Consider the following 131,495-nt stretch of genomic DNA (forward strand, 5'->3'; position numbering starts at 1 on the left):
TTTTTTTGTTTTGTTTTGTTTAAAATAAGCGATGTTCCAAGTTTTCTGCAAAGCACCAGCACCTTGGCTTCACTAAAACATTAATTTCCAAGGAAATAAGTGGGACACAAATCAAGAGGAGAAGCTGCTCGGCAGAATAAGCGTCAAAGTATGAAATTATACCATACTGATTATTTGTGATAAACCATAAACAACATCAATCTTAACCCAAAACTGCTTTTATCAAATGCTAAACTAGGCAAATGAACGAGCTGTTAGAACAGCCGAGAAGCTTTTTCTTTCTTCTTTTGATTTCGGCTTTGCTCACCTCTGTAGTGAAAGTTTACAATCATTTTGGCACCACAGCCCAACCTACTACCACACTATACGAATGCGCGAACTGAAGAGAAAAGCAGAAGTGAACCTGATGTGAAAACAAAGAGAAAAAAAGAACTAAAACTAAACTTTGGTAACAGAGAAACCTTACAAGCTGCTGCGTGCGTGACATCAAGAGAAACAGTGTCGTGAACAGAAAACCCGAGACGTGCAAAGCACTTATTGGACAGTGTGGCACCGAACGAACCACGTCTGTTTATTGATGATATGCTTGACTGCTTTTCCACTGTGCACAATCCATGTTCAAAAACACTCAATGTTGACTCTGCTCACTTACAGTACGACAAGAATGGATTCCGGAGCATAAAAAAGAGCGACGGGGGCGAGGTTTCATAGCACGGTACATAAATATGACTTGAGTTTACATGCACAAAGAGATCCAATGACTATTTTTTTTTTCTTTTTTCTTTTAATTTGCGCTACTTTTGCTTAAAGGCTGGTGCTGATAGGAGCAGGGTACAGGAGGCAAGGCAGAATAATCTGTTTAACAGTACAGTACTTGGTTTCCATCACATCACTGAAGGGACATAAGCGGCAAACGGTTGCTATGCTGAGAGAGAGAGAACTACACGGGATGTATTTAGCTTGCATTGGTACTGGAGTGGAGCTATTGTCTGAACATACAGCACGGGATCAGAGGTGAAGCAGCGTGATCCTGTTCTCACGCAAAATGAGAGATGTAAAAGTGTGTGTTGGATCAGGCTTAAAATGGTCCAGAGTCCAGAGACAACGTTGGTGAGATTAGCGACGCAGGAGAGCGCGTGAGGACAGGGTCTGTACGACGGGAGCATCAGGACAGTGGGAGCATCAGGTGGCCAGCCACAAACGTACACAATTCTGTGTCTCTTTAAGTTAAATGTAATTTTTTTTTTCTTCCGTTTCCTTACATCATACTATAGTATACATACTGTACAACGCCCGGTGAGCCACCGTCGCGTCCGAGGACAGAGAGGTGGCACGGGCTTCTTACACTAACATCCAATACTTAATCAACACAGGAGCGGGCTCACACTCAAAACACACACTTACTGCACATACACGCGCACGCACGCACACACGCTTGCACACATCCGCACAAATGGAAAGACAAGACAACAAAAGAGTTAATGCTTCACAACACTGTTGAATAATGTACAAGGATCTTCATCTTTTTTCTTTTTTAAAAAAAAAAAACAAAAACAAATCATACAGGAACTTTCTTCCGCTATATTACAAATAAAAGAAGTTTTTCAAAGCTCCGCTCCAGCTGCTGGAAAACACTGAGAAATAAAATATCCTAACCAGTGGCGTTGGTGACATTGTTCTTATTTGTGTGTCTTCGAGGAAAGACAGGAAACATGGAGGGGGGAGGAGGAGGAGGGGGAGAAACAACTGTGTGGTGATAACAGGGTTGAAGTGGCACAGGGAGGATTGAGTGGTCCTCTTTTTCGAAGGGGGGGTAAACAAAAAGTGCAGAGATAAAGTGAATTCAAGTAATGTGTGCTCTATACACAGGAGAGGGAAGGAGAGTTGATCAATCCGACGGGGGGGTTGGGAGGGGGAGGGGGAGGGCGCTACTGGCTCTTCCTGTGTTCCGTCAGGCTCGCTGATTCCTCCGTGGGTGTTTCTCCGCGGGCGGCTTTGGAGAGGACGTCCACCCACTTGGCTTGAAGTTCTGCGTCCTGGGCACTTAAGAGCAAAGTTTGCTGGGTGTGACTGAGCCGGAGCACGTGTTTGACCTCCGACTTCTCGGCCGCTGTTGCCGGTACCGCGCTCACCTCGAACCCAGGGAGCGGAACCGCCCGCGACCCCTTGGTGTCCTGCAGAAAACAAACAAACAAACAAACAAAAAAAAAACAGGTTGGAAGAAACGTGGTCGTATTTACGGCTGCGGCATTCATTACTTTGAGGGAAGGGGAAGCGATGCAAGCACATACAGTAAACCCTGCCTTCCCTCCCCCCGCGTTCTTTCTGTATAATCAGAAAATGCTCGTCCAACTCATATTAATCCTAATCTTTGGAATAGCAGCTTTCTGCAGTGAGATTGGGATATTAGTCTTGGAAATGAAACCCGGAGAGGCTTTACAAGGCTGACTGTACATGTGAGCCGTGCGCTGTGAATGACACGGCACCGCAGAACCCTTTCAAAATATGCAAAGCATTTTATTCAAAATTCGACTCTTAGCGCGCCGCCGAGATTGACAGGCTGCCTTGGTAATCTTTTTAAAGGGATCAGCCGGTTTCGTACGTTTCCCCGGAATGTTACGAGCAGATTTCCTGCAACAACCAGAGCCAAGATTTCGAGGAACTACAGAGCGTCCAGAGAGTTGTGTCATGCGCTCGGTGGCGAACCAGAATCCAGGGGCCGCGGCGGACCGGCGCCGCTGACGGCAGCTATACCTGGGGTCAGATTCAGGACAGCTAAATCCTCCTGGCCCAAATCTACAAAGCACAGACAGGCGGGGTTGGACAGATTCGACCTACACGCAGTCAGCGATGTGTGTAGGCGTCACACCGCACAGATGTCCTGCCTCAAAGGGAGGAAGCGGGCGGGAGGATAGGAAGGGCAGGCGGATGTAGGGAGAAGATGAGCACATGTATAGGAGGGGGCTGAGGTGTGCAGGAACTTAAGCAATGTTTATTGTCCTAAAGTTAGATCTGTGATGGTTCTGAGTCATGGTATAATCAAAAAAGACATTTCACGGCCAGTTTTAAAGTAGGAAGATTTGTTTTTTGTTGTCCACAGTGGGTAAAATAACCAACAAGAGCAGTTCATAGTCCAAGTGGTTGAAACGTATAAAAGACTGGGCGTGTTTCCTCTTACCTGTCCACTGGTTTGCAAGTACAGCACCAGCGGCTCAGCCTTGCTGACAGCCACCCACATCTTTGTCCAACTCTTTCCCTTCTCCTGCACTTGGAGGTTCCCACACAGCAGGCAGTTCTCCGCTGTTAGCGATGTCTGTCTCTGAAGACACACAACAACCAGCGGGCGGTCAGTGATTTTATCTCGCTGAATGACAGGCTAAGAGCTGCACGTTGGACTGAACAGAATGTGGAGAGGGGCAATTAAAAACTCTATCTCTGCGTCTGGACATTTAAATTTTATGAGTCAATGACAACCCAGGGCCTCAGCTCACGGTTACATAACAACTATTTAGGACACATTGGGATTTGGACATGGACAGGTGGTGCTGGAGCTCATGCTGGCCCTTGTCTCACTTTACTGCGGCCTCCAGCTCCCTCGTGTGGTGACTGATCTCACTGCAGAGATGAGCCTGCGGTGTCTGTGCTGTCACAGAGACGGGACGAAAGCTGAATCATAGTAATCGTGTGACGACTGCAGCGACGCAGTGTGTCCAGTGTCCTCTAGTCAGACACCCCAGAGTGGACTGTACATCCATCCGCAGACAGACGTACAGACACCTGAAGCCGGCAGACTGTTGAGTCAGCAGAATATGCGACTGGTCCAGATCTCATTATCGTATTAGTTATCAGAGGCAGATTAGCTGATCTTTCAATGTGAACGCGCGCGTGTGTGTGTGTACAACTCACATAACAGAGTGACTTCAAATAAGCCTCTTTATTTATATCCAAATGGTGCAAAAAAGCGTTTTCCAGTAACATTTGTAGTGGGATAATAGTGTGCACGTCAACTGTGAGACATCTGTGGCATCAGACTGGCAGAAAAAATAAACCTCACGCACATGCTGTTCAGTCTTGTGTGTGTGTGTTGTTTTTTTTTTATGCGTCTCACCTCAGGGGCGGCTTTTCTTCTCTGCTCACCACCACCACACAGACTGTCCAGGCTGAGGCTGGCTTCAAAACACTCGGGGCACACTCGGCTCGTTTTGTTGTCCAAGGTCTTTGAACACTTTGCACAGATGGCCTGCAGAAGGACAGAGAGAGGGAGACACACAGTTAATAGTGTGATTTTTTTTTCCAAACTTGTTCCTTGACTTTTCTCCATATCCCATCCGGAACACCGGCCAAATTCCTCTTGTTCCATCTGTGCTCACCGCTCCACAAGACTTGCAGTGATGTTTGCGCTTGGTGAAGTTGAAGCTCTCATTGCAGCCCTTACAGCCCTGTTTCTCCTTCTCCTTTTTCTTGGAACTCTTCTGGAAATAACACAAACACAAACAGAAAAACAACAGGAATCAAGGTCTTTGGTCTGTATGCGGTTTCAGCAGAAGTGAAGCAAAGACAACATGTCTTGCGTCATCTTGCGTTTGTCTGGATGTCTGACTTCTGGTTCTTCTTTCTATTAACAAACTGACGAAGGCAGACACCCACACAGGCACGCTAAAATATCCACAATATTTCCTGTCAGACGGTTGCTCTAGATGCAGGTGTGGGGACGAAAGTGGAAATTCATCTACTTTTTCTTCTCTCCATTTTGTAGAGGCAAGACGGCGATGAATCAATTGCTTGCTGTCAACCCAGCATTATTGTCATTCCTGTCACCTGGTCTACCATCAGTACACCTTTCAGCATCAAACACCTTTGTCACGACACATAGCGAGAAACAGGTTGAGCAGAATGCCGCTTTTTATTTATTTAAACAAAGAATACCTGGTTAAATACTCACAGGCCATTTACCAGCCACTGTAATATATCTTTACTAAAAAATGTCTCTCTTAAAAAAAGAACAGACATGTTTAATTTCAAGTTATCTGATGTAATCCTGCTTCACCCACATTAATCCTCTTCTAATGGTAATTCAAATCAAGATTAACCTGTTTATTAATATGAGAACTTGGTCCTATTTCCTGTTTCTCTGTGGCTGGATATTAGGCAACCTGGCAAATTTGCACATCAAAGTTCAAACGGGGCTGACGGGATCGAGCCTGATGCATTTTTCTCCTTATTTTTCTCATTAAATACAAGGTCTTAACCTCACATGACTTCCAGCACAACTCCACCTCCATCCAGTTTAAACCTGTGCAGATCTCTGATCAGGAAAAAGCAGTAAAAAGACTCAAGGCTCTGTGTCTAATCACCATCTTGTTCACTCACTGCTCCATTTAATATACTTGACACTCAATAGTTTACTCTCTACTAAGCTTTAAATTGGATTTTGGACACCTAATAATCAACATCATGATCAAAATGGTGCTGTGCGCTGTGGGATTGCTGGCAGACACTGATGAACATGCTGTGAGCAGGACTTATTTTCCATTGCGATGGTACTGACCAGTAAATGTAGTCAAATATTTAGTCGATGTGGAGCCATTTTAGCCACAGCTAAGACGTGCGTGCACTCACGCCTCACACCTCACATCAGTAAACATCTCTTGTTGTCTCTCGCTGTTCCAATGAAAGCTTTTACGGCATCTTGTAATGAGGTCTGTATCTTCTCTCAAAGTTCACAATCTGTCCTTTCATGTGTATTCAGACGAACTAATAAAGATAAGCACACCCTGTATTTTGAGCTGCTGTTTCCTGTTGGTTACAGGTGAAACTGAAAGACATGCACTTTTGTCCTAGTTTGAAGCACCACAGCATTTATGTGCATCTTAAATGAGTTGTTTGGCTCCAGAAGAAGAAGACATTCGACATGTTTTATTTATGTTAGTTGTGAAATTTATGCAAAAACTAAATTCAAAGTTGGGCATTTTTAGGAAGTTTATTATTTCAGTTTATAATCCACTCAAATGATGCATGTGGCCCAATAAATTGTGCTTAAATAACTAGCTAACTAACACATACACAGTGGACAGCGAAAAGGGGAAATGCGTAGATGAATGAGCTCATTTATAGGGTTAATAAAGTTCTCCCAACATGCCAGTTAATCATTTTTTTTTTCTCACCCTTTCTTGTAGTTTTTCACCATCTGAATCCATGGACGTGTTGCTCCAGGGACCCTGCAGAGAAAGAACAATGTCATCTTCCTGCAGCAGTGACAAATCTCAGCCACTAGGTGTCAGCGTTGACCTTCTGAATGCGGCCATCTGACTCGTGTCAAGTTACGCTTGGCTGCGGTCCAGCTCCAGCCAGCACAAAGTGGGTCAAACCAGATCCATAAGAGTTTTGTGTAAACTTTGACTTGGTCTTTCCCTATTAGGTCATGAGAGAGCTCTGGGAGAAGAGACTCGCGGATGCTTCAAGTGGAAATAAAGAGCTTCTTTATGTATCTGTTTTGTGTGTATGATAGTAGCACATCCATAGATGGGGAGCTGTTCAAGCAGACAAAGGCCAGACTATGACAACCTCACTATGTGGAGCGCCACTAGTCTCCCATGATTCATTGCACAGGATGACCCGCCAACAGACTGATCAATGAACTGAGTGATGAGGGGACAGAGAGAGACTAACCGGTGACTCAGGCACATGGTCATCCTCCCGGGAGAAGGAGCTGTTGAAAGCTTTATTGAACGTCTCGCTGTTTTGTTTGTGCCGTTCAATAGTGGCGCTGATCACCTGAGAGTCGGAAGAGATTTGGAGGACGGAGGAGGTGGAGAGAGGGAGAAACGGATCAGCATTAGGATGCATTGTGAGTTCTTTTCATTCAGACCACATACAGACAAAATTAAAAGTAACACAATTGCAGCAGGATGTGAAGATGTTCTCCGATCTCATGTCTCTGCAGAGCCTGTTTCTGGGCCGGCCACTCTGACCACGCTCCAAACGGATGGCGACCAAAATGACATCACACCTCCAAAGAATTAAGGCCCGTGTCACAGGCCAGAGACCTCCCTCGCTAGTAGTGCGTAACAGCCCTTTTCTTTTCTCCTCTACTTTCCACCGTTCATCAACTTCAGGAATGCTACCTCGATTCATTTCGGCCAACACACACAAAAACCTCCCAGCTCCTCTTTGTAACATGCCCTCCCACTTTTCCAGCCTGCAAGATATTTTAATCAGCTTTGCTCTGGGCTAAATGAGCAATAATGAGAGGCTTTATTAGAGAATATAATTCCCAAAACTGAGAAAGCTTTGCTAATTCCATTTTCCAATAAAGCAGAACGACCAAAGGCCCAAAACGTGAATCTGATGAGCAGACTGTGTGTGTGTGTAAACTGCATGTGTGAGACTCTTGCCTGTATCCAATCTTCTTTCTCCTCAGCCGTCCTATTAAAGCAAATAAAACATTGTGAAATTACTAACAAGAAAAATCAATTAAACTGAACAAAAGAAATGAGACAATAATAGAGATTTTTTTTTACCATACTGTTAAAATATTAATGAAAATAATCAGAATGTACAGGTTCACACAGTAGTTTAGAGCAATGGCTCTGAACGTGACAATTTATACCCCAGGAAGTGAAATAGATTGTGTTTGTACATTTGATATCTGTTTATATGTTTACAGAGAACTGTTTTAATTGTTCTATGGGAGTGAACCGCAGTAAACAATGTGACGGCATAAAAAATTCCAGTTCAGACTGCGGCTGATTTAAATGTCCTCACCTGGCTTGCAGCTCCAGTGAGCGCTGTTTACCGATGATGGCAAACGTGTGAGGGAGGTTCTGCTTCACGTTCTCCTGCACCTGAGGTCAGGAAGCAGAAGAAATGGGATTTGCATTCGGTAGAATAAATCAAAGGCCAGAGCAAGAGAGAAAGGGAGGGACGTCTTATAAGGATGAGGAGCGGACAGGTACCTCCATGCCGGCAATGTCGATCCTCTCTCGGACACTGAACTTCTGTCCCATCAGTCTGAGTTTAGGCACGCAGTATAGCACCATGTTGTTGAACTGAAAAAAAAAAAAACAATGTAGGTGATGTACAGTACAGATATAATTTATTTATTTATATTTTTAAATCTGACAATTTGTCTAATTTAAACAACCCTCTCACCAAGTAGAGGTATCGGTCTTGTGCTGTTCCGTTTTTGGCTGACATCTTCTTGATATGTCCTTCTTTGATGAGCTCATTGGCCGGGTTCACTATGTCCTCTTCTCCTCCGAGCCTCTCATAAACCTCCAACAGCTTGTGCATCTTTTCCTGAAAGGCATTAAACAGCAGGAGGGTGATGAAGGCTGAAAACCTGAGGCAACGTTTACAGCGCATCCACAGACGGAGGTAAGGTCATTTTGTCCAAAGCAAAGACTCATTCATTCGTGGCCGACATTCAGTAAGTACAGTATTGCATTTTTTTTATCGGTTCATTCATATGGGCTGTTTAAAGGGTGTGAGAGAGCAGTGCGTTATTGCGAGACAGAGGAAAGAGATGGGGAGGATGCATCTTTCAGGCTTCCGCGAGCAGTGAAACTCGAGGCAGGAAACAACAATTTCCTGTCTGTACTAATGCAATGTTACTGAGTGGCAGTGCAGCATCAGCGACTCTTTGATTGGGAAACACATTACACGCGCATTATCTGCTTCTTACAGAGCTCACATCAGATTTAGACTGGTTTAAATGAGGCAAAATGAGAAAATATGAAAAAAAAGAAAGAATAAACGTCTCACCATTTTCCTGATGGCTGCATTGGAGTGGTTTGCTGCAGTAGAGATGAGCTCCAGCGCTTCTGTAAGACGCACAAAGGTAACAGACACTCAGAGACTGCAGACTGACGCGAATCAACCTCCCTTTCTCTTTCACAGAAACAAACAGACAACTGTTCCAATAACTGAGTTTAACAAGATCAGACACTAGACATGCAGCTAATATTAAGCCCGCTTCGTGCATTAGGCTGGAGTCCGGCCAGTGGAGAATCTACCACTAATGCCTGCCAACACCTGAGTCAGCCATCTTAATCATAACCCACATAAACAGAAGTGACACACAGGCGAGGGAAATGAGGCCAAAACAACCGTGATGAATTGTTTTCCAGCCAGAGCGAGTGAGAGAAACCTTTCCACGGACTCCAAACAGCACAGTTAAGGCTTAGGTAAATGGACACAGGGATGTGGGAGTGGATCAGACCACATTGTGTAATCTGCCTCCGCCAGGCTGTTGGTACAGCTACGCGCAAGAGCACTAGGGACTACAGTATGTGAAGCATAAGGGTGAAATTAGACTATCACACTAACAACCACTGTATGTGACAAGAGGCACTGGCACTTTTTTTTGGAAGCGTGCGCTTTAAATGTGAGATAAGCCGTGACTCTGATGAACCACCCCACAGAGTTTTTGTACAATAGAAGCTGAACGTGTACAAAGCCTTTAAAGCATAAACTTTTAAGAAAATCTGTTCTTTAGAAACTAACATGTGCCCCAAAAATCTGCATCGTGAGGTCAAACGTCAGTTCTGAGAGTTGGCGAGCTGAGTTCGTGTAGAAGTTTTTTGGCTCCTTCGGTGACGCTCGTTACGCAGTTTGTGCCTCTGGGCCACAAACAGTAACAGATGGGGGAGGAAAGTGGACATGTGCGGCGAGAACAGATGTACCACTTCTGTGTATGAATCACATTGAGCGGCCAAATTTCAAAGTGTGTCAGCTTCTACAACATCCACAGCTTTCTAGTCATTCTTCTCCTGCTCTCACGCTGCCACAGCTCTCAAACGTTCCGCTGCTAGCAGACACGCAGCAGACACTTCTAATCATTTCATAGCTTTTAGCTGACTGACAGCGGTAAGTCTGCATGACTGCTTCTGAAATATAGTATAGTATAGTATATAGTATAGTATAGCTTTTAATGTTGGTGGTCTTAACCTTAACCGAAGACACAAATGTAGGCTGAAAGTATTCATATAAGCTAACCAGGAATGATATTATGACCACCTTCCTAATATTGTGTAGGTCTCCTGTGTGTCTACAAAACAGTTTGACTCATCAGAGAATGGACATGGGCCTTCAGAGAGTGTCCTAGTGGAGGCCTTTTGATTATATGGGTTGAGGGGAGGGGCCTCTCTGGATCAGGCTTGTTCCAGTACATCCCATAGATACTTGATCCGTTTGGGATCTAGTGAATTTGGAGGTCAGGTCAACACCCTGTGCTGTTTTTCATATTTTTAGTTGTTTGTAACTCTTTTTGTGTGTGTGTCTGTGTCAGGCTGCATCCTGCTAGGGATGGCTGCTGCAATCGAGTGTCATTGCTATGGTGTGAGGGTGTCTGGTGTGGTTTAGGTGGGTGGTGCATGTCTAAGTACCATTAACGTGAATGCCAAAACATTGTATTGTGACATACATAACGGTCAATGCTATTTACTCATAACATGCCCTTAAGAAGAATGTTAAAGGAATCACGAGTCACAGCAGTGCTGCAGTGAAAACATCGAGCCTCACTTTCTGTATCTTTTCGGTCCAGGGCGTCATCAGGCAGCTTCTTCAGGTAGTCTTTTAACAGCAGCTCGTAGCGAGGGATCCTCTGGACCGGCTCCAGCATGTGGTGCTGCAGCGTCAGGTTCCCGCACACGTCCTGTTTCTGTCGGTTCAAACACAAACAGAAAAGATATGAAGTGACTGACAGGTGGAGCACAGGTAGCCCAAATTTGCCATTTTATCTGAAATTCTCTAGCTTCGAAAACTGTTAACGAAAACACAAACAGAACGTTTTATAAAGACGATGTATTGTAGACGTGGCTCAGGGCGTAGGTCAGGTAAACACAGGGTTGGCCGGCAGAAGCTTCCCTGGGCGAGACGCTAAAACTGAAGTTACTCCCAGTGGGAGGTGAGCACCTAGCACTGCATTAGTGCACGAGTATGTGTGCAACTGGAGGAATGAGAAAAACCCTGGAAAGCGCTTTTAGAGTCCCATTAAAAGAGCGAATATGAGCGCAGATCATTTACCATTCAATTAACGGACAAAGAGCAGAGGAGGATCACAATAAGAGGCGACAATACAAACACAGACACAAACCTGGATATTCTGGACGACACTCTTGAACTGTGAAGACCTCTGCGTCCACGTGTTGACCAAGTCCATGGCTCGGTCAAAGTTCTTCACATATTCTCCGTACATCTTCATGAAAGGAGCCAGTTTCTGGAGGATGTCTCCGATGCGAGGGTTAGAGTCCCTACAGCAAATACATAAAACAGAAAGCCATGAGAAAAAAAAGAAAAAAAGCTACATTTTTTCCTGCTAATTCCTGCACATAATTTCATGCATTTAAGGCCGCACGATCCCTTTGAAATAAATCGCGCGATTTGACCTTCTGCCAGTTTTAACTGTAACTTCTGCTTTAGGCTCAAGATTTTAAATGCACACACTGCACATGTTGTTTTATCTTGCTTTGCCTTTGCCTCTCCTGCTGGGAGACGCGTCTTCCTACAGACGGCGAGACTGCTAATTTAAGGTTTACTCTAGATGACTCAGTCAGGTCATATTCTCTTGGCATTTAACAGGCACTGATGTTACACTTTACAGCCAGCAAAGTCTAAATTGCCACATGACAGAGCGCATTAACGTCATTCATCAGCAGTGAGAAACCGAGCTTCTTGACACGACATTATTGGGGAAATTGCACAAATGTATTTCTTTTCCTTCCTTCCTTCCTAAAATGCCCTTTCCTCACTTGCTGTGCGGATGTCTCTTGGTTTTCTCTAACAGTGTTTTTAAGCCTTTTTATCCGAGCCTATAAATTTTAATGAGTTCCAGAAAGCGGTGCGAAGGGAGCCGGTGTGTGACAGGTGATTTCCCTGCACACAGCTCTCTGGAGGAGTCATTATCTTCCAAAGGGTGGCTGATGTTGGCACAATACCACACACTGGAGGTACATTTTATGCTTACTGTGGAAAAAATGACCTCAGTCTGCAGCCCTGACACACACACAACACACAACACAGCACTCTGACGCTGACAAAAAAAAAAACAGAAAACAACACACTGCTGTCCCCTCAAGCCAGCAGCGACGGATTACCTGAGCCAAACTATCTCTAGAATAACGTTGCACTAATACTTCAGGAGTGTTTACTACTCACCATTCTCCCGTAATCCGTGTCTTGAGCTCCGGCAGCAGGAACTTATCATGGAAGCAGTAGATGGAGGAGATGTTGGAGAAGATCCCTGTAATGACGTCCTGAGGGATTCCAGCCTCTGTGAGCTTAGTGCAAAATACCTGCAGAAGGAACGACGGTATATAAGAACTCATGCCGCTCTTAAAATTAAACTTCAGACCGCTCCTATTCAATGAGCAGACATGCAAAGATACATGGAGACATTACAATGCTGCCGTTTATCCTGATAAGCACATTCATTTTGTCCCTTTCTTACTGTTCATTTTTGAGTAAATAAATTATTCAAACAGTTAATTTTGGTTTAATGGTTCAGTCTATTAGCATGTTTGTCAGTAGCTCATCATACCAGAAATGGTAACATATGAGTTTCTGTAACCAGGAAGCGTTTTGCTTTTGTGCGTCATATATTACATAAAATGTCAGCTGACTGATTTTACATGTAAAAACAATCCACTTATTAATCAGCGATTTACCTCGGCCTCAGAGGTTACACTTTTACAGAAGAAACCCTGAGTTACAATCTACAGGAGTTCAAAAGGAAATGAAACACAAAACATGAACGAGGTAAAAAGGGTCTAATGAACGTTGCATCATGGGAAATTCACTCGCACTAGGGAGCAAAGTTCATCAGGCGTTGGCCACTGTCGCTCCAGTTCATTCACAACTTTATGGAAATGCAACACTAAATGATTCTGTGAATTCTGAATGATGTAAGACTTTCACTAATAATCAATATTATTATCATCAGTGTTCATTTTCATTCAAATTATTCCAAATTACTATTATGTTCGCTTTGCAATCGAATATAACCGTGATCCATTGCTTCCTTACGCTCTTGCTTCCCTGGCAGTCACAACAACGAAGTGCATTGCCACAGAGAAAAAATTGTCGTGTGAGCGTAGCGAGACAAAAACAGGAAGTTAACCGTGAGGGTTCTCATAAGCCATGGGTGCTCTCTGATAGGGCAGCTATTCATCTCCTCCACCGCATGAACTCAACCAAGAGGAAGAGGACTCAACCGCTTAAGAGTGAATTCTCATCGCAAGCAACAGTGAACTCAAACACATCGTAGGTAAAAAAAACAACAAAAAAACCCAAAACAAAACAAACTATTTACAGAAAATGAGAGATGATAAAGAAAAAAGAGCCAAAAGCAAAGAAGCAAGACATTGAAGACATTGGTTTGTATATAGGATGGATAAGATGACAGGAGATGATACGGGCAAAGATTAACTGAATAAATAATCAATTCTGACTGTTTCAGAGTTAATTGGTATTCTTTGTTTTCAATGAATGCAAAACATTTTGGACTGTTGATCTAAAAGAATCTGAATGGTTCTCCTAATATTTTATAAATCCAACGACCAATAGATTAAGCTACAATATGATCTAGTGAATCAGAGCTTGGCTGGACTGTTATCCCAAGATGTTAGGAAGAAAGGGAAGAAACGATCGATGCATCTACAGAAAATTCCCAATGCCACAGATTGCAGTTGTGTAACTGTATCATGTCTTTCGTGCCAATAATGCAAACTGCCTGCAAACAGCAAACATCAAACCCACCATGTTGTCGCACTGACACAATCACATGGGTGAGGGTAATGGTGGTTTGACGTGTTTGGTGGCAGGAGTAGGTGCCGATGAACCTCAAACAGTCAGTGTACTTATCGTTTTCATTAGCTCACTGTATCCACAACATGAGTCAGCATCGCACAAGAGCCCTGATGGGTGAAGAGACGTCACCACGCTTTATGACTCTGGAGTGAGACATGAATAAAGTTTCACTGGTGATCCTGGTATAGATCCTGAGTTTTTATATCCCAGAGACTCTTATTCTTTTAGATAAGGACCTGGCTTTGTTAATCTGAAATAACTGCATCACAACCAAGATGGCCGCCACGTAGCTCAGCTCGCCTTTAGCCTCCCAGGGACTTTGGTTTAGCTCAATGCTACAGTGGTCCAAAGACCTCGACTTGAGACTACAGTGACTAGGTGGAACGCCTTGAATGTCTGTTACTGCAATTTATAGTTCATCTATTGTTAGTAGTGTGTAAGGTTAATGTGCGGTACGCAATATCATCAAACAGTTTCACAGAGATTTCTAATTATAAACTCAGCTTAGCGTGAAGCACACGCACGTGATGGAAAGTGGTGCAAGCTGGTGTAAATGCTTCCCCCACAACAGACAGTTTGTATATGCTGTGTGTGTATAAATATAAACTACGTGTACATATACGTTGGGTTAAGATGGTACACGGCTCTGGGTAAGCCAGTGAGCAGAAGGCGGTTGTGAAGTGGATCACAGCACCAACATTAATCCAGGTCATGCCTGAACTCAATCACTAACACCACTGGCGCACCTTGGTGACAGAAGGCCAGAGGTCAAGCTCAAAAAACAGATTCACCCGGAGGCAATGCATTACCTGGTCGAGGAGGTTGAGTCTTTTTACGTAGGCTTCTTCAGTTTGGAGAAGCTCTTTGGCGATGTTCAGGAGCTTCTGAGCCTCCGAGCACTGAGGGAAACACACAATTTATGTGAGTGAAGGAAGCAAAGACAAACATGAACATCATATTACTTTACACAAGAGTTTCTGAATGGCAGGTTTGGTTTTAAAATGATTATACCTTTAAGAGGAACTGGTAGAAAAAGTTTAAGATGGGAACAGAGAGTTACAAGTGCACACGTCACTTTAAACAAGCTCCACATAAACACACTGTTAATCACAATCAACCAAAACATACGGCGTGTTGTGCATCTGCTTGACTTTTATCCAACTTGATTAAAAATATTTTTTAAATATTAACATATACGAGATGTTTAGAATAAATTCAGCCTGTGTGTCAACAGTATTTATGGCGTAAATGAGCAGAACAGCTCCAGTTTAAAAGCTCTACTTTCAGACTGTCAATAGAAGTTGCACAATATTATCAATTTCTGTGTAATATAAAATGAACTGAGCAGTTGCCAGTTATTTATTAAAGTCCCCTAAAACTGAAACCTTTATTTTGTTCATTGCTTTGACCTTATGCGTGAAGAATAACACACTGTGTGGGTCTGACGCTGGAAGGCCGTCTTCCACATCCACCTGCTGAAAGGAGAAACGTTCCCTGTGCTCACCTTTAACCTCAGTATAACATACATACAAACAAGACGATGTGGTCAGATTACAACTACTTGGGAGGCCATTGTGGCTCAGGGTGCAACGTGGACTAGGGGGAGTGTGAATCGACAGAGGTGTTTGTCTCTAGCGTGAGTCCTGTGAAGGCCTGCTGAAGGTGTAAGCCTACGTCACCCCAGTCACCCACAAACCACTTTAGGTAAAGTTGATGTTTTTTTTTTTAGCAAGTAACTTTTGCACTTGTTAACTGCACTTTTTTTTTTTCGTGGCACAACCCGATCAGACACGTCTGTAGCGTATTTGGCAATCTTTCACTTCAATAAACCCCCTGAATGCTAATACTTGTGGCTCAGTTAACACTCATCTGCAGCAGATTACAGTAAATTGACATTCACGCCGCTCTATTTTAGCAGGTTTAGCTGAGCGGCTCGCCAAGCTGTCATGTTTCTCAGCTGCCGTGGTGAAACTGCTGAGTTGTTTTTCCTCTTTTTGCTTGTTCTGACATGTTGAGGTTGAGATGACAAAAAAAAAAACATTTGAGTAACCATAAAAGTGATAAAGTTCATCCCAGTACCGCATGGAGTACCACACAGTGTGGCCATGAAATCCAACCTATTGCGACAACGTGGGTTTCACAACAGCTTTCCTCCATGTGAACAGTCACAAAGACGCGCACAGACGCTCAGCTGTGAGGGTGCATTACATTGATTTCCTGGTGATTTACCCCGCACACCACTGAAAACCAACCCAAACACAACTACAAGCATGTTTTTATCCTAAAATACCCTAAATTATTTCTGTTGCAGGGAACTGTGCGCCATCTCCAAAGGGAAGCTGCGAATATCCGTGCAATGTCACTGAAAGATGCAGGCTCACGTATTTAGATATTGTAAAATTGAAACGCATTATTTCAATTGTGCGTAAAGAGGATGGCACACAAACTCAGCAGAAGTTGTTTTCAGTCATCTTCTCTCTGCACACATCTCCGAAGAAACCCACATCCTCTGTGACAAGGTTGTCATTACACAGCCATCAATATGTCAGCTGTAGTGGTGGAGATGTTGACGCAGACACGAACGCAAGGAGGACGAGCAAGTGCACACACATGTAACAACACACCCTTCCTGTGCACAGCAGCACTGGGATCAGGAAGCCCTGAAGAGCAGTGTTACCTTTCCTCAAAATAATGTGGGTGTTTATGCAGAGAGCATGGTGGCTGCGCGACACTTGTGCTAGATTTGGGTGTGTTTTACAGCATTTACAACGTTATGGGGGGGACGGAAAAAAAACTTCTGCTAACAGCCACGATGACGATGCTATATAAATCTACACGAACTGCTGTGTGTACATATGCTGTCTAACATTTCCTGCACTGGCCTGACTGTTAAAAACTTCTTTGACTCATCTTGCCGTCGCCTTTTTTTTTCCTTTTGCAATCACAGCATATTTTAGGCTTATCCTCCCCCAAAGACTCACAAAGAAGAGTATGTGCTCTGTCCGGGTGTTGTTTACAATCAATAGTCAAACTAAAGGACAAAAGAAATTTCAACTCAGCCGTGGGACCGCTTCTGTCTGCGAACTCTTTCATCTCGCAATCAGCGCGAGCTCCTGTTACAGCTTTTGGGAAGCTATTCATCCTTTTATGTAACAGCAGAGCTGCTTTTAGATACCAGTCAGTCACTTGTGACCAGAAAACCGAGGCTGTAATAGTGTCTAACGTTTCATGCAGAAGTATTCTTTGAAAATGTTCACCCGGGCTGAGATAATAATAGACACAAGCTACTTTTTCCATTAGATGAAAGGCAGTCTGAGTGTCTGAGATGAAGCTGTAAACCTGCAGCCTGCGCTCAGTTTAAACAAGCTGTGAAAATTCCCAAACGATGCCACACAACGTGAGCATTAAATAGTGAAGGTGGTGTGTATTCAGACTTTCAATTATGGTCATTCAGGTTTATGGTTATGGCATGCTGAGGTACTCACTTTGTGTGCCTCTGAGGGTGTATCTGTGAGATACCCAGTCTGTGTGTCTGTCAGAGAGTGTATCTCGCCACTGCTCCCCTCGTCCAAGTCACTGTCCTCATCCTGCGTCGAGTCTCGCTTGTTGTCCAGGGTGACGCAGCAGGACACACTCTCCGTTTCAGTGACACTGTCGTAATGGTCCTCCTCGTCGATGGCGTCCTCGTTGGGGAACACCTCCCCTTCCGCGGTGCACGACGGGCTGTCGATGCCACTGTCCCGGTTGGGGATCTTCCCGTTCTGCTCCGAGGAGTCCGGATTGTCCAGGAGCTTGTGGGACGAGCCCTCCTCGCGCTCCACGTCGCCGAGGCTGTGCGCGATGTCCTCCTCGGCGCAGTCGTCCAGCGCGGCGTCGTCCGAGCCGTCGATGTGCATGGAGGCCAGATGGGAAAGTTCGGACACGTCGTCGGGCCGTTCGGAGGTGCCGAGTGCAAGTTTGTCCACGGGTGGGGAGTCTCCTCCTGCAACCTCCGCTGCGGTGTCCTGGCTGCAGGTGGACATGTCAGACGCAGTGTCCATTCTCAGACACAGGTGCAGCTGTGACCGTGGGAGAACCCCCAGGATGGGGACCCTAAGAATATATAAAAAAAACATGTCTGTATTAATACTAGCTAAATTAAGGTTAGAAACAGGAACAAGTGGCCAACACCATCGTCTAGACTGATCAGACTAATTGCATTTCCTGCTTACCTTGAATTCTCAAACCTCTCGATGAGGAGCCCGACCTTCTGGGCCTCTCTCTGCGGCTGAGCTCCCTGGCCAGGAGGGGTTACACTGGGCTTTGGTTTCGGAGGGGGAGGGGGTGCCGGCAGAGGCCTCGAGGGCGGTGGAGGGATCCTCTTAGGCTTCTTGTCTTGCCCAAGGGCGAGCAGGTGCGCCGGTTTAGGGGGCACTACAGACGTCCAGACGAAGCAGAGAGAGCAGAGCGAGAGAGAAGCATGAGGCTTTTGTCAATGCAGACATTAACAAAAGCTATCAGGTGACACGAATAAATCCCAACGAGAAAACCTCCATGGCTGAGTCCATGCGCTAAGCTCGCTCGTTTCCTCGTAAAATTTCAACACAAAACTCCAAAAGACACAAAAAACTAGTCCGGGACAGAGACATAAAGCAGCCGGGCAGAACGAGATCAGCTCTGAGCGTCTGCTATCGTCCAACTTCCTGATTTCAGAACAGGATGCTGAAATGTGCGTAAGCCACCGCGGGTTACAGATAGGTTTAGAAAAAAACAAAACGCTTATGCAAAGAAATGACAGAGCTATTGCATGCATGCGTGCCAGCACGCTACAGTGCTACAAATTCACCCTCAGAAGTCTGCGTATTTGCATTTACTTAATATTAGGAGGTAGTTTTGTGTAAAACCAGGAACGTGGTGATCTGTTACACTTATTAATTTGAGCACTTCCTCTACGTCTGTGTGTCTCTGTCTGATAAAACAAGGGAGGCCGAGCAGTCTTTTCTGAGGACACGCAGTGTTGATCTTTATGCAAAAGACAAATTGTCTCTAGAGAATGAAAGTGAAGATTAGTGTTCTGGTATAAAGACGTATTTAGGTAATGACTTGCTCTTTTTCTATTCAACATAAAACCACAATACCTGTTAGATATACTTTCTTTATTTGGAACTAAAGTAAGACTTATACCTTACATTCGTAGTTCAAAAAACAACAACATCTGTATTGCTTAATCTTTAAGTCTATAAAATGTCAAAAACACGACCTTTCCATGTGAAGGAGCCCTAAGTGTGAGTGTGCAAAATGAACAAATGATCATATTTAATTAGATGTAACTCCTTTTTGTTGAAGGGTTTAAACAAACTAATCTTTTATCTTAAAGTGCACATGCCATGTGTGCCTAAATGAACTTACACTGCCGCTATCAAGCAAAAGGGAAGTGCAAACAGGACACAAAAGCGTCCTCTACTCGTGCAATTGAGTGCTTCAAAATGTTCAACACCACACTAACTTATACAGGGACCTTTCGAGCGTTTTAGATCTAACTCGTAGCTCCATTTGGACGAACTATGAGTGGAATAAAAAAGTAGTTCAGAGAGGAAGTTCACCCCCACGAGTGGGAAGTAGGGCGCACATGAAAATGGAGTACCAGTTATCAGAAATGAGCAAAAATGTAGCTCAGCCTGTCTAGGCGATGGGAACAAAATGTAAATTGTGATCTCACTTTATACCACTTCTACTTTAGTAGTAGTAGGTTATTTTATTTTGGGCCTGAGGGGCCAAGAAATGGTTAGATTAATGTGGAAATTATGTGAAGCATACATTCATTTAATATCAATTAGTTCATTGCTGCTTTCAATTTGATTTCATGTTCACTTTAAGGGTTTTCATATGTTTCATACAGCGATAGGACATGACATTATGACCACCTGCCTTATATTGTGTCGGCTTGTCCAGGCCTGTTCACGTGCATCCCACGGATTGTTGATCGGTTTGGGATCTAGTGAATTTGGAGGCCAGGTCAACACCTTGAGCATGTTTTTTTTTTAGCTGTTCCTAAACCATTTTTGTGTGTGTGTCAGTCTGTACCCTGCTGGGGATGTCTGCTGCCACCAAGGAGTGTCATTGCTATGGGGTGGGGGTGCCTGGTCTTGTCTAGGTGGGCGGTCCACATCTAAATAACATCCACATGAATGCCAGGTCCTAAAGTTTCCCAGCAGAACAGTGAATTGTCACAAGATGGTCGACATTATTTCCTGTCAGTGGTCATAATATTGTGGCTGATTAGTGTGTCACTGCAAACTGGTTTTGGACTGTTGATTAAAAAATAAAAACTCTAAACTAGAAAAATCTAAACTAAATAGTTACAATATCAGCTTTTATTTATAAGCTAAAATACACGGTTCATATATATGTTACAGTTTTTGACATTTTACGGACAGTTCTCGGCAGATATCTCTATCCCGGAAACTGCTGCCCATGTGAGCCAAGGCAAAACAAATGTGGGCCGAGACACGAGCCACTTCCCATCATTATCAAAACATAAAATGTTTGTTATCCATCTGCTTGAATTTCATCCTAATCGTGATCAAATAATCTTTGTTATCCCAGATGTTTGTCACATACTTAGGGCGAACTTGTAGCCGTGAGCCTTTTAAATATCGGGGCCAAGTCAGTTGTGTAATGTCCTAGTACATTTTTCAGCAACTCCCTAAACATAACACATGCTGTTCATTTTTAGCATTCTTTGAATGGTGCCAGGACATAAACACTTGGGAGCCCCTGGCCTGCTTTACACCGGCGGCTCCTGCAGAGGTGACCTACTGAGCAGTGTGAGTGGCAGAGTGAGGCCAGACCGTTGACAAGCACCAGGTTACAGACAAACAACTGTTTGTCAAAGTGGAATAAATGACAGCTTGATGGCGGGGGTCGGACACTGCTGCAACTTTCAATCACAGTGAAATCACCAGCGTGCAAAACGGCCTTAAAGGGAGCATGCAGTCTTTTACCTTGAGGTTTCTGTGCAGTGGGCGGTCTGGGTGAGGTGGAGGGCTGAGGCCGCGGTTTGATGGCAGGCTTGTCGTGACATGGTCTGGGGGTCGGACCTTTCTTCACCAGCTGTGGAGAACACCGGTAGTCCACTGAGCCGCACTGGTACTGCAGAGAGGAGGCAGGCAGGTCTGCAGAGAAGAGAAAGACAATATAAGGTATTGATCACTCTAATAAGATTCATGAACGCATAACATAACCCTGCAAGAGCGATGCGGTGGTGTTCAGTGTCGGTGAACGACCTTGAGCTCAGCGTGTTGCGGGGTGTCGCCCTCGAACAGAGAGCGCTGGGGACCAGAGAGGAGAGGAGAAACTCTGACACCGGGCCCGAGGCAGCACAGAGCTGCAGAGGCTGCATATTGGTTTTTCTCAGACTCTCTGACCTTTATCTGACTGAACGCATCTCATCTTCTCTGCACGCGGTGCACGCACATTTTTTTTTAAGTCCAATTTTGAAAAAGCAGATTTGCTCTCAGAATAAGGCCCGGCGCACGACACACAGATCCCACGATATGACTTAAGCCAGCTCCGAGAGCAAAAAAAAAAAAAATAGAAATAAAAGATGGTTCACAACATAAAGCTTAAAATATCTGAGCAGTGCAGGCTTCAGCAAACTGAGATACTGCAGCTTATTTTAAGGGATGACGCTCATCAATAGATTTCAACAGACGGCGTATTTGCGGTCAAAATAAACAGCCATGTGAGCAGGGATGAATGAACCCAGTGACAGAGTGTGTTTCACTGATGGGCTTTCAGTTCCTGATCAGACTTCTGTGGTACTCAATCCAACATCACTCACTCTCGCTTTTATGGGTTTTGTTGACAATGGTAAAGACATAGGACGTTACTACAAGAGTCCGTCACACTGATTTTAACATGAAAGTCAAATCACCATTCGCTCTAATTTAATCTGAACATCTTGCAAGATGTTTTTTTCTGACTCATGTTTGATTTCCGGATTTTGTGCAAGACAGAAGTCATGAGATCGGCAGTGGCCCTACAATCAGCTGCGGTATCAACATCTTTGTGATCCAGTTAATGGAAAAGAAATCTGGCGTTTGGACATCGTTGCTACTTTTCATATGAACAAAGCGATGTCCCTCACTAGATCATACGTCAATAGCCACATAGCTCTGTTCCTTCAGGCTCCCTGGATTCGACCGAGCCAAATGTTTCTTCGCACACATCTAATTTGGCGATATTCAGATGTGCTCCAGGCGATGGAAGAGGGAGGAGATTCAGTCAGTAATGAGTCCTGTTACACCGTCTGCCCCATGTGGCACTCTGCAGGTTTTCCCACCATCGCTGCACCGCGGCGGAATAAGAGCGAGGCAGGGGAAAACAAATCAAACAGCCCCCTCAGCTCAGATGAGCGCAGAGATCACGAATCCTACCGCAGGGTAGGTTTATATTTGACATTTTATCATCCTCGTGTTCGGTCCCCAGCAAAAGAGCCTCTCGTTTGCGCTAACGCAATCTCTACATCAGAGATGACACGTAGGTTAAATCAGAGGGAAAGCTAGACCTATGATCAAGAGAGCAGACAGGTCCTTCAGCCAAATGACTCGCGGAGTGAAGAACTCTCTGACCCGAGACTGCGATCTTTCCTGGGAAAAACAAACAGCAGTGGGAGATGGAGGCATAGGGGCCGGTACCTATGGAAACTCGGCGTATCCATGGTTACCCAACAACACAACCTGGGCCCTCATATCACTCTGCCTAACACCAAACAGGAACTTCACAACACAGCAAGGGAGAAGGAGCTGACACTCACGTTTTGTCTTAATTAAAATCCCACAAACCGGGGATAAAATAACCGAAGCCACGTACCTGGCAAAACATGTCAACAAGTAAGTTATATCACAGCGATTCTGAGCTGAAAAAGAAAGAAATACAAAAGAACTCACGGTTAATAGTAGACAACAGGGGAGCCGTTAAAAGCAAATAACCACCTTGACTCCTCCTGCAGCTTCACATATCCAAAGTCCAAAGAAGAATAAGGAGAAGTGAATAGAAAAAACTCACACGCAGTCAAGTCAATATGAAAATAAATCCTGCCTACCCAGTTTTAAAGAGCACAACCCAGTCTTTGACCAGCACACACACACACACACACACACACACACACACACCCTAAAGAGTCCTTCAAAGCTCAGTCCTGCATTACGCTCAAACAAACACCTTTCCTTTCCCAGCGGAGTTCCAGGAACCGCACCTGTCTGTTCACCTGCCAAACCTGATCCATGTACCTCCTCCCAGGGCCAAAGTGACGTGAGTGTGGAGCACGGTTAACCCAAGCATAGTGTTACAGCTAGCTAGCCGCACAATGAATGAAAAGTAACACACAGCTGATAATAACCAACGGAATGTCTGGCGCTTTGAGTCGGCCGCCTGATTGATTCCGACGTGATATTAATATTCTGTGTAGTTTTTAAGAGGGCTTTCGTGAAAACACAGAGGAGGAGTCGTTAATATCCTCCAGCCATCGAGACAATTGGAAATTACACGTGCGAGAACATAATCTCCACCGCACCCTGTAGGATGTGCCTTACAGTGACAAGCTTTCACCGCAGATTTCTTCCACTATTAGTCACCGCACATCCCTTCAGCCAGACAAAACAAGTCCTAAACGATCCTCCCGCTTACCTGTTCATCCATGGCTGTGATGTAACTCGCTCTCTAGACGTGAACGGAATGAGCAGCGCCCCGAGAGCACCGCAAATGTTTTGAGCTGTAACCTGAAAGACTGCATAACAGTGCCGCAGAAGTATTCAGATACCTTCCGCTAAATGAAAGGGACACACTGACAGACGGAAACGAAGTCTCTTGAAAAACTTTGCGTGTGTCACTACATACCAGTGTATATACGTAGACTCAAGGTGTATTTGCTTTTTCAATACACAAGTCAAACAAGAATCGATTTTACTTGAAGTATTTTACTCAATGCGATGGAATAATTTGTATATTTTTTTTAAAGGCTCAATTTTTTTTTTACTAAAAAAATGGAACTAATTTGCAAATCCCAAAAAGTCAATATTTGTTTGAGAAAAATCTGGGAAAATAAACCCATCGCTTGCCATAACGACTTCTTCTTTTATAAAAGGCCTTCACTTGTCCTCAAACACCAAAGGCACACAAAAATGCACAGAAATGCAAAAAAAATACACAAGTGCAGCTCGCTGTCAGTCCCCGTCAGCCCTGAGGCGACCCCCTCAGAGTCATTTATTACCCATCATCCCTTGAGTACAGTCGTCCCGACCCAGCGCTGTCTGGGAGACAGATCACTCACATTCAGCGGAGCCTCCCCGCGCAGACAGCCAGTCAATCAGGCCTCCTGCCCCACAAACCAACCCCTGGCGAGCACGGGCTGACAACCTCGCTCCGATAACTTCAACCAACCAGCCACCCCCTCCACTCCCCGCCGAGACGCAGCTGAATCTCTGTGACGCTCTTCCTGAGAGTGGCGCCTCATTATTCCCATGTCACATCTCCCAGTTTCTCTTGCGTTGCGTTGTACCTTTCCCTTTCACTCAGTCTGCTTCTATAGCTGTGTTGTTCAGAACGATATCGATCCAATCGCTGGAGTGCGTTACTCTGAAAGACTCAGCCAACGACTGCCAGTCTCTCATCCAATAGCTCTAATGGCCATTGAGCCACAGACACACTCACTGTCTAAACTCTGACAAACAAACAACACATTGAGGACGCCATGCTGAGGACAATAAATAAACACAAAAAAGTATTTCCACACCAGCTCCTCCTCTCCTCGGTTGTCTGGCCCCTCCCAGCGCAGCAGTGCATCAATATTATTGTAGTAAACACACAGGGAGACTGAGCTGAAGTGTGCCAAAAACATGACAGGGTTCCTAATCACCAAGAGGGCGGTGGACTTTTAAATGTGTACTAGGATATTTATACGCATCCTAGAAGTCACTGCCTTTGTATCAAAGATGCGACTTTGTTCAGAGAAGTGTCCTATTTTTTCCGAACATTAAATGCATTAGAAGAAGTGGACACTAATCAAGCAAGAAATCTACAAACAGAATGTAAAAAAATAAAAAGTCTGGGGGGATCATCACTTGACGGGGCTCAATTCCACTGTGCACACGCTGACAAATGAAGTGTCAGTGTGACAACAGCTGCTCATGGATCCGCAGCAGGACAGACCCTCAGTCAGCTGACAATCAGCAGTTTCCTCTCATAAAGTAGTGAATCTTTATCTCCCGGTTCTCCGTGGGGTTTATTGACACATCTCTGTGAGTCACACTCACGCGAATACAAACGGACCAAAAGCTGCATACTTGTGTACTGTACTTATGCATCTGACCGCAGATTACAGCTGCATATTCATCTATTTCCGATCATGCTCTGGAATCGTATCCACTAATGTTTCCTTTGTCAACACATCCATTAGTGTTAGTATTTATGGTGCCCATGCTGGTATCTGGGATCTGTGATCTGCGAGGAAAGCGGGGTTTGCTGGGTCTTTCCTCTCCCCCTAATTCTGGTCAGTGGGCACAGCAGGAACACTGACATGTCTCCCACGCTAAGTGGGAAGATTTCAGCAGCTCCTGCAGATTAAGCCCGTACGGTTTTCAAAGTAGGATAAGACGGGGGAGAGAGACCAAGAGGCTGGAGAGCGGATGAGGAGGCTGGAAAGAGTAAAAGAAAGGATGTGAATTAGTGAATAATTTAAGGTATGGTGAAGTGGATTTCCTAGAAAGTCTAAAGCACGACAAGAGGCAACACAACGCGGTAATGAGTTGTGTCAGCAAGCTTACATATATTTATGTATAGTGGGGGGAGGGGAGGGGGAGAGGCCCATCTGCAAGTTAAATATAAAGAAGTTAATACAAGAGTGGCATCCTCCATGCGGAGCCCAAACCTAAATCAAGTCACTCCAGACAGAACTGTGCTTCGATGTGCTCCGAGAAACTAAGAAGGAGGCTATTGTCATGGCAACCGCGCAGATTTATGCTGCTAATATAGCAGGTAGGTCATGGTAAAGAACTCTGTTTGCTTTGAGTAGAAGCTGATAAAATTGCCCTTGTCCTGTTAAACAAATAAATCAGAAGTCAGTAATTGGAACACAGTACAGAGACACGGGAGGATGGGTGGAGCAGCCTCCTTTATATCATAGAAACTGTTGTGTCTTCAGTAGTTGGTTGGAACAAAAGCTGAGCGTGAGGCGTGACACATTCGCTGACCTTCTCCCTACACAATGACTCAAGGCCGACGCAACCAGCGGCCGACTAACAGATAACAGATAAATTGTTAGTCACAGGAGAAGATTCGGAGTTTACTGTAAGCGGCACAATGATGTGAGGACGCGACACACAGATGATAAAAGTTTAATATTTATCTTCGGACATGTGATTCAAGAGCTCCACAATTCACAGCTCGGCCCCACTACCACAACCGCCATAACGAGACGTTTACGAGGCACGGAGCGGAGAGACAAGCCTCTGTTTGGCTGGATGCTGTGCAGTGCTGTGGCCCAGAGCATTACTGTAAAGGAAGCAGCCACAGATTGGCAATTAGGGCAACGCACACACAGGAGAACAAGGGGGTTTACAAACCTGCCTGTGGAGATGACTGCCCGACTGTCCCAGAAACTACTGAAGCTTCACTGAAACCTTCTGTGGCGGTTCTCAATGGCGGCTTTCACTGCACAACATGAAAACCCCAAGCAGACTTTCTCCACAACAATCAGGGCAAGAAGGAGATCCTGTCCTATCTCCACGAGGAGAGGAGAGCGAAAGGCGAACTGGTGCAGGAAAAAAAAGTATTACAGCTCTTTCCATTCCCACAGGGGGTGGGGAAGGTCTCAATAAACACAGGTCTGCTCCATGAGTCACCAGCACCCAAAGCCCGAAATAGCTTTTTTCAAAACAAATTTCCATCATTCCCTGTCCTCAGAAGGCCGCGCTATAATCAGTATTATACGGGTTAATCCTCTGCATCGAGGATTGATCATTCTTCACATTGAATAAGGGTCTTTGAAGCGTGAAGGTATTGATTATTTTACCATAAATCGACTGGTGGGATTAACCGATCATTGCCTCTCCCCCACCCAGATAGTACATCTCAAAAACTGCATGAGTGATTAAATGCTGACTGTAAACATGTCAAAACACATTGAGCGCAGCATCTCTCGGAGCCGACCGCACGCCAACCGCCACATGTGAGCGCACGCAGGAGCATATGTGTTTGGATGCACACGTAAACGTTGCATGTCGCGAAGTCCAGCCGCGAAGCAGCACAAGACGCCAGTTCGTGGCCGCCACCGCAACACGACTCTGACACTTAACTCATGTCAACATTGTTACCATTGAGGCTCTGCTAGCGTTTTACAGCCGGCTGAGGAGCGCTCCGCCGCGGCCGCAGGAAAACACAGAGCAGCTACCAGAAAAAACACGGCCGACCAAATCACTCCCTTCCCCAAATAAAATGCAGCCCATAAAGAGAGAACATTTCACAGGCGACCAAAACACACCTCGCGCCGCCGCAGAATTACACCTCTGGAAAAGCCAACAGAACAACAGAGGGAAGTGGTGCATGCAGAGATTGTGCACTGAATCCAAAGTTTCCAGCACATTATTTGTTAGAAAAAAAAGGTGTTTTTACCATGAGAGCAACAAAGGGGAAATAGGCGGGAAAATAACCTCACTCTAAATATGTATGATTTACTACCATTTCGTTAAACATAACAGCCTAATAGCAAATACCTGAGTCATTTTTGACTTACTGTTACAACATCAATAAAACTACCAAAATACCAATTAATCTTTTTCTTATTTTCCAAAAATGTTAAAATATGACAATTTATTGGAATTTCAATTACCGAATAATTCAAACACCAAAAACATCTATTCATTTCAACAAACAACATATGAGAATGTGATATTTGGATTCAGGTTATTATTATCATGCCTAATGATTCCACAAATCTTTCTGGTCAGATAAAAAAAAAAAAACAGCTTAGGCAGCGGGAAATGGTTTTCACTATGTTCTGACATTTCATGGACAAAGCCATGAATCAAAGGCATTATTGGCAGATGAATAAACGAGGAAGGGAACTGTTAGTGGCAGTCACGGTTTAAATCGTTTAAAAATGTTTTGTTAGACGGCTAACAGAGCACAGGGAGAATTGTATTTACGCTTGTTAAATGACAAAAGCTAAACAGACTGTCAAACTGTGATTATTATCTATTATTTTCTGGCGTGCACTGAGGTGTCCACCGCAGGCATTCACATTCTGACAAGTTTACTTTAAGCGAAAAACTCTCATGTTTCTGAGACACATCCTCCGTTATTAAAGCTGTGGTAGCCCTAGATGAGGTGGAAGGGTGCCCACTGCACCACCCTGCATCTGTTCCAGGCAGGACGGATGTCAGCATGTGGACAGGAGTGTCTATGAGCCTGTTGACAGTCAAAGAGTCCCAGAGCGGCACTGCCCTGCCCAGTACAGCTCAGTGTGTTGCCCACCGCAGCTCAGTCCAGTTCAGTCCAGTCTGGTTGGTCTGATCCCGAAAAAGGCGTGCAGAAGAAAAGGGTCGCGCTGGTGAAAATGAAAGGTTAAGGGTGAGGAACCGGACGCGAGGCTGAGTCTCCTCCCTTGTTGCTGCTCCTCTGTGCTGAAACACACTGGACTCTTACCAACGAACACACACAGACAAAAAGGTCACTGCGCACTCCACACCAACGCGGCTTTTTTTGACGTCAGAATAATTTTCAAAATGTCACTTGGCTCCTGAAAGGCAGCGTCAGCAATGGGATCTCTCCGGTAAGGAGCGTCCGAGGCTGGCGGCTCCTGTCAGGCTGTCGAAACTTCCAACCAAGTGCTTTATGCTAGCTCGCTGCACTTTCTTCGACGAGTCACTCAACTTTGAAAACGGAGCCTTTTCACACTTTTAAACGCCGGAGGGGGGGAAAGACTGAATTTTGTGAAGGCTTAGATGGAAACTTTCAAGCGGAGGGTTGGGGGAGTGCAGAATTAGCCAAGACATGATAGCAAGAAGCCAAGACATACCAGGGACCGTGAGCAAACACAAATCACCGTTTGAGGCCGTTATAGAAGCCAGGTGTACACTAGACAGACTAATAAAGGCTCCCGTTTCCTCTCTAATGGCTCCAGTATTTCCACTTACAACACAGAGTCACAATCGTGTACCCACACAGGAGACAGCGGGGCTGCCAGGCGCAGCTTCTTATGCACTTAGTCAAACATGGGAAGCTGGTCTCGCGGCTCAAAAGGGGTTTTGAACTACTCCTGCGTGAACACAGTCTTCTGAGCTAGAAACATGGAGACGGTGACTGAGCCATGATCCAACTGACCCTCTGAGCTTTTATTAATATGCATGTCGATAGAAATCAAATCTGCAGTCATTGTAATCAGGAATGTATTTCACATGTAAGTCCTATTGTGTGACTTTCGTGTGTATAAAGTAAGGATCCAATTTTCTTGCTGCTGAAGGTTTGGTGTAAAACATAAAAAACAAACCAAAAATCTAACATGCTACTGACACATATGGCAAAAAAAAAGTAGCAGTTACATTTATAGTTTTCACAGAAGCTAAGCTCATTCTCTATTGCACGTGTCAGTTCATTTTTTTTTTTTTTTTTTGCTACCATTTTTAAACCATTACTTTCTGTTTGTCCTTCCAAAATGAAGCACTTTCATTAAGAGAAGGACAAGATTAAAGCCAGAACACTCTCGCTGTGAAGTGGGCTACTTCCACTTGTTCCTACATCTACACTCGGCTAGTGTATCGTCTTTCACGCGACCGCTGGCTAAATCACAGCCCCCGTTGAAACTCTATCGACACAGAGCTGCAGAGATCCATAATTGCCTACAGCAGGGAGCTCTGCCACCCTGTCATCTATCACCTCTGTTTCTTGCGTCAGCTTTGTCTCCCGGGGGTCGGGGGTGTACTAAAGTGTTAGGTAAAAAAAAAATGATCTAGCAGAGTCTAATGAGGGAGCTGCTCTTCCTGCTGCTACTTGTTGTCTATTGGTCAACACCACAGATGCATAAAACCACCGGTTACGAGCTCTTTCTAGAGAGCTGCTGAGCCCCAGCGGGCTTCATCTCACCAATTATTCAACACGTAAACGCTTCCTTTCTCTCCCACTTCCAGCCTTCCTTGGCTCCACATTTTTGCTGCTGAGATTCATGAGTCAGACTACGTTAAGTACAAAACTGAGAGATCACGAAGAACAGCTTAGGGTCCTGAAATTTACCTTTTATGGTAGCTCTTGGAAGCAGCCCCATGTGTGAGGACAGGTACTGACTTTCCACTTTATGGGGAGACACCGATGCCTCCGATGATGTCAATCAGGTAGAAAAAGGTTCACCGCTCAAAATCCCTTTAGGAAAATCAATTTTTTTTTAAAAATGGCTGGGTACAAATGTGTCCACAGACACATTTGTACTGTACTTTGTACTGTACATGCAGCCACCCTGTGCCCTGCAGCACCAAATCATTAAATATCTGGTTACTGGCCTCTGGAAGTCATCCCTCATCCTCTCCACAGCAGCAGGACACAACTACAAAGGCAGTTTCAGCCTTAACACACACACAGCTGAGCTTTTTGAAGTTGTTACTTTACAACAGGAGGTCACAATTAGAAGCAAGCAGCCTCTTCTCCTGAAGGAGGTCTGATTGGAAAAAATGCAAATATTACTCGTGATTGTGTTTGTGAATGCGTGTTAGCGTGTGATTTTCTTATTCCTCCAGTCGGATGCCAATGTCTCGTACAAAGACAACACACATGCTTGAGCGGAGACAAGAGAGCGCCTAACACTTTCCGACTGACTGCCCACACCAAAAGGAGAAGTAAAAGACGCACGCAGGCGTACGCACGCAAACATGCACATGATACTAGAAAGCAAAACGCTTGTGTCCAAACTAAAAAAATGAAACTGTGTTCGCATGGTTAGAGGAGCAGCGTTGGGAACGTGAGGTCACAGTTTCTCCCTGTGTCCAAGCACCTAAAACCCCCCAAATATACTCACTGCTCTTAGATTGTACAAATGAAAGGGGTGACTGCAGAGATCAAGTTCCTTGCATGTGTATATATGAGCAATAAAGTCGATCTTCGTAAGAATGTAAGCAAACAATTCTGCTTCACTTAGATAACAGTGAGCCTTCTTCCGGTTAAGACAGTGCCAGCAGTCTCCGTCTACTCATCCGTTATTATCTTTTCACTCCAAATTTCTTTTTGCTGACTCCTATAATTACCCTGCCAACACCGCAGGAAATACCACCACCGCCGCCACCAGCTCTCAGTGGTGGAAGACCCCGGGTGCACTGGGTTAAGAGGAAGTGGTGGGTACAATTACCAGGGTGATGAGAGTACTCTAATCAGGCTGACTGTTAAACACGGTATCTATGTGTGTGTGTTTTTTTCTGTTTGTGCCTTGGTCAGTGTCACCGCAAGTTCTCCAGCGTCCCTGACCAATATGAAGCACTTCCTTCCTTCTGACTCAACCAAGGAATGGAGAAAAACCACAAGCATGACGCTGATGACTTTAGGTGAAGTGGACAAAGTAATAAACAGGAGCTTCGCGATGTCTCCTGGAGGGAGTTTTTCGAGGTGGCGCACAGATGCGCGCGCACACATGGAACGGCACTAATCAAAGCGGCTGCCTCGGACAGAATGGCTTTCCTCGCAGTCACAGACCCACCCCTGTATTATTAAATACTTGTGGACGCTGTGGGTTAAAGACATCCTTTCCTTTGGCTTTCTCTAAAAGTAAACCTGCCCAGATGTAGGAAAATGGGTGAAACATGACTCATTACGTTTTCCACTGCCCAGGGGTTCTTGGCTTTTGCCTTTTACACGAGGTTACTGTGTGAGTCTTTTGTGCGTTGTCCTTGAGCACTGTACAGACGGTTTCTCCAAGGCAGCCCCACCGTGAATATGAACTTATGGTGTTTATGGTTTGTCGGGCAGCTCGCGATTGCGTGTTTTTTGTTGAGACTACTGTATGTCACAGAGGAGCCAAAGTGTTTAAAGTGTTCGCCTTAAAAAATTTAATCAGTTTGGTCATTTGTTTCAGTAAAACACGAACAAACTGGGCTCAGACAAAAGCTAATGACTGCAGGCAACACACCGTAGGAGACAGTGACAATTCGAGTAGAACAGTTTTGCTATGTAGCTTTTTACGAACAGTATATTTAAAGTTACCGATTCCATTACGCGAGGAGACCGTCTAATGGCAATGTTATGATACGTGAAAATCTCGTTTCTACGCTGATGCCACCATCAGTTTAAGAGAATGAGGCCACCCTGACGCTGCAGCGAAAGCCTGCGGTAATCCAGGAAATGTAAGCAGCTGTGTGAGACCGGCTATGTTGCTACTGTATACATGTCAGACAGACTCTGTGGCTGCGTGGCTCGCCGTCATCCTCATTGATCTGGGTCAAAAGGTCGTCGATTCAACCGAGCCTCGCAGTCTCCGAGCAATGCCTCAGTGTCTGCCGCACACTCGGCCTCTGCTCGCACAGCTGCCGTCGGTCGTCATGGAAACACTCAGACTCCCCTCTCCTCAAGACAACTGCCCCAGTCAGCTAAATTATAGGGTGGCAAAAAAAACACTAACATATTAGTGGGAGATAAAGAACGGGAAGGCGGCGCAACCCGTTAAGCTTTAAATCATCTCGGGAGTCACTGACACGCCGCTGTGTAATGACATCACTGAGCTCGTAGTGGTCTTCTTCACCGCCGCTCCTTCGCTGAGATCACGCTGACAGGAAGTTGTAAAATTGTCGGAGTGAAAGATAATGCTGCTTCACTGGAGGAGGAGGAGGATGGCACCCTGGCACCGTTTTCTGCTCGCCACATTATGCTCCACATATCACTTGTTCAAGGAGCCGGGGGGGGCTCAGCTCTCACTCCTAATTATCCACAGCAGCTGAAGCAGATGAAAGAAAAAGCAAACAAACTAGAACGGAAACGTTCGCTGTCCCACTAAGAGATTCCTGCAAAAAAAAACCAAAAAAAACAACACCACCACTGCGGGGAATCTGGGAATCAAGGCAGCAGAAAATTGCCCCCGATGTAGAGTTCTCAATAAAACATGCAGACTGCCATGTATATTTCAGGGGGCAGCAGGAATTAGCCCACATTCAGCAGACAGCTGCAAGCCCACACACCCAAACACAACCCAGACCGTGGTTTGGTCGGGAGGAAAACACATTATTGTGAAGCAGCAGCACCTGCTTAACATTGAGCCTCACACGAACTAAAACACAAATAAAATGCACATGAATCCAGGCTTGTCCTCGCGAAGACACGCACAAAAATCTACCGCGGACAGACGATGAAGAGCCGTTAGCAACTCACCAGATAAACTCAGTTTGCCATCTACCTTCGATGTTAATTCAGTTTTCCCTCTGAAATCTCAGCGGCTCCTGTCGCCTCCCGCCGCGCGACGCCAGTAAAAATCACAAGAGGAGGAATCCGACCTCCGAGCCACGAGGAGGATGTTTTATAGTTGTGCTCTCAGGGAGACGGCATGAGTCTGCTGCTACTACTCCTGCTCCCTCATCGGCTCTCTCTAACCACCACGCTGCCTCTCTCTCTCTCTCCTCCTCCTCCTCCTCCTCCTCTTTCCTCCCCCCTCCTCTTCCTCTTTCTCCTCCTCCCCTCACCGTCTACAAACACACAGTCCCTGCCCCCAAAAAAAAAAGAAAAAAAAAAAGAAGCGTTCCTCCTGTCCTACACTCTCCCCGTCCTGATCCCCACACCATTCAGAGCCGCGGACTAAACAATGCCTTCGCCGCCGCCGCTCTGAAAGGAACCCAGGAGCCGTTCTCAGCCGGCAATAATGCCTCCCCAACTGTCACCATGGAAACTAATGACGGCCCAGGCTGGCTGGGAGAAGGAGGAGGAGGAGGAGGAGGAGATGGGAGGGAGAGGGAAAAAATGGGGAGATGGAGAGGGAGGGGAGAGTTAAGTGAGAGAGAGAGGAGTGGAGGAGGGAGAGAGGAGAAAAAGTGGCTGAATGAAGGATGGGGGAAGTGTGTGTGTGAGTGTCAGTGGGTGTGCCTGCGCAGTTGTTGCATGTGTGTGTGGATATATGAGCAAACTAGGAGAGGTAGGAAGGTAATGAGTAGTAGTCTTTTAAAGGTGGCATCAATAATGATTTAGAAAATAATGAAAAGGGCTCAATAAAACGTTCTAAAATTCTCTTGTTTTGCCCCAAAACCCAAACATATTCAGTTTATAACGATAAGAAACACAGAAAGAATTTTATTATTTTCAAAGTTGTTCAACGCCATCTCAAATCATCTGTTACCAAAAATGAGTTGCCTAGCTGTTTTTCTGTAATAATTTGTGTTTCTGATGTGTAAATACAACATGTCGCGGTGTCTCTCGGGAAGCCACTTTGCCACAAGCCTCTGGGGAGTACATCCACGTCTCTGTGTGACTTCCCCCCACAGACACGATGATCACAAAAGCTGGCAGGATGACGCGACCAAGCTGCTCTCTTCATATGCACATATAATTACAACCGCCACCCCCCTCCCTCCCCTCCATATCTCTCCGCGTTCCCCACCACTCCCCTCCCCTCTGCGCGCTCAATAGTTGACATCGGCCTGAAAGACGGGGTGACGTTGGCCCGACACCGGCTCTGAACCCGCCGCAGACGAATGCCACGGATAACCATGGAAACACTGCTGGAGTATCCCCGGCTCCAAGGCGATAACAGGGCTTCAGAGCTGGGTGTGAGGAGAAGAGCGGAAGAGATGGAGGACGTGGAGGGGGGAGGAGGGGGGATGGGACGTGGTGCCCGATTTAAATTCAGAAAACGCAGGGGCTTTAAAATTGGAGGGGAGCTGAGAGTGGCTGAAAGTGGGTTAAAATGGGGCCCAATTGATCCCCTTGTCTTCGTGGTGAAGCGGCGATAACCACATCCTCCTGTGGCATACTGTAGGCCACCTCTTGCCGAGCTGATTGAAATTCTCACCATAGTGAATTATGCATCGCGCTGGACAGGAGGGGGGGGAACAGGTGCTCCTCTCTGCGGCAATAAAGCCGAGCCACCCTGACGAGGTAAAATCTTCCAGCATTAGATAAGGAATCAGAGCAGCAGCCACCCTGGAGGGCAATCCAAAAAAAAAAAAAACCCAATTTCAAATAAGAATAGAGCCTTGTCTTTGTGTGTTATCTAATGAGGCATGGTGCTCATGCCGCCTCTTCACACCAAAGAGAGGAATGTGAGCTGTGGGTTAGAGAGGAATGTTGAACCTCTCGCCATCTTGCTACCTCTTTTTTAGCTCACCGCTCAAAGTAGAAGGCTGTTTTTCATGTCACAGGCTGGAATAAGCCTACGAGAGACGGAGATGGATTCACTGACAGGGACTAGAGGAGATATGAAAAGCTGGCGCGGCTCCTCTGCCCTTCTGTCACCCTTTATTACTCTCACTAATTACAACAATGATCTCCTTCCATCTGTCCACAGAAGAAGAAACTTGTGCGATTATTCCCGGTCTCTGTTGCTGCAATATTGACGACTAACACCAGCCTAAATCTTCAGCGCTCCACTGACCTAAGGAAGACATCTGTCGCGCATCTGTCCGACGGGATCACCAATAACCCACACGAATTCCCTTCCATCCCTCTGTTACTCAGACAGTTGTGCAAGGACGGAATATTTCAATCAGAGGGACGCACAGGGGTGTGTTTCTTTCTGGAATTAATGCAAAAAAATCCCCCAAACATTTAAGGTCAACCAATGAGGCGGTGCCAACAAATCACATGTCTATTTTCTCCCCTCTGTCTGTGGATTATAGTGCCCAGAAATGTTATGCTGCCAGAGCTCATCGGCCGCTAAGACTTCCAGTGGTCCGCATCAGGCAAATTAAAAAACAATGGTGTCAACAATATGCAAAATGCAGAATCCTGAATCGCAGTTTGAACGCCTGCCAAAGTCCTGTCAACTGGCTGTCAAAGGACTACGCCGAGTTTGATCCGCACAAACCCATTTCAACTCGCTCCGACCGACTCAGGCTCACCGAGGACGAGGCCTAGTTAGAGTCCGAGGGGACGTGGTACAGATATTTGCATGGATAAATAAGCATTTTCTAAATAGCTTGGATCAATCGGTGGGCCGGTGCCACGGCACACTCGGGTAGGACGCCTCGGCACGCACCCCGCAGATGAAAGCCGGAAGGAGGACTCTAAGGCTGTTGTCATGGAGACGATTTACATTCCACAGCATGTTGACCGACCTGCAAGATTTTTCCTAAAAAGTCTTTCGACAGAAGGACAAGAGACAGAAGGAGTAAACCTGAACGCCGCAGCCTCGGCTTGATACGGAAAAAGTGTCACGGGCTAGAGCTGAGATAGAAAAACTTTCACGTTCGCACACGTCTCTGAAGGTCCCGCAGTGCCAGGAAGACACAACAACAACCAGACAAACCTCAGCAGAGGTCGGGGAAGGACGCAGCTTTGGTCTGCCACTGTTACTAACGTACACATTCATGTCGACTTGCTAAGCCTCCGGATCGGCTTTCTCTGGGGGGAATTGCACTCACAAAGATTCAATAGAGGGATCAATTAGAGCTTTCAGAGGCAAATAAGATTAGATTATAGTTATGAATGAAGGCAGGTGTGTCAGATTTTATTGGTCTATTGAATTAAATATTCTTTAATGGTCATTCCCAAATATCCGGTGTGCTCAAATACTGACCTGAGCTCTACTCCAAACTAAAAAAAAAAAAAAGAAAGCATCAAAAAGATCTTTTCATTTTCTCTAACGAGCACACCGTCATCCGTCCTCTCTTAGGAGCCCCTCTTTAAAGAAGGAGTCATTAATATTTCACCCCGAGGAGGATCTTTTAATTCATTATTAATATTTAAACCTATCTGCCGGGGTAGAGAGGTCTTATCTGAATTACAAAGAGGCCGGTGCCGCCATAATCTGAGCATCTACGTTACCCTCCTGACAGAAAGCGTATGCGCTAGAACTGCCGTCCCACTCTGTTAAAGCCGCGCCGGCTGGGGGTGGTGAGATCTAGATAACGGATTTCTACGCCGGTCTACTGCCGTTTTTTTGAGGGCCCTGTAGCGTGGCGGCAACGGCGGGTGCAAAGTCAGGACATTTGGCGGGAAGTAAAAGAGACGCGACATCCCTCAGGAATAGCAGCAAAGCAGATTGAAAATAAAGATTAAAAAAATATAATAATTGCAGCAACAATTTGTCCTCACGAAGGTTGAATCCTTAGAAGACTTAGAATAAATTTCCGAGTTAATACAGCATCAACATCAGGATTTACATGACTTTTTTTTTTCCCGCCCAGTGACTATACAATGTTTATATGGGTTCAAATGTCTATGAGAACAATGCAAATCAATCAGGAAAACTACTCAGTGGCAACACCGGGATTTATCGTTGACACACAAAGAAAAACACAAGAGACATCTCCCAAAACCATTTTCATCTGATTATCTAATCAGTTAAAGTGTTTTTAGTGTGCTGCAGTCAGTCTGCTCATTGTGGATCTAAAGCGAGCTACAAAGAGAGAGATAACATCTATTTTAACATTCTGTGAGCGATATATTCATCAGGATATTTATATATAATGGATAATTACTAATGGACCTGTTTACTGGCAAGCAGCTTTGGTTTAATCCATTACACATGCACAGGAAGCTAATGTCTTCACTGATGTGCTTCAATTTAACACAAGAAACTTAGAGGAACTATTATAATCTAATGAGGAGGCTTCAGATATGTCACGTGATCCGTTTTCTTTTTATTATTATTATTAACAATATTATTAAACAGGAGGTGTGTGTATTCAACTTAAGCAGCCGTCAGCATTTCACTAATGAACTCCGTGAGCTCTTGGGCAGCCCATCAAAATGAGCGAGGACACTGGGAGACAGTGAAGCAATATTGGAAACATTCCTCAATAAACAATTTGTATTGCGTGTCAGTCTGGAGATTATTGCTTTCTGCATGTGAACGATGCAACATAATAAACCAGCCACACCTCCACACACTTCATTATGAGGTCTGTGAACATTCTTTTTGTTACAAGTGTGTTTTTCCGTTTGTGTTGGATTGGCTGTGAAGTGCAACATTCAGGCTGTGGAGGATCGATAGCGACGAGAGAGATGGGATCCGCTGTTGCCGTGCTGTACTTTTCCATTGTGTTACACTGCAGTGCTTTGTTTGGTGTGTACGTCCTGAGTACTGCAGTGAAAGGTGTGATGGGAGTGAACAACCGTGTGATGGTTTGTAACTATTAAAGGTGTGACTGTGTGTATATGTGTGTGTGTGTGATGCATACACACACACGCACATTCACCCACGGTGGGTTTGGTCATCTGATGAGCTGCAGGCTCATCTCTCCCTACAGCGCCCAGATGGCCTGTGATTATATACGGCTCAGCAGAGATTACAGCGCAGCACAGATAGAAAGAGAAACAGGGAGAGTGAAAAAAATAAATAGTTCAAATGGGGAAAGGACCCAAAACGAAATTGAAAACACAAGGTATGTTGGGTCCATAGACGTGTAACGATGGATGGGTGAAAAGTGAAACCACAGCAAGTAGAGCTCCCCCTGGTGGCTGGATGCCGTAAAGGCCATAGGCTCCACCCCCCTCCATGTTAGTGTATGGGACAAATTAAAATACTACAATAACATCATGTCATTTTTATTTGTTCCAAGGATGGTTTCAGTCATTTATGTAGTAAATATAATGTTTTTGGATAAGTTTCGTTTTAGTTAGTTATTTGACTATATTATATATACTATGGACAAAACCATCGTGACATCACACATTGGACTCTGAACCTTGAAAATGAAGCCGGTCGCCATTTTGGAAGAACTTTACTCCGCCCAAACAAATATGGACATTGGGGCAATAGACGTGGTAGGCGTTGAGACACGCCCACCCAACTCTCCGCTAACTGTTAGCCCAGGCTGCCACTGGTCATTCAAGGCATTATGCAGAATTTTAAACCTTCACAACAAATAAACAAATAAGTTAGAAAAAAATCACCTCCTGTACAATTGTAATGAATAGTGTAATGAATTATTGAGGTCAAATTGTTTTTTTTGTTTTTTTGTTCCAGGCTGTAAACATGTTCCATAATGCTGTAAAGGGCTTTTTAACAGGGGGGTCTATGTGGATTTGGTTCCTTTTGGATTCAGCCTCAAGTGGCCACTATGTGAACTGCAGCTTTTTTGCACTTCGTGACCACTCTATAAAGCTGTGGATCCTGTGGGTCTGTGAGAGCAGTAAAAAAAAAAGTTTTAAAATAAATAAATGAATAAAAATAAGTAACAGTGTATAATCCAACATTTCTAGGTAGCTATGTAATGTGAGTGAGTCTGGAGGAGGAACATCGATATTGCGGCTTGGCGTGGCTCCACTCTCGGACTGTACTGCACAGACACTGGCTCCAAAGTTGCAAGATGACACTGCCCATAGCTAAAGTTTCTTGTGTCTGTCGCCCATCTGCACACAAGACACTTTAGCTGAATGTTTTATTTACTGTATATTTCATGTAAATTGGACTGTACAGTTATTTTGTAAAATGTCCTTCCACCTCATTCTTATTCTTCTTATGTTGTGTTTTTTTTTATTCTATTCTTATGTCTTGTTTGTGTATGTCTTTTTTTCTTATCTTGTGCCTCCTGGACAAAATAATTTTCCTGTGGGTATCAATAAAGTGATTTTCTTGAATCTTGTATCTCTGGAAAATAACATCAGATCGGCCAATGCGAGGAAATGCTGAGTCGTTGTCCATTTTTCTACAATCTATGGCTGGTCAAAGAATCGGAAGCACTGATGCGGTCTGCTTCGGGCAAACACGCAGAGGAACCTTTTCCACACAAACGTAAAACCTTTCAACTACATATCGGTTCCACTCTTTTGTCTAGTTTTCATCTTTACTGTGGGAAAAAAAAAAATAAAAAATTACAAGTTCAGGTTTCATCTGTCAGGTTGTGTTTAAGGGTGTGCGTGGGCAGCAGATATATGTGTCATATGGGAATGTCTCTAGCAAAGCAATACACAAGAGGACATTTGTCACCAGCAGCTATGCGACGTGATGGATGGATCACGCACAGACGAAGAGAACACACCCAAAAGAGCATTGTGAAAAATGACCAACGCTTCACTGAACCAAAACCGTTTAAACCTCAGTGTGTTTAGTGGGACGGCTGTACCTGCGAGGCGTTGTCCAGAGGCTGAGTTCAAGTGCCTTTGTGTACATTTGGAACCCAAGAGAAAGAAAGAAAAGAGAGAACCCAAGAGAAAAAACAAGTACTATCACCTGCAGGCGGAAGTTGCAGTAAGATACATCTGGTTTTAGAAAAAGTGTAAAAACTGCGAGAGGTGCAGTATGCAAAACATCCAAAGCATCTCGCAGCCAATGATCAACATATGTGTCCCTGCTCAACTATCACAAGCGCTGAGGCCGAGAGCAGCAGCCCCCCTCACATTTCTTCCAAGGGATTAGACACAGCAACGACGCAATCCTTCACTTAGTGTCATTTAGAAAGGCAAGCACACAAGCTACTTATTATAATAGGTTTGAAGCTTGTTGTGGTTATGAGTGCTTTACCTGTAAGTGTATTGCTGGCGCAGCTCCCAGCTGTCAAACAGATTTGAATAAGATGACAAGCGTCTACCTCTTCTGCTTTTGTTTATCAATTTACTCAGCGCAGGAGAACACAGCAGCAGGGTTGTGTGTGTGTATGTGTGTGTGTCCTCGCTTAATGAGACCCGTCATTCAACTCTGAGGAGCCGTGGTAGTTGGCAGTTTAACAGCCGACACACTGTACATACGATTCGTCTGTCAAGGATGTTTTTGGAAGAAATTAATTACGATGATTTAGCTGCAGGCACGTCAAGCAACAGACAGAGTGGGAGCTTCCTCTTTAGGAATCAGCTGACACGCATGCTTGCGCGCAGATACGAACACGCAGACACGTATGCAGTAAAACACAGATGCCAAGCAGCCCGGGGGCAGTTGCTGGTGTTTGATTGCTTTTCGACCTTTCAGGATCGATGTAAACCTAATCAAGTGCTTGTTAGTGAATTAGGGCTTCGACACACACACACACACAGAGAAAAGGATAAAAGCCTGAAATAACTGTTAGAGGAAGATAATCCACAGCGGGCCACAGGAACAGGATCCATCTGTGTGGATGTAGCTCTCATCTCCTCATTAAGCTCAGGGTGTTATGGCTGTCCTGTGATGAGAGCTGCAGCCGGGCAAGGCATGCCGGGAGGAGGGTGGTGCGGTTTGCCTCGCGGGTTCAGAGCGAAACAAAGAGAGGGTCCAGGTGACGTAGCACTCAGGAGGGGTGAAATTTTAACTGCGACTTTCAAAAAGTCGTGGCGAACTTTACGGCAGTTCAAAGTGTCGCTTTCACTTAACGGAGCTATCTCGTTTCACAAAGTCATTACAGAAGCAGAGCACGATGAACTGGCTGAGGGGCAGCGTGGGCTATAATAGGAGAAAGGAGAGGAGGAGGCGGAGAGAGTCGGGCTGCTGTGGCCAGGGTGACCCTCGGTGTGAAGAGCCTCGATGTCATCCAGAATGAGAGCAGCTCGGCCCAGACGGTGGCCAGATAGCGGAGCCATCGCCTCGACAACAACGACCCGGCGACCGTGTAAATATCACGAGCACATTATTTCTTAGCCGCTGTTTGCGAACGCATTAAACAGCAGACTACTTCTAGTGTATTGAGGAAGACTTTAATAAAATGGGTAGCTTCACACCTTTATGGTCCTTTAGGGTGTACCATTTTAGAGGTGACTTTAAAGAAAAGTAGGTTGTTCTAAGTATCTCCACAGTCCTCTGGGGGATTCAGGCCGACTCGGTTTGTGCCTTCGTGTGAGAGCGCTTTGTCGGGTCCATACGTTCCGTTGTCAGACATTTTTCTCTCCGTTCGTTGCATTGTTGTCACGCTGCAGATAAATCTGGGACCGTTCAGAGGGCTTTGTGATGGCAACTTTTGCATTTCTACATGTGTTGACTGCTTTAACAAAATATAGATTTTAATGCTGTATCAACAGATAATTCAAAATCAAAACAAAATATTTGAGTTTCTGATCAAATATTCATAATATCCTTGCAGGAATATTTATCCTAAGACCCCTTGTAGAGACTTCAAGCCTACATACTATAAAGAATAAGGTCATAGTTTCCCTTTTCAACTCAAGAATGTGTCAGGAATGACGTTACAGTGCCACCTAGTGGTGCAATAACAGCTGTACACAGAGCAGAGTGCAGAGGAAAACCACACTCTCAGTTTATGACATTATAGAATGTATAAAAAAAAAATAAAAGACAGATGTTTGGACGTTAATTTCATGCATTTGGGAAAACTGTGAGAAGTGGGGAGATTCTGAGTGACAGGATTACCGAGTTCGACTGGTTGCACATCTGGAGTCATAATAAATCATGACACAAAGTTTTAGAGTCAAGTAAGGCCTCTCTCCTCCAAAGCGAGCTCACAGACATTTGAGTCTCGACCATAAGGATGCACGAATCCTTCCCAGAAAGCCTGCAAACAATGCAACACTTTCACGCTCTGGTCGCGCCTTATACTGCGCTAAATGAGAGCCCTGTTCAAACAGCCGTGCCATTTTAAAAAAGGAGCTACTCCGTGACAGGCTAAGACTGGTGGTGGGGAAGAGAGGCCGGGAGAAAAGAGCAAGGAAAAGTTTAGAGTTTCCTGCTGACTGACAGAAGCCCGAGGCTGCGAGTATGTGTGTGAAGCCCACCAGTAGAAAGTGCCAAGCATAAAAAAATAGAGAGTTAAGCAGGTCTCATGAGGGTTGGCTTTTAGACGCATCGTCGAATCTTGTTGCTCGCTAACAAACAGACTTAGAGGAAGGAAGAGGAAATAGAGAGACAATAGTTAATCACAACAGAAGGGCAGAGCAGAGGGGGTCTGAGGGTAGAGGGCACCCAAGGGAGAGAGCACTAAGAAGTGAACACAGACAGCCTTTGTTGTCTGCAATCAGGCAGACATTTACAACGTGGTTTACGGCCACGTCAGGTGAGTGAACGGTGATTAGGAGGAGGAGGAGGAGGGGGAGGAGGGGAGGATTTCACCTCGGGTCGAGGATAAAATGTCCCGGAGGAGTTTTACAAATCATATAGAGTTTACATTACTGCTGACCACTCTCTACGGCATATCAATTCATACATTGATCTCCAACCTTCCAGGAAGCCGCTGATGTCATTTCACTGCGGTACAAAATTCAACTTCTGGAGACTTGGGATCGATATCAGTGTAAAACTTTCACCATCAGCATGCAGGAAACGATTCTCCTGGTGCGAGGATGCTGCCGCCCGTAGCGGGATGACTGACAGACAAGCGGAAGAAGCCGCGTAATATGAGAAACACCTAAAGGCACCGGGCCTGCGCTTCCTTATTGATCCGGCTTGTTAATGCTACACTCCTCAGCAGCTTAAGTATCGAGGGGAGTGTCCTTGAAAGCACTAACAGTAACGGTCTACAGGAAATCGGGTTATCTTGTTTTTAAAAAATAATTGAGTTTCTGGAAGATTTTTTATTTTTTTTTTAAATAGAAATACACCAGTCAGGCATAACATTATAACCACCTTCCTAATACTGTGTAGGTCTCTGTTGTGGCTCCGGGGCCTTCAGAGGGTGTGACGTTAGTGGGGGTCCTAAAGGTTGAAGGGAGGGCCCTTTGTGGATCAGTGCATCCCACAGATATTTGATCAGTTTGGGATCTAGTGAATTTGGAGGCCAGGTCAACACCTTATGCTGTTCTTCATGTTTTTTGAGTTGTTCCAAAACCATTTCTGTGTGTGTGTCAGCCTGCATCCTGCTGGGGAAGGCTGCTGCCATTGCTATGGGCCGACAGGTCTGTTCTGTCCAAAAGTTTCCCAGCAGAACATTGTATTGTAAGATGATCAGTGTTAATTACTTCTCTCACTGGTTTTAATGTTGTAGCTGATCGGTTCAAACAGATTCTCTGACCAGAGGATTATAAATCATGAATGAAACATAAGAGCCCGTCCAACAGCAGATGGCAGAGGAATATCAACATTAGGCCTGTCTCAGTAGGTGCAGCACGTTCTCCATGAGCCACGGGGTGAGAGGTTCAATCCCAGTGAATGGATCACACGCCAGAGTCTTTGAGCAAGACCCCAAGTCCCTCCCAGCGCCTGGCACTGCAGTGTGAACGTGTGAGCGTTTGTGTGAACGGGTGTCAAGATGTGTCGTTACTCACACCAATGGATGAATGAATTCATTTCGAAGAGTTCAAACGTGTAAATTCAATCATTTGTATATACAAAAGAAATTAGCATAAACCATAAAAAAAAAATAAAAAAAATAACAGAAACAGAAACACGGCCCACACGTTCGAAAAAGGAGTAGGAAGAACGAACGCAAGATTACCACTAGATAGAAAGGCGCCATATAAAGACGAGACCATTTACTATTCTAAAATCAGCATGTGAGCAAGCAAGAACGAGGCTGTGGATGTTAAATCATTTAAACAGATCACAAAACGCCGGCCGGTTCCTGCTGAGGATGTACATTTTTGAAAACACATTACGAGTCTTATACGTTCAGGTGGTAACTGCAGATTCCAGCGAACGAGTTTTCAGGAGCAGAACTGGTGCAATTTATCACGTTACTCGGTAGTATTGTATGGGCTCACTGACATTTTTTTGGACGTTGATGGATGTCTATGGCTCAGGGGAATGGGCCATATCAGGCTGTGTTTATACAGACAATGGACTTCACTTATTTATTTATTTTCAAATGGGATTCATAATGGGATTCTTTGCATGTAGAAACACTGGAAAAATAATATGTGTGATGATTAATACCAAGATGCAGAGCCCAGTACAGTTTCTGTGGAGCGTTTTTCCAGACTGCCGATGCTCACCCTCTAACCTAGAGGTGACCTCCACCTGGCACCTCCTTTTCCTCCCCGCCTCCCTCCTCTCTAGATCCCGTCGCCTCACCCCAGTGTGTACAGGAAGCCATGATTCCAGAGAGCCTGCTCTTCTGATGATCAGAGAGGAAAAACACAATGCCTTCAGTGTGCTAGAAAGGGAGCTCGACTCATAAAATACACACTCTCACACACACACACATGCACACACAAAGAGAGAGAAATAGAATGGAACATGCTTTTACTATTAAGGCTCTGTATTTTTTTTTTTTCTTTCCATATGACTTTCCCAGGAAAATCCCCCTCATCAGGGTAGGTCGAGGCAGACAGCAGACTAAAGAAGAGACCAGGCAGACAGACACAAAAAGGCTGTGGAGAAATTGACCTGCGAGTGAGAAACTTTAAGGGTGGGAAATGCCACTGAACCGGGACCGTATCTCTGAGCAAAGCTGCCGATTTCAGATTGTTTTTTTCCCTCTGTGTTTAGAGCGGCCGTGAAGAATAAATTATCCCCAATGAGCGCCCCCGCTCTGCGCGGCTTAAAAGTTCTCCAGACGAGCATCTGGCTTACATACAACCTGATACAGCTAGACGACCGGGATGAGATTAATTTAGTCTCTGGGGCAATGCTCAACATCTAAAATGTCAGTCCTTTATTGGGTGACACCGAGTAATTCTCCTCATTTCTAGAAGGCCTCCACAGTTGGTACCATTTAGGAAAACTAGGTCACTTCCGCCTTCTGTGTGTGCGAGTGTGTGTGTGTGTGTGTGTGTCAGCCAGACCCTAAGCCAAGAGACCTCCAGTATAAACATATTGTGCAGGAAGGACTGCTACGCTGAACAGAAACATCCTAATACCAAACAGCATTCGCCTCGACACCGCTGCTATCCCCTCCGCTGTCAAGCTCCGCCTCCGCTTCTTATTAAACGAAAAGTGCAAAAACACTTGGGTAGCAGTGTGATTTTCTGACGTGAGCCGATAATTACCTTCCTCTCTTTGAAGTAACAGCAGAATTAACACCTCACTAAAAATAAGATCCTTATCAAGTCGCGGTTTACTGTGTGGCGCTTGAATTATGCTGCATTAGTGCTAGCCGCAAAATAAAGTCCCAAACATTTCATTTAAAGATAATTATTAGCACAGATCTCAGCTTAGCTCTTTTTATGACAGGAGCCAAATCAGACTTGCGCTGGCAGTTGATTCAACAGCCTTTAAAAACTAGGTTGTTTGTTGTAACCGTAGACTGCACGCAAAGGATGTGGACATAGCCACAGTGACATTAGCCACTAGTTTGTAGAGATTTGAAGCCTTGAGTTTGGTCGCCTCCATCTTGTTTTTTTATTTTTTGTTTTTTGGAGCCAGAAGTGATGAAACTGACGGGCGGGTGTCAAATCTGACCGAGAATCGTTCCAGACCAGACGCTTCAATCAAGTCAGGCACGCCCATGCAAACAAACATCTCTTTGAAGCCTAATCTACTTAATTATTAATATATGTTAAAAACAAGCTGCACTGATCAGAAGAAGTGAATTTAGCTAATGATTTAATAATGACTAGTGGAAAACTTCCATCTAAAAAATTTTTAGGTGGGGGTCTAGGGGCTTTAGGCTTCCAGATTTACTTCTCGTTTCTGTCCGAGTCAGTGTGTCCATCTGTCCATCACTTGATGATAAAAATATTATTCTTTTACAAACATACACTGATCAGCCACAACATTAAACCTCTGGCAGGAGAAGTGAATAGCACTGACCATCTTGTGACAATGTGTTCTGCTGGGAAACTTTTGGACCTGGCATTCGTGCGGATGTTACATGTAGCACCCACCTAGACCAGATCAAGCACCCCCACCCCGTAGCAATGACACTCCCTGACAGCAGCAGACATCCCCCAGACACACACACAGGAATGGTTTAGGAACAACTCAAAAAACATGAAGAACAGCACAAGGTGTTGACCTGGCCTCCATATTCACTAGATCCCAAACTGATCTGTGGGATGATCCACAGAGGCCCCTCCTCCTTCCCTGACCCCATACGACCCAAAGGGCCCCACTAACAACATTCTGTTACCAGACACCATTATTTTGCTGTTTTTTTTGGGGACTTGTATCACTCCAAAACTCTAAAATCTCTCAAACTAGAATGGGGTTGTATGCACTAAGAAGGTGTTACCACATATTTAGATTAGACACCACTGTCTAATGGTTATTTCCAAGTAAATGAACCAGGAAGAGTGGTTGAAAGTGATGACAGTATACAATTAAAATTTTACTTTTTACTGTCTACAACACATTTGAAAACACACCTCTCAAAACAACATGCCTGTGACTCAGGAACCAGTCCAACAGGTGAGCACAATCTTCTCGCTGAGCCTATAGCACGCTGGAACTGCATCAAAACAAACCAGTTTCTAAACCCACCCAATAAAGAGTGCTTTCAGTTTGCTTAGCCATAATCTGAAAAGAAGATGCGTTATGTATGCTTTTCCCACCTCACTAGGCCAAAGTCCCGCCAGCAAACCTAATAAAGCACAGTCTTATCAAGTGAGTCGGTAGACTAGAAGTCATTTAACACTAACACTCTGGCAACTTGACAGGGCGACAAACGTTTACAGTCTATAAAAACTCTGGAAAATACGCTTAGCATTTGGGTTTAGGGGTGTATAGATTATTTAGAAGACAGAAAAACACTTTCAGACTGGGACTTATGAAATGAAATGGAACGCAGAGAAAAAGTTTTAAAAATGACCTGTCAGGATAAGAAGTCGATCAAATCTACAGCTTCATTTTTCATGTGCGAACAAATGCAAACTGCAGTGGTGTCTTCGCTGAGGTCTTATCAATAGCAGGACCCACACATGACCACCATTAGGGAAATCAGTGTGACATTCAGACAGGCAGACTGGGAAAGAGCCTGAAGCTTCTCCAAGGCCCTAGAACCGAGTCATGCTGCCTCTGAGATAAGAAGTGTGGGGGGAAATGTTAGAGATTGGTTCTTACAGGAATACATGTGGGTCTGTTAGTCATTATTAAGCAGTGTGTTGTTAGCTTCAGTGGGAACACGACGCTAAGTGACAGTAGCTGACTGACACGACCCCTGGTAGTAAAGGCTCATTTAGGGTACTGCAGGACGTACAGTGAGTTTACAGGCACAGCTTAATCGAGCTATGCTCGAAATTCAACTTTCTGAATGTGGTCCTTGTCCCAGTTTACATGCAGCGGAGAAAATCGAATAACTGATGGGAACATGTCCTCCTCCTCCACACTAAGTGCCGATATGTGTCAATATCATGTTAAAACAGCGGAGCCATTCATGTGGCAGACCGGCATTTCAAACAACAACCAGATGGATAATAGTTCAGCTTTTTTAATCTCATATGCAATGTGCGTGCTACTTTTAGTGCAGATAAGATGCACACTATCCCTCAGACAGTTCTTCTACAAGCTCTGTTTACCTACACCGGCTTTCTTGGATGTTTTTGTTCATGCCAGCGCATCAGTTGTGGAGCATGCGCACACGCGCTGTTCAGTTAAAAGTCTGATTATGCGTATACATGTCGAAGAAACCCAAATTCCAAACGCATTATCTGGTTGTCTCAATCAGATAAGAAGAACTCAAACTTTAAACAGAGTAACGTGTTTTTACATGCACTTATGTGGTCCAGTTGAAGTCGGATTGAGGCAGTGATTTTGTTTTTTCACATGCATGTAAACGTACTGATGGACGCCGTAACCTACGCACTAGCCAACACTGGTGAAAGCCATTAATACTTGTGCACTCGTCAATCTGACTCATTCTGTAAAACGCTATGCTAATGTTAACATTAGCCGGTGTTGTGTCTTCTTTGCCAGATGGGTTCATTTTTGTTTGTTTCCTACTCCACTTTAAACCAGGGCGACTGAAACTTCCGCCAAAATTTCGCAGAAGACGAGTCATACAAACGTTTGTATCTCTGAACATCCTCATTTAACCTTTCTGCGACGTGTTCCATCTTTATTGACCCAACACAATCAATATGAAAATTGCAGGGACAGAGATGCAGCTGGAAATAATAACATGTTGTCACATTTTAGGGGAGGTGCACATTAGCTACGGCGCTAGGGTCTGCCTATGCGCTGCGCTGTCGTCCCCTGTAAGAGCCATTCACTGTAAGATCTTTCAGTAAATTTCAAGAGCTCAATGGATGCAGCAGGGGCTCATCTTCTCTGCTGCTGAGCTTTATTTAAAGGTCAGTGTATGTGTTCGAGAACCACAAAGCAACTTTTAATGCTGGTGGAACAGAAGAGACTCGCAATTCACGCATTTTTTTTTTGCAAGTGGTTACAGTAATTATTTTTAACGTGGGTCAAATGACTGTCTGTATGTGGAAAGAGACGCTTGTCACAACAAAGCCACATCATTCTGCAGTTTCCCTCAGCTCTTCAGTTCATTGTTTTGGTTCATTCTCAATAGCATGTTGTTAAAACTGACTCAAAGAATAGTAGACAATTAGTCGGTGAACGCTGTGGTACATGATCTAATTTAAAGAGCGAGGGATCGTAGTAGTAACCTCATAAAAATGTAAAGATGTCAATTTGTTCTTCTTATCTGTAGGATCGGTAGCTTTAGCTAGCGTTGCGATACATGGTGAACAAACATGGGTTTTGTTTTTACTTCTATATACAGTGTAAGGTCTCTGGGTGCAGAAAGTCTAAAGCTGCCCAAGACCCAGATTTATGAATGTATATATTAAAATAACTGATAGGATAGAGATGAAAAGAATAAGGCCGGAGATTTACCATGGGAAGTTAATTCATGTGAGATTCAAAATTATTATTTCCATGGGCCTCCATTACACTGTTTAAATTTCATATATAATTACAACTGCTTTGTGGCAGCCACTAGCCGTGCAGATTAACCCATTATCTGTTAGATAAGGCTAATTCCTCCAGACATCATGCAGTGACTGCGTTACACAGCCGTCTTTGGTGTCTCCATCCTCCTCAGTTAACAGCTAAACTAAACAATGCCCTAGTCTTGCAAATACTTGTGGCAGCTCCCACTTTTGTCTGCTGGGGCAGATAATATTCTCACCATCCCGCTCTCTAACTCCTGTGCTGCGTGTTTATCCAGTGAGGAGGGGAGGTGTTTACATTGGCTCGGTTAAACCAAGACAGGCCCACTAGCTTTTGTTAATAATAAATAACCTAAACAGCCCAGGCAGCAAATCAGCATCAGGCTGCCACACACGGCCACTACTGCCCTGCGTTTGTGGGGGAGACGTTCAAACTCTGAATGAGACGCGGAGCAAATGATGTGTAAGTGTGACGTACGTCAAAAAAGTTTATGGAGCTGGAAACAAGTCTGAGGATTGAGGTGGACCTCAATCTGAGAGGCATGCTATCTATCCCGCCGCGGTTTATTTGTGATGTGGTTTGTTTTAATAGATTCTCCGATGATTTGATGCAAGCAGCCTACAACCCTTTTGACCCTCCCATCGTAAACACAAAAATAAGCATTAGAGAGTGCACGGTCTGGTTCGGTTCCCATGTGGAAGGAATAGAGTTGAAGGAACTTCAGGAAAAGAAAAAAAGAAATATTTCACGGCAGTTGCAACAAGAGTTGAAGCCGTGTGTGTTGTGGGGGGGGGGGGGGGCATGAGGGGGCAGAGATTGATCTGGGACAGTGTGGGAGAGACAGAGGGAACTGCAAAAAATAAAAAGAGCAAGGCCTTGAGAATGTGAGTGAGAGAGAGTGTGTGTGAGTGTGTGTGAGTGGGAGAGAAACGATACACTGCTGGACTGCCGGAAAAAGAAAGTCAGCCAGGAGAACGGCAGATCGATCCCTCCCCAGAGTCTCACAACAAACACACTCTATTTTTCTCTCTGCATAGCTCACCTCTCCTGCAGCCCGATACCGTCCCATCAGCACTTCATCTCTATCACGCTCTCTCTCACACACACACACACACACTTCCCCTTTCTTTGTCCGCTGCCGCCTTATTTCAAGGCCTCCGTCAAAGTGCTTGATATTTAGCAGAGTCTTCTGCGGGGTTCTGCTCTCACAGTAGCTCATTGTGGCCGGATTGATATGGACACTATAGCCGAACGGCCCAGATCTGTCATCTCAAGACCACGCAAAGCACAACGCTCAGCGCGTGAACAATGATGTGGACACGGCAAATAATGAGCTGTGAATTCAAAGAGAAACACAGAGAGAAACTTCTCCTTTGTGGTGGTGGGATGGAGACACAAGTGGGTTTCTCAAAGATTTATCTCAACATCGAGAATATGGCCGGCCACGCTGCAAAGAGGAAACCACAGACAGACACACGCTCTTTCTCTAACTCTAAGATGTCCACCTACCCTCCCACAACACAGATGGACACACAGGCAGACTCCCAGACACTTTTTGAGCAGACCTCTAATCTCACGAGCTCTGCATCAGACTCTCTCCTCCGCTCAAATCACATTCCTCACAGGAACACTGCTGTGCGCTCTTCTGGCCACACACATGCACACAGGGACACACTATACAGTAGGGAGGACAATGAATGAGTCCTCATCTAATCAACATTATCAGAATTCCCCTCGTTTCCGGTCATACAAGGCGGATTATGTGGTTGTTTCTGGAGAGGGCTGCGTCGGTCCGGGGCACCAGTGAGGTCTGCTCCTCTCAAGCCAGGGTCCCTCTCTGGGTCTGACCGGCACTGCCATTCCCTCGCCTTCTCGGGTCAACCCTCCAGACACTAATGTTCCTTTGCTGTTGCGTTCATGAGGCCGCCTGACGAGCAAAACAACTCTCGGGAGCTGATGCGGGCCTGCAGCTGCCCCGTTGACAGCTGGCAAAAACATTTTGGAATTCAAATTCTGTGCGCAATGCAAGGCGTAAGCTATTCGGGAACAACTTAAGGGAAACCGCAGTTTCATTCTTTCTTTCTTTCTTTTAGTTTTTTTTTCTTTCATGAAGGCGCAAAAAAAGAAAAGCCGCGTTTATTTACACGAGCAGTTTACTCACCGGTGGCTGAAACCCCCTGCATTTTTTTGCACAAAGTTCTGCCGCGGTCTTCCTCTGCTGAACTCGTCCCTTTCTCGGAGAAACAGTGGCTCCAGCGTACGGGCTGACTCAACTCGGAGGAGCGCCTGCACTTCAGAGCCCACTCTCTGCTATTTTCCTGTACGCTGACAAAAGAAGCAACAACACCCAGACCGACTAAGGACACTTCATGGTTTCCTATCGGACACAAGAGATGTTATCCGGGTCAGATTCTGTCCAGAATAAAAGCACTGTACTCCTCCATGTAGTCCTTTCTCCTCCCTCTCCAGAGACAGGGCTCTCCGCTCTGTGCAGCTGGAAAAAAGAAAATGCGCGCTTCCGCCGGTGCGAGGCGCGCGCACGCCAACCTCATTCATTCAGCGCTCGAATGAAAGCTTAGCACTTGAAAATAAAAAAAAAGTCATTTTGTTCACCCTTTGACAAACTGCCTCAAAGCACACATGACGCGCAAGGGGCCAATTTTTTTTTAGTTTCCTTCGACACCTCGTTTCCAATATTTCTTATTTTCCCCGCGTTTGTCTATTTTTACTCCCGTTTAAGCCGCGATTTGCCCGTCGGCTCAGAGGCATGATGGGTTGTCACGTGAAGTCATGAAAAGGATGAGGCCTATTTCAATAGATGGCTCTGCTCTGAGAGCCCTACATCTGCCTATTAGTGTGCGCCCGAGCACTAACTGGAACTGCATTTCCATGTCACTGCCCAGGCTTCCTCCTCCTGATCTTCTAATCGATTAGGCTGAGTTTCCAGGATTGTTCTGTGAACAACTGTCAGCTAGCTGCCTCTAGCTGTGGATCACTGTGGGGAGAGAAGAAGGAAAGAAAATGAGAAGAAAGCCGATCGGGCCAATCATAAGCTGTTTGTGATCATCTCTTGTCATGACTCCAGGGAGTGCAGGGATTTACATGCGCTGGCTAAGTGCATTTATTCACTGAGAAGGTTCTTGTATTCCTTTAAGCTGCTCTACACTTGTATACTTTTATATATTATGGATGTGTTGTACTATTTTCTCCTCTTTATGTAACTGACAGCTGGGTTGATTTTATGTGCACACCTAAAAAAAAGTCTCTGGGCTCTCTAAACTAATTGTTCAAATAACCACTCGAGCCCAGATGACTGAATGTATTTCACAAACAATCAGAAAAGCGCATTGTTCCTTTCAGGACCCAGAAGCAAATAAAGTAGCTCCAAATCAAACAGCTGAGAGCTGCTTCACAGAATCCAACAATCCTTTGCTGTAGTCTGCTCACAAGGGGCATTGTTCTATTTACGTCACATATTTTGCAGCAAAACCTTCGACACTGATATTTTTCCTCAATGATACTATCTTTTCGGCCGATCTTCAGAAGTGTGTTGCCATCAACCCCCCATAGGCTTCTCTGTGACTCCGTTTAGTGGTGTGGCCCCTCCCATCTATTTGAAACCCTTGTCTATTCAGCCACGCGTCATTAACCCCTTTTGTGGCCACTGCTGTTGCTGCACACTTGTCGTCAGTCTCAAATCAACATGGAGAGCAGCAGCGGGGTCTCTGATGACAATGCCTCAGCGTCTGGCTGCTTGCCAGGCAGAAGGCCACATTGTTGACCTGTGCTCCTCTCCTAAAAGGCTGATTTATAAAACAGTTGTACCAGCTCGCTGACTGCGCTCTGTTACCATAATTAACCTCCACTGTGCAAGGACAGAAAAAAAAACATGTTCTCCTTTTGCTTGGAGCTTTTAACTCGCTTTAGAGAACAACACTGAACATGTCAGAGCAGAGACTGAGAGGCGAAGTGTTCTGTGGATGACTGAACTCGTGTTTTAATCGGACCTGAGGCCCGATGCCCCCCAGCGCTTGGTGCTGCTGTCAGTCCGCCTGGGACATGGTGGTCCACTGGGAGCAGAACTCCCGGGCATACATCCTCTGCTCTGCTTCCCCGTGGCTCCTCCACCCACACCCACGGAGCAGAGTGAACCAGCGGCGTTCGGAGAGAGGGAGAGGAGGAAGGAGTAAGAGAATGTAATTAAAGAAGAGGGGAAAGGTGAGAGACAGAAAGGGATATATGAAAAAGGAGATTTAGGACTAACGGAGGAAGTAGACCGGAGTGACAGATGAGCAGCCGAGCTGAAAGAGAAGTGCGACAGTCGACACAGATAAGTGTGAGATGAGCTACCTAGAGCTTTTTACACTTATCCGAAACTCTCCCAGTGTAAACACTCCAGTCATAGGACTAATCGCGCCCCAGGGTAAAAGCGCCAGTCTCGATTCATTCACTCTTTTTCAGGTGCAAATTAAACCTTCATACAGACCGAATTCGAGGCCACACCAACAGCTGTGTAGAGACAATACAGACAAATCTATGAGTCACAGCAGGGAGGACACTCACACCCTGCGTCCAGTGTCAGGAGTAAGGAATGCTTCAACGCATCATGAGGCTTAGCTCACTCTCGGCAGGTCATAAATTTGTGAAAGATCCTCGATGGCATTATTATTTCTGCTTCGGCGCGGGTTTTGACGGAAACGCGTGTGTCCGAGTTCGAGTCCATGTGAGGCGTGTGTGGTGTTGATGGTCGACGGCTGCTCATGCAGACCAGCTGATGCACCTCCTTCAGGCTCCACATGGATCCATCACATGACACACACACACTTTTAAAGAAGGCTCTTTGTGAGCTCAAACAAACACTCTGTCTTCTTTTTAATCAGGCATCTTTACAGTAGCTCTTGAAGTCACTCCAAGGCTGCCCTTGAAGAAGTCAACAGTTGTAGCACAGAGACCCCAAGTGGAGAATTTCAATAGTGCACCAGCTGAGAAATGAAACAGCTGCTGTGCCGCGTGAATCCCCCTCCATCTAAGGGATAATCACAGCACCTGCATAATAACACAGCAGGGCTGATGCCATGGAACGAAGCCTACTGACCCATATTTCCTCTGCCAGTTCAGGGAGGATATAAGAGAAGACTGGCACCTACAAAGGCTCCACTGTTGCTGCGCTGATGTCAGAGGTTTGTCAGTTAATTGACTTCCACCCCCGACCCCACAACCCCACCCCCACCCCCTGGCTCTTATTAATACTCTGACATTCATGAGTAATCAGAGGAGAACATGTTAAATAGTTGCAACTGGCACTGAATCACAGCGGCGGGAGGGGGGGGGGACGTGATTTATTAGTGATTTAAGTGATGAGTGGTTTAATCCCTGAGAGAACAGCTGCACATATTATAGCTGTGATACAGTTTGATAAGTGGTACGGGGATTTCTCCTCAGTTCAGCTCAGTGATTTTTACGTGCCGTAAGCACATAATGTTATCCATTAAGTTTACTCATGAGATCTTAACTTCTTCTTTAACGGGAGCATTTCACACTTTTCAACCTCACTGAGTAGCATTATGGGAAGCGTGTTGTATTTTTTTGGCACGTGAACCATATTAGGGACTGAATATTAATGGTTGAGTATTGTTTAGTCATCTGAATTTGACAGACAACCTCACGGAAAATGTATATTTTTGTCTAACTTGTCAATGATATTCCACATATTCGTATATAGGGACTAATTACTTAAGTAAAGATGCTTTCATATAGAGAGATCAAGTATCGTTTGTCAGTGCCTTGTGGTCAAAGTCAGAATGATACAGATGCACTTCTCTATTATTAAAAAAAAACATTTCTAGTTTTTGCCACAAGTAAGGTTTACATCTATAAGATTTTCTAAACCAAGAAAATGTGCACACCATTTATGCAGAAATCAGAGAGCAGCAAAACTGATTCGAATAATTTGAAACTGATTTAGTAAAATATTCACTTCCAAGATGTAAAATATAAATCATTTGCTAAAAAAATACAGCTATAAGAGACAAAAATGAAAGAGACTTGGTGTAAATGTGAACAATTTAGGGGAAAGAAACAGTTAATGTTGTTTAAGAGGAGCCATATTTTGTTGTAGTAGATTAAATCTGTGCTTCACAGTGTCATGTTCATTTAGAACGTCTCAAACATAACGCCAACAATGCACCCAGCATTAAAAAGTCAATTTATTTCTTCTTGTGTGTAAAAATGTGTTTGCGCTGCGATAACACTGTCTTCTGAATTTGTGCGTTTCTTTGTAAAAGCTCTCCTCCTCCGCTGTAAATCACTGCAGCGCATTAATTGGGCTGAGAGTCGGCCTCCAGAGGCCGGACAGGAAATGCTGGGTGTACCAAAGGTCAGAAAGAATCTGGGTCCGATCAGTGCGTGGGCGTATCTCCAGAAGGAAGGGAGCGGGGAGGAAAGGAAGAAAAGGCGAGAGGGAGGAGCGAGTTTTAAGCGAGACAGCAGAGAAAAGACAGAGAAGGGCTCGGAGGGGGGATGGAGGTGTTTTTTTTTTTTTTTTGTGCATTGTGTGAAATGTGATCATGTCCTGGAGCCGCTTAGACAGCTGGGAAGTTCCCCTTCCCCTGGCTTCCAGCTGGGAACACTCTGAGGAGACACTGCGACTGCAGACCATACGCTTCCCCCCGGTTAACCCTTCATCTGCTGCCGCCGCTGCTGCTGCTGCTGCTGTGCACGAGCCATAAATAACCACACCAGGACAGCTTGGAACTTAAGTCACATTTATTGATTTTAGTCAGCATGACTACCCTTACACAGAAACATCACCTCTCAGCTAGAAAACAAACAAAACACTTTCATGGGGTTAGTTCAGCAGTAACACATCAGAGTCAACTCTTCTTTTATTTTATTTTATATTTTTTCTTTTTTAAAACCCATTTGTTTTAACACCCTGACAAAGTTTACATGTTTGTTTTCAGTTCTGTGTAAAGGTCCCATGACTGAGAAACATGCATATGACATTTAGCTGTAATCAATATGCCACTAATCATAATGCACATTATTGATAAGAATACAGTACTGCATGACAATTCAAATAAATACCAACATACAGGTGAAGTCGTTATTTCATATAAAGATATCAAACTCTCCTCATGGATCAATACTGAAAACACAATATGACGATAGAAAGTTTGCACAGCTAAATTTTATTATCACAATGCTATCGCTTCCAGCAAACAGAAAACATTTTCTTTTCTTTTCTTCTTTTAAACGTAAAACAGTATCTTGAATTGCACTTTTATTTTGTAGCTTCTCATCAATATTTGTAACTTTAACGCCTCAACAAACAAGCATTGGCTATAATGGCACTATTCAAGCTTGTTGATGCAGGTTTTGTTTTCTGTTTCCTGAAAACATGATGCTCAAAGATGATGTAAAAAAAAAAAAAAAAAATCAAGAATAATAATAAAAAAAAACCCAAAAACAAACAAAAAGAAAGATAAAATGCGCTCTCTGCACATTTTTTTCTCAACAATACTATTGATATCACATTACCTTCACCAAACAAAGCTAGAGATACGTAGATGTTTCCAATAGTACACTGATCTACCCCAACACATTACAGATGCTTGGAGCATTTTGTTCAATAACAGGAGGCCAAAGGGATTTCTTTTGGTTCCCGGAGTTCGATAAAAAAAACAACCTTTTGTTAATACCCCTGAATTTATTGAGTGGATCACTGACCTGCAGAATTCAATACAATTCAAGTTTTATTGAGCTAATTTTAAAACTATAATCACACTCGTGCAGAAAGGGGGCAAATTCCCTTTGCGCTTATTGCTGCTCACAGTCATTTTTAACCCAAACTCCTCACCTATAAAAAAAAAAGAAGAAACGTAAAACCCTAATCTAATATTCTCCCTTGAAACAATGAAAGGCACTACTGGTCAGAAACGAAGAACTAAACAAATCAAAAAACAAAACCCCGGCGCTCGCAGTGGAGCGCCATGGCCCAACTACGCCTTTCTCACTGACGGCTTGTCTTCTTTCCGAGTCTCGATTCTTTTCAGCCCAAACGGTGTACCAAGATTTGGCACGATAAACGAAGAGAGAATGAAACAATTCCAATTTGGAATTTAATTGGTGCACTTGCAGAGAATTCTGGAAGCCAGTGATCCCGTTTCAGTGGAACGCCCTCGGTAAGAAGCTAGGAAAAGCATGTCATGTCACTCCAAATATTTCCCAAAATGCAACTTACCTACTTGAGTCAGGGCGTTGTCAAGTTTCATTGCGCCATTTTGAACTATTCCTAGGAATAATAAATACACGAAAAAACCCCAGAATTTGATCACCCTGGATTTTTGTATAGAACATGGCAGTAGAACAAACATAACAGAAAACATACAGCATAACATACGATGTAATAAAACAATTTAAAAATGATTATTTGATGGATAAAATCTTGAGGACAGAGTCATAATAGCACATGTGTGGTTTGTGGAGCCTTTAGTAGAGTAAATAGCATCTTATTTAAATTCAGGAGGACGTATGATGGTATTTTTTATTACCTACACTGGGTAACTCACAAACCATAGTACTACCATGCTTTCCTAGAGGTTAATAATAGTATGTTATAATCCTATATAATGAAAGTGCACAGATTAAAACAAAAAGAAACTCAAATAAACAAAAAAATATGAGAAAGACTGAGAAACAACCATATGTCCCTTGGCTTCTCATTGGAGGGTTTGATTAGCCAATCAAAATCTCTGGTTCTGAATGTCAAGTTCATGGGACCTGTGAGAAATTGGCTTTCAGCAGCGGCATGTGAAAAATTAGGCCAAGCGTCATCTTAATGTGCATCACATTTTAGTGTTTAAAAGCAAAAGGAAGGACTTAAAAATCTGTGCTCTGATTTTGTACTTTCTTTTTTTTGTCTTCCAAATGGCCTACAGTGTTAACTCCTTTTTTTTTTTTTTTTTGTCGCCAAAACTCAATCAGCTGCGTCAATGGACCTTGTGTCGGTACCTCGTCGCCGGCGCAGATTTACCGTAATTACTGCAAAATGGAGAAACAAACAAAAAAAACAAAAAAAAACAAACCATCAGCATCAGAAGCATTATTTGGTCATTTTAGAGTGAGGTCAGCGGCTGAGTCCACACAGACGAGAGTGGGTGGCAGATGTAGTTAGTCGAAGCAACAGAAGAAGGTAGTGTTAGGAGCTCCAAGCCAACTAATGTTAAACCTTCAGCTTTTCATATCAACACCGCTGATATGATTCTGAGGGGCCGGCGTAAAAAGCACACTCACCGCAAATAAGAGCGCTGTTAGGAAGCCAATGACTCTCGAGTACCTGGACCTTTTCATTCATAGGACAGAGCTGAAGCCACATCCCACCCCCCCACGTCAAAGGAGATGGGTCTTTCTCTTGTGCCATGCGAGTTAATGAGTAATGGGTTATGTTCTTGACATGCAGGCTTAGTACAAATCAGAAATAAGATGCATCATGTGAAGTCAAACTTAGAGGTGAAGTGGGAGGAGCCTGCAAGCAGAGGTAGGAGGAGTTTTTTTTTTTTTTTAGGTGGCATATTGTAAAGACATTGTTTTCAAACTAGAAGGAGCGACGTTCATTCATCTAAGGAGAGCGGATTCTAATCACGGTCTATCTACGGCTCGGTGAATCCACAGAGCATATACAAGGGCTAGGCGCTCAGCTAATTTGAATCAATGTCGTCTGGTTGACTCAGCAACCGCTTTGCATTTGTTTTCCCCCCACACACATCACCAAAAGTTTCTCCCTCAGGAAACTTCTGGACTCATTTCTCCACAGTATCAGAAGGATCAGACATGTGGATTCCTTCACCAGCATGTCTAGCTCTCTTATCTCCTCCCTCAGGAGCTGGTTCATAACACGAGTAGTTTTCTTTCCTCTACTCCCCGAACCTTTTCTCTGTCAGCGCAAACCGATAGAAACAGAACAGATCGCACTTGTACGTGAATCTCAAACACAAGAGTGACTGACCTCTCGGGAGGCTGTTATTTTTTTCCTTAATGTGTAATAGCCTTGTCTCCATGCCATGTGTGGCGGCTTACGGATGCACACGCAAGCAGGGTTGACTGCTGACACCGCTCCATTTTAAAAGGAATAAATGCTCATTTGTGTTCAAGAGGAAGGAATACTGTAGTAGGATCCTGCAAGATTATAACCTGAAGATGATCTCATTAAGAATATAGAGTTCAATATATAGCTTAGTCGTAGTATAAAATGGGAAAAATTTCATAAATCTTGCAGGATCTCCTCACATCAACCCTGCTTTTAGCATCATAAAGCTAATGTGTCTATGATCCACAAGCAGTACATGGATTTATTAAACACAAGCCCCACTTATATTTTTTCCTATTTGCGTAATAGTAGCTTGCGAAGGGTTAAAGCTATTGTCAATACAAAAAAAGAGTACGCCGCTGTGTCCTCACACACCACACGTCCGAGAAACAAAGAAACGCGAGGCCCTCCATTTGCAGTGGTCACAAACACACGCGAGGGCCCCTCCACATCAATACTGAGATATACACACAAGCAAAAATCGAAACGCGTGTGAGGACGTTACCTGACAAAAATATAGGGCAATATAGGGCCACTTTTTTCCCACACAATTCCTCATTCTAGTTAAAGGGTGAGTGGTGACGCTGGGGGAGCAAGCCGCTGACGGTCGACGGGAGAGGAGGTCGCTCTAGTGACCGAGCAGCAAGACGCAGATTAGAGACATGAGGGAAGGGTTTTCAGCCACATAACCACGCAGAAAATATTCTCACCCGAAACAGAGCGGGGAGGCAGAGGATGGGGAAATGACAAGGAAAACAACAGTGTTAGCTCACGCTGAGACACGAGGACAGGGCTTTACATCAACAGATAGATAAATATATCAAGTGTTTGGGTCGACAGGCACTTTTGCCGAGTGGTCGGTTTTGTAGATTTATTATCCAGATGCGAGTACCTGTTTGATTTGTGCTCTTAGGATTTGCTCCGTGTTTGTTTGTTTTTTTAAGAAAAAAAACTATATTGTATCTCTGTTCACAGTAATAGTTATATCCATTTTAACAGAAGTAGGAACCTGAGGCACCTGTGCTGAAGTGCACTTAATTTAGATGTGGAGATCGATTTGTCAAAACTTTCTTTCCTTCCTGTAATATGGCTCTGAAAGTATCCATCGCAACGTCATGGATCGCACTGAAATACACAGCCCTCCCGTATTTCACCAGACACCAATTAACCCTTGTTTTTCAATGTAGAGCCCTGTAGTACATGAGTTTGTTGTCTTGCACCACGCACCCGACGACAACAACGAAAGAAAAACGGCTAAAAAGCTTAAAAGCGTTTTCAGCTGCAGAAGCCATGCGATTCTACTGACCCTACTGTATTGGTGCGCTAGCGTCACAGCTTTAAAATGATCCTGAAATAAACACCTGCGGTCACAGGTGCTCCTTTTCTGCCCGGAACAATCCCATCATAAATCCATCAACCCACTTGGTTTTGAATTTCTGCGTAGGATCATATTATGCTCCCCTAGCAATAAAGCAGAGGCAGCTTGCATATTTTAGTTGCGTTTCCATGTTGTAAACATTAGAGAGTGATTAGAAAGTGGGCTGCTGGGCACAGGTCAGTCCTGGGGAATCAGGACAGAGAAGCGAGGGAGAGAGGGGGGGGGGCTTTTATTTCAAAGGAGCACCGATGCCGACAGACAAGCCAAAGAACAGAGGACGTCATATTTAGCCCGAGGACTAACAGAGCGACATCATCTTTATACGTCTCCACCTCGACAATGTGTTAATGTTACCAGGCAAGCTACTCAGGGGGTGGCTAGAACATACAAGCACAGAAGCTGCCACCTTTTACATCATATGTACAGCACCATGACAGAGGAAAGAATAGACACTCCAGAATACCCACAAAACCCCCAATATAACCAGGGCCCTATAATCCACATGCCATATATGTCTACTACAGTCCAAACGTCTAGTGCACACTGTACATACATCTGCATTCCCCTAAGCGTTTACACTAGCACACACGAGCAGCCGGTTAGTCACACAGCAGTCCCTAGATGAGCGCAGGCCGGCCAGGGAGCTAAGCGAGCGAGTGGGGCTCTTTAACACTAAGGCAGGGAGGGTTTGGCCCGTGAGCCCCCCCCTCCCCTCTGTACACAGCAGTCCCATGCGGACGTTTCGGACGCCTCAGTCGCAGTAGATCTTGTACTTCTCGCTGCAGAAGACCACGGGGCCTCCCAGAATGCCGCTGGGCACAGAAGTGTTGAGCTCTGGTCGGCCGGAGCCAGAGCAGGTGAGACTCTGACTTACGTGGGAGTTGCTGGTGGTGCTGCCGGCGACCTTGCTGCGCGCCTTAGCGCGGCCAGCGGTGCCTCCACGCCGGGTCTGCTCGTGGTCGAACTCCAGGTCTTCCAGGCGCTGTGTCAGGGCCAGCTTCTGCTGGATGGCCATGCGCAGCAGAGAGTTGAGGGTCTTCTTTTCATCCTCTGCGGCGGCCAGCTGCCTCTGCATTTCATCCAGCTGGGTAACATACTCATCGCAACTGCAAGAGACGCACACACACAGAAAACAGTAATGTCAGACACTCGCTCTCGTCAAAGTGCAACAGCAGGGTTCATTCATGTGTCATACCACAAGGGGGCAGTGCTTCAATAGCCATTGCCACAATGCAGGAAATAATTTGATCATCTTCATCATATTTCCATTATTTTAGCGCAACATCTTATGGATACTTTAACCTTGTGTCTGAGGTGCTCACAGCAGTACAAGTAAAGACTTGAAACAAGTAAAACTGAAGCACTTTTATCACAACCTTCCCCCTGTTACACAGTAGTTTCTGCCATCACCAGGTGGTGCCATTGAGCCACACAACGTGGGCCGGAAAGACTGGCACAGGTCCTGCAATATTAACTTATGACCTCATCGGGCATCATTCAGTCCCACCATTCAAATCCCACCATCTAACTCGTTCTCAACCACATTTTCAGACATTTGTGCAAATACTTTACAAGAGATGGCAGCAAACCCCATCCACAGCTGAAATCATTCTCTAATCAGATTACTAAATCCTCAATTTTTGGATTTAAAAGGCTGCCGGTGCAGGGTATGCATTACTTAACATCCATGATTAGACGAGGCAGCTTATTTGAATGGAGTGGAAGTTAAGAAGAGACTGCATACACAAAGGATGAAAGCATTAACCTAGGGACTAAGAAGATCCTTCCTGCGTCATCGACAGGACAGGAAGTGGAAGGATAATGAGGATGGAATATGGTTCATTTCTCCGAGATGTAGTTGTTCACACTCGACCTCCAGCTTTCCATTTGGAGTGAGGCAGTATCACACCTATTCCTGAGTCTACTCTCTCATGTGTGTGCAAAATAGCAAAAGATATGAAGTCCCCCTCCCTCCTGCCTCTCATTACAGGGTTCTGCGATTGTATCTCCCGTCTGGCGGTGTCCTTACACGTGTCTATGTGCAAGCGTGTCTAAAAATTAATGGGTGTAAAAACTAGGTTACTCCGCAGGGTTTTTGAGGTAAGGGTTCATATCTCCACCCTCTATCTGCTGCTGCCGTGCTCCTGTCTCATTTCCACCCGTCTCATTTGCTGGCTTTCCCTCCCCTCTTTTCGCAATCTCTGTCATTTATCTCTGTTTTTTCCATCACATCTCCTCTCCTGGGTCTTATCTTGCCCCTCAAGCCCCGTCACATCCTTGCCACTGTCTCCATCTGTCTGCCTGCCTCCAGATCCTGCGCTGTCTGTGTTGCTGACAAAGCAGTGTGAGTGACATTCTTCAGTAATGACTGACACACCTCTGAGAAGGGAGGGGCTGGTTATAAGTAATGTCTTGTCCTCCAACTGTAAACCAGCAAAGCCGTTCAGGCATAATTTAATATAGTTTAACTGACTGCCAGCCTCGCCCTGCTCCCCCGTGGGAACGATCAAACCGGTTGTTAAAGTTCACATTCAATATAATGCAGAAATTTTAATCCGTCAGTCATCATCAGCTTCAATTCCGTGTGAAAATTGTCATTTTCCCAGTAGGGATGTTAGATTTGTTTTTTTTTATCTGACAAAAGAAATCTCATTCTGAAAATCAAATATTACCTTCTGAATACAACACTAGACACTAATAGGATGAGATTCTTTGAACATTGTCCAACTAAAATAAGCTTTTTTTTAAATATTCTCTGGTTCAAACATGTGGGTGTTTTTTTTATATTATTCTGTGTCGTGCCTCAACACTTATTTTTAGTGTTAATGCGGTATTCACGTAGTAAGGAAAAGAAACATTTGAGACAGAATACGAAACCAACAGCAGCCAGCCAGCGCAGATGTTTTTGCTGTGTGTGGTGTTGCACGTGGTTGTGAGCCCTGTGAACTCTGGCCTCGCTAGACCACCATACAAACATACACCATGCCCTCCCCTCTTGGGTGTGCAGCTTGATTCCCTGTGGGACACACACCCAGACAATGGGGATCAGTGATGCTTCATTAAACCCAGTATGAGATGGGGGGACAACCTAGGAGGGGGCTGGTGCGCAATCAGACAGTTCCGTCTTGCGTGGGGGTGAGAGGGCGTGTGTTTTTTTTTCCCGGGAAAAAAAACAGAGGATCCTATTCTGGGGTCTTGGGGTCCCCCAAGTGGGACAATGGGAGCCTTTTGGGCCTGCTGATCATGTGTTGCGGCACAATGACCGAGGGGGCCCAGGGGCCGGCTGCTGGCCTTTTGAGGATGAAGAGTTGTCATATTCACAGTGTTGACAAACATTTTATCTGCATCGTGCTGTGGTACAGTTATCGATGGTAGCTAATGGCTCCAACTACTGAATTAACAGACATGGTTTCTAATTATTAATGTCCCTCGAGCAACTGCTCAGCTGTGGTCTTGTCTGGAGCTTGATTGGTCATGGTGGGATGGATATCACACAGACACACACACAGAGGAAGCAAGAAGGAGGAGGTGAGAACAGAATGAAAGAAAGAAATGACGGAAAGGGAAGATGACTATAAGCAGAATGGCAGGATGACAGAGAGTATGCTTGAGCTTATGGTTCTCCTGCTAATAAGAATGAGCAGAAGGAGCGGCATGTCCAGACATGTCTTAGGAATGTTAGGGGCAGGAGCTTACTGTTAACATGACACCCGAGACTGCAGCTGGAGGGGCGCACACAGAAAGAGAAGCACAAGCACATGCAGAAAAACATTCAACCTCGTGTCCCTTTCACAAAATTCTCACAGAAGAAATACACTTTAAAACCCTCAAGTGACTCTAATCTATAAGGCACAGACTACCGACTAAGACCTACACATTGTTTCAATTGCACTCCATCTCTCTTCGTCTTTGTCAGAGACCACACATCATTTGTATCTGAGAGTTTCTCCAGAAATCCACCTACAGACTTTGCCTGAGCAGTGATTATCATGAAAAAAAAGGCCGTCATTAGGCTCCTGTAGTGGGGCTTTAACTGAGAGCCTGGTCCTTCCTCCCTTTCTTTTCCAGATGACTAGAGAACCGGGTGTTTTGCAGCGAGGAAGGATGGAAGGGGGGTGGCCGGTACAAAGAGGAGGGAGTGTGGGAAACCTCACTCAGGCAAGTCCCCCAGCCTCTCAAAGAGTCCCCTGACCCAACTCTGTGTCGTATAGGACAAAATTTACATACCAATACATGAATCCCATAAACAGACTGAATGTAACTCATGCATAGACTGCAGAGTAGGGGTGGACAACTGAAGCTGGGGGCCATAATCAATGGAGACATTCTGGGTGAGTCGAGGAAAACACGTACTGATGCTGGCAGAAAATAACAAACTGCAATGTGATAAAAACCTCTGAAGCCTCTTTGGGAAATCTAGATTACACTCATTTGCTCCTCCAAGATAAAAAAAACAAACAAAAAAACTTTAAAAGACATGCATATATACTGTATATGTGCCTATCCTTCATATTCCTTCATCTGCATTTTGTAGCCATCTTGCTCAGCAGTAAACCAAAACTCATGACGACACAAGCTCTTACATTTGCAGGGAGAGGAGTTTTCCATCTTTTACTAATTGATTAGACAGTGCAGGTGTATGCAAGTACGCTTCAGGGGTACGTATTGAATTACTGCATGGGTAAGACGATGGGAGCTGAGCTGCCCACACACTCCCTACAGACTGAGTGGTCTTCATTGTACAATACTTTCCTTTCCCTCCTCTTCTCCATATGCATGATTTAAGCTCAACCGCAAAAAATGTCTTAAACACGAAGGACCATACTCGAAACAGTTGGCAACATCAGCATCTTAAAAAACACCACGACTTAAAACTTTTAAATGTAGCATCAACTGTTTTCTTCAATCAAATAGACACTATGCCCACATGTACAAATCAAGCAATGTGTGATCTCTATATCTACTATGTGTGGAGGGGTGAATGTGTAATCCAGACCAAGCTGAGGTGGGATTATGCGCAGAACCTTTGACCGGCTTCTCTTCGGAATCAGAAAAGATTAGCGAGTGTGTCGGCCCATCTGATCAACTCACACACACACACGCACTAAATCACTGGTCACAAACAATGCTTAAGTGACACATATAAGTGATACCCAGATTAGATACCTTCTGTGCTCTGTGGTCAGAGATACAAATGGTATCCATTCCAGGTCTTGAATCCACAAAACAATAGTGTCCATAAACATGTCATGCTGCCATAATACCACAAAGACATAGTTAACATATGGCGAACATGGATTATGTTATGACAGTAATCCTAGCTTTAGCTTACCTGGTTATATCGTGTATGGCTTTTGTGTGCTGCAGTGTTTTTAAGAGCAACGCCTGTGTCTTAAACTAAAGCAGCCAGAAAATACCAGCTCAGATAGATACACGTGTCTGGTATGAGGCTCGGATAGCACAATGTAAGGTGGTGCAGGTGGTGGCATGCTTCTTACCGCGTGGCAAACATAGCTCGGAGAGAGGAAAAGGTGGCAGCGTCCTCTTTCAGAGCTTTGAGCTCGTTCCTCAGTTTCATCATGGTCTCGGTCACCATTGCCTTTTCATTCTCATACTTGCTCTTCAGATTGGCCAGAGCAACTTCAGCTGTCTGTGGGTGGACAAGAAGAACAAAAGGGTCAGAGCAGCTGGAGTCAGGGGTGTTATTTCCTGCCCGAGCTAGTCTGTCTCTGTTAATATGGTCCACGTGAGCTATTTCTTTTTGTTCTTTTTGTAAGTCATTAGGGTAGCTCAAAACAGGTTCTTAAAAAACATAGCTGTGTGGTTTATGAGGTGTTTTTGTGTCTGTGTTCACAGAGATGCCACACACATACCAGTTGCCACCAGAGCAACTGAATACACTCCTTGCCTCTGGCTTTTGGTTCTTTGTGTTTTGCAAGGCTGTTCTTCTGCCCTAACCACACAGATACTCAGGGCAGCTGACACCACACACGGCTGCTGTCTCCACCAGTGTTTGTTAAAGATCCTGTCTGCAAAGCATTTGCTGTCACAGCTGAATAGACCTGAAATAGCTCCCTCTTCTGTCTCTTCTGTCTTTCATTGAAAACTGACAAATGTTTGGTGGCAAACCCAAAGATAGACCAACCTGTTTATTGGCCTTGAGGACGGTCCGCAGAGTGGCAATCTGTTCGCGTTTGGTGCTGAGCAGGGATTTCAGTTTGAGGATCTCCTCCATGCAAGCCTCCTTGTCCTTGTCAGCCACAGTGCCGAGCTCTAGGGAGGCAACTCTCTGGCGTGACAACTCAGTGGTGCGGTCCACAGCCAGCTGCAGGTGCTTGATCTGGTCTCTAATGATTGCGACCAGGTTGTAGATGTTCATGGGCTCGCGACGGTGATCAGACACGGGGGATGGAAGGGAGGAGACTGGTGAGGGGACTCCATCGCTGAGGTCCGCCTTACCAGGCTCAGGGAAGAGACCCTTGGTGAGCAGGATGGGAGAGCGGCGACCACGGCCCTCTGGGCTGCTCCGACCACCCTTACCCTCTTTGTAGAAGTCAAGCATGACACGGTTGGGAGTCTCGTTGTTGCACATGCAGACATGGTTATAGAGGGTGGCCAGTTCTTCACTGAAGGTGACCAGCTCATCCTGTGCCACGCTCAGACTGCCTTGGGACTCGCCAGCCACATCACTCAACTGAGAACACACACAAATAAATACATTTTAGCCTTGTCTATTGTCTTGTGTGAGAAAAGTCAGACCTTTAAAACAATAATACACATCTCACCTTGCGCAGCTCCTTTTCTAGCTTGGCCTTCTGTTCTTTCTCTACGTTGCTCGTCTTCTCCAGAGTTGCCAGTTTCTCTCCCAGGGTTGTGACGTCGTTCTCCAGACGGGTGCGCTCCTCATCGTAACGTGACTGACAGGCCTGGTATTCTGCTTTCAGAGTCTTCAGTTCTTCCTTCAGCTCTCCGGCCTCAGACACAGCAACCTAGGAGAAGAAAGAGCACATATTGAAGCCCAAGTGTAAGTTTGACATTTTGCACTGCTTACGCTGCCAGAAGTCACTTACCTTGTACTTGCATTCCAGGATCTCAGGTCCATTGATGTCCACCTCGTAGTAGTCTCCATCTTCATGGCTATCACGTTCTTTCTCGTTGTCCAAGGCAGACTGGCGCTCCTTGCTGGCTTGAAGCTTGCGGATTGCATTCAGGTTCTCTGTGAGACGGTTGACCTTCTCCTGATGTTCTGAAAGTGCACCGTTAGCCTGCTCTAGCTGTTTCTGAGAGTCCTGCAGGTTGGACAGCAGGTTGACCTTCTCACGTTCCATCTAAGAAGAGACAGAGAGAAAATAATGAATGAGATGTTGGCTTATGACATTCGTCTTAAAACCTGGATGATGTGAAGGATTTCAGATCATATTAAATCTATGGATTATCTGTTATGTGGTAACCCTACCCACCATCAGGAATGTGTTAACAAACTATGTGACGTATACTGCCCACTAGCTCAGCATCAGTGTCAGAATGACCTTGACAGTTTTGCTGGACTCAGTTCAGATCAGCACTGGCAGAGATCGCGGGCGGGTCATGTTACTCGCATGCACACAGTTGTGCTTGTGTGAGCACTGAGCTATTTCAGAATCTGACCTGTAAATAATATAAACCCACCACAGTCACGCTCATCTCCACAGAATATTGTGACTAATTTTAGAAAAATGAACAGTAGCTTGTCGCATTGAAGAACAGGCCACTCTATCGTTTTTTTTATATCACTACCCTGATTAAAAAAATATTTAAAGGGATGCTGCATAGAGAGACATTATTTGAATTTTATGGGCTAATTGGTAGCCAAAATACAGCAGAAGCCAACCTAACTGGTGGAATCCATAATTAATGTTGTTAGATTGCCATGGAGTAAACCAAGTAGTGGGCTGCTGGTACTGATATCTGAAGAAATAATAAATAGAATGAGATAAGGTAGGACAGAAATGAGCTGGGCTAAATGAGTAAAAGAAGCTTTCTGCTGCTCTGGTCTAATTCCTGCAAGTAATATGTGGAATAACTAACGAAGAGGCATGCGCAGGCTGCATCAATCCATCAACCATTTTTTCGTTTGATTAAGGGTGAGAAAAAAAAAATAATCCTTTAGTCCTCAAAACAATCACTATCCACAGGTTCCTAGTACTTTATGGTAACCATGGTGCCCAATCAGGCATGGTCTTGGACTCCTGGGGTGATGAGTAAGCAGATGGCAGGTCCTCCGGTGCCACCACCCGCTGCCCTGAAGGCCCAGCAAAGCCTGATGGGAGTGTGTGTCTCCCTGGATTAACTTTGCCGTAATGGGATTTAGATCCCTGCAGCAGACTGGGGCAGGATATAGTCAAAACACCCTAAAGTGACACACACCTTCAACTCAACCAACCATGCACCCAGAACACAAGCTACAACAAGATATCATAGGTTCGTTCATTGGTCTCTGTAGCCACTTGTCCTCTAGAATATCTTTTCCAATGTAAAAGAAATGTAAAAGAAAATGTTTTATACTTCTGACTGTACTTAACCTGGTGTGAGTTCTACTCAGACAAGAGCAGCCCACTATTTTCTGTTGTCAATTTGTTGTGGATGGAAATTATTTTCTACTGAAATGACTAAAACCAAAATGATATATTTTAACGAAAATAGTTTCCATACTGGAAATACAAACCTGCATCAGCTGCTGTTTGAGTTTCTGGATTTCTGAGATGTTAAGTTCGCTTAGCAGGTCGTCAACGAGGCTGGGCACGGGACGGAACAGCTCCTCCTTGTTGGGCATGGAGATGCGGTTGTCATCGGCGAGAGCATTGGCCAGTTTGATGAAGCCATTCTCATATCCATTAAGAGCCTCGTCGTTGTTAGGCTCGGTGGCAGCATCGTCACTGAACTTGAGACCATCCAGGGAAATGCTAAGAGGGCTGAAGGGACAACAAGGGGAACGGTGTGTCATTTTGTGTTGTTCACATTGCAAGCTGAAGCAAGTGAGCACCTCGTTTGTGTTCTTTCTACCTGTGGTACAGCGTGTCGCCGATGTTCATGTAGTGGGAGAGCTCTTTTCTCAGGGAAGCTTTCAGCTCACGCTCCGTCTTGATGGTCTCCAGAGCCTCGCCTAGCTGGCGTTCAGCTATCTCTTTCAGGCGGATGGCGTCCTCCAATTGGCTGTTGAGGAACTGAGTGTCCTCCTCTAGGCGACGGATCTCATGCTTCAAACCCTCAAATTCCACCTGGACATAAAAAACGAGGGACAACTCCCATCTATTATCTATGTCATTCCATGTGTGATGAATGTGTAACAGCAACCAAGGCATGTATGAAGAGAATTAACAGCTCAGGTCATTATAATTCCCATAATTTTCACCATTTACATGGTTCAGACTTTACAAATGTAGACCTGTTGTGCTCGCACCTGACTCTGTTTCAGCACAGAAACTTGCTTCTGCAAAGAGATGTTCTCCTCCTCCAGCTCAGTGTAGTCCTGCAGCAGACGGGTTTCCCTGAACTTGTATTCCTTGATGTCATCACGCAGCTGATTCCTCTGGAGCTCCACCATCTGGCTGTTCTGTAAGGCCAAAGGAAGCAGACAGAGACAAGAGGAAGACCTGTCAGAGACCACTACTTTAATCCAGCATGAGTGTGAGAGAGACTCCAATTGATTGGATATCGTTTCTTTAGTATAACTGTTGTGTGACGTTGGCTCTTTAACACTCTGAGCTCCCATCTGGCCAGACCGAACGTGTGTGCCTGTGTGTGTCTGAGAAGGAGGTGCCAGGTGTCTTTCCGGGCAGCGGGCCACAAGTGTGCTCGGCTGCCACTTCAGATGGCACCAACGAGATTCTAGCCTGCTTATCTTTGCGACGGGCATTCAATGACCGGGAATTTCTGTAATGGGCTTATTTTCTAAAGAGGAGTGTCATTAGACTTGATTATCCGTAGAGGGGGACAAAATGACTAATCAGTGAGGAAACTGTCAGAATAAGAGATAGTACAAAGAATGAATGAATTTCAGTTGGAACTTCCAGTCAGAAATGTTTAACTCTTTGTGCCATAAGCAATGTGCTGAAAATAAACATTTAAAATAGTTTGTTTAGTCATATCCAGACAGCACTTTGTTTCCTGCTATACTGTGGAGTTCAATCCTTCCTGCTGCACAGAAGATTCATCATTCATTATATAAAGGTTAGAGAGTGAAGAGACATACACTTCCCACACCCCCATTTGAAACACTAACATAAGCTAAAAAAACACAAGGATCTGTTTGCACCAGTGGCCTTGCTAGCTCCTCTAACTCCCTATCCATCCCTTTGTCACTGCTATTGGATCGGCCCAAAACAAAAGTACCCTGCAGGACATTTAGGTAAGAGACTTCTTAGCCACCAAGTAAGGGGGTAGCCACTGGGAGAAGGTGGGCCTCTCACTTTTCTTTGATCTGAATAAGTGAACACGCACATGTGTGAAATCTGAGAAAGGGGATGGACGTCTGTGAAACATATTTCCTTCCTGACCTTGAATGCGAGCTTATGTGTGAAAACGAATGTGAAAATGTGAACACGGGTATCTCTCCATCTGCATGTTGTTTTTTTTAGATACAGTAAGTTTCAACGCACACACAGAGCTGGTATTGTCATCACCTTATCAGGAGTGGAAATCTGTTTTATTTACATGTGTGTGTCAGACTAAGAGGAGGCTATGATTTGCATACATGGTTTGTGGCTAAGTATATGTGTGTCTTTCCCTCTGGAGAGTTGGCAGAGACGGACTAATTCCAGAGAGACACTTAGCATCCCAATCCCCTGCCAGGTGGCCCCTGCCTCTCAGGCTCACACAATCACAATCCCTGCTCTCAGATCATTTCAGCAAACACAGAGGGCCACTCCCGCACTTCTGCACATGAGTAACATCACTAATTTAAACAGTGAAGTAATAGGTTTGTGGTGACAGGATATTCTGAAACACTTTTAAATAACTCTAAAGGTCAGTGTTTTAATATTCTCCAATGTCATATGCTCAGACCACATTAAAAACAAAAGCCTGCTCACAACCAAGTACATCCCACTCCACAACATCCTAATAACTCGACATAAGAGACTTTAATACAACAAAAAGCAAATTGATTCAGTCTTTCTGTAATTGTAACATAGTTGTTTGTTATTTGGCTTATTGAGAAATGAACGCAAATGTGTTGCTAAATTCCCACTGATGAAGAGAACATGCTCCCTGTTTGCTCCGTGTAATAATTAATTACTATGTGCAGGGCTAAGCTGAGGTTGATGTTTGAAAGACTATAAATATTCATCAGGGTCCTGCGCATGTCTAATGAGTGTGGGTGTTTGCCGTGCGAAAGCCCTGATGTCGGCGCATTACTAAATAATGCATGAGGGTACAATACAGATCAGTATTGCCACGAATCTTCTATACAGTGATCGGGACTTCTGAGAAAAACCTGAATAAAACAGACCAGGAGAAACAAGAGGAATACAGTATTAACCTAATATATATACGAAATTAGCCTATCAAAGCTGTGCCAGCTGGTCCTTCAGGTTTCTTCCTGGCCAGGGTTTTGTGCCTCAGCTGGAAAGTCAGGGCTGTTTTCATCCAGATGAATACAGGCTGCCACTGAACCTGATTAGGATCCTAGACCAATCTGATTAAACTGCATACAAGGGTCTTGATCTTTCACCTCGATTTCCCATCCTCTGCTACACGGAGCCCCTTAGAGATTTAGCTGACCTGCTGCCTGACAGAAGAGGTGAGTAAATTCACTAGAGGTTACGGTGGCCATATGTGTTCTTGCGATAAACTGTGAACCACATTTCATTTTGGTGAGGGAGACATCGTTCTCTGGGGAATTATTGTTGTGAATTCCAATTTTCTTTGTGTGTGCGTGGCTGTAAGGGCTCGGGGATGGGTGTGACATTCTGAAGGCGATTTGTGGTACCACCAAAAGAGAAAAAAAAGTCGTTCCTGACTACAGGCCTGGACGTCGACTGTTGTCACTGCAGGTGACGTTGGACAGCTGCCTGAACGCCCACACACATGCAGACAAATGTGTCGCTTCCATGCAAAGTGGGTGGCAGCAGGGTTGTCACGCCATTCGCATAAGACAACACGGACCAATGCATGTATATCCGCATTATATCTACTGTAAAAACAGTATAGAGTATTCACACATATATATATATACGCTGATAAAGCATCAATCCTAAAACACATTTCTATGAGGCATAGAGACTTTTCCAGCTTTACTGTATGAACTCTTTTGCTTTCAACTGCAAAGCTTTCTTTTCATGAGCAAACTGCTTTTGGTAGCAAAGTGCTGCTCAGTCCGCTTATCTCACAAAAGCTCAGAGTAATTTCACAATGTGTTTGAGCCACTATGGGAAACGGCTCAGTATCCCCCAGTAAGCCACTGTGGCAAAGTTTCAGGCTTAGATTAGACATGTTTTAATGCCTTGTTAAAGACCCGGCAGTGTTCTTAATAACTCCAGAGAAGCCAGCTTGCATTTCTGAAATAAATCCATATTTATTAGTCTCTTATCCCTAGTCTCCTTGAAAACGCTTCCCAGACTCCCAGATGTCACAACACTGTATTATTTATATAGTAACACAGACAGGCTTGATATAAATATATTATTTTATCCAGTTTTTATCTTTTCTCTACAAATCTCCCTCCACTGACTCACTCCAGATGGCACGAGCAAATCCATACCAGTTCAATAATGTTTTTTGCCCTCTTTCTCGGCTTCTCTTCTTAATACCACTGACCTTCATGTTGCCATCTTAGCAGCACTGCTGCTCTCATTTTCCAACCCCCACCTCTCTCCTCTCTCTCTTGCCAGTGGGTCAGCATGCTGTTAGAGGGCATGTATCAGTCACAGTTGACTTCCTTCCTCTTACTGAGCTTTAGTTCTATCATATCAACAGATTAGCCACATAGAGGCGGACAAGCCATGTTCACTTCCGCTTGTGGCTTTCCAATGAAGTCATTTTTGACTTAAGTAGGCTGATGAGGGAAAAAATGTCCTGTAGGCACTGTACAAAGGCAAGGTACCATCAACCCATGTTAAATCTAACTCTTCAAACCCATTCTATGATCACCTGCTGGAGAGACAAGGAATGAATCACAGATGCAGCACAGCTCAACCCCCCTCCAGTATACCCTTAAACTGAGCAAAGGAGTAATGAAGCCTGGGGGCATGCTTCTCTTGTCGAAGCTGAGAATGTGAATGAAAGTCGATCTCCTTTTATCCTCCTGTCTGCTACAAGCTATTGTCATTCTATTCAGGCTAGCCAGGCCCCATTAGGGAGAAAAAAAAAAAAAACACAGTCAAGGTCACACATTGTAACGATGGTTGAAAACCAAAAAGTGACAGGAACCTTGTGAGTGCATGGCTGGCGCCCAGTCCGCGAATGTTGAAAAGCCCACAGGGTGCCTGCCTGCACTTAAATGCGAATTAGTGATTTTGAAGTCATTTGGATGAAGTGATGAGTAGAAACGTGTTTACATCCATTAGAGGAAGTGATTGTGTAGTTCTGTGCTGTTGGTTTATCGGTATCCATTGATCCACCATTGAAAGCCTCTTTGGAGCCAGGGACGTAAATGAAGAGCAGCACGATTTTCAGAGCTTCCTTAAAGCTGATGCTGAAAAACATGTATAATTAGGGATCAATGAGAATCTTCTAAATGAAGTTTTGAAATGTTTCCCAATGACAGCAAATGATGTGGGAGACAGATGGCTAGACCGGATGATGTTCTGTCCTCTGGCCAGATGATTCATAAAACATGTGGCTGGTTTTGAGTAGGTTGTGAGTCACGTGCGAGAGTATTAATAATAGTGTTGGGTGTAAAAATGGAAATGTAGCATTTATCTGTAGAATAGCTTCCCTCACACAACATTTCTCCCACTGCTCATTATATTCCACTGCTGTTTCTGTTAGCCTTTTCGTTTCGACAGGCAATTCCTTAACCTTTTCTCTGTTTGTCTTTTTTGTCTGTTTGCCCGGACTACCCCCTCCACGGGACAGGAGGTGATTCGTCTGGGCATTAATGTCAGACGAAATAATAGGGCAGTGGACATCGACACCCCAAAGCCCTCCAGGAGTCCTATTACATTAGCCTCACGTCATATGATAATAATAGATAACAAAGAGCCACCCTCCTTGGATCTATATGCTGCTCAACTCTGACCCCCCAGTAATCAAGGTAAAGCTTGACTACTGTTGGGAAATCTGAAATGACTCTTGTGCTCATCTGCCCTGCTATTCCTCCAGTGAAAACTAATCTCTTATGAGTACGATAATAGCAATGGACGTCCTCGCATTGAGCACACACCTCTGCCCTCTTTGACCCTTTCTAACTCATCCCATTCATGCAGATGTCTGTCTCAATCCCTCCTTTCTCTGTTAGAGGTTAATTCAGTCAGTTGAAACAGAAATTAAATTAAAGGGGCGGCATAATGTCTGACAGCTTCATCCACTATGTCAATGAGGTGGAAAACCGGCCAGTTTTTACATTTGAATGGCTTTCACATTATGGTAACTAAAAAACACTCTTTATGTGAGGAAAATTTAGATCCAAGCAAGTGAATTATTTTTAATTCTAAGGCGGAGGCACACTTACTCTGTCAACACAGTGTCTCGAGTGATGCCAACACTCGAGCGATCGAGTGGTGATGTGTGGCAACACGTTTTCTAGTGTATAGCGCAAACAGAGAGCACAGATAAACTGAACAACACTGATAACATTTTCATCTTGGGCTTTGCCTGATAATTTCCTGAGAGGCAGACAATGGGGATCCCCATTCTGTGAGGATGATAGAAGCTATCACTGTAGGCACATTCCTTTCAGGACGTGAGATTGGATTTAATGAAGTCACGCCAATGAGAGTGCGCCTCCTTACAATGTTACTGGCTCTTTGTGAGGCTTTAATCCTATAGAGAGCACCGTAGCAGTGAATTATGTCTTATCGCTGCTTGGGGCCAACATTTGAGTCCTTGGCATGAGCCATGTGTCTGGGGGTTTAAGCGTGACGTACTGAACCAGCTGAAATGCTGTGACTAAAACAGCTGTGAATGGGCAGCACCACACGGAGCCATTAGCACAGAGTGAAGCTTCCAGGTTTGTGGAATTATGATTCTTTCTACCGACTTGTTAACAACACATGGTCGACTTACAATTTCTGTGCCTTTTGCGAGCACTCTATCAGCTAGCTAGAAGCTCTCAAGCTAAATGAATCACTGTGTCACGGAGGAATCCGGTAAATATGCATGAGTAAAACGGACAGACACAAAGGGCCACAGTTACAGTCCAACTGTCGATTGCATTCCAGGATAAAACTGAGCCATTCAGTCCCCCTCCTGCCCCAATGTAATAAGCCATGCTGTAGCAGAAATGCAGCACCATCCACCGCTAGTGTTGAATTAACTCTCATTAAGACCTTCTCCTTCTCTAACGGATTTTAGGCCTCCTTCTCTTTCTTTTGTGCCATTCTGATAGCCTCCCTAGTGCCCTCCACCTCCCTCCTCCTTGTTCTCCAGCCTGAGCTTTCGGGCTAATTTGAAATTCAAAAGACAAAGGCCCCTTTCAGTCCTGTCAGCCTAGTCACAATGCCAGCCTCAGTGCCCAGCCTTCCTCCATTTGCCTGCCACACACACGCTTAGCACCCACCAAAGTACCATTAGAAGGGTGTCATTATCTCCCATACATGGAGCGATTTACACGCCAGACCCTTTTATCGAACCAATTAGAGCTGCCCGGGCCCACAGCAATGCAACAGGGCATTTATTAAGAGAATGGCGTCTGCAGAAAGGCCGAAACAGAGGCCACCAGTGCAATACAAGTTATAGCTGCAGATGAGATATGCAGCCAACACTGCAGTCCCATTTTTCTCTAAACGTATCCAGGATTAAATAACTCCAGGTGGGAGATCAAACAAACATAACGTCTTTGTAGAAAGTAATTATTTTAACGTTGGTATTTGATAAATGACTGGAGGCTAGTTTTATACAGGGAAAACATGCCTGGTGAGGCGCATCTGGCTCCCATCAGCTCAACTTATACCAATCTAAATGCAGAGCTGAGCAGCAGCTGACCTAATTATGGGGGGAATTGAGAGCTTTGGGAACTTAACTCGTTGTACAGGACAGGGATTTTTAAGTCTTTCACTAATCTTGGTAAGAAACACCGCTGACAACTGTCTCAAGGAGTGACTCAAAACAAACAGTGAATTCTGCAGAGGTCTGTCTCAGTCAGGAGGGAATTTGTTGCTTTAATTATTGTGCAAGAACATGGGAAATAATAAAATAACACTTATCACTAAATTTTCAATTCCAAAATCAATCTATAAAGCAGTGTTATTGGAGCCACTGGATTATGCTGTTTAGATATGAAGCACCGTGCACCCAACTTAGAGATGGGAACGTTCAATAAATCAGTTTTAATGTAGCATGAGTGGGCCGCTCCTACTATTCTCATGAGGCCAAACTCTTCAAACAACTTGCTACTTCAAACACCCTCTTTATTATTCCATCCTTATATTGTGTCAAGGGAGCAGAGACCCCTGCATCAAAGAAACCTGTCTAAAGGTGAGAAGTTCCCTCTGGCTTCCTGTCAGACTCTGTTCATGTCTTTTCATCTTCTAATGTCTTCCTGTCTTTGTATCAAACATGCTTCCTTAAAGCTCTGTACATGTCCCAGTCAGTATACAACTGTCTTGTTGATTCAATATCCTCATCACCAGCTGCATAGCACATACATGACCACTGGCAAAGACAAACACCCTGCACTCTGTGCTCTTGTCTCTTCTAATGAGTTCAGTTATGAGTATATGTAAATTGCAGCAATGAGGAGGTCAGACATTGCCGAAAGTGGGACACAGACAATAAAAGTCAGTGTTATTTTACTGCAGCTTGCAGTGCTATGTAAAACATAGCTGAAATTTAAAAAGGGCATTGCCATGCTTCAGTCAAACTGATGTTGGTTGGGCCAGTGTCAGGAAACAGGGTGAGAACCATTTCCGCGCAGTGTTTCACACAAAATTAAGAGATTAATAGTTGAATTATCCATGTAGCATCATGCCATCCTCTGTAACAGAACATGTTTGCCATGGCCTCTGTATTTTTCCCTTAATTATAACTCCACCCTGGATAAGAGTAGGAGTGGAGGACATCAGGTTAGGCTTGAAGACAAGGTGTTTTCACAGTTGTTACAGTAAACACGGATAAATCGTGCATCAACAAGTGAAAAACGGATAATGGCTCTGCAATTACACCCCAAATGATATGGGCTTGAACGGCAAGATTGAAAAGATCAGGCACAAATTAATGTGGGTACAATAAGTATTCAACTGTAGGATCAGTGTTGACAACTGACTTGCTAACTGAAACGAATCAAACATGAAAGGCCGCATGTTTCAGTTTCCTCCTGTGCTCAACTATGAGCTGATTGATCAGTTATGAATATCTGTTTGTTTTTTTGCTGCTTCAGTCTTGAACAAACACATCCATTGTTCTCAATGGCTGAAAGAAGTACACACGCAATGCTCTGCAACTCAGAAGTGAGTCCCTTTTCAAGTAATGACGCAAGCAACAGATCACTGCAAGACACAGCAGTCAAGTGCCCTCGCCCACACCTCTTGTGTTGATGCATGTGATCATGTGAGCCGCGTGACTTAGGAGCATCCTATGATACACAGATGTCGAAACAGAGAAACCTTTAAAATTAGGAACAGAAAAGTAATGTGATTCTGGTCACCTCTCTCATCTCTTGGGAGATGGTGTTAAGGCGTTCATTCTCCGACTGGGTGTTGGTGAGGATGTTGCGCGCCTGCCGGAGCTCGGTCTGCAGCTCCAGGACCCTCTGCTCATAGTAGGCCTCCTTACAGGCCGACTCCTGGATCAGAGACTCCTCACGGCTCTCCCCATCTGCTGCTACCTTCCTGTGGTTGGAGTAAGCTTGTCCGAAGGCCTGGAGATACAGAGAAGAAGGAGAAGAGCCAATGGTTAGTCAATAGATCGAGTGTTAAGTGACTGCTAACAATACTTAGTGGTCAAGTCGAGATCTGTGTAAATCTGGAGATGATGATTTAAAACATCAGGATTGCAAGTGAGGCACCTTAAAGTCATACTGGTTTCTTCTACTGAGGACTGGAGTTCAAAAACCTCCCAAAAATAGTGCTGCCACGCTGTAGAGATAATCACTTAGGCTCCATCTGGTTTGCATCATCCCGTCTTCCCCCCACATCTCCCTCCTCTAGCTGCAGGATGTTGACCTCCCCTGCACGTGCTCTGCAGCGACTCCACAGATGGGAAAACCGAACAGGGAAAGTAGAGCAAATGGACTAGTGTCTGGGTGACGACGAGAAGCCTCTATTCTAATGCTCTTATAATCTTAGGAGATCATAGCAAAGCAAAGAAAGGTCACCAGATATTATTTGGTTTTACAAACTGCCTGAAAGGGATGGACTTCATGAAGATTAAATAACCGTGGATGGCATATAAGCTAGGGTTAGGGACATTTTATGTTAAAAGGCTGTTGAATAGCAAAAATTGTTAATTACTAATGCAGTAACAAAGACCATGAAGAGAGAGACAAGAGAGAAAAGTCCTTCATTGCAGCACAATCTAGCCTTGGTTGCACTCTCCAGTCTCCAAATAATCACGATCCTGATTACAGATTTCCTCTCCAATCCTGTGACCACCAGAGATCAGATAGAAATTCTGACTCTCATCTTGTCTCATAGCTCGAGCGCAGGCAGTAATCTGAAATCACCTAAGGCACGAATCTGACCTTGTTTACAGCTGCTGCACGCTTTTGCTTCTCTCTGACCTGCTACCCCTTTACCCTGCACGTGACTGGCTGCAGCAGGATTTTCTCTGTTTGACTGTGTATAGTATTAATCCCAGTAATTCCTTTAGAAGGGGGGGGGGGGATCTGGAAATGTGTATTAGTCGAACTGACCTACTTGCAGGAATATGTGAATGCATAAAACTGGTTTAATAGGTTGCAGACGATCGTGACGTCATGTCTTCTGCACGGTTTGTTGCAGGATAGGTGATTGCCTAAGCAGGAAGTTAGAAAGGTAGGACTGATAAAAAGGAACAAGGACACATCCTCAACACCTACTTTCTTTTCTGCTCTACAGTGATATCGGTAAATGTAGATGTGGTTTAGTGCGTGTCCTTGACTCCAACATGAACCATTCAATTGTCAACCCATTGTTTCATGTACACAATGAAACAGACAGAGACATAGCGGTCCAGAAATCACACTGCTGACTCAATTTTTGGCAGCGCAATTACAGAGTAACGCCAACACACCTGCTCACAAGTGTAAATGCTTACAAAGACAATGGCCACTTGCATATAGACTAAAACTGCGTAAGACAAGCTCAAGGTAGCACTGTCTGCTAACTGACATAAGGATCCTCAGTTGTCAATGAGTAAATCTTAAAAACAACCATGCCATAACTCCTTGTGCCAATGATAACTGATGATTTATAATTACACATTTATAATTAACACATTTTGGCCTAGAAAAACACATACAGCTGAGACTCGGACTGTAATTGGTTGTGTACATATGAATAAATTAATCAGTTCTTTCAGTGCTGGGAAGTGTTTCATCAGTTATCATAAAACCAAGGTTCACAGGGTGTGTATTGACAGCCAAAATGTTAGTCAATAATCAACTCACAAAATTCTAGATAAGAGATTCTTCACTCATTCTTCACCTTTACAGAAATAACAGCATCAATCAGCAGGAGGTCGCATCGGATTCGGAAGTCATCACAAGGGGCAGGATTAACCCAATCACGAATCAGGGAAATCCCATCATTATAATCTTGTGTCCGTATTTCTTATTCAATCTTTGAGGCATGTGCAATGAATGAACAGATCTCCTAGTCAAAACCCACTGACCCAAGGCCTTTAATCTCAGCTACCCATGCGTGGGTTTAGGCTACTTTTAAGGGAGGGTAAAATGGGGAACGCACGCGACCAAGCCTATAATCTCACAGTGAGCTGCCCGCCCAATTTATAATTCATCTTTAGCTCGCCATATGTTGCAGTTTTTAACATTGAGCACGTGAACATGGATTATTAATCTCTTGTGAAGCTAATCAAAGGCAGCGCTTTAGTTATTAGCACGCTGCCCAGACTGGATTTCCTCACAGATGATTATAGCTAACACTTTAAAGCCACATAAGGAAAAGCCAACAATGTGAGGTATTTATCGCTCAACGGAACCCAGTGTTCCACTACAGATGAGTAAACTGAGGTTAGGCATCCTGCTGGGTTGGTCGTTATATGATAGACTGTCATTCAGAGATCAAAGTACATGACCATCGTGATCTCAAAGATTCATATGACCGAGGAGTCATCTCTGGTTTATTTGGTTCTCTGTTGTCAGAATAATTAACTTGCCCCATACATTTCTCTCTCCATAACAGCTTATGTAACCACCCAAATGATAAGATTACCAAAATAAAGACCGTTTGTTGCGCGGGTACATCAATGCAGATGGAACAAGGAAGGAACTATGTTTGCATTGGTCTCAGATAACGCTAGTTAAAAAACTTTGGTTTCTCTAGTGATTACATTTTTGTACTGTGCGTAAACGGAGCCGTCTGGATGTTTATTTTTCAGCGAAGACAATTGTTGCTATGACCACAAATTCTTTTAAGAGTCCTGGATTAAACAAAGACTGTTTGTGTGTTCGTATTAAATGCATGGTGTGGTCACTGAACTGTCCTCTAAACTGGCCAAGGACACAGACTTTATGATTAACAGGTGCAACAATTAAGGAATCAAAGTTCAATTACATCTCTGTGCGTTTTGATTACTGCCCAGAAATAGTGAGGAAACGCTGAACACTGGCATCTGATAACAGCCTTATACGGACGTTAAAGTAAAGACAGTATGGGCCACAGAGTTCACTCAGGTTTTCTCAGCTCACAATAGTTTTCCGCATGTGATTCTAAACAAGTGAGCCGGGAGCACAAGGGTGATGGGCTTTGGGTCTCTGACAGGGAACAAACAGATCAATGCAGTTGGCCTCAGAGGCCCTGTGGAGCTGAAGCGCACATCTCAATTTCTATTTTCAGTTCCTTATGTGGCTTCAAGTGCGAGTTATTAATGGATATCCAAACATACTGCTAGCAAACACACTCTGAAAAGGAGGACAATGGCAAGACTAAATACACAAGATCTGTACACGGGGCTGGATTTAAGTAAAAAGGCAGGAGTATTTCACTAAACCAAATTAGAACACCCTGGATTTGAATCGGACTCTTGTATATCTGGTCTAGCTCCAAAATGTCATTGTTCAAGTTTCCATTTAGGCCTGTATGGTTTCACAGCCTGGCTATAAATGGAAAGTAAAGCTGGCTGCACAAAGACCGGGAGGTAAGGCAGATAGGACTAAAAACGGTAATGGGAGGGGACAGAGAGGAATAAGGAAGAATACTTTGTTTCTGAAAGTTTTCTGAAACAAAATAAAGAAATAAACTACTTTATGTTTGCCTTTAAATTAATGGGAAGGAAACCATTAGCTATAGTATCTTCTTTTGGCTGATTGAACAACATCAACATAGCAGGAAAATGTTATGACTTTACGGATGCCAGATAGGGCACAACAAATGATATTGACAGAGCAATACCAGACCATACAATACAGAGATGTGGAAACGGGAAATAACAGAGTGTTTGGAAAGACTTGGGCCTGAGTGAGCTGATACTAAGTGGAGATTTTCAGTCTCTTCAGTAGCATTCCTGTGCTATGACTGTCACTGGGATCAGTATATTTACTCATAAAAGACCCATGAGGGTTCTGGAGCTGACCCCAGATGCCGAAGTAGTGTATCGGCAACACTGAAGGCTGGTCAGCGCAGAGAAAGAGGGGCGGAGCAGGATGAGAACGAAGAAAACCACACATTGAATGGATTCTCTTGCCTCGTGAGTGAGAACTCACGTGGAGCCATAGTTTTCTCTGATTAACAGACATGCTCTCTCTCTCTCTCTCTCTCTCCATTCACAGGCCAGTGCAAAAACCGGAAGATATGCAAAGACAAATTGCTCCGAGATATGCGTTGATTCTTTATTTAGCCATCTACTATTTCATAATACAGATTTCTTGGGGCATGAGCTTAAAACACATAGTGAATCAGTGGCCAAGCATTACAGCTTGACCCACTTTACTTATTTGTCTGAGATATAATAGCCTTCCGTGTTGAGGCTGTATAACAAGGTTCTCTCAAGAATGCAAACAATGTCACATGGCCTTGCACGCTTATTTTACTCAACTCAATTTACTATAACACAGTGGCTAATCATTACATAATACAGTAAACCCAATGAAACTCACTGTAATGAGTAACAGAGTAGCTAATTATTTACTTCAGAGTTTACTTCCAAGTTGGGCTTGACATGTACTGTACTGACAGTCCCTCATCTCATCAGCCACTGTAAACCTCGGGTCTTTAAAAACACTTTCTACAAGCAAGAAAGAAAACTGCAGAGCATGTGGAAGACACGGCCATTTTTAACAGATAGATGTTCTGCTAGGCGCTTAACAGAAGGAGAGGGAAGGAGGGGGAAAAAGATGGTGAGAAAAAAAAGGGGAATGAGGGAGGGATGTATTAGCTGTTGCCTGGCACAGAGCCACATTGATTCACTGCATAGCACATAGCTGCTGGGCTATTATTCACACACAGGCCTGGACAATTTCACAGGCTCTACACACAGACACACACACACACTTTCCTATTCCAGTTTTACCACCGTGCCTTGCAGCCAGCCATACTGCAGCACCTGGTACTCGAGCCATGTTGAGGCTCGTTCTCCCATCAGAGATAAAGGAGAAAGAGGTGAATGATCAAAGGCAGTAGGGGTTCCACCCGCACACACACGCAATGCACTGCACTGTCTTGCCAATGGCAACGACTGCTCTGCGGCAGAAATCACAGCAGAGGTCAGAGAAACGTACCCGCATGAGTGTTTGTGAGATACACATCTCCCTGACAAGAATTTATTTCGCCTCAAGTAGACTGGCAGCACGTTACGCTGCCATTATGAGACTAGAAGGGCGTGAACTTCATGAAAACAACCACAAAGCTGTGCCTGATTGTCCACCTATTGTGTTGTAGGGCAGGACAGAAAATAGAGAAAACGCCAGAGGGGATAGAGCCACTGGGAGAAGGTAGAAACATGCAATTAAAGCACACGAATGTACATGCAGACACACACAAGCCTCTGAGTGTGAGTACTGCACTAATCAGACTCATGAGGCCCTTTACATGCCTTATTGGAGAAGTAATTCTCAAAAATATTAGAATAGCATAACTGGTCCACAAGAGCTCAGTGATACGAAGTTGCTACATAAATTAAATCAGGGTGCAATGATTAAGCACTGGTTAGTGCTTTCATCAGGTCCGGCTGGGGAAAACTACATTTCATGTTTTTTTTTTGACTTCACACGAGCAACTAATCTGAAGTCAGCATTAGAGATTCTGTGTGAAGTCAGTCAAATCAGGCCTTGTGTTCAGTCTTGATAATGTAGATAAGCCAACACAGATCGGATCTCTTTCTCCTTATTCACGCTCCCAAACACAGGGGACAGCCTCTTCGGTATCTTTACAAGGTGAAACACCTGCAGAAAGAGGGCAACCAGGCCCCCGCTGCCAATCGACTGTCGGAGTCAGCCTGAAGGCTCTAACTGGACTGGCTCCTGTGTTATTATCCCTAGTAAAAACAGTCATTATGCCCCTGGCAGTGAGCTCAAGAACTTGTGTCTGATCACGGTGCACGCAGCCTTCAGCCATGACGAAGACAAAACATGCAAGATACGGCATAGGTATTATGATGACAGAAAGACATTCTCACCTGACTGAAATTCTAAGCTAATCTACAAATCATGTTCCATTGCTAACATTAAAAAAAATGTCTGTTTTGTCTGGTGCTAACTACAAGATTTTAAACTGCGCTCTCGTCTTCAGTATTTAATCCTGGCTGTCAATTAATCACGAGGAAGCATCTGTGTATCCCTTCTGTTTGTTGGGTTCATTGTTCAGCATCTAAATGTGCTATAGAATGGAGGCGAATGCCAGTGTCTCAAGGGAGAGGAGAGATTCAATAGCCTCCTGTGCACTGTAGAAACCCTGCACCGCCAGAGTGGCGTCAGAGCAGCAATCTGCGTTCTTTATCATCGTTCATATCACTGCCATGTTCTGCACGCGCACCTGCACTGGGCATTCACACGTGTTATCATTTGAAATGCAAAGACAGACTTATCTGTGCCCGCTTGGAGTTGGAATTCTGCTTTCCCCATTCTGCCTCACACCCTGTCTGGAGGTGATCTCCCAGGTCCACGTGCCCGTACCCCGGGGGAAGAGCTGTTGTTATGGTTACAATGCCAATTACAGTGACAGAGTGAGAGGCGGTCAGTAAAGGCAAGGCAAGGGGTGCCATTGACACAGATGGCTGTTTTAGAGCTAAGCCTAGCACAGCTTGATCCCGTCCCTGTTTCGCTGGCAGCAGTCTTCACCCGTGTACAGTGCATCTCAAATTTGAGACTGGTTTGCAAAAAAAGAATTGGTCAGCGGGTTGCTTGAAGTGTGCTTTATTCTGCTTTTTGCCATTGGTAAACACACACAGAACGAGACTCAGTCTTTTTGTCAGTATTTCACACTATTTCCCAAAGGACACAGCTCCCTGTGAAACCTTCACATGTGATATCCACACTTGAACAGCCTTGTGTTGTTGCGACCATGAATGATAGATATAGGTAGCAGCTGGGGCTCCAGCTGGGGCCATGTGCACACATAAACACAGATATATGCATACATTTATGAACAGAGACACACCTACACACACCACTATAATTTCTTCCACGGTCCAAGGTCATGATTTGTGGGAAAGGAGCGAGAGTGACAAGCCAATTTGTTTGCACACTGGCTCACAGGTAGCGATGAAAGGTTGACATAATACTATTTATTAAATTAATGACCTATTAAAAACCCGTCCATTGGTAGCAAGACATGTCTAATCAACCAGCCTTGACAGAACAGGGGAGGGATTACAGAAAGTTGCCACAATATCATCATTGTGATGAAGTACATCATGCAAATCATAACGCTAAGGCTACTTCACAGTCTTCTCCATATGTTGTCCCTAACTGCTGCTCTCCTTCCTCTCCGTTCACACTCACAAATACAGAAGATAGTCTCTTGGGGAGGTTCTGCCCTCGCTCCTGGCTAGACATAGACTAATGACCTCCCTTGCCATTTGCAGTAATTAAATCCTGTTCGGACTGCGTGTGCAACATTCCCTCTACCAGTGAGGCTAAACCTTGGGTCAGGGTGGAAAGTCTTCCATATGAGGTCATGTCAGTCCGTAAAGAATAATGTGGAGGCTCAGTGGGCTCACCACCACCACTGTGTTCATAATGGAATATCTGTGTGCAAACAATAGTACTTAACTATAGATTACAGATTACAATGCAGTATCTGTCCACAACAAACAAACTATTGTCTTTGGTTTGCATTGCGCACCAAGTTCTTTTATTCTATCCTTAAACAATAAGTGGTTAATTCTACAATATCCAAACCTCTCTAACAATAGGACATTTAAGTAACAGACGAAAACACAATACTCTTAAGTGAATACTGAACAAATACTAGGAAAAATAATTCATAATTAATAGTGTACATATTTATTAAGCTTTGTTTCAACAAAAACAAATGTAAGTAGTTAGTCCCGACACTTTAAACTCATTAAGTCAGCTGATAAAGGAGGCTCTATTTTTCCAGTCTAGAATAGTGTGAACTGGTTCCCATAGGAAACCCTTGCATTGCCCAGTGCCCCTCCCACAAAACCTCCCTCCCTTTCTGTCGGCAATCCCCATGTCTGAAGGACCCCTGAGAGACGGGCACACATCCAATTAGAAACCCTCCCCTCTTTCATCTCTCCAACCTCAGACTCTAACGTTGTTACTGATGTATAGTGAACCCCCAGCCCAGCTACCCAACTCCATCTTCTTATCTCTCCTCCCTTTACCTCTTTTCAATTCCCTATTCCTTCCTCTATCTTCCCATATCACACACGCCTCAGGGTTTCCCAGAACGAACTCCACGTGAAGGTACAGCACACTGCGACAGGGGGACCCAGACCCACTGGCCTATTTAGAAAAGGAGCCCGGAGAAGGGAGAGGAGGGGGAATGAAGGAAGGTCGCAGAGAATGAGAATGGCGTGTGGGGAGACTATAGACATACCGCTGTTCTCTGATTGCACTGTGGTGTTGAGGTTAAAAGGACCCCCAGGGCAAAAGGACAACCCTTTGAAACTGGGTTTGCTAATGTTTGAATAGGCGGCCCATTAAAACGAGGAGGCGCTTTTCAGACTCTGCCCCGCGGTTTAATTAATTTAGGTATGATAGGAGGCCCTCCACTACCAGTCAGTTGATAACTGAGATGAGCGTTATCTATGCAGACTTCCCGAGGAACCAGGGAGGGGTGTGCCAGAAAGTCCTCATGTAAACAGAGAACTCCACTATCCACATCTATATCCTTGATCTTCTCATCAGACCACAAAATGCTCAGGGACAAACTGCCGGGCGCAAACAGCAAACACAACTGTTCTTTAGTGCTAAGGGTGGGGCTAATCATACCCCTCAGATATGCATGTGTGTGTGTGTCTAGGAGTGGGGTCAGGTCACCCACCATCTGTCTACTTAAAGCTAGCCCGAGTTTATTCCTGCTTGTCAAATATGCTAATATGCATGAAGTATTGCATTTATTTCTTTTGTTCCTCTATATTCCCTTCCTCAAATGGGGTTCACTGAATATGCCCTTTGCATGTCAAGGTTCAGGATAGTAATTTGGGGAAATGAGGATATTTTATTTTAATAAATCATTATGCCTCTCTGGCTGCTTCCATAAGGATTTGTAGATTAGGAAATTGCAAATCCACCTTTTCAAGTTTCAAACGCTCCACTGTCTACTGTTGACGACCAAACTTGAATTAATCCATTTAGCTCACAAAATGTAGACATGCTTTGTGGACGAAAAAAAGTAAAAATAAAGCTAGGTGACTCCACAGCCCATTGAATCTCACTTCCTGTCTCTGTTGCCGTGGTAATGCCCCGAACAGTGTGAAAGGAAATCCCACATAATGAGTATTGATGTTAACACATTAGGACAGGCAAGCATATTCCTCTCAATATAAAAAAGATCCTTTTTGTTCAGACTTCATTCTCACTACAGGAAGGTGACAAAAGTGATGGACCACATGTGGTCACTTCCTCAGATCCACTAAAGGACACCCGGTCAGATACAGAGGGATATCTCATATACTTCCTTTCTGCTATAAAAAGACTCCTTACAAGTAAACAGGATGCGGGGCTCGGGGCAGGGGAAAGGGCAGGGGAAGGAGAGGCAAGTCCTGACTTCATTTCAATAGAAGGAAGAAGAAAGATTTGATGGAGCAGAGACTCGGCAATCTTGTTTTTGATTACAGTCAACCCACAACCAAGATTTATTATCAAAACACAAAACCATAAACACGCATTAGAGGCCTGCAACATGTCCTATATAAGGGTGTTATTCTCTGCCAATCGGCTGAAATCTGTAGTACAGAAGATGAGAAAGGTTTGTGGGCAGTGTGATACAGCCCACATATAAAAGTATGGGTTGTTAAAAGTATGTGATGCAAGCAGGATTCAGAACAAATAATCACAAACCTCTACCCACATGCCTTCCTGATTTATCTGTTTATATAAGACACCACAATGTCAGTACAAATAAATATGAACTCTAGTCTGAACTAGCCATTCTGACCTGAACTAAAATGAGAAGCAGTCGATCGGCCTCGAGCTAACTAGACCGTGTTTGAACAGGAAAATAGAAATACCTTTTATAGACTTTATGCAACACAATGCCAAGGTAGAATTACCATGTAATAAACTTACATAAAATACAAGTTAGAACTAGAGCTAGACATGTAGCACTCAGATATGTGCATGGACACCGCGCTCTTTGAGGGCAGATTTATTATTGTTTATAATCAGTATGCAGCATTGGAAAAAGAGAGCTGGAGACTGGTCTTTTTCCTCATTGAACCATGTTGTATTGTCAGAGGCATCCAGTCCTTATTATGACCTCATCTTCTGCTTTTAGCCTGGGCTCCTGCCTGATCTGGCCCTAGTCTTCGTAATTGGATTACACTAGTAGAATCATGACCCTGCTGGACTGCCATACTGCTTCTCTACATGCACTTCTGACTTGCTTGAATGCTTGAAAGAAATCTTCTAAAAACTGGCATATTTTAAAATATATAACATTACAATGGAAGACTATATACAGTAAATTATTTTTAAAATCATATGTATCATTGTAAATTGTAAAAGAAACTTGTGACGTAGTGTAATTAAATAATCTCACACACGTAAAAAGCCAAAACACTGCTACATGCAAAGAATAAATACATCTTACTTCTTAGTCCTTCCATGCAAATGCAGGAGTTCAGAAATGTGTGACCCCTTTCATTTACACACACTGCGCAAACACTTTATTCTTTAAACGTGAAGCCTAAAAAACATTCCAAGCAGTTCCCTCAGAGAGGCCTGGACCACTCAGACAGCCATCCACTAATGCTACGGAGTAAATGTGACCTCGCTTTGAACTGCGGAAGGGTGCTGGTGCTGTTTTGTTCATCAGAATTTAGGACAAAAGCTTTTAAAATCATTCCGGATTAACACTGGGCCTTTACCTAAAACTAGGCAGAACAACTCTTTCATTACTTTGCCGCACCATATGGTCCTCCTTCTGTAACCCAGAGGGGCAGCATTTATCCGAGTGAGGGGGATCATGTGGAAAAAAAACTGTCTGGAAATGTAAAGGATACAGTGGAAATGTATTTGTAAAATTCTTGTGTGGGTGGTATTTTCAATAATTTGCACATCTTTGAGACTGAGATTCATGCTCGGAGATTGCCAAGTCTGACAGCGCTGAGACAACAGACCGCTTGGCAGCTTCCGGAGTAGGGCAATGGAACAGACAAGGGAGAAGGGCATTTTCCCAAGAGCACCTAACGGACTCTGCAGAGCATTGCCCCAAAAAGCACCTACCTGTCCCTGGCCATGGAAGCCATTGAGTGCGGCTAGACCTGGCAAACTCCCATACTGCCGTAAGCTCTGTGCATACCGACTGGGATTCATCCTCTTACGCACTGAGGGCAGGGGATTTGGGACTTTATTTAGTGCCATTTAGAAAAGATTACCCATTAACTGCAGTCTTTCCGTACGCCAAATGAAATAAAAGGACCAATCAGAATACCTCAAACAAAGAAGAAATGTTTAGCATAAGCCAGTTCACAGATCACAAAAATTGAAAGCTCAATGAAAATAATGACTGTCTTGAAAGATAGGAGGAAGCCTGGGAGTTACGGGAACTGGGAGTGTTATAAGAAGCTGTTCATGGCTGCAGTAAATGACGGAAGAGGAAAAAAGACTGTGAACAAGAAAGATAAGCAACTCTTGATATTGCAATGCAATAAAATGAGACTGATTTTATTTATGACTCTTCATGACCAGATGGGTTTTGTGTCCTCCTCGTATTTTCTACTGACCTCCAATAAGCACCCAACCCATTGAACACCACACAGAAGGCTTAGAGTCACTAGAGATAGCTTTGTTTATGGACATTGGGATATATCCTTTGGTGGTTTACCATTTCAAAAGCAACAAAAGTGGCCAGTCCTTTCAAATGCAACCACAATGGGATGCCTCTCACAATATCTCTTTTGTCATAGACTGTGTTCTGCTGCTTTTTAGCCCTCTCGTCATCTGTAAAACTCAAGACCAGTTCACCGTAGTGGACTCAAATGCACAAATGGCCAGTCACAGAGAACCCAGGTCTGTCCAAGCGTAAACAATATTTAGTGTTCCGATTGTCTGGTTGAATTCCTCAACGTAGTCCACAGCTGCTCCTTCACTGACAGCTTCACTGCTGTGAGGGGAGGAACAAGGTCTGTGTGGGACTGAATAACTTTAGTGTGGCCTCTGACAGTTGCCACAATGCAACAAGGACCCAAGTTTTGTACTTTGTCTGCATAGTAATCGTATTGTCTCCGACTCTGGAGGCACAGTACCAGAAATAGTAAAAATAAATGATAGAAATAAACAAATAAAAAATGAGAACGAGAACTATGAGACACTCAGTGGGTTGTTGTTGTTAGGGTTAGGGTCTTGTCTTTGTGGTCTTTATGGCCACGGTGTTCTATCTCCCGACATTCAAACAAACCTAAGAAAGGCTGAAGGGCTAAAAATCTAGCCTCTCTAGTACAATACAGGGTTCAGGAATGACACAGACGCTATATAAGACCCTTTAGGTGCCCCTCACAACTGCATTAACAGTTGGAGGTGTGGCACATGATCCCATGAGTGGCTTAGATTAAGTGCATCAACAGCAGCTGAGGCAACACCACCTTACACTTTTACACTGCTGGAGTGTAGTTCAACACCACTAGTTAATTCATGTTGTGACTGAAACTTTATTGCACAATCTGTAAGATACCGGGGTAAAGGTCAACACAGCTAAATGATATCTTCATTAGTAGCTGGGCACACTAGCATACCTTTATCAGCATACCTTTAGTTCTACTGGATGACAGAGTAGCTTTATATGCAAGTATCATCTGTTGACTTTAGATATACTATCTATAAATACACTGCAGGTCCAAAAAAATTAGGAAAAGTTGCATAATCAAGTTGCATAATGATTAAGCAGATCACTACTAAGACGTTAAAAAAGATCATAGCAGCGTTACAGTTCCGGTCTGGGAAGTGGCACAGGGACAATAGGCAAAGTGACTCACATTCGCTCTAATGTCCAAAGCTGATGGCTCATTCTGACACAGTAGTACTAATTATTATATTATATTATTGGTAGCTGATCTCAGTGCACACACAAATGATAACAGGATGATAAAAGGTTGGTTGGTGATCTATGAAGTGATTGAAAATGGAGAAATTCAAGCAGGTTTGACGTAGTGCCAGATGTGCAAATGATAGCCTGTAAAATAAATGCTAGCCCCATCAGAGATCAGTTAAAAACATTCTATGAATACTATTAACCAATGAACAATTCTAGCTAGCTCATCCCCCGGCAGTCACAGAAAACGAGACACCTGCTGAGGAAGCAGCACGGCTGTTCAAATTAACGCCCAGAGCTGGACTGTTACTAAGCAACAGCCGTGCACAGAATTCCTCCATCTTCCTGCCTGAAGAGTAGCATGTGTGGGGGTGTGTTTAAGTGTGAATATCAGTGTCCAATTCAAGGATGGGTGAGGGCTGTCTAAATGGCAGAGGGAGTTTGCCCACTGTCACGGCGATTTCTGATCGAGTGTTCCTTAGCAGGAGTAGACAACAGCGTGGCATGAGAGGATTTAAATCACCACTCATAAATCTGAACAGTTTTCTTTTGTGTTGTGTTTGTGCATGGTAGCAAATAGAGTCAGCGGAAGAGGGGATATTGTGTTAGGCGACTCTGTAAATCATCCAGTCTATTTCAGGGTGTCTTCAAAGTCCTCAAAAAACAAAGGATATCCAAACACTGTCGCCATTAGTGTCAATGGCAGCTGTGTACCAAAGAGAACATGGCATTTATACCTGAGAGCAAAGATATAACAGTCTTATTTGCTTCTGTCACAGCTGCCACACAAGCCACACTGGTCAGTTTGACCATCCCACATATGAGAGCAACAAAAGAAGCTGTGAGGCTGACTGATATGGCATTTGTCTATTCATAATTAAGCAAAGCTTGAATTATACATTTAGACAGCACCTATAAGATGGCCACTGACATTGTGTCATTTTGGCCCTCACTGTGACAGTGGCTTATCTTGGGCTTGCTCCCCACTATACAATGCTCTACAGCAGACAATAAAGAGGAAGCGGAGAGGGATGGGAGACGAATCTGTTTGTATTTCTCTTGTGATAGCATCACTTCTGCCCTCCATATAGATCCTGGGTTGGGGGTTGAGTTGTGGGATAAAGGAACGTAGCCACGATCTTTCAAACGTTTACATCCGATCAGTCTACGACCAACATAACCCAAGCTTGTGGCAAAAGAAGCTTGCAGCAAACAATGAAGTTTATTGCCCACGCAGACGGATGTCTGGGTTCCATCATGAACAGACACAAAGAGACTTGCAGTGACAGCTTCTTTTCGAAAACAAGACTTCAACTGGCCTCTTTTGAAAACTAAGAGAATCACTACAATCTCACTGAGCTCTCCTTTTATTCACCTCTCGTTCACCACCTTGGTTACTCTTTTCCACTCTGTTTCTTCTATTCAGAGTTTTCTGCTGTCATTCCTGTGCGACAGAGATAGACTTTCTTGCCTGGGTGCATGGGAAAAATCGGAGCAGTTGCTGAGACAGCCCAAAGACCTCCTCCTCTCTATTTTAACAACCACATGAGAGAGGGCCACAGGAAAACAAGCAGAGAGAGGGGGGAGACGCAGAGAGCTGGAAAACATATCTGAATGCGTCTCAAATCCAGAGAAAGCGGTGAAAAGATTTCTGGCAAGGCACTGAGAGGTTAACCATTAAGTTTAGGTTTGGTAGGAGGACACAGGAGGAACTCATATCTGAAAGGAGGATATGAGAAACATGAACAAGACTGTGTCAAAGTGGGCATTTTTTCTTTTTTTATTCACCATGACTACTTGTGGCCTCAGACAGAATCTGAGATCAGCAGTTGGTGGGGCTTTCTGCATAACGTCATTCTAAAGTATTTCTTCTTTACAGTTTAATCACTGTGAAAAACAGCTTCTCCGGTGAAGCGAACGAGACAGTGTGAATCGACAGTGGAAAAAAGACCGACCACTGTTCTGAAAAACAGACAAGTCCTTTATCTGACTCATTAGACGAGTGACTTGAAACGTCACTCTCCACATTCTTTCCACTCCCAAAGGGTCATGATGCATCTGGGCTGCTCTGGAAGTTGTTCACCGCTGTCTCTTTTTAAGCGGGAAGTTTTAAAATTCAAACACACTCCCGCCCCTTTCCTCCTGAACTAGAAAATCCCGTTTGCAGGCCCTGTCAGCTCAGAGAAGACTCTGACAAGCTATCTAATGCCCATCAATCATCTAAACATTTTAGTTTGGAATTCATTCTCTACATGAAGATAGTAGTTAGGTAATCCTAATAAATTCAAAAATGCCTGAAGAAAACAATTAAACAATACAAAAATGAATACAAGTGAATTCCAGCTTTTTTTATGTACCATATCAAACATATTTAACATCACATCATATCTGCTCAGTTCACGTCATGGTTAGTATAAAATGAATGGCCATGGAAACACACCAGACTAACCGAGAGGCAGACAGGAATGTCTTAAAAGAAGGGCCCATAAGAGCTGCATAAATAAATAAATGTGGCAGTGTACTGGGGGATCTCCCAGAGTATGGAGGGGGTGGGGTGTTTTAGAGGAAGCATCCCTTCCTCAGCTTGCAGATTTGACCTTGTAGCTTGAGAGGCTGATGCCTTAACAAATGTCACATCCAACCGATTCATGTGGCGATGATTAACATTGTCAAGATCAGATTATACAACACGTTATAAACTGGTTTAACGAGATATAGGATACATTACTTCTCGACATTAATATGAGGTGAAAGGTTTAGGATTAATGCATAAGGCCTGTAAACCAAGATGATACACACACACACACACATATATGTAGATATATATATACACACACACACACACATACATACATATACATATATACACACACACACACACGCTATGGCGTATATAGGCGTATTCTGTTATTTCTTACCTCTTTCAGCTGGTCTAGCTCCTGTCGGATGGCCTCGTACTCGATCTCCAGGTCATCGTACTGCTGTTTGAGCTGCTGCTTCTCCTCCAGCACCGCCAGCCCGTACTCCGCCGCCTGGATCTTTTCGTTCGTGGTCTCACTCAGCTCCCTGCCGAGACGCTCGATCTCGGCCCGCAGCAACTCCGGCCCGGCTTCCATCAGCAGCATAGCGTCGGGGTAGCCCTGCTCTTCCACGGGCATGATCGGTACCGGTGACGATCAACTAACGTGGGCCAGCTGATCTGCGACAAGAGGATGTTGGGGGAGTCTTCAAGCGGTGTAACCTTGAAGAAGAAGCGGCTGCTCAAATTCGTCTGTATTTAAATTGCATGATTGTTACGTTTGCGTTTCTTGTTGCCGCTCTGGTTTCTTTGGTCATGCAGATGACTCTGTTCAGTGATCTTCGTCAGCGGAGTCCGCTGCTTTCTCTTAGAAATGCTCCATCGTTGCGCTCCTGCGTTTTCTTCTCCTCTCCCCCAGCTTGGCGGAGCTGTATCACCGGAGCAGGAGGAGGACCAACGGCCAGTACAGGAGACAGGATATTCAACTTCTGGTCCCTACTTTCAAAATAAAACCGCAGCCGACAAAGGCAGCTTTCAGGCTGTGAGTTGGAGCTGACTTTGTTCGTCATGTTTACGTATTAAACTGAAAACAAAATTTAATTCCAAGAGAGCACATAGCGCACATCGCGTATTGCTATTTTTCACTTAAAGGTCGGGAATTCTGTGTTTTATTTTGAAGTCATATGTTCCGGAGCTTTGACGGGCTTGGTTTCAAACAGCTGAACCGTCCCTTTGCTCCGCCTACGCAATCAGCTGGGAAAGCATACGCTGGGAAAGCGTTTGCTCACTGGCAAGACATCACGGGACATGTAGTTTCTGTACACTTAAGACCTATGAAAGGGGCCTTAAAGGCTCACGAAACAAACTCATTTCCCATAAGCCCTTTGTATTTGCTTATGTGGAACACGGAAATAGCGTCCCAAACCGTTTGTTGTCATAGAAATAGGCTGAGCAGCAGGCGCGCTGACAGTTAGTGATGGAAACCAGTTCTTTGACTGTACCGAGTCACTCGAATCAGTTCATTAAAATGATTCGTTCAGTTGATTCGTTCACCGAGTCAGTACCCCTGATATCAACTTAAATGCAATCAAAACTAAAAATAGGCCTCGTTTAGTTTATTGCAAAAGCATATATCAAAAGCGAGAAAATGCCATAAAAAGTAAGAGTTCTGCAGCCTACATTAAAAATATAAAAAGGCAACATCAACTTAAATAGACTTAAATATACAGTAAAAAAAGAAAATAAATAGCTTAAAGAATATAAAACATGCTGGATCTATGTATCTATCCAATTCAATCAATACAATTGTTAATATTATTTTAAATTTATTTTAAATCTTCTCGATACCCCAATCCCCTGCACATCGGTGCTCCTGCAACTTGCCGCACTCACTCGCTCTTCTGTCTCCTCTACTCATTACTTTAGTGTTCCTAAGTCTCTTAAAATAAAGGGGACTGAGTGTGTGCATTTGTTTTCGTGTAGATTGGCTCAACATTAAGCGTTAACGTGGAGAAACATAAGTTATAAGAGCGTATCCTCAGCTTCACCGTGAGGAGGAAGCAGAGAACTCTCAGACGGAGTGATTCTAATCCCCAGCACTATCTGCCGGCTAGCTGCATCATTGGCTGAAGATTCACAAAGAGTCACAAGTCAGAGAATGCACGCGCGGGTCACCCACTTACAGCTGAGCTCTGTTCAACTGAACTGAGAAAAGAACAAATCAGTTCAGAAAGTGATTCGATACAGTTTGTTCACTCATAAGATTAATTCCTGAATGACCCAACACTAACTCATACCTAGGGTCAATTTAGAGTCACCAATCAGCTTGGCGAGCATGTCTTTGCAAGCATCCGAAGAACATCCACATGGACACAGGGAGAACATGCAAACTCCACCCAGAAACGCCCGAGCTGGACTCGAAGCCAGAATTACTTACCAGAATTATTAATATTACCTGAAAACAAAATATAAACCACAACACCGGGTTTCCTGGATTCCAGTTGTTTCTTATAATGCAGTGATCCATTTACTTCTCTATTCTTCGGCTTTCAGAAGCCTATAAAAATATATCTCTGAGTGCTTTTCAAATCTGTTGGTACAGTCAACTGCACAACAGCTCTACCATATTGCTGTTAAAGCTGAGGGCTGTATGGCCCCCTTCAAGACACCTGATAAGGTTTTAAATACTGACCATCAGAAGGAATCCAGATTTGAACAAAGCCAGGACATAAAGGAATGTGTGGCTGGTGCTTGCCTACATTGATCTCTCAAAGGGTCCACATTAGGGATAATTTGATTAGTTTTACTTTAGAACAGTGAAGGCAATGCACATCCTTGAACTCACTAACTATATGCCGCAGACATATTAATGAAGGATTTAGCAATGAGTAAATCATTCTAATACACCCTTTGGAGCATGGGTGTCTTCTGTGGTTGTTCTCAAGTGCTAGCTTGTTTTTCATCACATGAGTAGCAATGGAGAACTTTAGCATTAAATGTCCACAATGTTACTGTTTTGCGCAGTAACAGGGTGGACATAAGAAAGGTAGATGAACTTTTTTTTTCCAGCATGTGTTGGTTTTTATGATTAACTGATTATGAATTTATCAGTTACCGTATGTACTTCTAAAACTGTTAAAATGGCGAGCTTGTAACTGTCAAGGAATGGCGCCCCTGTCTGCTGCAGACAAGTAATGGCGCTACAAGGCACATTGAGATGCAGACCCTGAAAGAAGGCAGCAATACCTGAATAAAGAGGATAGGTGGAGAAAGGACAGAGAAGAAGGAAGAAAACAGAAAGTGTCAGACCTCAGTGAAAGAGAGAAGAGAGTACAGAGAAAGAAATGGCGAGAAGAGGAACTTTAGGGAAAGTTAACAACACCATTAGGAGAAGATTATTATTGTAGGAATCAATAATAGAGAACATCAGAGATAAATACAAAAACACCAAGAAGGAACAGGAAAAACATTGTAAAACAAACAAAACAAAACAAAACAAAAAAAAAACAAAAAAAAACAAAACAAACAACAAAACAAAAAAAACAGTTGGAAATACAGGCTGCAGAGGGCTGCACAAATGACTCTGGGCTTTTCAAAGAAGGGAGGTCTAAAACCAGATGGGGCTCATAAACTTTGAAAAAAAGGTGAGAAAGGTGAGCAACAGATTACCTGCTGAATGCAAAGACGAAGTAAAGGCTTTCTTTTTAAGAGATGAAGTCAGCAGGATGGCAAGAGGAAAAAAGCAAACTATGACTCAAAAGAAAATGATAAAACAGAAACATTTGCTAACTGCACAATGAAGAATCTTTTTATTTATTGAGTACATGTTATTATTATTTTTTGTTTGTTTGTTTTCATGTTTATTTTCATGTTCTCCCTCTGTATTTATGGAATCGGGTCTGGCTAAGATTAACCGCTAGGCTAATATTGGTTCTGTACCACAGTCGTACCATAACAAATTATCATGCCAAAAGTATTGAAGGGGCCAAATTATCATATATAGTAATGGAATTACTGATCCTACATTGTACAGAGGGTGAAATAATTTTACAAATCCGATTATCATATGGTAGATATACTGTACAATCATTATTATACAATAACCAGATCCTGAAATGTAGATGCGTCATCTATGTATATATGTCTATGGTAAATAGAGAACTCTATCATACATGATCCCAAAGGGGAAAAAATGTCTGAACATGCACTCTATTGTATTTTGTTTTGTGCGCACTGCATTTGCTGCAGTGTTATTGCACATTTTAGCCTTCTGCACTCTATGTTCATATTTGCTATGTGTATATATGCTCCATGCACTGAGAAACAAATTTCGTATGTACAGACATATAAATGACAATAAAGAACCTTGAACCTTGAGGAAGGAGCACACAAGGTGAAGCCAATTATATAATCACAAGAAGTAAACCAAGACCTGAAGCACCAAGGAAGAAAATTTTAACATAAACATGAAACAGTTAGGTGGTGGATGAAATAATATGACACACAATAGACGTTTTTTTTTGTTTGTTTGATTGTTTTAATGTTATACGATACAATAACTAGTATATGTCTTCAAAATGTGGGAGGAAACCGAAGGACTCGGGGAAAACCCATAGGGAAAACATGCTACAACAACTTAGTTTGTCTTACCAGCTTTGGCTGGGTTTTAGGATGAGGGGGCACTTAAACATTGTAAAACAAACAAAACAAAACAAAACAAAAAAAAACAAAAAAAAACAAAACAAACAACAACAAAAAAACAGTTGGAAATACAGGCTGCAGAGGGCTGCACAAATGACTCTGGGCTTTTCAAAGAAGGGAGGTCTAAAACCAGATGGGGCTCATAAACTTTGAAAAAAAGGTGAGAAAGGTGAGCAACAGATTACCTGCTGAATGCAAAGACGAAGTAAAGGCTTTCTTTTTAAGAGATGAAGTCAGCAGGATGGCAAGATAAATTTACTTCTTCTTCTCACGGTTTTCTGGAGGTGGATGTGGCGTAGGCTGAACCTTAGGGTTTGGTGGCAGGCGTACATGATTAGATTCCTATTGATCTGTACTGTCCTTTAGTATGTTACCACTACACTGGCCTGGAATGGGTGGGGTCAGATGTGTGAGCTGACCTTTACCTGTGGTGTTGGGGAGGTGTACTTGTCTTGATATTTGTTTAGATCCCTTCTTGACTGTACTAACCTGACCTGTGGTGTTTGGAGTCAGACATGGATGTGGTGTGGGCTGAACCTTAGGGATTGGTGGCAGATGTACATGTTTAGATTCCTGTTTGTCTGTACTGTCTTCACTATTTTATCACTAGACTGACCTGGGATGGTTGGGGTCAGATGTGTGAGCTGACCTTTAGGTGTGGTGGTTGGGAGTCAGGGGTGTGGTGTTGGCTGACCCTTACCAGGGATTGATGGCAGGTGTATGTGTTAAGATTCCTATTTGTCTGTACCGTCCTTCAACATTTTACCACTAGACTGGCCTGGGATGGGTGGGGTCAGATGTGCGAGCTGACCTTTAGCTGGGGTTGTGGTGGAGAGTCAGGGGTGGATGTGGTGTTTGCTGAACCTTACCATGGATTGGTGGCAGGTGTAAGGTGTTTGTCTGTCCTGTTCTTCAGTATTTTACCACTAGACTGGCCTGGAATGGGTGGGGTCAGATGTGTGAGTCGACCCTTGAGCTGTGGTGCTGGGGAGCCAGGGCTGGATGTGGTGTGGGCTGACCCTTACCAGGGATTGATGGCAGGTGTATGTGTTAAGATTCCTGTTTATCTGTACTGTCTTTCAGTATTTTCCCACTAGACTGGCCTGGAATGGGTGGGGTCAGATGTGTGAGCTGATCTTTAGCTGTGCCAGAGTTCCTGCCACTTTTTGAGGGCACTCGCCTGGCCAAGAGGGCCCCAACTGTGAGGCATGGCTCTCATGGCAGCCAGGAAGGCAAACCTGCTGACAGGCAGCTTCAGATGGGCCGGTCTGCCTAACACCTGAAAGCGTCTCCAACCCCTGATCACGCTGCAAGGGTGTTTGCCACTCCTGCGCCCGTCCCCGCCCCCACAGCGATCCCAGTGCTTGCCCCTTGGACCTGACACCCGCAGTGTTTGTCCGTACTGTCTTTCAGTATTTTACCACTAGACTGGCCAGGGATGGGTGGGGTCAGATGTGTGAGCTGACCTTTAACCGTGGTGGTGGGGAGTCAGGGCTGGATGTGGTGTGGGCTGACCCTTATCAGGGATTGATGACAGGTGTATGTGTTAAGATTCCCGTTTGTCTGTACTGTCTTTCAGTATTTTACCACTAGACTGGCCTGGGATGGGTGGGGTCAGAATTGTAAGCTGACCTTTAGCTGTGCAAGAGTTCATGCCACTTTTTGAAGGCACTCACCTGGCCAGGAGGGCCCCAACTGGGAGGAACGGCTCTCATGGCAGCCAAGGAGGCAAACTTGCTGGCAGACAGTTTCGGATGGGCTGGTCTGCCTACCACCTGAACACTCTCCAACCCGTTATCCCGCTGCAAGGGTGGTTGCTGCTCCTGCACCTGCCCCTGCAGTGCACCCAGCGCGTGCCCCTTCGATCTGACCCCCTGCAGCGCCCGCAGTGTTTCCCTGTACCGTCTTTCAGTCTTTTACCTCTAGGCTGGCCTGGGATGGGTGGGGTCAGATGTGTGAGCCGACCTTTAACTGTGTCAGAGTTCATGCCACTTTTTGAGGGTATTCACCTGGCCAGGAGGGCCCCGACTCGGAGGCACGGCCCTCATAATCACCAGGGACAGCTTCGGATGGGCCGGTCTGCCTACTACCCGAATGCCTCTCCGACCCGTTCCCGCTGTAAGGGTAATTGCCACTCCTGCGCCTGCCCCCGCAGTGCTCCCAGTGCCTGTGCCTTGGATCCAGACCCCAGCAGTGCGTCCAGTGTCTGTGCCACGCACTCTGCCTCCCCCAACATACCCGGTGTTAGTCTGTACCGTCTTTCAGTATTTTACCACTAGACTGGCCTGGGATGGTTCGGGTCAGATGTGTGAGCTGACCTTCAGCTGGGGTGGTGGTGGGGAGTCAGGGCTGGATGTGGTGTGGGCTGACCCTTACCAGGGATTGATGGCAGGTGTATGTGTTAAGATTCCTGTTTGTCTGTACTGTCTTTCAGTATTTTACCACTAGACTGGCCTGGGATGGGTGGGGTCAGAAGTGTGAGCTGACCTTTAGCTGTGCAAGAGTTCATGCCACTTTTTGAGGGCATTCGTCTGGCCAGGAGGACCCCAACTGGGAGGCACGGCTCACATGGCAGCCAAGGAGCCAAACCTGCTGGCAGACAGCTTCGGATGGACTGGTCTGCCTACCACCCGAACACCTCTCCAATCCCTTATCCCGCTGCAAGGGTGATTGCCCCTGCCCCAGCAGCGTCCCCAGTGTCTGCACCTCGGACCTGACCCCCCGCAGCGCTCCCAGTGTTTGTCTGTACCGTCTTTCAGTGTTTTACCACTAGACTGGCCTGGGATGGGTGGGGTCAGATAAGTGAGCTGACTTTTAGCTGTGCCAGAACTCTTGAGGGCACTCACCTGACCAGGAGGGCCCCGACTGGAAGGCACAGCCCACATGACCGCCAGGGAGGCAGACTTGCTGGCAGGCAGCTTCGGATGGGCTGGTCTGCCTACCACCCAAACGTCTGTCCAAACCCTGTTCCCAGTGCAAGGGTGATTGCCACTCCTGCAACTGGTCACGTAGTGCTCCCAGTGCCTGTGCCTTTGACCCAGGCCCCAGCAGTGCACCCAGTGTCTGCACCTTGGATTCGGCCCCCCGCAGCGCCCCCACTGTTTGTCTGTACCGTCTTCCAGTATTTTACCACTAGATTGGCCTGGGATGGCTGCCAGGGAGACAGACCTGCTGACAGGCAGCTTCGGATGGGTCGGTCTTCCTAACACCCGAACGCCTCTCCAACCCCTGTTAACGCTGCAAGGGTGATTGCCTCTGCCCCCGCACATTCCCCAGTGCCTGCGCCTCGGACCCGGACCCCAGTAGCGCACCCAGTGTCTGTGCCTCGGACTCTGCCCACTGCAGCACACTCAGTGTTTGTCTGTACCTTCTTTCAGTATTTTACCACTAGACTGTCCTTGGATGGGTGGGGTCAGATGTGTAAGCTGACCTTTAGCTGTGAGTTCCTTCCACTTTTTGATGGCACTCACCTAGCCAGGAGGACCCCAAGTGGGAGGCACGGCCCTCATGGCCCTCACATCCAGGAACCTGAGTGAGTCGGCCCTCTGGCCGTTCACTGGTCCACGAACCTGAGCTGGTCAGCACACCTGCTGTCCCCATGCACAAATACTGAGCCGGCCGACCACGCCTCCGATCCCAAACTTCCCGCCATGTCTTCTCGGCCTCCTCATCACCCTCCCGAGCATCTTGCCATGTCTTCCCTTCCTCCTAGCCGCCCTCCGGAGCGGCCTGCCACATCTTGTCAGCCTCCAGGCCGTCCTCCAGAGCGTCTCGCCATGTCTTCCTGGCCTCCCGGCCTCCCTCCGGAGTGTCCCGCCACATCTTCCTACCCTCCTGGCTGCCCTCCGGAGCATCTCACCACGTCTTCCCGTCCTCCTGGCCGCCCTCCCGAGTGTCTCGCCATGTCTTCCTGGCCTCCCGGCCGCCCTCCGGAGTGTCTCGCCATATCTTCCTGGCCTCCTTCTGGAGCATCTTGCCACATCTTCCTGGTGTCTTGGTTGCCCTCCCAAGCGTCTCGCCACATCTTCCTGGCCTCCCGGCCATCCTCCAGAGCATCTCACCACGTCTCCCTGGCCGCCCTCAGAGTGTCTCGCCATGTCTTCCCAGCCTCCTGGCCATCTTCCAGAGCGGCCCGCTACATCTTGTCAACCTCCCGGCCGTCCTCTACAGTGTCTCGCCATGTCTTGTCAGCCTCCCAGCCACCCCCCTTGATAACTGTAGAGACTCTGACCAGTCCCTGGTAAGGGTCGACCCACAACACATCAACTCCTGACTTACCACACCACAGGTCAGGATAGTACAGTCAAGCAGAAATCTAAACTAATATCAAGATAAGTACACCTCCCCACAGCCACATCTAAAGGTCAGATCACACATCTGCCTCTGACCCCACCCATCCCAGGCCAGTATAGCGATAAAATACTGAAAGACAGTACAGACAAACAGGAATTTAAACATGTACACCTGCCACCAATCCCTAAGTTTCAGCCCACACCACCTCCACCTCTGACTCTCCACACCACAGGTCAGGGTAGTACAGTCAAGCAGGGATCTAAACAAGCCATCCAAACCACTGCAGCTAAAACTCAGCCCACAGATCTGAACCCAACCATCCCAGGCCAGTCTCATGGTAAAATACTGACAGTACAGACAAATAGGCTCTGACACTTGGGGAGCTGTTGGGGTCCAGGTTCAGGGCACACGCACTGGGTGTGCTGAAATCACCCCTGCAGCGGGAACAGGGGTTGAAGAGTTGTTAAGGTGGTAGGCAGACCGGCCCACTGAAGCTGCCTGCCAGCAGGTCTGCCTCCCTGGCTGCCATGAGCGCTGTGCCTCCCAGTCAGGGCCCTCCTGGCCAGGCAAATGCCCTCAAAAAGGGAACTCTTGCACAACCAAAGGTCACCTCACACATCTGACCCCACCCATCTCAAGTCAGTTTAGTGGTAAAATACTGAAAGACAGTACAAACACGAATCTTAACACATACACCTGCCACCAATACCTGGTAAGGGTCAGCCCACACCATATCCACCCCTGACTCCACACCACCACAGCTAAAGGTCAGCTCACACATCTGACCCTACCCATCCCAGGCCAGTCTAAAGGTAAAAGACTGAAAGACGGTACAGACAAATAGGAATCTAAACATTTACACCTGCCACTAGTCCCTGGGAAGGATCAGCCCACACCACATCCATCCCCGACTCCCCACCACCACAGCTAAAGGTCAGCTCACACATTTGACCCCACCCATCCCAGGCCAGTCTAAAGGTAAAATACTGAAAGATGGTACAGACATACAGGAATCTAAACATTTACACCTGCCACCAGTCCCTGGTAAGGGTCAGCCCACACCAAATCCATCCCTGGCTCCCCACCACCACAGCTAAAGGTCAGCTCACACATTTGACCCCACCCATCCCAGGCCAGTCTAATGGTAAAATACTGAAAGATGGTACAGACATACAGGAATCTAAACATTAACACCTGCCACCAGTCCCTGGTAAGGGTCAGCCCACACCAAATCCATCCCTGGCTCCCCACCACCACAGCTAAAGGTCAGCTTGCACATCTGAACCCTACCCATCCCAGACCAGTCTAGTGGTAAAATACTGAAAGACGGTACAGACAAACACTTGGAGCGCTGCTGGGGGCCGGGTCCGAAGCACAGGCACTGGGAGCGCTGCAAGGGCAGGTGCAAGAATGGCAATCACCCCTGCAGCGGTAACAGGGGTTGGAGAGGTGTTCAGGTGGTAGGCAAACCAGCCTATCTAAAGCTGCCTGCCAGCAGGTCTGCCTCCCTAGCTTCCAGGAGGGCCGTGCCTCCCCGTTGGGGCCCTCCTGGCCAGGTGAATGCCCTCAAAAAGTGACATGAACTCTGACACAGCTAAAGGTCAGCTCACACATCTGACCCTACCCATCCTAGGCCAGTCTAGTGGTAAAATACTAAGAGACAGTACAGACAAATAGGAGCTGCGGGGGACCGAGTCTGAGACGCAGACACTGAGGGAGCTGTTGGGGGCCAGGTCTGAGGTGCAGGCACTGGGGGACAGGTGCAGGAGTGGCAATCACCCTGAAGTGTGAACAGGGGTATGAGAGGTGTTCGGGTGGTAGGCAGACAGGCCTATCTGAAGCTGCCTGCCAGCAGGTTTGCCTCCCTGGTGGCCATGAGGACCATGCCTCCCAGCCGGGGCCCTCCTGGCCAGGCGAATGCCCTCAAAAAGTGACATGAACTCTGGCACAGCTAAAGGTCCCCTCACACATCTGACCCCACCCATCCCGGGCCATTTTAGTGGTAAAATACTGAAAGACAGTACAGACAAACACAAATCTTAACACATACACCCGCCAGCAGTCCCTGGTAAGGGTCAGCCCACACCACATCCAGCCCTGACTCCCCACCACCACAGCTAAAGGTCAGCCCACACATTTGACCCCACCCATCCCAGGCCAGTCTAGTGGTAAAAGACTGAAAGACAGTACAGACAAACAGGAATCTAAACATTTACACCTGCCACCAGTCCCTGGTAAGGGTCAGCCCACACCACATCCACTCCTGACTCCCCACCACCACAGCTAAAGGTCAGCTCACACATCTGACCCTACCCATCCCAGGCCAGTCTAGTGGTAAAATACTGAAAGACAGTACAGACAAGCACGGAGGGCGCTGCTGGGGGCCGGGCCCGAACACTGGGAGCATTGCAGGGACCGGCACAGGCGCGGCAATCACCCCTGCAGCTGGAACAGGGGTTGGAGAGGTGTTCAGGTGGTAGGCAAACCGGCCCATCCGAAGCTGCCTGCCAGCAAGTCTGCCTACCTGGCTGCCATGAAGGCAGTGCCTCCCAGTTGGGGCCCTCCTGGCCAGGTGAATACCCTCAAAAAGTGGCCTGAACTCTGACACAGTTAAAGGTCAGCTCACACATCTGACCCCACCCATCCCAGGCCAGTCTAGTGGTAAAATACTGAAAGACAGTACAGACAAACACTAATCTTAACACATACACCTGCCACCAATCCCTGGTAAGGGCCAGTACAGATAAACAGGTGCTGCGGGGGGGGGGGTCTGCCTCCCTGGCAGCCATGAGGGCCGTGCCTCCAAGTCAGGGCCCTACTGGCCAGGCAAGTGCCCTCAAAAAGTGGCAGGAACTCTGGCACAGCTGAAAGTCAGCTCACACACAGGAATCTTAACACATACATCTGCCATCAATCCCTGGTAAAGGTCATCCCACACCACATCCAGCCCTGACTCCCCACCACCACAGCTAAAGGTCAGTTCACACATCTGACCCCACCCATCCCAGGCCAGTCTAGTGGTAAAAGACTGAAAGACGGTACAGACAGACAGGAATCTAAACATTTACACCTGCCACCAGTCCCTGGTAAGGGTCAGCCCACACCACATCCACCCGACTCCCCACCACCACAGCTAAAAGCCAGCTCACACATCTGACCCCACCCATCCCAGCCCAGTCTAGTGGTGAAATACTGAAAGACAGTACAGACAAACAGGAATCTAAACATGTACACCTGCCAGCAATCCCTAAGGTTCAGCCGACATCACATCCACCTCTGACTCCCCACACCACAAGTCAGGATAGTACAGTTAGGGGTTTGGGTGGTTGGCAGACCGGCCCATCCAAAGCTGCCTGCCAGCAGGTCTGCCTCCCTGGCGGACATGAGAGCCATGCCTCCCAGTCTGGGCCCTCCCGGCCAGACGAGTGTCTCAAAAAGTGTCAGGAACTCTGGTACAACTAAAGGTCAGCTCAATACATCTGACCCCACCCATCCCAGACCAGTCTAGTGGTAAAAGACTGAAAGATGGTACAGACAAACAGGAATAAATATTTGCACCTGCCACCAATCCCTGTTAAGGCTCAGTACAGATAAAAAGGTGCCGCAGGGGGCCGAGTCCGAGGCGCAGACATTGGGGGCGCTGCAGGGGCAGGCGCAGGAGCAGCAATCACTCCTGCAGCAGGAAAAGGGGTTGAAGAGGCATTCAGATGGTTGGCAGACCGGCCCATCCAAAGCTCCCTGTCCGCAGGTCTGCCTCCCTGGCGGCCATGAGGGCCGTGCCTCCAAGTCAGGGCCCTCCTGGCCAGGCAAGTGCCCTCAAAAAGTGGCAGGAACTCTGGCACAGCTAAAGGTCAGCTCACACACAGGAATCTTAACACATACATCTGCCATCAATCCCTGGTAAGGGTCATCCCACACCACATCCAGCCCTGACTCCCCACCACCACAGCTAAAGGTCAGTTCACACATCTGACCCCACCCATCCCAGGCCAGTCTAGTGGTAAAAGACTGAAAGACAGTACAGACAAACAGGAATCTAAACATGTACACCTGCCAACTATCCCTAAGGTTCAGTCCACACCACATCCACCTCTGACTTCCCACACCACAGGTCAGGGTAGTACAGTCAGGTGTTTGGATGGTTGGCAGACCGGCCCATCCAAAGCTGCCTGCCAGCAGGTCTGCATCCCTGGCCAGACGAGTGCCCTCAAAAAGTGGCAGGAACTCTGGCTCAGCTAAAGGTCAGCTCATACATCTGACCCCACCCATCCCAGGCGAGTCTAGTGGTAAAATACTGAAGGACAATACAAGCAAACAGGAATCTTATACACCTTCCACCAATCCCCGGTAAGGGTCAGCCCACACCACATCCTCCCTTGACTCCCCACCACCACAGCTAAAGGTCATCTCACACACATCAGCTCACATATCTGTATACTGAAAGTACTGAAAGACAGTACAGACAAACAGGAATCTAAATATGTACACCTGCCACCGATTCCTAAGGTTCAGTCCACACCACATCCACCTCTGACTTCCCGCACCACAGGCCAGGACAGTACAGTTAAGCAGGGATCTAAACAAATATCAAGACAACTACACCTCCCCACTACCACAGCTAAAGGTCAACTCCCACATCTGACCTCACCCATCCCAGGCCAGTCTTGTGGTAACATACTGAAAGACAGTACAGACAGACAAGAATCTAAACATGTACACATGCCACCAATTGCCAACCAACCACAGTTGATTCTTGTGTTCCAAGGTTTCTGCTGCCTTTTTACTGTAGTTCACATAGTCCAAAAGTTCCACAAGGTCCACAGTGTAATCGCAGTTTGTGTCATTTTTCATATGGAGGGCGATCAGAGGCCTGTGTTACGAAGCGAGCTCAATTTACCCATCCAGCTGAACCTGTGACAATCTGGATAAGCGATATCACGATGCTGGTTATCAACTCGGTAACTCAACCCAGGTTTGTCTTGTTGTGAATCAATGAACGCGCTGATTCGCTAGCATAAAGGACAGCTCCTACGAGGAGCAAAGACTAATTCTCCTCAAATATGAAGAATCCCAATCACTGCACTGCATAGATGAATCCCGTGTATGACAGTTAGTCTCATCCCCCCAGATGTAACCCCCCTGGAGTAAAAAGAACGTGGGAGCAGATAAAATCCAAGCACAAAAACATAATTTCATCTGGGGAGTTGGATTTCTTCATTTCATAATGTTACATGGGCTACAATAAAGCTGGAAGCTGATGCCCCAATTACATCATATCAATACATCAAGTTGCTGAATTAAATTATCCTGATTTTGAGCTGTGTTAAAAAAAAAATATATACTCTTCTGTTTGTGGTTATCTCCTGAAAGATGCATTCACGCCGTAACTCTTCTCGCGATTTGTGCTCTAATCTCAATCGGGTCTTCAATGAAAGGGCACGTGATTCTTTCCCGAACAGCTGATTAGCCGGTGGGTGGACCCTTTTATCGGATTTAACGGAAGTTTGCCGTTCAGAGTAAATTACCATGTGATTTACCTCGATAAGAATGAATCCAGCTTTGTGATACCGGAAACCCAGGGTTGACCCTGAAGTTACCTCGCTAAATCCGTAATCCTGCTTCGTGATACAGGCCTCAGGTCTTCTGCTTTTGCGTTGTGCTACAACAGCTTCATCGCTTCACAGAATTCTTCCGTTTCCAGCGCTATATTATTTCCGCCTATTTGAACATTCGGACAAGCTCTGGAAAATCTTCAAACATAATGTCTCCATTGTTTGTGTTCTCTGGCACGTATTCCTTCATCTTGTGGTGGTCCATTTCAGTTTCAGTATCACGTTTTGCTATATGCTTTTGTTGTAGTATCACTTTATAACCATCGTTTGTTGTTGGTACAGTATCACTACTTAAGTACTTACTGATGTGTTAGAGACGATGAACTCTAAATTGACTTTGATCATAGTTTGGCTTTGATCATAGCCAAACTCAGCAACGTTGCCTAGAAACAGGCCCCGCCCACTCTCTGACAGCGACTGACGTCATCTATAGGCGACAGTAGCAAGTTAGGCCACACCCCCATGTGGGTGAAAACCAGTCAACGGTGAAAACATAGTATATATCCATGAGTGAAAACGAGCCACTAGCAGTAAATACAAATACCCCAGTAGTCAGTATTTATTTTGCGTTTCTTGGATTTGTCGGCCGAAATACGGGAGAAATGGCCGCGTTATTGGAGGTGGCAGATCTGCCCCATAACCTAATAAAAGGAAATGGACTGAACTTCATAAAGTTAATGCCTCATATTCACACATTCACACACACACTTATATATTTGGGAAACAAATAGACACCAAAACAACATATGTCACTTTTAAAGTGATGATTATAAATGTTTACTCCTTGTTCAGGTTCAGGATATAGGTTAGCACCAAACCAACTTGTGTATTTTTCTAATGTTATTATGAGTCTTTACAGCTACTAATGTGTGTAATACTGGTACTGTGATGGTAAATACTGAAATATATAAAATGGCCAATTGCATCATTCCAATGTTCACTCTAAATCTAAATGTGAATATCAGGTGCCAGTTATTTCAGACCATGCCCCACTATCTATGACTTCAAGCATTCCAGTATCCCACACTGATTACCATCCCTGGAGTTTGAATTCATTGTTTTTATCTGATGAAGATTTTGTCCAGTTTATTGCTAATGAAATAACTTTCTTCTTGAAGCACATCCAGACTCCAGGAATATCTCCCTCAGTAACATGGGAATCAATGAAGGCATATCTCAGGGCAGGGGTCTTCAATGTTTTCAGGCCAAGGACCCCCAAACCGATGAGAGAGTAGGTAGGGACCCTCTACCTATTATGTGTTCATTTTGCATTCAATATTAATATTATGTATATATATAAAATGTCTAATCAACCAAATATCTTGCGACCTCCATGCAGTACCTGCGCAGACCACCTAGGGGTCACAGACCCCCTGTTGAAGACCTATGTTTTAGGGGTAAATCATTTCCTATAATGCCAACTTAGAAAATGTCACTATGCAAGACTTAAACAAATAACAAATTACATCTCAAATCTGGTTAGCTCTCACCCCTTCTGATGATTTATTAAAAAAAGGGGAACATCTTGCTCTTCAGCTTCAGCTCTTCAGGATTATAGTCCAGTTACTACTTTGTTTCAAACTTATTTATGCCCACGATTGAGAAAAACATTGACTAAAAAGGAGCTTCTACATGCAATTAACTCTATGCAAAATTGAAAATCTCCAGGACCTCATGAGTTTCTGTATGAATGTTTTATGAAGTTTGCCAACCAGCTTACGCCAACTTCACTCTCTGTGTTTGAAGGGTAATTTATTAATTGATCTTTCCCTGTAAAAATTCGACAGGCAGTTATATCGCTTATACCACAAAAAGAAGCGCATGTTTCCCCATCTCACTTTTCGTGTAGAAAATTATGATCTATGAGATAAGGGTGCTTTACTCTGCTCTGTTAGCAGCAGTCCGGACTAATAATATCTTAAATCTTAGGCTCTTAGGCTGCTGGATGACGTTGGCAAGATATCAGGATATAAAGTTAATTTACAAAAAAGTGAGAAGGATTCCAGCAAACACAACAGCCACAACATACTTAGGAACCTGGATTGCACAAAGGTTTAACTTTTTGAAGCCGGTTTCCCTTAATGTACTGCCCAATTTCTACATGTATTTCAGCATGTTCCTTTCTTTCTATTCAACTCTTTTTTTCTTTTTTCTTTTTTTCTTTTTTTACTTCCAAACTTTTGTCACTAACCAAACTTTCCATCTATGCTCCCATTGAGAAAAATCACCTATTGACACATTCAATAATAGGTGGAGCTTTTAGTGCTTGGGTCAGAAGAGGGATGACTTCAACGAGAGATCTATATGTTGATGATATTTTGTATCCTTAGATGAGCTAGTGTCAAAGTTCAATATCCCTCGATGTCATGTCTTCAAAGCTTGGTATGAAGAACAAAAAAATAAAATAAAATTCTAATGACCTAATGACCACATCACATAGAATTTCAAATAAAATGCCACATCATTATTGGCTATTTATAATAGTCATTAATACAGTTAGAAAGGGGAAACCATTAATAGTGGTGTTGCTGGTCGTTTCAAGGTGCAGTCCTAAGTTTTCTGCTTTGGGCCTTTGAAATTTTCAGGAGGAGGCCACAGTGCTAGAAGAAGGGAGAAAAAGAAATGTTAGTCTGGAGTCTTGAGGTGGGAAAATTGGTACCAAAAAGGGGACTGCGTAAGGGACTGGAAGTGGTTACTAACCACAACTACTCATGAACCCACCCCCACAAATTCCACCTAAATTTTGTGTTGCGTTGTAACAAGTTGCCTTGTATTGTGTACACTTGATAATATAATATACCTGTGTCTGAAATCGTTCATTTACTCTCTAATCCCTACTCCCTATGTAGGGTTGCACTATATAATGAAGTCGATCTCAACAGCTTTCAGACACTACGTGTATGCATCGATTGATGCGCAGTTAATGACTTCACTGCTGTCACTGCTGTGGCATCATTACGTGTCAGACTGACGCAGCTCCCCTTGTTATCCCATTATTATTTACACATTACTAAAACGGGATGTTTTTGTGATTATTTTGTGTGTCATGTTCATGACATAAAAACTTAAAAATGTTTTAAGTTATGTTGAGTGACCATTGGATGGTCACTACTTTTTGCAATGCTTTATGTGAAAATTTGAGTGCACTATGTAGAGCATAGAATTTGATCACTAAGGCTGTGTCCAAAATCGCCCCCTAACGCCCCCTAATCTATGACTCAGAATTTCCCATATAGCATTGCGAAAAGTTGTGACAAGTCCTGTAAAAAATGTCTCGAAACACTGAATCTTGTGCTTTTTAGGATATTTTAATGCAAAGACAAGCAACTGGACTTGAAGATATTTTGCCACTCATCCAAGTAGCTTCTTCAGTTCTGAAGGACTGGTGGGGAGTTGGGGTTTAAATAGTCATGTGAGGTTCTCATGAGTAACACCCACAGATGTACTTATTTAAACTCCAACTCCCCAACATTCTTTTTGAATTGAAATCCTTTAAGAAACTCTACACTACTATGTTACTGTTCTCAAGGTTTATTAGTTTCTGTCCGGGATTAACACAGAGACATACAACCATTCACACTCACACTCACATCTAGGGTCAATTTAGAATCCCCCATAAACCTAACGAGCATGTCTTTTGAGGGTGGAACTGGGCAAATTAAGTGACAATGTTTAATCTCTGAAGATACATTGGAGGAGATTTTGCAGAGATTTTAAGCTTACAAAATATTTTTTTGCAGTTTCAAATTATGGCACATTATAAACAGAGCACTTAAAGCCAGTGTACTACTGCTCTCTAGTGGCTAAAATCACTGTAACATGTCGGTTCTAACTAATTCATTATTCAATACACCAATCAGGCATATCATTATGACCACTGACAGGTGGTCATAATAGAAAAACTAGAAAATACTTCAAATAAATTAACTGAAATGTCCTCTTTAAATTAATAATTAATAATGACCTCACATTTACTTTTCTGTGTTTTCAGTTTACCCTTTCTAATAAACATTTGTATGATTAAATAGCACTGTGTTTTGATGTTCAAGGTTTGAAAGCTTACAAAACCTATTTTTAAGGAGGTGAGGAAGAAATAGTTGGAAAAAAGGCGTTTTTTGTTTTAATAATAGAGAGAGAAGGAGGTGTGAAAGACATACAACTAACCTACAAGCTAAGGAGAAAAAAAAATAGAAAGAAAACTATAAAGTACAGAGATTTTTTTGTCTTTTTGGATTTTTTAAGGAGAGAGAGAAGGAGGTGTTAAATATTTACAACTAACCTACAAAGTGTGAAGTAATAAAAACTATAACGAGAATTACAAAGTACAGAGATTTTGTTTTTGTCTTTTTTGTTTTTTAAGGAGGTGAGGAAGAAGAAATAAAAAAAGGTGTTTCTTTGTTTTGTTTTTTTTTTAAGTGGAGAGAGAAGGAAGTGTTAAAGTAATAAACTAACTTACAAAAATAGAAAAAAAGGTGTTTTTTAGGAGAGAGAGAAGGAAGTGTTAAAGTAATAAACTAACTTACAAAAATAGAAAAAAAGGGTGGTTTTTTTTTAGGTATTTTTGTTTCTTAAGGAGAGAGAGAAGGAGGGGTTAAAGATTTACAACTAACCTAGAAACTAAGAAATAACAAAAAGTAAAAAGAGAAGTATAAAGTACAGAATTTTTTTGTGTTTTTTTTTCAGAGGGAGAATAAGGACTTAAAAACTTACAACAAGAGCTAATACAAAGTAGAAAATGGGAGAATGGTTTAGTCTACAACTAACTGTACAACTATCGTCATGAGGACCAGTTTGGGTTTTAGGTTAGTGAAGTTTTTTTATGAAACTGAGTTTGTTTTTTGGGTGAATGGCAGAATTAGATTTAGGTCAGATTACTAAGGATAAGGGATGGAAATATATATAAACAATTTAAATCAGAATCAGAATTAAATTCAGGGGAATGAGGTACAGAGTGCAGTATACCAATGAATACCTCACAAAGGTAGCAGAGTGTGTGTCAGTATTCCCAAAGAGGGCATAAGTGAGTATGTGTGTGTGGGTGTGTGCGTGTGGTACTCTGACAGCGGCTGACTGGTCCAGCTGTGGAGCTCAGCATCTGGCCTGTTTCCTGGAGGAGGATCAATAGGTCCAGTGATGCATCATGAACATTGACCGGAGGCCTGCACGCAACTGAAGGGCAACAGGATCCACCACCTTTATGACACACAGATAGAGGAGGAGAAGGAAGTTCCAGACTGGTTCAGCTACACCCTCTAAACTCATACAGTACTGTGGGACACACGTGTAGAGACCATAGAGCTGGGACAGAACAGCTCTTCCCAACAGCAAAATGAAATGATGGTGAAAACTAACATTACTCACGTCTGCAGAGGGCTCGGGGCTGGGGTTCCACTCTGTAGCGACAGCAGCGTTCTTCTCTGGTGGCTCATCGGGGTCACTGGATGTGCGCTCCTGCTCCCACCATCCCTGTGAGAAAAATTAACAGGATACATGCGTAAGGACCACAGAGCTGGGACAGAACAGTTCTACCCAATAGTAAAACAAACAAAAATGGTGAATACCAAGACTCATACATTGGGACTACTCACCCGCTTAGTCTGCAGGCCAGACGTGGACAGCTGGGGGTTGAGGCTCTGCTCCGTTGTTACAGCAGCGCTCACACAGAGTCCTTTCTGTGGAGGTTCCTCGAGGTCTCTGTGTCCGTGTTTTGCTGCCTCCGTGTCTGTGAGAGAGATGATCAGGTTGAATGTAAAGGATTATTGATGGAGAAGTGTGAGATATATGCGAAGGGCCCACCGTGCTGGGACAGGACCGTTCCACTCAAAGAAAAATGAAAAGACAGTGAAAACCAACACTTGTCCATACTCTCCGCTCAGGAGGCTCCCAATTGGATCTGGGGCTGAAAATAGGGCACAAAGAGTTTAAGTGTGCGGTCACACACTTGATTGTCTTTTAACCACTAATTAAAACTAGTTTTAAAATCTATGTGTTGGTAGGCTGTTTTAAGTGTGAACAGCCCTCCATGAACAAGCTGACTGTCAAAATCTCCTTTTGCGATCAACCTCTTGTTACTGTCATTAGTTTATTTCTGCTCTATAAAAGCTGCAGGACAGGGAGGAGTCCCGTCCAGTGATACATTACTTGCACTTTAATGGTCATTTATTTGCGTAGAATACAAAGACACATCAAAATGTTGTGCTGGAAATTAAAATGTATACAGAAAAGCCTGAATCTGAGCGTCAAAATCGTGCAAATTCTTTCAACCTAATAGAAAACTAATACAATAGACAGTGTAAAAATGAAGTGACATATAACAGCAGCACAACAGCTTTGCATGAGCATCTCAGGAGAAAACATTATGTAGTACCCGGTAGCCTCAAAACAACGAGACATTTGTGTCTTTATTGGGACTGTTTTGTCTTAATTGGTTGTTCAACAGAGCAAATGCTAATGGATGTAGTATATCTAGTAAATTCAAAACTTGTGAACATTTTGTATTGTGTTCATTTAAAACACAACTGAACAATGTTATTTTCTGCTGAGGATACAAGCAACCTTTTAAAGGTATATAATACAAGTTATTTTATTCATAGATTTCATGGTAAAATAGGTGATAATGAGAAAATGTTTGAATAAAGTATTGCTGCAGTTAGTATTTAGTGAAAAGTCAACCAAGGAGTAATCAACAATTCAGAATAAAAATGAAAACAGATTAATCAAGTAATGAAAAGTCATAAACACAATTTGTGTTGTGTTTGTGTTCAAGATATAATTTAACTCTATAGCATTTCTCTGAGATTGTCCACAAGGCAAACTAATTGGGTTTAATATGCATTCATTTATTTGTTTCATCTTCATCCAGTGGTCATCATTGTTCCTGTGGCGCATGAAAACCTGCAGGAGGACAAACAGTCAGCGGGTCACCCTGAACTGACAGATGCCACCGCTGCTTCCACCAGAGGAACCCAGGACCACATGAAGAATTACAGCTCTGAATGCAGCACAACACAAACAAGTGCAGAGGAGCAGCATAACACTGCTAGCGGGCTAGCTGCTTCACCTGTAATAACAGGCCGTAATAAAATATTAAAATAATATAAATATTCTCACCTTAAAGATAGCTGGTTGGCTTGTCTAACGCTGAGACTTCGATAGCAATTTTCATTTACTTCATATTTTGCTAAACATAACAAGAAAAACATGCTATTTCATTAGAGTCGTAGAGCATTAGCCGTGATCTACAGACGCCCTGGGCTACGGGTTTACATATTTTTTCTGTTTTCCCGTGATTACTTATTTACTTATTTTTGATGATCTGTTATATATTATTGTCTTCATGTTTATTTTATTTTGTATTTCACCTTCATTTTATTTCATTGTAAAGTGACCTTGAGGTTCTGAAAGGCGCTTATAAATAAAATGTATTATTATTATTATTATTATTATTATTATTATAACGATTTCCACTGTTTTTCCCGCTATGTTGATTGGTTCTGAGCTGGTCACGTGCATCATTAGCGCCATGTTAGATACTGTACATCTAGTATCAATATTCACCCATACGGTTACTGTCTAGGCGTTTTTTTTTTTTTTATTTTTTAATTTTTTAATTTCCCTTAGTAATATTTTGAATATAGAACAGTGTACACTATTTCATGGTATCAGTGTATGGTACAGGTGCTGGCCAGTAAATTAGAATATCATCAAAAAGTTGAATTATTTCAGTAATTCCATTCAAAAAGTGAAATTTGTACATTATATTCATGCAATGCACACAGACCGATGTATTTCCAATGTTTATTTCTTTTGATATTTATAAGTGACAACTAATGAAAACTCTAAATTTGGCATCTCAAAAAATTAGAATATTGAAAAGGCCAATGAAAAAAATGTTTTTTTTAGAAATGTTGGCCAACTGAAAAGAATGAACATGAAAAGCATGCGCATGTATAGCGCTCAATACTTAGTCGGGGCTCCTTTTGCCTCAATCACTGCATTAATGCGGCGTGGCATGGACTCGATCAGTCTGTGGCACTGCTCAGGTGTTATGAGAGCCCAGGTTGCTCTGATAGTCGTCTTCAGCTCCTCTGCATTGTTGGGTCTAGCGCATTGCATCTTCCGCTTCACAATACCCCATAGATTTTCTATGGGGTTAAGGTCAGGCGAGTTTGCTGGCCAATCAAGGACAGGGATACCATGGTCCTTGAACCAGGTACTGGTGGTTTTGGCACTGTGTGCAGGTGCCAAGTCCTGTTGAAAAGTGAAATCTGCATCTCCATAAAGTTGGTCAGCAGCAGGAAGCATGAAGTGCTCTAAAACTTCCTGGTAGACAGCTGCATTGACCTTGGACCTCAGGAAACAGAGTGGGCCAACACCGGCAGATGACATGGCGCCCCACACCATCACTGACGGTGGAAACTTTACACTGGACCTCATGCAACGTGGATTCTGTGCTTCTCCGCTCTTCCTCCAGACTCTGGGTCCTTGATTTCCAAAGGAAATGCAAAATTTGCTTTCATCAGAAAACATAACTTTGGACCACTCAGCAGCAATCCAGTCCTTTTTATCCTTGGCCCAGGCGAGACGCTTCTTACGCTGTTTCTTGTTCAAGAGTGGCTTGACACACGGAATGCGACAGCTGAATCCCATGTCTTTCATGCGTCTCTTCGTGGTGGTTCTTGAAGCGCTGACTCCAGCTACAGTCCACTCTTTGTGGATCTCCCCCACATTTTTGAATGGGTTTGTCGTCACAATTCTCTGCAGGGTGCGGTTATCCCTAGAGCTTGTACACTTTTTTCTACCACATTTTTTCTGTCCCTTCGCCTGTCTGTTAATGTGCTTGGACACAGAGCTCTGCGAACAGCCAGCTTCTTTAGCAATCAACTTTTGTGTCTTGCCCTCCTTGTACAAGGTGTCAATGGTCGTCTTTTGGACAACTGTTAAGTCAGAAGTCTTCCCCATGATTGTGGAGCCTTCAGAACAAGACTGAGGAACCTTTTAAAGGCCTTTGCAGGTGTTTTGAGTTAATCAGCTGATTAGTGTGGCACCAGGTGTCTTCTATATTGAGCCTTTTCAGAATATTCTAATTTTCTGAGATACTGAATTTGGTGTTTTCATTAGCTGTCAGTTGTAATAATAAAAATGAAAATGAATAAACACTTGAAATATATCACTATGTGTGGAAGGAAAGTATACAGTATACAAGTTTCACCTTTTGAATGGAATTACTGAAATAATTCAACTTTTTGATGATATTCTAATTTACTGGCCAGCACCTGTATATGGTATTGGCTTACTCTTGTTTTAGTACCACTGTGTTTGTCTAATTCTGCTGAGATTAAAAAAAATAATAATAATAACCCTCAACCTTTGGTATTTCTCAGCCTTTTCGAGTTCCTTCTTTCTGATGCTGGGGTCAGGTGGTATTGCCACATCTCTTTGTCCACCACCCCTCCAGCTGGTTAGCCAGGATCTGTTTATGAGTCTGGAAGCTGAAGTCCCACAGAACCTTGGCCCAGTTGTTCTCAACCACCCTCTGTGATACGGTACGAACATTTGGACTTGGTTGCTTCTATTCCATACTGGGCACAGATGTGCCTGTACAGTATCCCAACCACTTGGTTGTGCCTCTCCCTGAACACCGAGCCAGCCAGCACAGCCTGTACCTTGGGTCTGATCTGATCTTGGCCTGTATGGCCCTTGTACTTAGGGCCTGTTCTTGAGCTGTCATGATTAGTGTGTCTGTGCCGTCATTCATTCCAGCGTTTTCCAGCCACTGGTAGGTTTTCTTGATATCACCCCCTTTTTTGACGGTGGTACATGCCGTGTAGGGGCTTGTCCCTCCAGGTTGTCTGCTCCTTGTCCTCTGCGCTCTCATCAGATTTCTGCTGCCTGAGACATTCTCTTAGCAGCGTATCATTTTGGGCCATTTTCTTGATGTATTCTTTGATTTTTGATGTTTCACCCTGGACCATGGCCTTGATGCTCACTAGTCCTTGCCTCCCTCTTTCTGCGTAGTGTACAGTCTTAGGGTGTTGGACTTGGGGTGAAACCCTCTGTGCATGGTGAGTAGCTTTCTTGTCTTGATATCTGTGACTTCTATCTCCTCCTTTGGTTATGAGGTTATGATACATGTTGATGGCTAGGATCTTGTTCTTACCATTCAGGTAACTTTTTAGGAGTTGCCTTACTCTCTGGAGTTATTTGGCTGTGGTTGACTTCCTCATGGTTTCCATTAGCCTGATGGCCTGATATTAAAATTAAATTATTAAAATTTCGGCACAGAAACTCAGTGACTATATATATATATATATATATATGTATATATAGCCAGCAGCACTGGCTTTGAACTCTGCAAATGCTCTACAAGATCACCTGATTTCTTCTCACTAACCTGAAGCTAACCAGCTTTAGCCAGGTGCAAGGTAAGCCAATAAGATTTTATTTACGTCCTATGTCACTAAGGCCCCCTCTATTTGTAGCAGCTAGGTAGAGGAGCTTAGGTGTGCTCATATCAGAAATCTCCTAAAAAAAATCACAATCTAGTTCTACCTATACAAAATAAAAGACACACACATATATATAACTAATCAAATACATAATTTCTATATTGAGGTCAGGGATCAAGTAATGATAATGTGTAATGAACACACGATGTAGTAAAGGGCTACATAGTATGAGGTTTTTGTTGAGGAGGGGGTGCTCCGTTTCAGACGTCTATGTAATAAGATTAGCAGTCTAATCTGGGAGGAGTCAGGAAGGCCCCCCCACCGCCCGACCTGACGAGAGAGAGCAGAGGAATCTGTTAATTAAAAAGGACACAATCTTTGTTACTTTTCAACATGATGCAGTTGTTAATTTATTCCCACACTTCAGTTGCAATCCTGGTGTGATAGATGGCTTATTTTTCCACAAATGTGCACACGTGATTCACCGGATTCTTGTGTGGCCCCGCCTCACTACGCGAAGATAATCTGAGACGAATCAAATCAAGCAAGGCCACGGGATTGACTTTCCACAGAGATAGAGAGGCTGAGACAGCGTCAGACCTGAGGAGATTGATGTCCAGGTTCTTGGAAGCAATAGATGTGAATTATTTGTGTTCTGAGATGGTGGCTAAAAGCATCTCATATCAACTACTCAAAGTAAGTAATTCATTTTAATTTATTTTGTGGCTTTTTATTGTTAGATTCCATGTCAGCTATTTCAAACTTGACTGTTTAGCATTTGTACTGTTTATACTGTGATAAGGCACTGAGGGACAACTAGTTGAATCTATGAAGAATGGTAATAATGGTAATAATTATCCTTTTAAATGTGTTGTGTTTGCTATGATGTTTATTAAAGGCCTTTGAGTGTTATGTAGAAGCAGTGTAGAAGCAGTCACCTGTAAAATGTCTTATAATAATATATAAATAATGAAAAATAAACAACATTCTCCTGATTCTACTGTTGTATTTGAGGCTTAAGCTGAGGCAACAGCACCAAATGTGTGTATTGTAGTGTAACAAGGTACATATGTGTGTCCAGGCTCTGCTATGACTATCAACCTGAGAGACAGTTCACATGGCGTCACAAGAAACAACAAGAGGGGGATTTCTGATGGACTACAGTAAGTAAAGATGGTGACAGCGCTTCAATGAAATGCACTTTTTAATGAAGTTCAAATTGTTCAAGTGTGTTTGTACTTAACCCAAATTGAGCATGAAAAGCATTTCAAACATGCCAGAAGAGCAGCTATTTTTACTGTAATACCCTCATGACTGACTTGTAATGCCAAGGATTAAACACTTTGGTGCACTCACCGCTGATGAACTTAACTATAAGGTGTTACGGTGCCACATTAAATCTCGTCTCACTGCTGTTGTGAAACTTCTCAACTTCACTGCGGTTGTGAAACTTCTCATGTTTTTCACGGTATTTTATGCGTTCGCTTTGCCTTAATAAAAACCACGTAATAACTTCAATTTACATGCTGATAACAAATGAAATACAACAAACATGCCAATTTCAGATGAAACACAATATCATATCAGATTTTTCATCCTTTAACATCTACAGTCAGAGCCCCCAGAGCAAAATACACAATAGTAGGAGAAGCAATTCGTCATGTCGTCCCTGGACATATGCAATGTTCTATTGGCTGCGGAGGTCCAGCCTGCAAGTATGACAACCCGAGTTACTGGAGCGATGACCAGCAGGCGATAAAAGGCCTCTACTCATCCTGGTACTTGTTTTTTAATGTGTTCTCTGAAGCCATGTTTGCTTAACTGAGGAATAAGTGGATTTGCGATACAGTATACACCTCACTGAACTTTTTTTCTATGGTTTCAGGATTACTGACCATCTTCTGGCAATGTCAAGACCTTCAACAGAAATCATTAAAAAGTATAACATTATTGATCAGTTCAAAAGGTATGCACAACGTTGTATCAATGGCAATAACTTTCTGAACCTTTTTGATTATGAATCCACAAAATAAATGAGAATAATTAATTATTTTGTGCTCTGTTTGCGCATGTGTGTTTGCATGAAGGAATGGCATCAAAACAGTGGTCAACCTACAGTTCCCTGGTGAACATGCTAGCTGTGGAAATCCACTTGAGCCAGAGAGTGGCTTTTCATATCTCCCAGAGGTCTTCATGGAAAATAACAGTAAGCACTTCAGGCAGTCCTTGAATTGTTACTCTTATTGTTGCTTGCGAGGCACTAAAAACATGTTACAATTTCAGTTTACTTTTACAATTATGCCTGGAGCGACTATGGCGTGGCCAACCTCACCACTGTGCTGGACATGGTGAAAGTCATGTCCTTTGCACTGCAAGAAGGGAAGATAGCAGTCCACTGCCACGCTGGTCTCGGCAGAACAGGTACATTTCCAAGAAATCTTTTAAAATATTTAGGACTATAAAGGATGACAATGTGAAGCTGAGTTTAGAGTTTTCTTTTTCTCACCCTCCAGGTGTGCTGTTAGCATGTTTTTTGGCCTATGCTACCAAAATGACTGCTAACCAGGCTATTTTATATGTGCGTGCCAAACGCCCCAATTCTATCCAGACCAGAGGCCAACTGCGTTGTGTCAGAGAGTTTGTTCAGTTCCTTGCCCCTTTAAGGAGTGTGTTTTCTTGTGCTGCGCCCCACACCAACCCTGTTAACCTGTCACAGTACCTAAACCGTCAGAGACACATACTGCATGGTTATGAGAGGAAAGAGCTAAGACACCTACCAAAGATCATTCAGCTGGTGTCTAGGCTGCTGGTAGACATCGCAGAGAATCGAGAGGTGATTGAGGAAGATATTCTGGAGGCGCCTGATATTCAAGACATAGAAATGACTCTCAGCATTATTGAAACCATGGACCCACAGGTACTTGCAAAGGAGCACCGCTTGCCGGGTACACCCACCTTACCCAGACATTTTAACGAGCCACCCATCTTCTACCACCGCAAAAGTCTGAGCTACAGCGAGTCAGACTTGAGAAGGCTGGGCTCACAGCTGAACCTCCTCACCGAGCCTCTAAGCACCCTTTCACAAAGTCACACTGAAACGACAAATAAGTCCTCTTCCAAGTGCAATAGCACCGTGTCTGTGGCCTCTCACGGCTCGACAGGTTCACTCTGGCAAGTCAAGAATGCGGAAAATCAAAAAGATGGATCCATTGTGATGCAGAAGGTGAAGAAGAAAAAAATCCAACGTAGCGAGTCATGGGGAAACAATGAACCTACCAAAAAGGGTAGCATGCTGTCCAGGTGGAAGGCAGAGCTGAGGGAGGAGCTAGCAATCAATGGGAAGAAGTCCCAAGGTAGAGAAGAGGAGCATTCAGAAGTGCCCTTTATCACCCTGCAATCAGAGTTATCCCTGGAGTCAAGGAGGATGCTGGTGGCTCAGGCCCTCGCAGTTGACCTTTTTCTTGATGGAGAAGAAGACCACAAGACCAGAGTTTTGGCCTGGCAGGTAACTAACCCACACTAACCCCGTGGTATTTGAGAGCGAGCGTGGGAGCGTGCATGTAGTCCTGCTGTGCTTCAGTCTGTCCATCACAAAATCTACCCCCACTTTAAGAAAGCATAATCCATCTAATCTGATATTTTTCATTTAGCAGTTTTATTTAAGGTTTCAGCATGCCATATATATAATCTTTCTAAATTAGAAAGGATGGATAAACACCCACCCTCAACCCATACACATACAGATACACAAATTTCCACATTTATAGATCAATTTCATAAATAGCATGACATGCAGCAGCAGTAACAGAAGGTGTATGAAGTCAGTTACATACTAATGTGCAGCCAATATGGCTGACCAAATGTGTGCAGGCTGAGCTGAACCAAGGTGGTGCATGGGAAAGGCTGTGCATGGAGCGGGATCCTTTCGTCCTGAGTGGACTCATGTGGGCGTGGCTCGAGCAGCTTAAAGATCCGGTCATCTCCCTCCAGGATGCCAAAGCCCTGAACCCTCACAATACTGATACTGAAACTGTGCTCAACTCACTCGACCAGGTCAGAAGTTCTTTTGTACATATTCAGATTTAAAACAATGAAAATATCTCAATAAACTGTCCGGACAGGGTTTCATTCAACCTTCCTTTTTACCTTCTCTCAGGCCCCTAAGGAAACATTGAAATGCGTACTAAACTGCATGGCTCATATGCTGATGATACCAGAGCAGGTTGAAAATGCTTTCATGTATCGTACTATCAAGGCTTTCACCAGGGTGAGAAAACATATCCTTATAATCATTTAAGATAAATTACAACTTGCTTGCTTGTTTCAACACTTTTTATGTTGTTTTTTCCCCTCATTTCAATAGATAAATATTAACTCAGAAGAAGGGAGCAGAGTGTACGAGTCCATGACTACAGTCCTAAGGTGTGTCCTGGAGGACATGAGAAACAAGGCCATTGAAACAGATGAGACACCCCAGTGACCTTTCCTTTAACATCTATATGCAGTACAGTGGATGTGGAAAAATAAATTCATGCTTTTGTGCCTTGGTGTAAAATATATAAATATATACAATTTGTCACAGTAGACTTATTATAAACCTTCATATGTAATTTATTGTCACTAACACTGTCCATAACTAATTTATCTCAGTATTATTTTCAACAACTGACCAGAATTTTATTATTAAGCCCGGTGCCTTAAACCTGGTCACATTCAGCACTCATATGCCTCAGATCCAAAACAGTAGCTCTAGGACATTTCATGACAATTTTATTTCATTACATAACACATTGTACACACAGTGTATGCAACGCCTTTCCCGTACCATAGTCTTTCTATTGTGTGTTATGTTTTTTGTAATGCTGGTTCCACCAAAGAACATCATAATAATGTCGACAGTGTACTATGGTTGGTTCACAGTAAAACTGCCCTTTCACTGGGTTGTGAGAGCTGCATGTGAGGCTGTGATCCTCTGGGAGTTTACTAATAAACCTCTTTCCCATCCAGTAATCGTCTCTTCCATCCTTCTCCTCTACTGAGGCCACAGTGGGCGCAGTGGTCACAGGTGTGACATGTATCAGGTGATACAATGAAAATGTCTATATTCTAGTTACAATTGATGAGGCATAGATAATATAATAGAAGAAGCAGGTGTCATTTTCATCAGCTGTGGTTTGCTCTGGACTTTTGGGACATTCTGTGCATGTAGTAAAGTGATACTTAAGGCGTCTGAGGTGAGCACTGAAATAAAGCTCTTTTCAATGTTGACAGTATTTCTTTCAGCCTGGTAGAGTCTCTAGAGACACATTTTGGTATTTACCCTGTATAGGGTGGCTCTCACTGCAGGGATGTAGATATCACCACTGGTATATGTTACAGTGAGGAACAGCCAAGAGGAAAGCAAGCCTTTTTATATAAATATATTATTATTATGTATAGGCTTTTAAGTTTAACCCATCAGCTAAGAAGAACAGATAAGCTGCGCCCTAATAACTCAATAACATCTATGGGGCATACAGTGGGGGAAATAAGTATTTGATCCCCTGCTGAATTTGTAAGTTTGCCCACTTCCATAGAAATGATCAGACTCTGGTTTTTATGGTTGTTTACTGGTTATGGGTATAGACAGAATATCAATCGAAAATGCATAAAAAACACACAATCTAAAAGTTATAAATTGTTATGTATTTTATTAAGGGAAATAAGTATTTGATCCCCAAGCACAAAACAAATCAGTACTTTGTAGAGAAACCTTTGTTAGCAAGCACAGCGATGAGACTTTTCTCGTAGTTGGTCACCAGGTTTGCACACAGCGCAGGAGGGATTTTGGCCCATTCATCTTTACAGACAGTCTCTAAATCCTTCAAGTTTCTTGGCTGCCTCTTGGAAACTCGGAGCTTCAGCTCCCTCCACAGGTTTTCGATCGGGTTAAGGTCTGGAGACTGACTAGGCCACTCCATGACCTTAATATGCTTCTTCTTGAGCCACTCCTTTGTTGTCCTGGCAGTATGTTTTGGGTCATTGTCATGTTGGAAAACCCACCCACGAGGCATCTTCAGTGTTCTTGCTGAGGAAAGAAGGTTTTTGTCCAAGATGTTACAGTACATGGCTGCATTCATTGGCCCCATAATGCGGTGAAGTTGCCCTGTACCCTTTGCTGAAAAACAGCCCCAAACATGATGTTTCCACCTCCATGCTTAACCGTGGGTATGGTGTTCTTTGGGTCATACTCACGTTTTTTCATCCTCCAAACACGGCGGGTCGAGTTAATGCCAAATAGCTCAACTTTGGTTTCGTCAGACCACAGCACTTTCTCCCAAGCCTTCTCTGAGTCATTTAGATGTTCACTGGCAAACTTAAGGCGGGCCTGTACATGTGCCTTCTTGAGCAGGGCGACCTTGCGGGCACTGCAAGAGTTCAATCCATAACGGCGCAGTGTGTTGCCAACTGTTTTCTTGGTGACGGAGGTCCCAACTGCTTCCAGATCATTAACAAGCTCCTGCCGTGTTGTTTTAGGCTGCTCCCTCACCTTTCTCATCATCATCCTCACTCCATGAGGCGAGATTTTGCGGGGAGCTCCAGACCGAGGACAGTTGATGGTCCTTTTATGGGTCTTCCACTTGCGAATAATGGCACCAATAGTTGTCACCTTCTCACCAAGCCTTTTGCTGATGGTTTTGTAACCTATACCAGCCTTGTGCAGGTCTGCAATCTTGTCCCTGACATCTTTTGACAGCTCTTTGGTCTTGCCCATGGTGCTGTAGAAGTTGGAATGTAAGAAACTGATTCTTAGAGCAGGTGTGCTTTATATACATGACGAGTTAAGATCAGGAGTATTGGTAATTAGTTGACTGAGCACAGCTGTGTGCCACATGCGCACCAGCCAATCCGTAGGAGCCTGAATTCTAAGTGAATTGTTGGGGATCAAATACTTATTTCCCTTAATAAAATACATAACAATTTATAACTTTTAGATTGTGTGTTTTTTATGCATTTTCGATTGATATTCTGTCTATACCCATAACCAGTAAACAACCATAAAAACCAGAGTCTGATCATTTCTATGGAAGTGGGCAAACTTACAAATTCAGCAGGGGATCAAATACTTATTTCCCCCACTGTATAAACATTTCAAAGGGATTCAGTACCTTCACTGGAGGCTGTTGAAGGTGATCTGGAGGGTTGCTTCATGCCAAAAGACTATTACTAGGAGTCAGAATCCACGTTCCACTCCTCACTCTGCTTAATGAAGAAAGTGTGATTTACTTCTATGTCTTGATAAAATGTCTGTCAGACAAAAGGTATCATCTGCACATCAGAGTAAAAAGTGAGTAATTTCCAGGGCTCCCAGGATGTTTGGTAAACAGCAGTGTCATTACACTGCTCATTAGTGAGGCTACAAGGGGGAGGGGGAGACATCTCAAACGTGTTAATTCAGGAGGCGCTGAAGTAGAACTACAACCCAGAGCACATAGGAGGAGTATTAATGAACTACTACAACAACAACATCTATCTGGATCTAATCTAGAAGGCTCATCAGAAAAGGAAAGATTAATCATGACTCACAAGCACTCGCTGGTCAAAAACGTTACCGCACCTTAACGAAATCAGGAGTAAGACGGGAAGCACCAGAGGCAGTGTAACAAGCAGAAGGCACACAAACATTGTCAGGCACATGAACACGGACTGACAGCAGCTTGAGAGAACACCAGCAGGCAAGTCAGTCCCACAGGCAATCAGATCACAACAAGGGAAGAGGAACTTCAGCTGTTAAAGTAGTGGGCAAGGGTTGCATAGGATGGCCGACTGAAAGTTGTTTAACCGCATCAAAGACAACAAGCAGACAAAGCTTAATGGGAGGAGAGGATCCCTGAAGGATGTTATGACATTGAGCAATATAGCCTTCATTCAGGGATTTTACTTAGAGGTCCTCAGAGATCCTGTTTCACCACCCTGTGGATTGTGTTTGCTTGATTACGGTAAAGAAAACATTCAGATATTATTATCAATATTAACTCGGAAGATAGAAGCAGAGTGCACGAGTCCATGAATACAGACCTAAGGTGTGTCCTCAAGGACATGAGAAACCATGTCGTTGAAGCACATGAGACACCTGAGTCACTTTTTCTTAACAAGGAAAAAGGAAAACTTGCTTTTTTTTGCCTTCATTTGTTTAATTTGTGTAAAAATTGAAATCTGTCAGTGTGGTCTTAATATGAACGTTTATATATAGTTTGTTGTCACTGATATTTGACCAGCTTGTATCAGTGACATAATACTTCAGTAGAGTGGAGGTATAAAACTGAAAAACAAATGAGCAGAATATTTTTTTGGCAAATTACGTCCTTAGCCCGGTCACATCCAAGAGACAAAGGCTGCCAACACGTCCTTATATGACACGGACTGACGCTGTGCTGCTCAGGAGGTGAAAGAATATGCTTTTAAGACATCTTTCCCATCTTTCCCTTCTACTGAGGCCACAATGCTGGTGTAGTCACAGCAGACGTGAGTGAACCCACTGAAACAGAGTACAACATGGGAAATGTATGAGGTGATATTTATGTCAAGTACGTAGGAAATGCCTCCATTCAGTGTCTACTAGCTCCACAATAACAGGCTAACTACTAAAATGTGTCCGTGTGCAGTACCTGGACATTGAGTGAGAGCCTCCCAGTAAATGGTACTGACTCTCCAGAGTCAATCCACGGTCTCTGTCATTTCTCCACGTCAGCACTCGTAAGGAGAGGTCCTGAGACGCCGTTACCACACGAAAACTGTCCTGCAAATACAAAGACAAGCATTTTTAAGCTGTGCTCTTACAACAAAGACTGTACTTTTTATTGCACACAACACACATATTCAACAGATGAGGGGATATTTCTCTAAATACCAACTGAGAACACAACCTACCACATATATAGCAGAGATGGGCATGACATGCTCTTTAAAGTTAGCAATCAGGGCTCCTTTCAGAGAGTAAACCCAAAGCTGTTCATTAGCTGCCAGGACTATACAGTTGCTGTCCTTGGCCTCTAGAAGGATATTTGATGACCAGGTGTTGAGCGTCAAGGGGAAGGATTCCACCTGCTGGACTAAAAGGGAAAAGAGGTCTATTTTACACAGGCACAAACCAAAAAGAAAATGGACGTTTTAATACCCCTGCACTGTAACATAAGTTTATCAAATGTAATAACTTTCAGAAGTGGATAAAAACACTTTGCATAACGGATAAAATCAAGACATTTGCAGTGAAAAATGAATTTTCCTTGATGAGCGACCAACCGACTATTATTTCCTAGTGGTTACTTTATAGCCATAATGAACATGAACTCAGTCCTCACCCTGGATCTCTGACTTGTACTTATCCTTTTTCATGCTGACATCGAACACAGTGAGGACTTTGTCTCTTGAGGGTGCGTTTGTGTGGACGATGGCCAGCCTGGCAGGCTGGGTGGGTACGAAGACAGCAGCCAGGCACCCAGCAACTGGCAAAGGCTTACACAGAGGATCGTTCTCCTCAGATGGAGAGGTCACTCTCTCAGCGTAAATCACCTGGAAACAAACCAGACAGCAGAAGTTTACACTCCAGGTGTAAATGTGCTCTAATGTGTTGAACATCGATTTTTCTACTACGGTATTTGCACAGAAATGATGTTGTAAAAACATAGACAGGCTGGTAAAGACAGTAAGATTTACCTTTAGACTTGAGTCACCACTGTGTGTGGAACCAGCCGCAATCCATTTCTTGTCAGGTGAAATTAGAAGTATGTCGACTCTGAAGGAGTCACACACCACTATGTTGGACTTTTCAGTCAAAGAAGAACCAGCAAGGGTATGCACAGATCCCTGACAGGTTCCAAACTGGAGGAGCATAATGTAGAATATAATTACAGTAAAACAGTTCTTTACTAAAACAATAATTACCTATTATTTTCAAACATAAGAGATACTGAGATTACTCACGGTCAGAAACCAATCACTGTTTATGTTGTACTGTAGTAAGGTACAGTACGGAGATGCAGTGGTAAAGGAGGCCACCTCTTCTCCAGTCTGGCCTCGCCAGGTCTTAATGAGGCCGGCAGAGTCTGCTGTGATCACCATTTCATGCTGTTCATCACTTACAATCGCTGTCAGAGGACTCTGCACGGGGCTGCACCACAGGAGCTTACTCTGAGAGAAAAAAAACAGAGCACGTCATTTACTTCTCTCGTCAGTAGTCATAATGTTGTGGCTGACCGGTGTATCTCAGCAGACTGCCGAAGACAAACATGCAGCGAGAACTATGAGAAACTAAGTCTCAGCAGTGGAAGGAAAGCTGTATACACATGTCCCATGTGAAACACAATGAAAACCATGAAAATTTTCTTAAATAAAATGAAAAAAAGCAACTTATAAACATAAGCACACGCACACTTTACGCAGATAACCAAAAGAAAGAAGCAACTGCAATGCTAGTAAGCTTTTAAAACGACTGCTCAGGATGCATAATGACGCTATGAAGGTTCACTGACATTTTGGATGTCCCATGCTCGGACTGTCCCATCAGTAGAAGCACTGCAGACTGTGGCGCTGTTGCTCCAGAGGTCGGGTTGCTGGTTTGAATTCCCGTTCAGGTACACCAAGCCTACCACCCTGCCTGATGGAAAGGGTGTCACAAACAGATATTAGACGAAAGGCATTGTGAAGTCATGCTGAAGGACAGTCGAGCATACCTGTGTGCCCTCTGAGGCTTTTGCAGGTGTAGCCTCCTGACCTCCCTTTAGTCATTTTCATCTCCAAGTAGGAGCGTCGCAGGAAGTATCTCTTCCAAGAGTGATTCACGTGCTCACTTCCCAAGACGGAGAGATTACAGAAACTCCAGCGGTGCAGACACATCCTCCTGAGGGAATTGGATGTTAACAGTGAGCAGGATTTCCCCACACCTCAAATGACATGTGTTAACATGAGAAAGAAAGAAAAAAAGTAGACAAATGCGCACAACTCACCTCCATAACCAAGGAGCCTCTGCAGCATCATTCCAGTCCTGGAGATATATATATATATATATATATTAATATATTAATTAATACATATATATATTAATCAGATATATTAAGCATCGCCCATCAGTTTACCAGAAATACGACCCCTCTCGGCTACTTCCGCAATTTGTAAACATCTTACCTTGCACACACTGGAAGCACTGATTAAATCCTCTTCGGGCAGAAACGAAAAAATATGAATAAGGCAGTCGGCGATCAGGTGAGGGCAATGAGGGTCCATGTTGTCATTGGATAATATTTAACACCATCCACTACTTCTCAGACTACGAAATCAACGAAGCAACGACGCGGAACCAAGTTGGGGCAAACTACGGTAAGAAAACAGGGACACGGAAGCGTTTAGCTCTGAACTGCAGGATCCTCATTCGCCGCCAGATGTCGCCATTGTAAAAGGCAGGTGATCCGGAGAGGACGGAGGCGCGCAACAGGTAGCACGCACCAGGTGCATTATACAACAAGGAGAGGCTGTTGCATCCTAATTTCGAATTTAAACAACTAAATGCAACTAAATGGAGAAATTAAATGTTAGAAATTTAAATACCTCTTATTTAAATGAGTGGAAAGAGCAGGCGATTATGTCTGAAAGCGTAAAATGATCTTAATTTCGTTAATGTCTAGTTGTGGTTATAGTTGGCTTTAATATTGTCATTTTTTTCTTTGTGATTTTTAGTTCATAACTAATGTGTGGCAAGTGTGGAAACTTTTATTTGCTGCATTGAAACAAACATGGTCACTGAAAATAATTGTATGGCACATTAGTGGGTCCTGACCCACTTTATAACCAAATTATTAGTCTTGCCAATCAGTCAAGGTGAATTTTCAGCAGGGAAGTGTGTGTGTGTGTGTGTGTGTGTGTGTGTGTGTGTGCCTGTGTGTGT

General features: G+C 44.3%; 4 protein-coding genes across 7 annotated transcripts; 1 reads left to right on the top strand and 3 right to left on the bottom strand.

Moving 5' to 3' along the window:
• Positions 1-534: 534 nt before the first annotated feature.
• fgd (faciogenital dysplasia) lies at positions 535-52,073 on the bottom strand. 2 transcript variants are annotated; one of them, XM_047591880.1, is made up of 19 exons: positions 51,750-52,073; positions 20,790-20,960; positions 18,018-18,219; positions 17,292-17,898; positions 14,616-14,705; positions 12,157-12,293; positions 11,096-11,252; positions 10,522-10,660; positions 8,764-8,822; positions 8,152-8,298; positions 7,956-8,048; positions 7,765-7,844; positions 7,395-7,425; positions 6,670-6,774; positions 6,165-6,218; positions 4,371-4,469; positions 4,109-4,240; positions 3,179-3,319; positions 535-2,174 (listed from the first exon to the last, which is right to left on the bottom strand). In XM_047591880.1, exons 1-19 carry the CDS (start codon positions 51,769-51,771, stop codon positions 1,929-1,931), a joined length of 2,712 nt encoding a protein of 903 aa, XP_047447836.1. In that variant the 5' UTR covers positions 51,772-52,073; the 3' UTR covers positions 535-1,928. The 2 variants fall into 2 exon arrangements, with proteins under 2 accessions (XP_047447836.1, XP_047447827.1); XM_047591871.1 differs by having other exon boundaries at positions 4,371-4,472.
• A 4,262-nt stretch (positions 52,074-56,335) lies between these two features.
• Positions 56,336-95,477, bottom strand: LOC125004345 (protein bicaudal D homolog 2-like). Of its 2 annotated transcripts, XM_047578893.1 has the most exons (11): positions 94,922-95,477; positions 78,836-79,048; positions 70,493-70,645; positions 70,096-70,310; positions 69,758-70,004; positions 68,124-68,381; positions 67,839-68,042; positions 67,199-67,747; positions 66,552-66,703; positions 61,928-62,159; positions 56,336-58,630 (listed from the first exon to the last, which is right to left on the bottom strand). In XM_047578893.1, exons 1-11 carry the CDS (start codon positions 95,159-95,161, stop codon positions 58,628-58,630), a joined length of 2,466 nt encoding a protein of 821 aa, XP_047434849.1. In that variant the 5' UTR covers positions 95,162-95,477; the 3' UTR covers positions 56,336-58,627. The 2 variants fall into 2 exon arrangements, with proteins under 2 accessions (XP_047434849.1, XP_047434841.1); XM_047578885.1 differs by having other exon boundaries at positions 56,336-62,159.
• Positions 95,478-119,008: 23,531 nt separating this feature from the next.
• Positions 119,009-124,581, top strand: ptpdc1b (protein tyrosine phosphatase domain containing 1b). 2 transcript variants are annotated; one of them, XM_047610072.1, is made up of 11 exons: positions 119,009-119,191; positions 120,096-120,271; positions 120,657-120,738; positions 121,188-121,353; positions 121,461-121,541; positions 121,663-121,781; positions 121,859-121,996; positions 122,089-123,080; positions 123,446-123,628; positions 123,732-123,842; positions 123,939-124,581. In XM_047610072.1, exons 3-11 carry the CDS (start codon positions 120,693-120,695, stop codon positions 124,053-124,055), a joined length of 1,953 nt encoding a protein of 650 aa, XP_047466028.1. In that variant the 5' UTR covers positions 119,009-119,191; positions 120,096-120,271; positions 120,657-120,692; the 3' UTR covers positions 124,056-124,581. The 2 variants fall into 2 exon arrangements, with proteins under 2 accessions (XP_047466028.1, XP_047466020.1); XM_047610064.1 differs by lacking the exon at positions 119,009-119,191 and having other exon boundaries at positions 119,594-120,271.
• Positions 124,582-127,728: 3,147 nt separating this feature from the next.
• Positions 127,729-130,947, bottom strand: fbxw12 (F-box and WD repeat domain containing 12). The gene is made up of 10 exons (XM_047610086.1): positions 130,739-130,947; positions 130,561-130,598; positions 130,288-130,454; positions 130,087-130,211; positions 129,539-129,745; positions 129,272-129,436; positions 128,917-129,127; positions 128,486-128,667; positions 128,224-128,354; positions 127,729-128,093 (listed from the first exon to the last, which is right to left on the bottom strand). The coding sequence occupies exons 1-10, from the start codon at positions 130,835-130,837 to the stop codon at positions 127,994-127,996; spliced, it is 1,425 nt and encodes a 474-aa protein (XP_047466042.1). The 5' UTR covers positions 130,838-130,947; the 3' UTR covers positions 127,729-127,993.
• Between the last annotated feature and the right edge of the window lie 548 nt (positions 130,948-131,495).

This window comes from Mugil cephalus, chromosome 1, assembly GCF_022458985.1.
Source record: "Mugil cephalus isolate CIBA_MC_2020 chromosome 1, CIBA_Mcephalus_1.1, whole genome shotgun sequence".
NCBI lineage: Eukaryota > Metazoa > Chordata > Actinopteri > Mugiliformes > Mugilidae > Mugil > Mugil cephalus.

What these genes read in the sequence shown, in the direction of transcription:
- fgd (XM_047591871.1), bottom strand. Translation starts at nt 51,771, where the DNA reads ATGCAGGGGGTTTCAGCCACCG. An exon ending in GACTCAACCTCCTCGACCAG is followed by an intron (nt 12,294 to 14,615) that starts GTAATGCATTGC and finishes TTCCTTCTGCAG; the next exon opens with GTATTTTGCACTAAGCTCAC. An exon ending in GGACCGAAAAGATACAGAAA is followed by an intron (nt 8,823 to 10,521) that starts GTGAGGCTCGAT and finishes TGCGTCTTACAG; the next exon opens with AAGCGCTGGAGCTCATCTCT.
- LOC125004345 (XM_047578885.1), bottom strand. Translation starts at nt 95,161, where the DNA reads ATGCCCGTGGAAGAGCAGGGCTACCCCGACGCTATGCTGCTGATGGAA. An exon ending in TCTCCCAAGAGATGAGAGAG is followed by an intron (nt 70,646 to 78,835) that starts GTGACCAGAATC and finishes TTGGCCTTACAG; the next exon opens with AACAGCCAGATGGTGGAGCT. An exon ending in TCAAACAGCAGCTGATGCAG is followed by an intron (nt 68,382 to 69,757) that starts GTTTGTATTTCC and finishes GTCTCTTCTTAG; the next exon opens with ATGGAACGTGAGAAGGTCAA.
- ptpdc1b (XM_047610072.1), top strand. Translation starts at nt 120,693, where the DNA reads ATGGCGTCACAAGAAACAACAAGAGGGGGATTTCTGATGGACTACA. An exon ending in GGTCTTCATGGAAAATAACA is followed by an intron (nt 121,782 to 121,858) that starts GTAAGCACTTCA and finishes TTACAATTTCAG; the next exon opens with TTTACTTTTACAATTATGCC. An exon ending in CGCTGGTCTCGGCAGAACAG is followed by an intron (nt 121,997 to 122,088) that starts GTACATTTCCAA and finishes CTCACCCTCCAG; the next exon opens with GTGTGCTGTTAGCATGTTTT.
- fbxw12 (XM_047610086.1), bottom strand. Translation starts at nt 130,837, where the DNA reads ATGGACCCTCATTGCCCTCACCTGATCGCCGACTGCCTTATTCATATT. An exon ending in AAGCCTCAGAGGGCACACAG is followed by an intron (nt 130,212 to 130,287) that starts GTATGCTCGACT and finishes CCTTTCCATCAG; the next exon opens with GCAGGGTGGTAGGCTTGGTG. An exon ending in GTGGTGACTCAAGTCTAAAG is followed by an intron (nt 129,128 to 129,271) that starts GTAAATCTTACT and finishes GTTTGTTTCCAG; the next exon opens with GTGATTTACGCTGAGAGAGT.